The following is a 123148-nucleotide window of genomic DNA, read 5'->3' as shown; positions in this document are numbered from 1 at the left end:
ATCAACATGAAAGGTGTCACTGATAATTTACAGCACTATATTTAGTCATCAAGCAGATTCTGTATCAATGCATATATCAGATTAGCCTGTTTGAAATTATATGGCTTGACACTTCCAGATTAGCCTTACATTTTGATACAGGCAGTGTCCTAATGTGTTTCTGATGGGCCTACTATACGATCAGCCAATAAGACTGATTTTTCATAGAGGATCATACAATTTCATCCTAGTGAGAGACTAGTCTAAGTGTTCACACTTGGTTTAATGATAGACTGAGTATGTCCTTATTATAAGTGTGGTTTAGATACAAACTGACACATGCTAATCCTCTGATACCGTCAGACCAGCCCCAGGGCAGTATGATATTTCGGCTCTAGTGCACTTATGCCCTCAAAGCCCATCTTGCCTCTGGGTATTTTGCTCCTCTATTACTGTAGCCATCAGTCAACCTGTTCTGAACCACCTGAACCCATTTCTTCACCCAGCACCACTGGCACATATACTCAAAAATATACACCTAAACCTGAAGAAGCAAATATTAGGTTAGTATTATACATCTCTTTGAAGATGTATCTAACATAACATGTTGTGCGCCACCTGTTTTTCAGAACAAACCAAACTGTATTCCAATTATCAAATTTTTTTAATGTTACAAAAAGCCAAGCTACAATCACATTGTCTAGATCTGCTAGCCTGTTAGTCAAAAACCAGACTGATATGATTTCAGTAAGAATACATTTTTCTGAAACTGAATTTTTAAAATGCCTGTAAACTTTACTGAAACACTAAATTGGTAACAAATTAGGTGCAGAATGAGCAAAATTTCAGCACAAGTTTGTGGGTATTGTGCAGTCAAAGTCACTTTCAAAATTAACAAGCTGCTTTGCCGACCCATTTAGAAATCCGTAAATGTGACCACACTTTTACATTTCATCTTCAACCTTAGTACAGCAACCAAATTTTGTTTATAGTTCAGTCCAGTCTGGTTTACCCACCAACCGTGCCAACTTCCATGTTACATAGATGCTTTAAAACAGAATATAACAGAAAAATACAACAACAACAAAAATCAGAAACTATTTTTCCATCCACATATTGTAAGCAAATTTTGGAATACTGAATAAAAATGGTAGATGGAAACTCCAAGATGCGCATAAAATCTTAAAATGCACTTAAAAATGATGCGTTCAGTTGAGGTGGATAATTTTTTTATGCTGATAAGAAAACATGCATATAAACTACAATGGAAACACATTTGCTGAATAAGTTCCTCACTGCACAAAAACAAAAATGCAACTTTGCCTCAACAGATCATGTGACTGGACAATTGGACTAACCAGTGCACTAATCTCATTGCACACCAACTCAAACGGTGTTTTAATAATTCTGAAATACCTGAGGAAAAGTCCATCATAAAAATGAGTTTGTACCTTCCAAAACTGTCTCACAAGATCATGTTACCAAACATCAGGCATCCGCCTCCAAATGCAAGACATGGCAGTGTTTGTTATTGCACGTGTCGCGTGCACACTCTAAAAGTCGCAAGTCATTTATTATGTAGGAAAAGAGCCACAGGCTTCCCTGTTTGCAGCAACTTTAATTTTTATTATTGATACTTTGCACCAGTTTCCCAGCAAGCAACGGTTTTGCTCATAAGATGGAAATGGTGCTTATTCGTAAATGTTTTATGAGATATTCTCATTTCTGACATAAGTTAAATTCGCAAATTTGGATGGAGCTACTGTCAGTGCTCTCATGGTACAGTCCATTTCAAACTACTGAGTGATCAATTGGCATGTACTGTAGGCATTTCAAATACTCTCACCACTGAATATGTTCACAAAAGAAAAAGTGATAGACACTTTTAGTGGAGAGGTGTAATAGCAGCCCAAAGGGCTTCTCACCTTCTGGAGCTGCAGTGTTTCACCACCTCCTGGAGGCCCAGCAGATCCATCGGTTGTGAGCTGTGGTGACGAGCACATCGTGGGCAACAGAAGTGATGTCCAACTTATGGGGGCAGCTAAGGGAAAAGAAGCATGATAGAGAGAGAGCCCTATCCTGAGGAAAAATCACAAACAAACAATGTTATTTAGATATCTTCTTTGTCATTTAGAGATTTAATGAATATTACATAACATTTTGGCCATGGAGATTTATGGCGAGCGTCTGCCTTGATGCGTCTGAGTCATCTGTTTAAATAAGCCTTAATTTATTTTATGCAAAATGAAGTGTTGTTTGACCCATGAAAACAGACAAAGCAATCGAGGTAGTTAAAAGCAATCTAGATTTTCCATGAATCATACTAGACAACCCAATTAATTACGTACTAGGTCCTTTTAATAGGAAACTAGAAGAATACTTTGCAGACAGATACCATTAAATCAGTGGCATGCGGTGGTCTTGTGAAATGAGTTGGCCCCTCTCTGCCTTTGGGTGTTGCTTTACATGTTTCTTGTGTATGTAACTTAACTCCATTTGATGTTTTCACAGTTAATTTGTTAAATGCATCGAATCAGCATTTAGCTTGTTACAAAATCAACAAGAAACTAATATTATAATATTTTGTACAGATATGCTTACATTAACATATCGTTTATTACAATTCATTCAAAATCTTAACATGCTTTTTAAGTATGTTAATGCTTCAAAAGTAGCTACTATCTGCAATAATATCGTTACTTTATAAACTTTTATTTGATTCTATTAATTGTAGTTATTGATATTACTATCAATTCACCTTGTTGTTGACCTCTTGATCCACCAATCGTTGTTATATAACGCAAATGTCATAAAGATCACAGGCACGTCGCACCTTTAATAACAAAGGTTCATTTAAAATCAGTTACATCCAAGTGTACATCCGTACATCCAAACGGCCGTGCTAAATCGTTTTCTCGAATCAGTTCAAAAACTAAACACTCGAAAGAACCGGTTCGCAGAAATGAATCGGACTTATCACTTGTTCGCTTCTATTGACACGGTTATCAGCCTGTCTGTCACTTGAGTCAAAAGAGATGTTATTTTGTAACATGTCTTGACCTGTTGCTTTACCTTAAACCATCCCCCCTGCTAAAACAAACAATAGAAGCCCAATAGAAACCATCACAGAAATTCCAGTGGTTTCCATTAAAATACCATTATAAACCATTAGCTTTTTCCAGTAAAACCATTACAAAATTCCTTTTTGTAGTGTGTTTTTGGGCATTTTTCCAATAGGATTTAACATCCCAACCAGTAGAATCCATCACATACCAGTAGACACCATAGTTTCCATTAAAACCAATAGAATTCCCATTATAACCATTAAAACCATTACATTTTCTATTGTGTTTTGGGCAGGGTTCTATTGTTTTTTTCAGCAGGGCCTTTTCCTGTATCGACGGAAGTGTTTTTGTCCTTCTGTTTTGGACATCCTGTTTGATTCCCACTTCCAACAGTTTCAGGGTTCCTGTCCATTGTATTACAAAGAACTGCACAGTTTTGTATTCAAATAGACAAGGATGAGATTAATCAAAATTGGTTGCCTTTTACTGCTTAAGCTGATTTTGCGGGGCTCTCATCAGGATACAGAGAGTAGACGTTTATCACAGTAGGGTGCACATGAAGACTCATTGTGCATGAATATGAGGCAGATGTTTATCAGTAGTCTCCAAAATGACAGAGAACATCAGTTAGTAGTTACTGTGCTTTCATAATGCACTCACTCACACACCTCATAGGCTATAGTATGACAGGGTCATTTGTGTTTTGAAAATCAATGCTGCTGCAATTTTGAGCTTGCTTAGTTAAGAGACACTTGGTTTGGAGATACTTAGCCTACATATTGGTCAAAAGTTTAGAATAATTACAATTTTTTATGTTTTTGAAAAAAAAAAAAGTCTTAAGCTCACTAAGGCAAGGCAGAAATAAATAATCTGATAAAAAATACAGTAAAAACAGTAATATTGGGAAATATTAAAATTTCAAATGTTTTCTATTTGAATACAGTCACCCGTGTCACATGATCCTTCATAAATCATTCTTTAATCTGATGATTTGGCTCTCAAGAAATATGACCTAATAACAGTGTTGAACACAGTTATTCCTACTTAATATTTTTGTGGAAACACTGATACATTATTCATTAAATTTTCTATTCAGCAAAGAATCCTGGAAAAAATGTATCCACAAAAATACTGAGCAGCAGAAACTGTTTTGCTGAAACAATTGCTAATAATAAGAACCATTATTAATAAGTGAGCACCAGTAATAACTGATTATAACTGAGCACCAATCAGCATATTAGATCATTCGACACTGAAGACTGGAGTAATGATGCTAAAAATTCAGTTTTGCCATCACAAGAATAAATTAGATTTTAAATATTAGTTTTAACTGTATTTTGGTGAGCAAAAGTGACTTCTTTCAAAAATATTTAACAAATCTTCATGATTAATCCAAACTTTTGACCAGTAGTGTACATAAGTCAAGTGTGAATCAAAGAAAAAGAAATAAATACAAACACATAGAGAGCATTAATCCCAGAATTACGTATTTTTATGTTACACGGTTTTTCTTTTGTGAGGAATGTTTAGATATTTTTTACTGGAAAACGACAAAAATACAGAGAAAATACATTTGCAGTGTAAATGACAGGCAAATCTGCAGAACATTTCCCAGAACTACAGTGTAAAAACCTGCAAGAACATACTTTATAACAAGATCAAAATTTCCATTCGGTCCACTTGGAATTACATTTTCTATTTTACATTATTTATTAACGCAGTTTCGCATCTTGTGAAATGAGATGCCACTCATCAAAACGACTACACACACACACACAAGTCTCTGTCTGTCTCTCTGCAGTGGGCAGGATCCGTCTCGCACTCTTGTCATCTGTCCTATGCGGCATCCTGGCATACTCTTCTCACTCCATCCTCGGAGCCGGAGGGGGGAACAGCGGACGTCTCAGCTCAGGCGTATCATGGTTAATGCCACATGTGGTGCTGCGGCAGCCCTTGCAGATTTTGACAAAGAAGAGTGAGAGAGAGAACGAGACGGAGAGAGGATGAGTGCAGGTTTAGTGGAGTCTGGAGAGCTCTGGCATCTCCAGCATGGGCAAGTCTCCCTGTACCTGACAGCTTGCCTGCACTGCTTCAACATAACCTTAGCAGCTTTACTGAGATTTGCTCTCCACAGGGTTCAGTTCATTCATACGCCCAAGAATCCAACACCCCTCTTATTCTGCTGCGATGTCAAGAGGTTGGGACAAAGAATTGGCTTGTGGTGAGAGACTCAGGCTTAGGGTTTTGCCACAAATTCTTAGAGATGTTGCTGTGAGATGAGTGATCCCTCCATCATGCAGACACAAGATTGTTTATTATTGTCCAGTCTACAAGAGCAACTCAGAGTTCCTAGGACCAATATCTGGACTTTCTCGATCAGAGATGCCCAAACTAGGGCCTGCGGGCCAAAGTTGGCATGCCATCTCAATTTTTGTTTAATTTTCATATTATTTTTTTTAATAATGGATTTTAAATTGATATAGTTGGATGTTATGCCACATTTATTTTCAGCCCAAAGCCACTCAATCTAGCTTGATTTTTGGCCCTTAGTAATAAAAAATTTGGGCACCTCTGGATCTACATTATCTGGACCCACAAATAGAAATATATCATTACTGTTACAACTTTTTCATGCTAGAATCTTGAGAAAAACTGAATATATAAGTACTTTTATACTTTTTATATATAAAATTCTAATATATTTTATTTTTTAATATATTATTACATTTATATATTTGTTCATTTTTCGAGCAGCGTGCGACACTCTTCTGCAAGAAACAGCTTTGATTACCCAGATGAGAAACATGTTAATAAAAGTTAAGCCTATTAGCAAACCTTTTTTGTACTTTTGAACATGCCTCCATTTTTAGGGGCGTTCACACAGGGCATGCATTTGAATTCCACTGTGCTAATTTTTCTATGTAAACATATACTAGACGGTCAACTTTGCCTTTTGCACTTGCATCTCACATCTTTTGCAATGTCTCATGCATGAAACGTTAAAAGCAGTTCAACTTTTCAAAAAAACCCCAAAAAAACATTTCTGTTCCACAGCCCGGTCGTAGAACACATTTTTGCATTACACTGTGCTGCCTTTCTAGTGTTTTTCTCTGTAAAACACGCATTAAATGATAATATATCTGATCACTGCACTCATGTCTTGCGTCATTTGCAGCATCTTATGCATGACAGAGTGCTCTAAAAGCATAAAGAAGTAAAAGTTCAACTTTTAACACTATTGTCTTTAGACCCTGCATTTTTAATTCCACTGCCCCATCTATATCATTTCATGGACAATGCTGAAAATAAGTCAGGAAACTATGTGATCACAGTTTTGTAGGAAGTTAAATGAGACAGATTTCCTTTCTCTAAACCCGTGCAATTAATCTAAATCCTCCGTAAAAAGAAAGCAAACAAATGGCACAAGCTGAATAAACAATGCGTTGCCATAAGTGATGAAATCTGTTGTTAAACACCTCTAAGGAAGAGTTAGCTTGAACCAATTTCTCATCACTTACAAGATGATCTTGCCCGCTCAGGCGGTTCACCTTTCCTGCAGGCTGTGCATAAGGAGGCTGTGTGAGGAGGCACTGGAGGGCACTGCTAGCATTACAGAGCCAGGCGGATTCAAGTCTTCAGGGCTCAGTGCCCAAATGCTGCCCCATATTGCTGTCTGGCAGTAGAGCGGCAGCAGAAGGCGGCATGTGAAACGCGAGCATGTTTGTCGCCACTCTGCTCCACACAAAGCAGACAGATGTCTTCATTATCGTAAGGAATAATGATGAAGGATCTGGATTATGATCTGGCAAATAAATGGGAAAATACAGATGGATACGAGCAGGAAACTGAAACACACATGCTCTCACACACTTATATTCAATAATGCCATGCTGTTATACCATTGTCCATCTGAAAGGATCTTCACAGTTTTGCACGTTCATGCCTCGCTGGCTGCAACGGTAATCAAACTAAAAAATAAATAAATAAACGAAGCTACTGCTGTTTATTTACCTGCAGCACTGAAACAGTAAAACGGGAAAGCAGAGCACATTTGATATTAAACAGATTCTCAACTTTGTTTACATGCCCACATAACCCAGCCTTGTAAAAAAGAACAGAATACAAATCAGAAAGAGAAAATCCTCAAATACAGACTACACTTATGATTCATCAAAACATTCAAAATCATTTCTTGTTTACTTGCGACGCAGAAAAACAAAAATCATCTGGAGGACTTGGATGGAATTCTTTCAATGGAAATAAAAGACTGCAGACTTTCCCACTAAACTGAAATGAAATGTGTGGCCTGTGAAGTGTACTGTAAAAGCATCAAACAGCAGAGTGAGCACCACTTCCTGTGCCAGTACTCTAATGGTCTCCCTCTTTCTCTTGTGCTTCAGTGTTTTGTGACCCTTGTATCTGGGTGTCTGACAACCTTACCAAACTGATGTCCCTTTTCTGAAACTATGCCATTTTTTAGCATACATAGTGTGATTAGTGTGTTCACAAAAAAAAAAAACTCGCGCTTGAACAAACGAATACACCTCACCAATTGAAACATTCAAGCACAAAAAGTTGTGCAAGAACTTAAGGGGTCATTGTGCCTTTTGCACGTTCAAGTTCGTTATTTCAAATTTATGCCATGGTCTGTCTGAATACTCGATTCTGATTGGCTGGCAGGTGTTGATTAAATTTGTTTAACTGCACAGGTAGTTCCAGGTCAGTTTAATCACGTTCTATATTAATGCGCTTCCTATAAACATTGGTAACCATAGTAACATACAGTTGCAGTTGAATAGTAATACAGACCAAAATAACAGTCATTTTTATCGCTGCGGTCAAATATTGCAGCACAAATATTATTAACATCTTTAATATGTGAATGCTGGCAAATGACCATGGCATAAACGGGATAATCAACGGCTAGCTGTGCATTAAACGATTTGAATGCACTTCGCCTCCACGTCGTGCATTCAAATCATTTAATGCACAGCTAGCCGTTGATTATTCCTTACGTAGACAAGCGCACTCAAAATAGAAGCAATATGTTCGCTGCACTTATGTGCTAATTTTTTCCATGTACGCCGCAGAAAGCCGCGTCTCGCAGCTCATGAACATCAAATTGAGTTTTGCATCTTCTTGCGCTTGAATGGACAAATACATACAAAGTTATGTCAAAATACTCATCTTGGCGAGTATCCTCAAATCAGTTGTTTTAAGTGAACATAAAGAAATCAGAAATGTGTTTGTATATTGGATCCAGGCATTGTCCTTAATGTTAATCCCCCCCCAAAAAAGAGAGAAAATCACTTTCTGCTCTTGACTGAATTACTTTTGTAATTTTAACAAGAATTAATCTATATTTAATTCATACAGTGAAGGCAATGTTATTTTACTCAGTGTCTGTACCTGAAAACCTACAAACTTGAAAAAACTCAAATTATTGTTTAATTTGTATCTGCGTTCCATTTATTTATTTGCGCTAGTATTTACGCGATTTCAAACAGCAAATGATTGCAAACCACAGCAACGGCCCTGCTAATTGCCATTATCAAAAACTGTTCCTATACACGTTAAGTCAGTTTACTTGGCAGCCATCTTTTCTCTCCCCATTCAAGTAGTGATTACCAATAGAAAACAGTTTAGCATTTTCAATATGGCTGCTGAATGAACTAACTTATGTATGAACTAAAAATGTATTACTAAACAATTTTGATTGGATAATTGCTACTTGAATGGGGGGAAATCTCCACAACTGTTTGTCAGTGTTGGATTACAAATTTATAAAATGTTAAATCTAGGTTCCAATGTAACAGTATATAAACTGAAGAAGTTATATACATTGTATTTAGCATTTATGGTGAAGATGATGACATCAGATGAACGATTCTGTTATACAAAGTTTGTAGCAAGAGGTTCCTGCCAGTTCCTGTTCTCTTATTGTAAGTCCAATGAGTCAGATGACGGAGACTCTCACCTTTTATTTGTAATGCCTCTTGGTGCCCCTGCCCCAATCTTTGGGCAGTTATGCTGATTGGATTAGGAGTGGTTAAATGGGGCAGGTTGCTATACCTGAATATACCTTCATTTGCATGCTTTGTTTAAGGTCGTCACCCAGGTGCTTTGTTTCCATTCCTAAGCACTGTCCCCTAAATATATATACAGTAAACTACAATGTATCACTGCTTTAGTTAGACTTGGATGACTGCAGCGACGCACAGCGAGTTCTCAATAAAGAGTAACTTCTGTATGAAATATATCCCAACGTCTCCTGGTCTCTGCTTCGAAGAGGAAAAAGTTTCCTACATCAGGATTGTTTCAATAGCATACAACAAATCAACAATAAAATCTCAAATGTTGCCTTTTTAGATCAAAACAGGCTAATCTAGCACATTCTGGAGGATAAAAGGCAGGACTTCCATTTCTATTGTCACCATATTGAGTGTTACAATTTCTCCTCTTTGTTTTTCTACGAGTGGTCCATCTTCTCCCTCTTACAGACTCTATGATCTATACATAGCCATTATTCTAACTGAGAGCATTGGTTTCTAATCTAATGTGGAAGTGTGTCAGGAGACCCACAGACTGCAGTGTGGGGAGAGGCCATCTGCCGCTCTGCACCCTGTCTCCATCCTCAATTAAACACTCACCAATACAGGCACATTTACAGATACCCAGTGAAATCTGAAACAACCCTGACCTTAGTCGGGATGCCATTCAGTGCAATTAGCAATGTCAATTAGTCCGATTCCATGTGTTCCCCAGGAGTCGACTCAGCTAATAATGAGCCATATCATTTGGCAGGAAAGTGACTTATGCTGAATACCAAAAAGACCTCTGTGACACCAAATATTCATATTCGACACCAATTATGCCACGAGCCAAAGTGTATTGGAGCACCGTGCCTCTCACACCCAAAAATATAGTTTCATTAACATCATTTATTCACTATCATGCTGTTCCAAATCTGTATAGCTTCCTTTTTTTGTGGAACACAAAAAATGATATTTTGAAAAATGTCTTCGGGTTTTATTTATATTGTCCATACAATGAAAGTCAGTGCAGTTTGGAGTGACTTTCATTGTATGAACAAAATATATATATTTTTTGTGAACTACAGCAGTTTGGAATGACATGAGAGTAAGTCATTTTTATTTTTGGTGAGCTATCCCTTTAAGGGATGTATACACATAACACCATATGCAGTGTCTATAAATCATTAACTTTCAATGTGAATTGGTGATTGTTGAGTAGAAATGATAGACAATATTATAAAAGTACCTCCTCTTGTGTTTTCAGTCAGCATTTTTAGCCTGTTAGCTTAGAATAAAGTAAAGTATTAAGAAAAGCTCTTTTGATTAGCTAGAACAAGACACCATAACACTGATTTTGATCAGGCAATGAGTTAGGAGGGATGTGATTTGTCAACTCGCGATCAACAGTGATCTGACCGTCTCCAGCAATAAAACCGCTGTCAGTGTAAACAGGGCAGTATGTTCACCTCACAAACTTTCATTCCTTCTTTCTCTACATATGCTGTAAACTAAGATCACAGCAGATGGTGGCAGAGAACTAGGCTGACAGCTGGTACATCTCATCATACTCTTAAATAACAAATATAATCGTGTCTGTACTGAGGAAAATGGAAACTGGTAAATACAAAGAACAGAATGCAGAAAGAATATATAAAAAAAGCTTAAACTTGACTCTAATGCAAAGCATTTTTTTTCATCCTGGGGAACAACATGACATGTAATTTATGTCAGTGCCGTGCTTGAAATGGCCATTAAACCTGCAAGTGTTAATTTCTTAAAGAACAGGTCTTACAGTTCTTAATTATCTTGAGGCAGGGGGAACTGACTGGGGATCAAAATTCAAACACCCACATGCCAGGTGGAAAACACAAAAGAACCCTTCACATAATGAGCTGCCATATATAAGGGACATAATCAGGAGTTAATTTAAGATTTGGGATGTGAGAAAACCCTCAAATCTGGAGGGTTTCACATTAACTGGCAAGATATGACATGGCCCCTCCCCTCACCAACAAAAAACATGGGTTGACATTGTTTTATTATAATGGGATTTTTTTTTTTTAAAAGAAGAAGAAATAAACAAATAAAAAAGGAATTTGCTACTTTTTATCTCACAATTCAGATGTTTTTTTATGAACTCAGAATTGTGAGTATAAACTCAGATTTCAGATTTTTAACATCATGCAATTCTTTTTTTCTGCCTTAATAAAAGAAAAAGGTTATTGCAAGTTTTTTTTTACAGTTTTGACCTTTTCTCGCAGTTGCAACTTTTCTTCTAAGAATATCTTGCAGTTCCAACTGTATATCTCGCAATTCAGTTTGCACAGAATTGTGAGAATAAAAAAATTATACTACTGCAGAAACAGGCTTACGTAATATACAATACATATATTTAAAGAAAGAAAAATGAAATAAAATGAAAGATCAGTCAAAACTGAAACAAATAGTTCTTTCTTTTGACATGCAGTCCTGGGTTTAAGACCCTTTTACAGTAATGAACCAAGCAAAATTTCTACTACATATAAATAGATATAGAATCAGATTGCATTTGAACTTTAAAGGTTGTTTTGAGTGAGCAAACTTACTGAATCCTGACAAATTGTGTTTATTGGATCAAACAACCTCTGGATTGGAACATACAGGAAATGGAATGGAATGACAAACATGCAATAATATTTATGACAATATTTCTTATATATTATGAATATTATTACATATTAGAATATTTAATATTTGTTATACATATACATAAATACATTATGCATATATTTGTTATATACATTACATGAATTACACATATACAGTATATATATATATATATATATATGCACAAAGCTGCGTACAAACACTTTGTGCAGACTTTCTCTAAAAACAACATCTTGCATTTGCGCCACACTATCTGTTCGCTCATTGTAAATGAAAGTACTCAAAGGTGATCTATGCATTTTCATGCTAAGATAATCGGTTAGTGTCTCAATAATTAAAGAGCCATTAAATGTGCAACAGTCCTTGCTCTCCTCACAAAATGACAGTGAAGTAATGATGTAGGTTTTGAAAACAAATCTGTAATATGGTACCTGGTGCATAATGGTACCCGTAATATGGCACCACTGAAACATCACCTATCATTTCTGAAGCAGTATGTCAAACACAGAGGCACTTTTTCTGCTCCACTGCATGTACATTCATATTATGTGATACATGCTATTATTTATGAAAGGGAATTGCTGTGTTCTGACTGATATGGCTAACAATAGCAGTCAGACGGTTGTGAAAAAATATGAATGGTTATGGAGGGTGCAAATTGTGGTGAGGATTGCATATTAACAGCCTGTCAACTAACATACAAAATGAGCACTGGATTATATGGCCTAGTTATGATTATCATAAACTGTCACTGTAATTATGTGTGATGTGCTTGAATAAGTAGGCCTGCCACCAGCAACAGTCAGATGCGCCTGTTCAAATTTAGTTTTTTCTTGTACATTAAATAATAATAATAATAATAAAAAAAAATGTATTACTGTACTTTTTGGATATTTTGCCAATCTAAGGCAGCCTAATGCATATAGATTTTTTCCATGACCCTAATATCTGCATATATAAAAATATAATACACAATAAAAGTTTTAATATACAAAACACACTACATAAAAGATATTTTGTAGATTTTGTAAATTATTTCAGTCTAAATCCAACACTTTTTTTGTCATTAAAAATGAGTGAACTGTTTCGGGGAGCATTGGATCAGCGTTCTCGTCGCACTCCCTGTCAACTTCGACCTGGTTTCTAGCCAGGATCCGAAGTTGCAATGATCCAACCAGCAGACTGAATTCCAGCATTGAATCCAGGTCATGTGCCACAATCATCAGCAGATCCCGACGAGCCGGTGTGCAGTGACTTTCAAGCCATTGGACCGGCACTTAGAGTTCTACAACTTAACGTCGAGGGTGTGTCTGCAGTCAAACAAACACTCATCAGCACTATAGCCCACCGTCACAGCGTTGATGTCATCTGTCTGCAGGAGACACACGTAGCAGACCAGTTAGCGGGGCACTACACCATTGGAGGATTTGACCTTATCTCGTCAACGCCAGATGCCAGATTCAGCCATGCAACAAATGTTCGCAGTGATGTCGCTGATGCCTCCCCAGTCTCTTCATCACACTTCTGTGACATCGTTCAGGTCGGAGGATTCAGAGTCGCCAATGTCTACAAACCTCACAGTCAGCACTGTGTTTCCAGCTCTCGTGCATCCCACGGCATACGTGGGCGACTTCAACAGCCATCACCCTGAGTGGGGCTACTCAGAACCAGACGAGGATGAAGAGGCCTTGGCGGAATGGGCATCCAACAGCGATCTCGCTCTGACCCATGATGCCAAGCAACGTGGTACATTCTATTCGGCAAGATGACAAAAGGACTACTCACCGGACTTGTGTTGGATCACATCGATCGGTGACCACCCCCAGCCAGCTAGCCAGACAGTGTTGGAAGACTGCGGACTTGTGTTGGATCACATCGATCGGTGACCACCCCCAGCCAGCTAGCCAGACAGTGTTGGAAGACTCCCGGACTTGTGTTGGATCACATCGATCGGTGACCACCCCCAGCCAGCTAGCCAGACGGTGTTGGAAGACTTCCCTCATAGCCAGCACAGACTCCAACTGCCGATTATCCATGGCTCATCCAAGAAGCGCTGTAACTTCCCTAAAGCCGACTGGGATTTGTACAGTAGCAAGCTGGAGAGAAGTGTTGTAACCATCCCTTCTCGCTGCATCCCAATCGAGGAGGCTTACCAACGTTACCCAAGGAGCAATTTTCAGTGCTGCTTCTTAGGGATGTAACGATTACCGGTTTGACGATAAATCATGATAAAATTCACCACCATTTCATTTTTTAATTATCATTAAAACCGTATTCGATTACCGCAATTTGAACATCTCACCATAAATAAATACTGTGTCCAGCATAAAGCACAGTTTTAAGTAACAGTCTCACGTGCGCACAGCAGCAGAGTAACTTAGCTTCGTTTTGAGTGAAAACAGGGCGGAAAACCTGGGAGGTTTTAAAAGAGTGCTGACCCAGATAACAAGCAGTGTCGGCCTAGATCCGGCCCACATCTGGCACGCATGGATTTCACACGGGCCAGATGTGGGCTGGATCTGGGCCAAAACTATGTTGCTGTCTGGGGAGGGAATTATACAAATGAATATGAATTAATTAATTATATGAATGTATCTCTGAAGGTTCTGACTGTCTTCAGAAACGATTCGATGGCATATTGTTTTCATCTTCGCTCCGTGTAATACCTAAAGGAAGTGTTCTTAATCGCAATACTGCTTTGTGCACGGAGTTTACGGGAAACAGCTGTGTTCAGCCACCTGCTGTCAGAGAGTGGATTTACAGAGACTTATATTTACATTCAGCCTGTGTGCAGTTTCTGTCTGGCCAAAAACGGACCGAATTTGCATGCCCTACTGTAAATTTTGACCGGTTGAGTAAAAACAAGCTTATGTGGATTCTACACATTTAAACAATTCAGATAAGTTATGTAGAATTATTTATGGAGCAGATAAAATACATATAATCATTTATTAATCAATTATCATTTTGACTTAACCATTTTCTTTATTTAAAGGCTGAAATGTGAGGTTTACCCTTATATGAAACTTTTTCAAAGCTTTATTTGAACATTTACATTAGATATTTGAACATGCTATTAAACTGTTGTCAGTCAAGTTGTCATTTAAAATCCGAACATCACTGGTAATGTTATTGTTTTAGTGATTATGCAAACAAAAAGTAATTTTATTTGTTGTTTGTTGACTTTTAAATATAAAACTTGATGTATGTGTCTGTACTTTTTGAACATCTCCAGCACATTTTAACAATACCGTGCTAATACTGATAACCGTGATCATTTTGGTCACTATAATCGTGATAAGAAATTTTCATACCGTTACATCCCTACTGCTACTACAGCCATCCCCGTGGCTGTAGGCCAGTCTACACACTAGAAGGCTGCATTGGGTTTGGGCTCCCGCAGGACCCAACGCAAATCTTGTGTGAGCGGGCGGTTTTACCTTTGCTGTCAGAAAATTTTGCGGGAGATCCGTGGGAAACGGTGGGATTTGGCGTGCAATAGAAATGGAGTCAACACATGAAGTTGAGAAGAAAATTAAAGCGGCTGTTTACATGACAAAAGCAAAGCAAGGCAAGTCAGACATCTGGAAACAATTCTCAATTGTCACGGAAAAAAATGGGAAAGAATTAAACTTCGTAAGCCGCTAGTTTTGTTTTAACGGTTAATATTTTATAACGGTAATAAAAAGTACCCGGTGTTTTTGTCACGTGTGGTGCTTTGGTTTAGCATTACTTCATCTTATTTAAACGCAATCATGTTTAAAGCCTGTTATTCTGAATGTTAACTTATTTAGTTTGAGTATTTGTGTACATTTTTCACAAGCTCTGAGAGAAAGTCTGCGGGAGCGGGCGGGAGTGGACACAAACATTGCGGGGCGCAGGTGGGAGTGGAACATGCAGGTTGCGGGAGTGGGCGGTCCTGGTCAGAAATTCAGCGGGAACGGGCAGGTGCGGGTTTAAGAAAACAGTCCCGCGCAGGGCTCTACTACACACCATGTTTGGATGTCGAATGCCAAGCTCTCCTTGAGGAGTGCGAAGGGTCTGGAAACCCTGACATTGCCGACCACCTAATTGAATCCCTGGATGCTGCCAGACGAAGCCGATGGGAAGAATCAGTGGAAAAACTCAACTTCACCCACTCCAGTCGGAAGAGTTGGAGCCTGATTCATCGACTGGGTGCCTCCCAACGACCACCAGGACAGTCTAGACCAGCTGTCAGTCCAAACGCCGTTGCCAGCCACCTTCTCCAGGTGACAAAAGCTCCACTGTCAAAACCACACTGACAATCTGTGCACAACGAGTGGCGGCAGTATTGTCGCTTGAAGACAGTCGGACTGGAGGGTGACTGCCCAGTGGAATTCACAGAGTTAGAACTGGATGCGGTGCTCCGTACGGTGAAGGACGGCTCCCAATGCAGATGTCATCGGCGTAGATGAATTTGTGGGACTGTGTTGCTGGAAGATCATTAATATAGATGTTGAAGAGACTTGGAGACAGGACAGACCCCTGCGGGAGTCCGTTTGCTTGTTTTCTCCAAGAGCTGTTTTTGTCTGCCATGTGTACTTGAAAACGTCTGTCATGGAGGAAGAAATCTATAGCCTCTACTACCCAACGCGGTAAAACTTTGGATAGTTTCAACAGGAGACCAGCATGCCAGGCTGTGTCATAAGCCACGGTTAGGTCAAGGAAGACGGTCCCAGTTTTCTGATTTAGCTGGAATCCGTTTTTAACGTATGTCGTCAGGGCAAGAACTTGGTCACCGGTGCTACGTCCTTGCCTGAACCCTGCCTGCTTATCTGTGATGGTTTTCTCCAAGACTGGGCTGATTCAGTGAAGGATCAAGCATTCGAGTAGCTTGAAACACACAGGTGGTGTGACAACATGACAACATCCTGCCAGAGTTTCTTAAACATCTTAAACATCCTTCCAGAATTTCTTAAACATCTTGGACGCAAGGCTAAATCATGGCTCGCTTCGTTTCTACACGCGGATAACTCGAGAAAAAAAGATGCCACGAGCCTGGAGCCAGGCAAAAGTCATCGCCATCCCGAAACCTGGCAAGGATCCAAATCTTGCAGCCAGCTGCCGCCCAATATCCTTGCTACCCATGTGTTTGATCCTTCACCGAATCAGCCCAGTCTTGGAGAAAACCATCACAGATGAGCAGGCAGGGTTCAGGCAAGGACGGAACACCGGTGACCAAGTCCTTGCCCTGACGACATACATTAAAAACGGATTCCAGCTAAATCAGAAAACTGGGTCCATCTTCCTTGACCTAAACATGGCTTATGACACAGTCTGGCATGCTGGTCTCCTGTTGAAACTATCCAAAGTTTTACTGTCAATATTTTCCTCAAGGGCCAGCGGATTAAACATGACCCAAATCCGACATACCTCGGCGTTACCCTGGACCGATCTTTAACATATCATAATCATCTGAAGAAGACAGCAGCCAAAGTCAGCTCTCGAAATAATCTACTCAGTAAACTGGCTGGGACAAGTTGGGGTGCAAGGGCCCAGACACTCAAGACCACTGCACTTACTCTGTGTTACTCAACAGCAGAGTACTGTGCACCAGTCTGGTCCAGATCATCCAACACCAAGCTAGTAGACGTTCAGTTAAACACGTCTATGCGCACAATCACTGGAACCATTCCACCACCACATCTCCGAAGACAGGAGGCCACTGCCAAGCTGCTGACTAAAGTCCAAGCGAATGACAAGTTGCCACTCAACACGGACATCACTTTGCATTCAGCAGCCCGCCTGTCATCGAGAAAACCTGTTTGGCTGGACCCGCTGCCAGAGGATATGACAGCCAATTCGGCATGGAGTGATGAGTGGGCAGCAACTGATGTCGTGAACCACTCCCTCGTAGCTGAGTCATCGGTCTGCCCTCCTGGCTTTGACCTTCCTCGACGACACTGGTCAATGCTGAACCGATTCCGGACGGGACAAGGTCGATGTGCAGTCAACCTTGTCCGGTGGGGCCAAGCCACCAATCCGAACTGCAGCTGTGGGGAACCAGAAACCATGCAGCACATTGTCAACGAGTGCCCGCTGACTCATTTCAACGGCGGACTCGAGGCTCTACACCTGGCTGAACAAGATGCTGTTCTGTGGCTGGGCACGTAATGCAAACGCTAAGAAGAAGTGAACTGTTCACACTGCATTTAGCTCAGCATAGCCACAATAGCCTCTGCTTGTACTATAAATGTTGTAACTACACCATTATGGGGAAAAAGCATCTTTCCCCATCTCAACTGAAGGCCATTCATAAGTGACCATCTATTCTGACTACACTCATTTTTGAAGGCAATGTATCATTCACATGTATTTCATTATATTACAGAGAATGTTTTGGAGGGCAGCTGAGCTACTGCCATTGAGATTAATGAAATTCTAGGATAGCTTTCTCCATGTATTTGCGCACCCGGTGCCGCTCAAGCGTTGTAAAGCGACACTCAAAGTTCAAACAATTTCAACTTTGACCCCATTTGCTGCTGACCTTTCAAAGCATAGCCAATGATTACCAGACAATACACAAGGCATATGAAACGTCCTTGTAGTTTCTGCTCCCATCTTGCCTTTTAGGGCAACAGAAAATATTTTAGAACAGTCAAAATTCATACATAGATTTTGAATTGTTCATTGTTTCTCAGTTCATAAACAAAGTTAAATTCAAGAGAATTCTGCAATAGTTTTGGATTTTGATACAATGTATCAAAAGCCATCAGCAGGAGGTTATTTCTGTTTTAAGCTCAAATTCGAGATTTTCTGCTTACTGTGTAGGAACACTTCCTGCTTTCTTGCTATCTAAAAAATAGTAAGCTGTCTGCTATGCTTTTCATGTGGAAGTTAAAGCAACGCAAGGTAACTCATGCCCTGATGCAAGTCATTTGACAGGGCCTTAAAAGTACACAAAGGTAGTGTATGCTAAAAATAAACTGCAAATTGTACACATTGCCACTTTGAGAAACCTCAGCATGTTTAGCGCATTTTAATTTTCCCTCACTTCTCTGTAATTCACACCAGTGTGATTGGTTATGTAGTGAGAGCTGCCCTCTGTGATTCTGATTCAAAAAGAATTTTTAAAAATAATTTCAGTTCTTTTTTTTTCTTCTTTTTTTTAAATATTAGATATGTACAGTAGCCTGTGTTCCCAAAGCAACATCAGAAAGCATTTATGTAGACAGTTCACAGAATCTTTATATGAAACATTTATTACTATTATCAGTGCTGAACTTTTAGTTATATGAAGTTCAGTATTGATTTGAAACAGAAATCTTTTGTAACAATGACTTACTGTCACTTTTCATAAATGTAATGCATCCTTGCTTAAAGTTTGAATGTCTTTAAAAAACACCTTTTAACTGTAGTGCATAGTTCCTGTATATAGTATATGTACAGTATATGGGATGTATTATAATTACTGCAGGTTGCATGAATCTGCACATTTTTTAAATATGTTTTATTTTATATATTTTTTTCTATTTTTTAATGTTTATAATAAAATTATGTATTTAAATAAACATTTAAAGATTTAGAAAATTCTAAGCATAACAAAATAAACACAAAATTAAAACCTGTTTCTTTGAGGATTATTACGACCGCAGAGTGGAAGTCATTATGCCGCTCAGTCTCATATATGGTGTCCAGCAGAACCCCTGTGGAGTGTGTCCATCTGTTGCATCTCACCCTCTGCAGTCTCTTTAGTCCGTGCAGTGCTCGCCTCTCCACCTGCACTTCATAAAAACACTCAATCTGACCTCTGTTGTTCATTTCATGTCAACACAGGGCTGAAGGTCAAAGTTCACACTAGGTCACTAACCCTGCTCTCAGGAGACATCTGAGAGGCCCCACATGGAGTTGCCATGGAGCTAGACTGATCAGAAGTGATCAAAACAGACACGGCGTGTTTATGAGGGTGTATGATTAGAGTTTAGGGTCTGGATCTGAGGATTTACCCCATCCAGGAACTGGTGACCAAAGGGGGCACAGTGAAGTCAGTCGCCTCAGGGGGCGTTTCTGCTCAGGGCCTCTTAATCTATTAATGAATTCAATTACAACAGCCGCAGCATGAGGCACAAAAGGCTGGGGGATGTCTAAACGGCCCAGAACTTTAACCACAGAGACTGATGCATAATCAGGATTCTCTTTCCCTAACAACCAACAGGAAGTACAACGTCCAAGACTCATCAAAGACTGGACAGGTATCATTATGAGGATTAATAAGGAATATGTCAGCGACAGTGTTAAAATTAAAATGGTTACTGTTTTTGATCATTAAAAATAAAGCTGAAATAAAACACAATATATATATTAGATGAAAAACTTCAAAGAAAATGTATTTGGAAAAATAAAAAGTTGATCACAAAAAAAAAAAAAAATTTACTGAAACTAAAACTGAAATATAGATTAATTAAAACTAAATAGAAATAAAACAACTACTAAAAAAACAACAATAATGCAAAGCACATAAAATTAAAATTAAATACTAAAAATAAAAGCTAATCCATAATATTAATAAATAATATTTAAATGGTGAAATAAACTAAACTAAAAATAAACACTGGTGAGTTATACTGCTCTTGCACTTAAAACAAACAAACAAAACAAAAAAATTGTGCTTTGTGTGGTAACATCAAATTTTTTGGTTTTATTCAAGTAAAATCTTATTTAACCTGACTAAATCAGCCTGTCAAAGGAAAACCCACAAAAACACATTTTTATAAGTTAGATCAAGTAAAATTCTGCAGGTTACCACTTTTTTTTTTTCTTTTTGTTCATTTGATCTTTATTTGATGAATAGATGCCACCATTATCAATAGAAAGTGTACATTTATCATTTTGATGGCGGATTGTAATCAGAAATTGTCCGTATGACAATCAACCCGCAGTCACCAGTAGTGAACTTGTAACGCTAATGCACACTAAATAGTCATGAAATACAATTGCAAAGTATAACAACAATAATAATAATTTGCATGGTTTTATGTGATATGAGCTAAGCGATCATTAGATTTAATCACACAAAGTACTGTAAAGCCTTTTTTTCTCACTTGGTCAGAACAAAACGTCTCGGTTACGTATGTAACTCTCGTTCCCTGATGGAGGGAACGGAGACGTTATGTCGTGACAACATTAGGGGATTCACTTGGGAGCCCCAATCATCTCTGACTTTAAGAGAAAACGGCAATGAATATTGGCTAGTGGATTTTGCATACCTGAGTCACTCCCCGTGCATACGGGTATAAATAGGCGAGAACGTGTCCCTGGCACCCAGCAATGGTTCAAGATTGTGGCATGGGGACATAACGTCTCCGTTCCCTCCATCAGGAAACGAGGGTTACATACGTAACCGAGACGTTCCCTATCTGTCGGTCACTACGAGTTATGTCGTGATGACATTAGGGGTCCATGGAAAGCACCACAACCTTATGGCATTGCAATGTTGACAAGCAAGCGCGTGACAGACAAATGCCATGCAAAGGTCGTAACCTTCCCGTCGCCCCAATGCAAATTCGCTGACCTTGGTACCCACAGGGACCACAGGTGAGTAAATCGCTGCTGGTGATAGCCAAGCCGCTGTTCCTTTCACCACAGAATTTTGAAGGGATTTCGACCTTCAATGAAAGATTGCTTCAAGTCTTTCCTATTTGTTGTTACAGCTCGGCAGTAACGATTGGCAAGCGATCCTTACATAGAAGGGCGCTATGGAGGCCACATCCTGCCCGTAGGGAGGTGACGTGGAGATACTGATATGGACTGACCTACATAAGAAATTGGTCTCTGAGGCAGGTCCTACCTAGGCAAGGCAAGGCAAGGCAAGTTTATTTATATAGCACATTTCATACACAGTGGTAATTCAAAGTGCTTTACATAAAAGGAAGTGAAATAGTTATTAAAAATAACAAGAAATTAAAAATAATAATAATCACAACAATAAAAACAAAGTGATTTAAAAATTGATTTGAAAATAACTTAAAACATTTAAGAATAGAAAGTGATTATACATAGTGCAATCAGTTCGGACGTAGCACAGTGCTCATTCAACAAATGCACAGCTAAACAGATGAGTTTTGAGTCTGGATTTAAATGTGGCTAATGTTTTAGCACATCTGATCTCTTCTGGAAGCTGGTTCCAACTACGGGCGGCATAATAGCTAAAAGCGGACTCCCCTTGTTTTGTGTGAACCCTTGGTATTTCTAACTGACTCGATCCTAATGATCTGAGTGGTCAGTTAGGTTTATATTCAGTGAACATATCTCCAATGTATTTAGGTCCTAGGCCATTTAGAGATTTATAAATGAGTAAAAGTACTTTAAAATCAATCCTAAATGTAACTGGAAGCCAGTGTAAGGACCTGAGGACTGGTGTGATATGCTCAAATTTTCTGGTTCTAGTCAGAATCCTGGCAGCAGCATTCTGGATGAGCTGCAGCTGTCTAATGGTATTCTTTGGAAGGCCAGTGAGGAGACCATTACAATAATCCACCCTGCTGGTGATAAAGGCATGAACAAGTTTCTCCAAGTCTTGACTGGAAACAAAACATCTAATTCTTGCAATGTTTTTGAGATGATAGTATGCTGATTTAGTTACTGCTTTGACATGACTACTAAAACTAAGGTCTGTCTCCAGAAACACCCCAAGATTTTTGACTTGGTTTTTAGTTGATTGACCCCTAGAGTCAAGGTATGCATTCACCTTGAGAACTTCATCTTTGTTTCCAAATGCAATGACTTCAGTTTTCTCCTTGTTTAACTGAAGAAAGTTCTGGCACATCCAACAGTTTATTTCATCAATGCATTGGTAGAGGGAGTCAATGGGGGGATAGTCATTTGGAGATAAGGCTAGGTAAATCTGGGTATCATCAGCATAGCTGTGATAGGCAATTTGGTTCTGTCTCATTATTTGACTTAGTGGGAGCATATACAGGCTAAACAAGAGTGGTGCAAGAATTGAGCCTTGTGGGACTCCGCATGTCATGGACGTCCACTTAGACTTATGCTCTCCTATACTCACATAATAACCTCTTCCTTCTAAGTATGACCTGAACCATTTGAGTACCATCCCAGAAAGCCCGACCCAGTTTTCCAGTCTCTCTAGAAGTATGTTATGATCAACAGTGTCAAACGCAGCACTAAGATCTAGTAGTACCAGAACTGATATTTTGCCTGAATCAGAATTGAAGCGACTATCATTTATTATCTTAATAAGCGTGGTCTCTGTGCTACGATGTGTTCGGAAACCAGATTGAAAATTGTCCAGGTATCCATTTGAGTTTAAGTAGTTGTTCAGCTGATTAAAAACTACCTTTTCAATAATCTTACCCATGAAAGGAAGATTTGATATTGGTCTATAGTTGTTCAACATTGTGTTATCAAGATTGCGCTTTTTAAGAAGGGGCTTAACAACTACAGTTTTCAGGGAGTTTGGAAAAGTCCCAGAAAGAAGTGAAGCATTCACCACTTCTAAGAGATCTGCTTCTAAACAGTTAAGCACACTTTTGAAAAAAGATGTGGGAAGTGTGTCAAGATAGCATGTTGACGATGTAAGATGCTGTACTATTTCTTTCAAAATTTTGCTATCAATTGCTTCAAAAACAGACATAGTCACTTCTTTTTGAAATTGCGGTCGAATCTGTGTGACCTCTGCAAAAGTAGATATGCCAATCTCCTTTCTGATATTATTGATCTTCTCAGAAAAGAAGGAAGCAAACTCATTGCATTTACTGTCGGAGAGCATTTCACTGGGAATTTGACTTGGGGGGGTTTGTCAGTCTCTCCACAGTAGCAAAAAGAATGCGAGAGTTGTTTAAGTTACTGTTTATAAGGCTTGGGGGGGTCTAGATTCAGTGGTAACAGAGATCAATATATCAAAGAAAATACAGAAGTGATCAGATAGTGCTACATCCTTAATAACAATGGATGAAATGTTTAGACCTCTACTGATGAGTAAATCTCTATGCACATGCTGGGTCAGATCAAAAGTGTTTAAAACAGTTATAATTTCTTTTGCAGTTTTGATTTCTGCATTATCTATGTGAATATTAAAATCCCCTGCAATAGTAAAACAGTCAAACTCTGAGGAAATCATTGATAACAGTTCTGTGAACTCTTCAACAAAGGCTGGAGAGTATTTTGGAGGCTGTAAATAATGCTAAACAGAATGCGTGGAGCACCTTTCAGCACAATACCTAGGTATTCAAAGGACAAATACTGACCAAATGACACTTGCTTGCATTGATAAACATCTTTAAATAGAGCAGCTACACCTCCACCTCTCCTAACAGTCCTGCAGACACTTGTAAAATTAAAGTTAGGAGGGACTGTTTCATTGAGGACTGTTGCACTGCAGCTGTCTTCAAGCCATATTTCATTTAGAAACATAAAATCCAGGTTGTTTGTGGTTATTAAATCATTGATCAGAAATGATTTATTTTTTAGTGAACGAATGTTTAAAAATGCTAACTTGATGGAATTACATTTTGTCTCTACAGAAATCTTAGATTGATGCATTATAGGCCGCAGATTAGATGGGTCAGCCGTACGGTTTAAGAAGGCCTTAGACTTTCTATCACATGATAAAACAGAAATATAGAAGGCTACAGGCACACTGTTCTGTGAACATTTGTGAATGTTGCTGCTAATATAGCGGGGACCCGACACATATCACTGAGAGCTGTTATCAGTTGTTTTTGGTTCATGGAGGAGGGTTTGGGCCCTGGCGTTGTGGCAGCGGTCGGAGAGCTCTCATAGGAGGAGAAGGGAGAACTGGGCCTGCAGTCTTTGGTAGTTGTGGGGCCCGCCGTTTTTTAGTTGATATCTGGGGGCTTGCAGCGAACGAGTGGGAGAGTTTGGTCCCAGCATACACCAGTTCCTCCATTTTCTGTGAGAAGCTTAGGAATGGAGATTCTGGAGAGAGGGATAGTGTGTCTGGTGAGCGGGGCTCTGGCTCTGGTGTTTCCGGTGGCTGTGAAATGTTGTCCTTCCCTGGCTGTTTTCCAGATAGTTGTCCTTTGGAGCTGAGTCTTGAAGCTGTTGTAGTACGTCACAGTCTGTCTGTGATGAGCTCGTCGGGCAGGGCTCAGCCGGGATAGTTTCCATGAGGAAAGCTTGTTTTAGCTGTGTGGTGTTATCAGTGTCCTTGTGGGATGTGTCAACCACAAGATGACTCTGAGGCTGACATTAAGTCCTGTGGTCACTCATATTCTGTCCAGATGTGTGTGTGCCATTGAGGCCGAGTGGATTGGCAGACACCACTGAAGGATGACGGAGGGAGAAATAGATATTGTACTTTAGCACTCTCGCACCAAGTTTGTTTGGGTGGAAGCCATCCAGTTTAAACAGTTGTCTATGGCCCCAGAAAATATTGAAGTTGTCGATGAAGTTGACTCCTTTTGTACTGCAGGTTCTTTGTAGCCATGTATTCAGCCCAAGCAGCCGTGAAAACATGTTAGTTCCCCTTGCTGGGAGTGGTCCACTGATGAACGATTGAACTTCAAGTCTTTGAAGTGTTTCAAAGAGTTCACTGAAATCCTTCTTAAGCAGTTCTGACTGCTCTTTCCGAATATCGTTCTTCCCCACATGGATGATGATTCGATTTGCAGTCTTGTGCTTCATCAGAATGTTCCGAAGTTCCTTGTTCACATCAGAGACGGTTGCTTGAGGAAAGCAGCATGTAGTTGTAGTCCTGCTACTGATGTTTCTGATAATAGAGTCATCCACTATTAGAGTTCTGGGCTCGGCTGCACTCTGAGCTGAATGCCACTGTCTGCTCGACCTTGAGCGCATGTTAGTGGTGATGTTAGCTGCTGGTTGATTCGATCCGTATTTTGTCACATTTGGGGATTCTTCACCCACATTCATTAATGCTTCAAATCGGTTATCAAGATGTATAGGGGATTGTAGAATGCCAGTGTTTACAAGTCTTGTCATAGCCGTATCTGGGGTAGAGGATGCTACCGCAGCAATACGAGATACTCATGACAATCTGATGTCTCGAGTGCCTTTGGGTCTCGCTCCCTGTTTGTGCCATCGATTAGTCTGTCGATCAGCTTGTTCCTCTACACTTTGTATAAACTGTTGAGATTCATTAGATTCACAGGACACAGGCTGTATGCTGAGGGCGTCCGTGATGATGATCCGCTGTGTGTTCCACCTGTTTTGGAGGTCCAGCAAGTAACTTTGTTTGAAGAACCGCAATCCTTTGTAGAAGTCTGTGGCAGTTCATGCAGCAAGTAGACTCCACAAGGGGCATTTTCTTTCCCGTCTGTCTCCGGAATGTAAACTGCTGGCAGTGGGAGGCAAAGAGTCTTCTTTTTCTAAAAACTGTGTTGTTGGAGCACTGGGCTGATATGCTGAAGTTAAAATCTCAGAGAAATCTGAGAAAAGTACATAAATAGGGAGCAAAGCACAGAGCAGTAAGCAGGAGCGTCCGAACAGTAGCGAAGCCGGAAGCGATTACCTAGGAGTACGGAGGAGAGCTGTCAGCAGAGCCTGACAGAGTGCTCTGTCAAAAGGAAGACACGGGTTTACAGAGAGGGAAACCTTACCGTGGAAGTATACACATATGGGATTACCCGAAAGGAATCAAGCCATATGGACACCTAGCCCAGTACAGGGGCTGACCGGAGACCCGGGGCGAGCTAACGCCAGTACTGGGCCTGGTGTCAGACTGCTCCGCCCAGTCTGACTGCAGGGGGTGCTGGAGGAACTCTACCAGGGTTCGCCGTCCAGGGAACTTACTGGAGGAGGAAAAAGGTGCTCGCATCCCCGGGTGAGGGGGAATGGAGCAGCAAGCGTGACACTGGCTGCAACTTACCTGTTACCCAACACACGGGAAGAAACTAGCTCATCACGGAGACTGTAAAATCTTGTGAAGGTGTTCGGTGTCGCCCAGCCCGCAGCTCAACAGATGTCCGCCAGAGAGGCGCCATGCGCCAACGCATAGGGGTGACCCCTCACCCCCAGGGGGCACGGCTCGCCTTGAGATTGGTACGCCAAGGCGATGGCATCCATAATCCAATGGGTCAACCTCTGTTTGAAGACAGCCTTCCCTTTCTGCTGACATCCATGGCAGACAAAGAGCTGCTCAGAGCTTCTAAAACTCTGGGTGCGGTCCACGTATATGTGCAGCGCTCTTACGGGACACAGCAATGCCAAGGCTGGGTCTGCCTCCTCCGAGGGCAGTACTTGCAGGTTCACCACCTGATCACGGAAGGGCGTGGTGAGAACCTTGGGCACGTATCCAGGCCGGGGTCTCAGGACAACATGAGAGTAGTCTGGCCCGAATACAAGGCACTCTTCGCTCACCGAAAATGCATGGAGGTCCCCGACCCTCTTGATGGAAGTGAGTGGGGTCAGGAGCAGACAGGACTTCAGCTCAACTGAGTCCAGCGGCTCAAAAACTAAAATTAAAGAGACGATAGAGAGATCCCAGGAGGGCACCAGGGGTGGCCTAGGAGGATTTAACCTTCTGGTACCCCTCAGGAACCTGACGATGAGATTGTGCTTTCCCAGGGACTGGCTGTCCACTGTAACGTGATGTGCTGCGATAGCAGCCACATGTGTTTTCAAGGTGGAGGGTGACAGCCTACGCTCCAACCTTTCCTGCAGGGAAGAAAGCACTACTCCAATCGTACATCTTCGGGGTCTTCTCAGCGAGAAGAACACCAGATCGTGAACAGACTCAACTCCAAGGCAAGAGCTCACCTCACTCTTTGTTGGATGGCCTCGGTCTACTTCTGTTCTGCTGAGAACTGCTGGGCACAGTCCTCGACAGTGTCGCCGAACAGTCCAGCCTTGGAGACAAGAGCGTCGAGAAAGCGCACTTTGTCACCATCGCTCCTCTCAGCAAGGCTGAGCCATAGATGGTGCTCTTGGACCACAAGTGTGGACATCGCCTTCCCGAGGGACTGCGCTTTGACTTCCGCAGTTCCTGCTTCAACCTTGGGTTGGTACTACCCTCCTGCATTTTAATGCCTTGGCTTGGTGTACTCGCAGGATAGCCATGGCATGCAGAGCAGAGGTGGCTTGGCCTGCAGCGCTGTAATTTTTGGCTTTGGACAAAAGACGAGGACGATTCCTCCAAGTGGTGGCGTTTTGCAGGCACAGGTGCACCGCAACCGCACTCTCCACCTAGGGAAAAAAGGGGCTGTCCACGACTTCATCAGCTCCTCGTGCACTTCCGGGAAGAAAGGAACCAGGGCAGGGCGTGGTCGCGAGCCATGGCCCGTGCCAAGGAGCAAATCATCTCGCCGCGAGGGCTCGGGACTGGGAGGTGTGCACGCCTCCAGCCCGATGCTCGCGGCGGCCCGGGACACCCGAGGGGGGCAGCCCCGCCGAATCTTCATCCTCAGAGGACAATTGCCCATCCCCCGATGCTGCGATCGACATCTAATCCTCTATCGGCATGCCAAATGAAACGCTGGGCACGCCGTAAGTTGGCACAGCAGAATCACCAGGGAGCCGCACAGAACAGCCGCTGAGGGAGGAGTGAAAGGTCCATGGGGACTGGCCCGGCGGAAAGCTCTCACTGTAACCCTCAGATTGCCCAGAGCACTAGCCGATGGTTCTCTGCTCGTGGCCCCTCCCATCCCCGTGAGGAGAGAGAGGCACGATCACAGCGCTGCCATGGTTAAACGCTCAAAACGAACGCATAAACCATCCAGACACTGAAGACAGCGATCGTGACCAAGAGGACACGGCCGGAACGGCGTCTTTAAAAAGATGTGAACCGACCGTGATTTGCTCTTTTAGGAAATCTGCTCTTTTAGTTGAAGTGCCCAGGGGAATCGCTGCAACAGGGACACCGCTGTTCGCACCGTGACGCCAACCAGAACAGCTTCCAGACAGATGATGAATGGCTTTGTGGAGATCAACACGTTCATCCACTCGGCTCCGAAGCAAAAATCTGATGAGTGGATGCACATGTCGCCTATTTATACCCGTATGCATGGGGAGTGGCTCAGGTATGCAAAATCCACTAGCCAATATTTATTGGCGTTTTCTCTTAAAGTTAGAGATGATTGGGGCTCCCAAGTGAATCCCCTAATGTCGTCACGACATAACTCGTAGTGACCGACAGATATGGCAGACATGTTACTTTGTTGTTCAAATGACATTTTCCAGTGAAAAGTCTTATTTGGGTCATACTTCCAAGGTAAAGTGAATATCCACACCAGTGCGGTGACTAACAGTCACACATACACCTCAAAACATTAGATTCATCGGCGCTGAGGAGCTGTGCTGATGCACAACCCACGTAAAGATGATAATTCCGCAAATAACTGCAATTCCAGGTTTCAAACAGAGATAGCGACAAAGCAGCTTTACCTAAAAAAAATAATTTTTGTTACTTTAAATAAAATAAACGTTAAGTGAAGTAAAACAGTATATATATATATATATATAAAAGTATTTTATTTCAGCTACTTGTGAAGGAAACACATCTCATATTCATTAAGTTCAACTTAAAGAAAAAAAAAAAAACTTAACTAAAATTTAAATGAAAACATAAAAAATAAAAAATATAATATCTCAATGATACTGAAATAACTCTGCTACCCAGGGTGTAGCGCTATAAAAAAACTGTTAAGTGCTTTTAGAACCTGGCGAAACTAGATTGCATAAAAGATGCAGGTCTTTGCAATGAAGTACTGCACAAAAAGAAGCGTAAGTGTAACTGAATTTGCACCTGAATAGTAACAAGCAAACATCACTCAGCTCAGCCTTTTTCAGCTTAAGAGAACATCTTGTTATCTTAAAAAACAGCTGACAGAAAACACATGAACCCCACAGGAAGGGCAATTTTTGCACGAAATCTGCCAACACAGATTTCATTCTCTTGGAAATTATTCTCAGACCTTAGGGTGGCGTTGAGAGAAAGGGTAATTTAAAGAGTGACAGTGCAAATGGATGAGAGCTGATCCAGGGAAAGATGGAGGCACCCTCGCGGCCCAGGAGAGCCGCTGATTTATGAGACCTGAGGGAGGGATCAATGCTAACCTCAACCAAACCTCCCTACTGACACCACAACCACCCCCAGCCTTCAAGAGCCCTTACCCTATGGCCCAGAAAGGGATGGGGGAAAGTCAAAGTCAACCCTGAGGGAAAGGGATGGAGGAGCCAGTGCTGATCTGGGAGAAATGTCTCTTTCACCTGGTTCTCCTCCCACATTATTCCATCTTGTTGTTTCCAAACACCCACACACACAAGCTGGAATGCATTTCCAACATGCACATATGCTATTACAAACATGCTTAAAGGTGCTGTATGTAGGATTTTGACTCTACTAAAGCATAAAAATACCTTCTCCAATATTTTGAATTTGAACTGCAATACCTAGTTCAATCCTACATACAGCACGTTTAATATGCAGTGAATGAAACACTGTCTGATTAGTGTCACCTTTGCCCTCTAGCATAAGTAATATAAAGAAAGTCATTTGAATCCTGGTTGTTGTTTTATTGGCCCTGCGTAGGATGCAAAACACCATTTTTAAATGGACAACAACAACACTGAAGCTATTTTCTCCCTGTTGATTGAGAGGTTGTGAAAAAGTGCTTATTTTTGAGTATATTAGTGAGTTATGTAATGTTAAGTGCATCAATACATGACTAAAATCTAACATTTTGAAAGTTTAAAGCTAATAGCATCCAGTTCTATCATATGGACAACAAGACTGAAGCCCTGAAATTTTCCCTTAGAGCCAATACATTTCTCAGCAGTCTGTTTCCATGTTATCTAGTGGCATTTTCATGTTTAATGCAGGTTGTAAAGATAAGATTTTAAGTTTTACAGTACGCCATGTATCAACAACCAAAAATAATAATTTGTGTTATTTTATTTATTTCTTTTTTTGGTAGTTTCAGAGAAAATTTGTTTTTGTTTAATTTTAGTTTTTCCTTTTTTTAATATTATTATATTATATTATATTATATTATAAATTAGGGTTATTATATTATATTATTACCCCTTTTTGTTATTCAGTTAACAAATGTTTTAATTTAGTTTTCGTTGCTCTGCTCAATCTGTTTTTCACACAAAGCTATCATATGACTGCAGAAAAGATGTAATATACAAATATTTTTTCTGCTTTTTTTTTTTTTTTTTTTTTTTAAACAACCAAAAATAGGGATCAATTTATTGTGTTATTATGAAAAAATTGTACACATTGATTCTTTACAGTAGTTTTACCAATATTATAAATCATGCACTGCACTGAGTTTTAGGGCTAAAGGAAATATCTAGAGTGACATGTATGCTTTTAGAAAAGAGCAACGTGAACATTCATCAAAATATCTCCTTTCGTGTTTCACAGAAGAAAATCAAACAGGTTTGAAACAAGTAAAAATGACAAAATGGTCATATTTAGGGGCTGAATTATGCTTTAACTGTCCTTCTATTGCCATTCATTCAATTAACACAAGCCGTGCAAGAGCACTAACTGCTTTGATATAAAACTAATTTCTGAGGGAAAAGGATAGGTTTTTATTCACACTTAATGATGCAGATAAATTTGGACAAGAAGAGGATGATAATTACGTTTCTTTTTGCTCCTTATGAGTATCTGAGTAGCCCTGCAGGTCAAACAAGACAAGAAGAACCCAAATAAAAAACAGCTATTTCATACCTCCGGCGCACATGTCCATTATTTACACAGTATCTTCAACAAACCGTGAAAACAACCCCAGCAATTTCCTGGGATGGAATGAAGCATAACAAGCAGGGTTATTTGTGATCATCACAACATTTTGGGAACAACAGATAGACGACACAGTAAAAATGAAGCACTTTTACTGCATGTTAGAGATGTTGCTTTCCACACGCAATATGAAAAAGCCATAGGCGATTTGTTTCTATCTGATTAGACTCTTTAGGGACAGAGGAGAGGGTAATAAATATCTATGATGAAAAACAGCATCAATCATGTTTAACCACATGTACAGATAAAAGGTGCACACTTATGGCTATCATTTACATCCATTTATCAGCACTTGGGAATTTTTTGCTAGTGTGTGTCAGTGTGGGAGTGTTTCATTGAAAATACTACTAGTCTGACTGCTTTATGTGTACATGGACACACCAAGTTTATAATTTGTGTAACATTAAAATTGGCCTGGGTATAATGATAGTGTGTATTCACATATATAGCCTACTCTCTCTGCACACAAAGATTTGGTTTTTAAATCTGCTGTTTAAAACTGTCTGTCTGCACTGTCATTTTTTAAGTAATATAAGCTGATCAGTCTGTTCAGACGGTGTAGTAAATATCCAGTGTACAACATCGGTTGCTATAGTAATGATGTAAACGTCAACACAATGTCAGCAGACTTTCTCACATAACAACTGTGAGCTGTCAGCGTGTGGAACAAGAGGACGGAAAACTGGAAATTTTGCCTCTGCTCATGTTCGTAATGACATCCGAACTCGCTGAACTCATGAGGTGTGTGAGAATATAAATGAAAGAGGGATTTAATTGTTCACTGTTTCCAAAACTGCTGCTCATTTGCTTATTTACTTAATAATGAACACCAGAGTCACTACACTCTTAAAAATAAATGCATTATTGGCATCTATGGTTCCATGAAGAACCTTTCCATTTCACAGAAGGTTTTGTAGATTATTAATATGTTCTTCACACTAACGAAAACATGGTTCTTTTAAGAACTGTTCATTGAATGATCTTTTGAAGAACCCAAAAAATTTTTTTTCGCTGTGAAAAGCCTCTTTTGAAACCTTCATTTCTAAGAGTGTATGAGGAAATGGTTGAGATGGCAGCATCAAATGCCTGACTGAAGCCAGTAGGTGTGTGTGTGTGTTTGCACCTTTGTAACCAAAGGGTGATGATGTGTTATGAATGAAGTGACGAACCGCCCTAAAATTGACCCTGATGCTGATTATCACGTGGAGCAACGTGCAGCTGAGATCCTATTAACTGAATTAATGATGGTCTGGGTGGGATGCGTCTCTAACAGTGCTGCTGAGGTATCTAAGGGCCTGTTTATACCTGGTCACTTCATGCGTTTTCTCTGATCAGATAGCTGATTTGCTAAAGGTTCCATTTACACTAAAAATGTGTCTCCACAATTCCGATCTTCAATTCGGTAGCCTAAATTTGGCGAGTTCATGTCAACGAAAGCAATAGATATGCACTGCATTTTATTCATTTGCTTAAGGGAAACTACTCATCCGTGGCGATTAGTGTTACATTAGCACTGTCATATCTGATTATAACATGTAATATAGCCAATAACATGCTCTCAGACGTTTATTATTTTAACGTTTTGGGAGCAGTAAAATTTACATATGTGGTTTCAACAACCAGATGCATTTACACTTGTCCAGTTTCATCAGGAATGCATCCCAGACCACCTCCTGAAGTGGTTTGAGCGATCGGATTTAAATCCGTCTCAAAGGCGTTTCAGAGAGCATTCAATCGATCAATCAATAATAATTTTATTCCAGTGCTCACAAACAACTTTTCACAAAATAAATAAAAATACATAGTTACCGAAAAAGGTGTAGGCCGAAGCCTTGCTTATTATGCCTACCCTTTATACATACACTTTTCACTAAGTTAAATAATACAAAATAAACAATATTACGAAAACATTTCCCAAAATGTACATACATAATTCAAAACAAACATAACAAAAATACACATTCCAGCTATTATTTCAATATTTGAACAACACATTCACAATTTATTGATACTGAGTCATATAATTATTTATCACCTTATTTTTATACATTTTCTTAAATTTGCAAAGTGAATTACATACTTTTAATTCCTTATAACATTTATTCCATAAATTTACCCCTTTGACAGATAAACAGCTACTTTTTATATTAGTTCTTGCCCTTACTTTTTTAAATATGTACAATCCTCTTAGATTATACTGATTTTCTCTTATTTTGAACAGCCTCTGAATACAATTTGGAAGTAAATTATTATAAACTTTGTACATTCACTGTGATGTATATAAATCAACTAAATCTACAAATTTTAATGCATGTAAATTAATAAACAATTTATTTGTTGGTTCTTAATAATCAACCCTTTTAACAATCCTAATAGCTTTCTTTTGTAACATATATATTGAATTTAAATTGGATTTATATGTGTGACCCCACACCTCCACACAATAATTAATGTATGGAACTATGAACGCACAATTTAATATTGCAATGGATTTGGACATCTTTGTTTTTACATGATTTATATGTGATTTCCAACATAATTTATGATCAATTATAACACCCAAAAATGTATTTTCGTACACTTTCTATTTCCTTATTATTAATCATTAATTTCACTTTATTGTTACTTTGTAGGTTACTAAATAGTATAAACTTTGTTTTACTTAAATTCAGTGAAAGTCTGTTATCATCAAACCATTTTCTGAAAACCATCAGTTCGATTTCCACTGTATTCAGAAGCTGTTCCAAATTTTTCCCGGAACAATATAAATTTGTATCATCAGCAAACAAAACCATTTTTAATACTTTAGACACTTTACAAATATCATTTATATACAGTACAAACAACTTAGTGCCTAGCACCGAACCTTGCGGAACACCACAAGTAACTGCCATAAAATCTGATTTAACATTATTTATTTGTACAAATTGATATCTGTCATCGAGGTAACTTTTTATCCAAGCAAAAGCTTTTCCTCTTATACCATATCTCTCCAGTTTCATCACTAATAATCCATAATCAATAGTGTCAAAAGCTTTTTTAAATCTAGGAACACCCCCACAGTATATTCATTATTATCCACTGAAGAAGAAATCTCTTCTACCAGTTTTAAAACCATACTGATGATCACTCAATAATTTGTGTTTTTCTATAAAATTATCAAGCCTGCGCACAAATATTTTCTCTAAAATTTTCAAGAACTGGGAAATTGGTCTGCAGTTGGAAAAACCGTGCCGATCTCCATTTTTAAAAACAGGAATAACTTTAGCTGTTTTCATGTTACTTGGAAATATTCCTGTTAAAAAGGACTCACTACAAATGTGTGTAAATGGTTTTACTATATATTCTATAATATATATTTTTTTAACGACATGTCAATATCATTACAATCAGTGGAATATTTATTCTTAGAGTTGTTAACAATGTCAAGTATTTCCTTTTCATCAACTCCCCTTATAAACATCGAATAATCATTACTGGAAATATTCATTTCATCTATCCTATCCCCAGTTCTCTGCTCTACGATCGCATTTGCTAAATTGCTCCCAATATTTACAAAACACTCATTAAATTAATTGACAATATCATTCAGTTTATTTATACTTAATTTATCATCATTAACAAAATAATTTGGGTAATCTACTTTTCCAGTATTCTTTTTAATTATACTATTAAGTACTTTCCATACTGTTTGTATGTTATTCTTATGCTTGTCCAATAATACTTGGTCTTTTAATGATCAAAGATCAAAGATCAAGATAGCTATCCAATCAGAAACACATGAAGTGACCAGTGTAAACAGACCCTAAAAGGAAAGTACGAAATATTGGTAGGGATCAGTATACAGACAGTCCAAACACAATGAATATAAGTGGAAAAATTACGCAACCCAAAAGAACTCTATAACAAAGACAAATGGTGGGACATGTGGTAAGTATAACACACAAATGAATGTCTGGCGAAGAAAAACATACATAAAGGAACAAAGCAAAAAATAAACAAACAGGTCCAGTATGAATGAATGAATGAATGAGGCATTTATATAGCGCTTTATTGTGCATTGCAATACACCCAAAGCGCTTTACAATCATGTAGGGGGGTGATGCGACTTGGATGATGTGACGGCAGCCACAGGACAACGGCGCCAGTGCGCTCACCACACATCACCTACAGGTGGAGAGGAGAGAGTGTCATAGAGCCAATCAAGTGGATGTGGATTATTGGGAAGCCATGATAGACAAGGGCCAGTGGAGGGAATCTGGCCAGGACACCAGGGTTATACCCCTACTCTTTACGATGAGTGTCATGGGATTTTTAATGACCAAAGAGAGTCAGGACCTCGGTTTAACGTCTCATCCGAAAGACGGATGAAATACTGTACAGTATGAAATACTGGAGTTAGTAAACAACCCCTTGCAAAAATTAACCATGGTTAACCATAGAAACATTCTGAGTTGCTAAATTCTACCATACTATGCTTACCATTTATGCTGTTTCTTTATATATTTATATGGGAGACATAGAAAGAGTACTACAATGCAGTCCATCTTATTTTTAACATAACAGTGGAAACAGATATTTTTAACTTCAGCTTCCAGTTATTTTAGCTGTACACACACACACACACACACAAACAAAAAACCTTATTATGCTGCTTGATATTGCAAACTGGCATTTCTTGTTGTAATCATTAACACACTGGTTTGTAGTGCAAATACTTTAAACGTTTGCTGCACTTGTCATTATTATAATTATTTACCTATAGCGACTAATGAGTTGGAAATCTTGCGTATTTACAGCTTATATCCACATTAAAAATAAGGTGGATTATGAATCAGTCTGTGTTTTAACAGAGAAATACATTTCACTGCTGTTTGTCTTGCGGAAGCTAAGGACCAGTCTGTTTATAACGCATGTCTGTTGTCAAATGTATTTACGTTCTTGTTCTATTATTTGATTACAATGTTATGAGTCAACAATACACTTGAGTTTCCAACCAAGCACCAAGCATGACTGTATATATGAGTGGGTGAGACAATTAAGTCTGACTGGAAGTGCGCTGAACATTTCAAAGTCAGGTTAAATGAAGTGTGCAACACTCTATATGGAATAGCCAGACTGAAACGCATGACTTCCTAAGCACTCTCAGTAAGTTTACTATGGGTATCAGCCAAACATTTTATAATTTTGTCAGCCTCATCTGTGGTTCTACTTTAGTGAGGACACTCAAGCATCTCTGGTCAGCTCTGAAATGAAGCGTACCTTTAGGCTTTTTTTTAAACAAAAACAAATACCTTCATGCAAGTAAAACGTGTTCTCAGTTTAGTGTTTCAGGCATGTATTGTCTTGTCTTGTCATGGTTACCTTGTATTGTTTATCACATTTGAGGTTGTGATGAACATACTGCTGTATCATTTACAGGCTACAAGTGAAGTGTCTGATGGTGAAGAGATTGCTGGAGACGTTGATGATCAAAAGCAACATTATGTCATGATATTATAACAGATGAATGGGACTTTCCCAAAATGTTTCCCACACAGATGGTGCTGCTAGACAGATGACAAGGAAGAGCACTAAGAAGAAGCCAAGGTAGCCAAATTGCATTGTTGTTATACTATAACAAAAGGTTAACCATCATTTTCTGTTTGGGTCTCAGACACCAAGTTCATTCTGCTAGATCCAAAAATATACTTAGAAAAGGATAGTCTACACAAAAATGTACATTTTGTCATTATTTACTCAGTTTTACTTTTAATTCAGACAAAAAAAAACAAAAACAATAGAAGTCAATGGGAACCAGAATGTTTGGTTACCAACATTCTTCTTCAAAATATCTTCTTTTGAGTTCAACAGAAGAAAGAAAATCATACAGGATTGGAACACAAGGTTGGGTAAATGGCAGTATTTTACATTTTTGGGTTAACTATACCTTTAAATGCTACTACATGGCTTTTCATAATCTTATGAAAACTGATTATACACATAATTTCAATGCGATAGCAAGCTATAAAAAACACTCAGTTTGGGGTCTCAGATACTGCAGTTATAAAACGTAATATGAAAGATAGTATTTTTTTGTATTGTATTTTCATACAAGCTATTTTTTGGCAGGCTCAAAATCACATAAAAAGAAACAATGTTGCTAAAATGTATACCAACTGCAATTTAGAAAAAAATTACAGTATGTATACATTGTGGAAAACTAAATACTGTATAAAAAGTAAAATATAGTAAATACTCATAAAATATTTAACATTAATAATAAAAATAAAATATTAATATATTAAATACAAATATTAAAAGCAGCTGAACACTAAATTCCAAAATTACTATTATTATTTAATATGTAATTGTGGGACCCCAAACGTAAAAAGAGTGAATTCGGTCTCAACAGAACATGAAGCTTAACCATCGTTCAACAGACTGAAGACTAAAAATGAGTTAAAGCATGAAATGCACATTATGAGAGAAACCAACCAAGACATAATTTGATGTAATAGGTGTAAAAATAGATGTGGAAACATTGCTGATTTAATTTACAGTCTTTCATTTACAGACTTCTCTAGCAAATTATTTGCCGATTGTTTTGACATTTACATATTTTTACCGAAGTACTTCTATTTAATAATGTTAAAATGACGCAACCGTGTATCACTGTGCAATGGCATTGCAACTATAATGTCAAATGTTGTCCTGTGTTATTGAACTGCCCCTCACCTTTTGCATCACAAATGAGAAAGTAATTAGGCACTCTGGTTAAATAAAGGTTATTTAAAAAAAAACTAGAAGAGAATAAATGTCTGGGCTTAAGATGCGAGGCAGGAGAATGCACAAGTGGCAGAGCAGCAGATGGCTTGGAGGGGGCTGGGATGGGGCTCGTTGTGTTTAAATAGATCACTTGAATGGGGCCCTGGTGAGTTTGTCTCTTCATGGCTACGGTGTGTTATACCTCTTAATGTGCATGTTACATTCTATTGTCCGCACCGTTGGGCTTTTGTGCGTAATTAAGGGGCATGTGGGATATGGGTTTGAAGGTACAGAGGATGGGGTCTTCCTCAGCTAAACTGTTTCCCAGAACAGCTGAGCAGTGAGGGGATGCATGGCGCGCTGCCCCATCACGGTGAGCGCGGTAAATTTAGCAGACAACAGCACAAGACAACTCTGCAGGGAATGAAAGTGCAGAGGATGTTTTCTACATAGTGTACTGTTACAAGACGGTGATCATTTGGAGACGTGACAGCATCTCTGTGTGCCTGCGTGGGACAACCTCTGAACGGTTACATAATTGGTGCACTGCAGGGAAAGAGAGATAGGTTGCGTATATCTCTAGTTCAGTCTGCAATAACTCAAAGAGATGCAGAGACACGAAAAGTACGGCAGAGCAGGGGGAAACGAGAGGATGAAAGGACAACTTTCAGTAGAGAAATTCAGATATAAGGAGGGCATATTATGTTACACAGTTTTGCTGTTAGAAATGGAAAACATGACAAAAATACTGATTAATTAGGGGCTGTTCATGCAGAAAACGTGATACAGTGAAAAACAGCAAAAAAATGTAGAGTATGAGATGCTTGCAAAAAAAAAAGAAAAAAAAAAAAGGAATATAATGGAAAGACAAGAACAGCAGCTATTTTCACACATGCTTGGGACGGTTGCCCCACCCTCAACTTCTTCTGATTGGTCCACTGTTTTGAAAAGTTTTTAAATTGATGATTTTAACAGAATACCACAAGAAAACTTTTTTTTTTTTTTTTACAATATAACATACTCAAGTTAAGAAAACAATAAAAAGTCAAAATAAAAGGTGCCAGTATTTTTTTTTTTTTTTAAATGCCACTCTCCATTCATCATTTCTTTTTGTAGACCAAACCCTGAAGTTAGCATTAACCTGATTTCCTTGACAAAAACCTAATAGGATTTTCCATTGGCTTTTGGATTATTACAGAAAATCAGCTATCAACGAAAGTTTAGGATTCCTACACGTTTTATTCATCATGATAATTTTCACAAATGAACACGTTTATGAATTGTAAAACGTTAGACTATAACTTACTGTATAACTTAGGCTATAAACGAGCTACACTACGGTTCTATGACTTCAATGTAACCATCAAGCCTCCAACATCTCTTTTAGTCTTTATATTTGTAATTATAATAATTATAATAGTTGACAACAGGCCATTGATTTGTTGAAAAATAATGCACAGACTCCTCTTCGTAGTGGCTGCATTGCCACCTTGAGAGTGCGTTATTTTGCAATAATTCAATGGTCTAAAATCATTTATTCCATTTATTCATATTAGACTTATAAGTTCAGAAGTTTTGTAAGGATGTATGAACTTTCTAGACCACTTAATTTATGTGGAATTTAGTATCAATTATTGTGTTTTCCTATCCCATACTCACAAAATTATTTCAGTGTACCAATTCCTTACATCTGTATACTAAATTCATCTTCCTCTTAAAATAAAGCAAAAGTAAAATAAAAACAAGCAACAGCAAAACATCTAGGCACAAATAGCATTTTAAAAATGTGTTGTGCTTGAAAACTATTAAAAAGCTGTGTGTTCTGTGTGAAGCAGTTTTTTTTTTTTTTAAGTGAATATGCTTAGTTTGGCCTGGCCCGAACAAACATAGCGAAGATCAATGAGGTCATGTTTACTCTCACCTGAGCCCAATGGAGTGACTACAGTCAGAGGAGACAGATGAGTTATCTGCCAGCACACAGGAGAAGCGTCACATTGTATAAATCTCACAGCCCTCTACCCTCAACCTCCAGGGCACAGCTGGCCTGTGGCTCACAGAAAAATGATTATGCACAATCCACAGGCTTTACCGTAGCTCAAGGCAAAGAGAAGCTCAAAACAGCCTGTGACTAGGAAGGGTGCAAACAGCATGATATGTTGCATTTGCTGCGAAACCTAAAGGGACTGCATTAATCACTTATTCATCACAACCATCATCACCGTCATTGTATCTAATGAGTGTCATAAGACATTATCATCCATTATTTTCCACTTTATGTCTACGAACAGCATCTGTGGCATGATGTCGATTACCAAAGTAATTTCAATTCATCCCTCAGCTGTAATAAAAGAAAAAACAAAGCACATATTTTTGTTAAAACACACATGAATTCTTAAAGGAATAGTTACGTTATCATTTAACGTTAAACTTACGTTATCATTTACTCACACTCATGTTGTTCCAAACTTACATGACTTTGTTTTTTCTGTGAAACACAAAAGAAGATAATTTGAAGTATGTTGGTAACCAAACAGTTTTGGTTCCCATTGACTTTATTAAATGAACAAATACAATACAATGCAATGAAAGTCAATGGGAACCGAAACTCTTTGGCCATCAACATACTTCAAAATATATATATATTTTTTTTTCTTTTTTGTATTCTGCATTAAAAAAAAGGACGTTTTACCGGCTTGGAATGACATGAGGGTGCGTGAGAGAATGATGAGAGAATTTAAATTTTATTAAAAAGTTTAAATAGTATTTTATATATTATTTGCATTCAATTAAGATGAAGACTCCAGCCTCATAAAATATGTAATTTTACTCTCACAGAATAAATTAATCCTAACCTTAAATGACAATGAATAGTGCATGTCTGTATTGGTAACTGAAAACTTTTGCATGATAATATGGTATCAGTATAACTGATGTATCATCCACCAAAAAGTATTCAGCTAAGTGCACCCTTAAAGGGTTACTCCACACCAAAATGAAAATTCTGTCATTAATCATTTACCCCCATGTCGTTCCAAACCCGTAAAAGCTTCGTTCATCTTTGAACACAATTTAAGATATTTTGTATGAAAACCGGGAGGCTTATGACTGTCCCATTGACTGCCAAATAAATGACACTGTCAAGGTCCAGAAAAGTATGAAAAGCATCGTCAAAATTGTCTATCTGCCATCAGTGGTTCAATCTCACTGTTATGAAGCGATGAGAAAGCTTTTTGTATGCAAAGAAAATACAAATAACGACTTTATTCAACAATTCGTCTCCTCTGCGTCAGCATAGCGCTATTTTAGAGTATATCGACTGAACGCAAATAGCATACACGCCGTGTGGTGTGGCTATTGTGGTATTTGCGTCCAGCGGATTTGAAGAATTGTTGAATAAAGTCGTTATTTTTATTTTCTTTTGCGTACAAAAAGCATTATCATCGCTTCATAACAGTCAGATTGAACCACTGATGGCAGATGGGCTATTTTGACGATGCTTTTCATACTTTTTCTGGGCCTTGACAGTGTTATTTACTGAGGCGTGCAGCTCATAGCACGGCCAGGAACGCAGTACTCGTTCCCATATCTCAGGGAACCGAGGTTACGATAGTAACCGAGTACGTTCCCTTTGGATATTCCACTCGTACTGCATCGTAAGACGCTGTATGGGAACCAGTACAATCATGCCGTGCTATGATGGGGAACGACTCAGAACCAAGAATACACCAAGCACAGGCTGAGCCATCAGGGTCATCCGTGGCCTGGGTGTCGTCCCCTACTTTATACCTGGTATCCATATAAAATGGACCGTCCAAGTGAAGGAGGGACTTGAACAATGCTGGTCAAGTGAACCCATAAGACTGCTAAACTAGCCGGAGGCGGCGAACTAAGTAGAAAGGACTCTGGCCTGTAAGGCAGGGATGTCCAGGTTGTAAAACCTTATAAACGTGGACAGCGAGGACCAGCCGGCCGCCTCACAAATTTCCGAAATGGACACCCCGCTGGACCATGCCCAGGAAGAGGCGATGCCTCTGGTGGAATGGGCTCTGACTCCAATGGGGCACTGCAAGCCCAAGGAGGAGTATGCTAGGATGATAGGGGAAAGCGCGGAAAGCGCTATGACCAGGGCTCTGAACGGAGTGGAGAGCACCTTAGGTACATAACCCAGTCTTGGTTTCAGGATGACCTTGGAGTCATTAGGCCCGAATTCCAGGCAAGCAGGGTTGATGGAAAAGGCCTGTATGTCTCCTACTCACTTAACTGACGCCAGTGCTAACAGCAGGGTGGTTTTAAACAAGAGTGATCTGAGGCTCGTGGATTGCAATGGTTCAAACGGGGGGACTTTCAAGGCCCTTAGTACGGTTGGTAAGTCCATCGGTCAGCAATAGGGGCATGGAAAGCCGCTATGACTGCCGCGTAAACTTTGATGGTGGATGAGGAACGCTGTTTATCCAGCATCTCCTGCAGAAACGAAAGAACCACTGATACCTCAGAAGTAACCGGATCTAAGTCGCAGTCTTGACACCAAGCCGAGAAAATAGACCATTTCAGAGCATAGAGGCGTCTGGTAGATGGGGTTCTATCTTCTGCCATAGTGTTTAAGACACGCTCTGGGAGGTCGAAAGGCTGCCATTCGTGCCACAGCGTGCCGTTCGCTTGAGAGAGGAGGTCCCGTCTCAAGGGAATGGGCCACGGGGCTGCTTCGAGCAGCTGGAATAACTACTCGAGCTCTGCCTTCGCACAGCACTCCCCAACCCTTGCTGGAAGCATCTGTCGTGACAACCTTCCTTCTGTGCGCCGTGTCTAAGATCACACCCTGCTTCAGCCAGAGGGGGTCCCTCCAACGGGCCAGGGCAGATACACAGGCCCGAGTCACCGTTATGCAATGGCGACCGTGACACCAAGCCGCAGATGGAACCCTCTGCTTCAGCCAGAACTGGATGGGTGCATCCATGCATTGCGTAAAAAGTGCGGGGAGCCAGGGATAGCCCAAACGGAAGGACCTTGTATTGATATGCCACCCCCTCGAATGCGAATCTCAAGAATCGTCTGTGATGGGGGGCCACCTGGATGTGAAAGTATGCGTCTTTCAGATCCAGTGACATGAACCAGTCCCCTGGGCATATTTGCGAGAGGATCTGCTTCAATGTGATCATCCTGAACAACCTTTTTACCAGGGTGTGATTCAGGAGTCTGAGATCTAGAATAGGTCACAGGCCGCCGTCTTTTTTGGGGACGAGGAAGTAGCGGCTGTAGAAGCCTGACTAGCTCTGGGCTGGAGGAACGACTTCTATGGCTCCCTTTACCAGCAGATTCATCACCTCTGTGCGCAGGACTTGAGCGTTCTCGCTGCGCACTGTGGTGGCGACCACACCGTGGAAGCGTGGTGGTCTTCGAGCGAATTGGAGTGAATAACTTCGTCTTATCGTAGCCATTACCCACTCTGACACACCGGGGATAGCCTGCCAGGCCTCGGCCCGTGTGGCAAGAGGTTGAATAGGCTCTAAAGACTGACTGCATAAGGGCAGGACTCTTATGGTAGGCATAAGAGGATATTTGCTCTCTTTTTGAAAATGTATGTGTTTTATTTTGTCCGCTATCACAGCGGTTGGACGCCCGGGCGCTAGAGTGGGCCCATGGGGAACCAATAACACACTTCCCTCTGCACCCAGTGCTGTGTGACAAGAGGCACATTAGAGGCTGTTTGCGGGGTGGTCCGGCGGTAGTGAGACTCGGGCCCCTCCTCTTCCTGCCTGGCTGATCAGGAGGACTTCTGAGGCGCCGGATCCAAGACGTTCTTGGGCCGGGGTCCTTGGCGCTTCGGGAAGGGGTATAGCGTCTTGCCGAGTGGGAATGCCCTCTATCCTGCCGATCCTTAGGAGGTCGGGGCTCGGGAGTGGCCGCCGTTGGCAATGGCGGGCTGCTGAGTCAGCGCAGGCTTGGGGCGACTAGAAGCAGCAGAAGATCTGCCGCGTTTCGGGAGGAATTGTAGCATCGCTTGAGATGCCGCCGCCGGGCCATTGGTTCATTTTTATAGCACTGCACGAACCAATGGACGTGCAGTTTCACTGCGTGATTGAAAAGGCTTCAGTTGAAGAGGAAAAAAGGAGTTTTTCCCATACAGCGTCTTAGGACGCAGTACGAGTGGAATATCAAAAGGTAACTCTCCTTAATAAGCTACATGGAAACATAACTAACTTCAGTTTGGGCTGGTAATTATGAAACACAGTCCAGCGATACCTTGCGGTTATCTACAGGATGTTAAAATCACAATGTTGACCTTGCTCCGAGAGGACCGTGTGATTAATATACCAGCCCGAGTGAAACCAGAGTAGGTCTGCAGCCAGACAGAGTGGGAAGCAATTTGAACACAATGCTTTGAAGAACTGAACCCGATACAGTTGAAATATAAGGGCACCCTGAGCCTGCATCTGTGGACAAATCAAATCAGATGTGAGTGACAGGCTGCAGTACTGCAGAAGCAGACCATTATAGTGTCTTGTTACCCTTCAGTCTGATCAACAGAGCGGGTTAAATGGGCTGCAGTTTCCCCATACTCTCGAAAGCAAACATATCTGCTCTACCGTGTATGAATACGGCCTCACACAGAGGCTGATGGTTGCTTAGGGTAAATGGTTCTACTGGATCACTTTGGAGACTTTTGTTCTAATGAGCTATCTGTTGATGAGCTCTGTCAGGGTATATGAGCCACAGGCAAAGCCCATGGTATTCGTCTGACCGCAGACTCATAAAAAATCTATATCATTAGCCATTAGAGTACTCACAAGTGAAAACTGGTTTCGTATGTTTCAGTTGTTGTGGTTCTTGAATGCTCGGATCATAGTCGCACAAAGACATTAAGCTCGATTCTTCTAATGAAATTCAGGAAGCACTGATGAATCGAAGTCTTAAACCACCTTGACCATGACTCCTGAACAAATCTGATTTGAGACATTACCAATTGTATCACAGACGTGTAGCATGTGGGAAGTAAGTCTGTGTAGATGTGTAGCATGCTGTGGTTTGCCTAACTGGGGTTTGTGAGGGAACTGCAAGTGGTTTTTGAGTTAATGAAAAGCTAATAATAAATTAAGGTATAAAAATGACAATAAATAATAAATAAAAAAAATCGAAATAAAACATTTTAATTGTTTGCCTGCATGTCACGTGACCATTACTCAAAGAACTGAAAACATAGGAATGTGTTATTTAATTATTTAAATATTAACATAAAATCTCTGGGTACTTCAAGTAAGTATTTCAGATCAAAGAAGTTCGGCTGGCAAAAAACTTTGAATTTCAGTGTATTTCAGCTTTGAACAAAACTTTGAACTTTGAATTTCAGCTGTAAGGTAATACTGTACATTATTTGCTTGACATTAAAAATATAAAAAGAAACAAGGAAATGTAGGGAAAACATAAAGAAATGAACTCTGAATTCACAATTTAAATGATTAGTGCAACCAAAAATGAGATATTCTGTCATTTACTCACTGTCATATCGTTCCAAATCTGTATGACTTTTCTTCAGTGGAACATAAAAGGAGAATTCACAAAAGAAGACTGTGCTCTCGTTATTTTCCATTTAACTACAATGAACGGGGATGGGGGCTTTTAAACTTCGAAATGAATGCAAAAGCACCATAAAATCATCATTAAAACATCCTAAACAGATGTGAATTTATTTACATCCACATTAAAATATTCTGCTTTCACTGTGTACTCTGAAATCCACATTTGATGATCTAATGAAAACAGTCAAAAATGAGGCTCACAACATTGCTGTACAATACATTAATATTTTTCATAATCCAACACAGGGACATTTACTTTTTCATGGAATTAGGAAATATAACAGAGCACAAAATACGGTTACATGTACATATATACAGACATATCATAAAATAGCTAAAATAAAAACTTAAAAATACTAAAAGTGACATTTTCACATTTTCCTAGTGTTTATGTACAATTATTGTTGTACAACAAATGTAAATGTACAACAAATTGTTATTACATTGTCCCACAATGCATTCAATATTATTAGCAAACTGATCAGACATCAATCTGGTGAGGATCACCTTTCAGGAATTACCAACAGGTTCAAATCCTGCACCTGTAAAACAAATTCTCTGAGCTACTCAGGAAACTACTTCACCAGCAAAGTGTTAAAATGGTTTTATGTTCTTCAATCTAAAGCTGCCATCCACCTTCTCCCATTGTAGCTCATTCATCACCCAGATGCTGCAGTTTAACCAGTTATATAATGCACTGTGAGGGAGAATGACCTTTCATAAACGTGCAGCATATTATAGGTGTCTCAAATGTGCCTTAAATTCTCCTCTCCTTGCTATAGGGAGTAATAGAAGTGAATAGGAGGATGAGAAGAAGTTCTGGGAACAGACGATAGGGTGCAGTCTAAAATACCTCCTCTTCTTCAGCTTCACATCCGTAGTCTGTAAAGAGAAAGGTTTTAATTAATTCTGTCGTTTCTGGTTACATGTTGAAAAAAGAGAACGCTAAAGATTAGATCAAATTATATTGGTAGACTGCTACTAGGACACTACGGTGATAAGCAACTATTTGTAGATGTATGACTTGCAGAGGAGCAGAGATAGGAGCAGTTTATCAAGATGATAAACACTTCAAATGCAGTCTGCCACGAATGCAAGAGAGTTACAGCCCACTTAGCATTACGCAATTTGTCAAAATGAAGAGTCAGACCTTGGAACTAATCTAGGAAACTCTTGATCATTGAACCCTTGAGCCGTGACTTCATTATCATTGTCAGTGACACGACTACAATCCGCTGTGACATACTGACCATTTCCACCTATGAGCTCCATGGCGCTAACGCAAGACTCCTCTGCCTCTGCCTCTTCCTCATTCTCCTCTTCCTCCTCAGTGGGTTCCTCATATGCCACAGGCCCACTTTCCAACACGGGGGGAGGGGTGGGGGCGGAGGGGCTCTGGGGCTGCAGGAGGCAACATCATGGTAATGCTGGGAGTGACCTGAAATAAATAATGTTTTAGAATAATAAGAGACAACAGATTTGTATATAAACTAACAATACTTTCCTGAAATTCTACTGTCAGATATAAATCGTTGTGATTATGTGGTTGATTACGTTTCGAATCTAGTCTGCAATATGTCTTGATCCCATTCCCCCTCAATCTGCCTAATTATCTCCATAATGTTCAATACTGAAGTGTAGTGGCTAAGTGTGCAGCTAATGAATTGAATTGTGGTGCTCATGTGGGAAATGTAGATTCGAATCTGGCCTGCAACAAGTCCCGAACCAAATAATTTCCATAATAATGTTCATTTATACTGATTCTTAGTTAGCATCACAGTGTGGTGGCAAGCAAATGTGCTTCTGAAATGGTGCTCATGTGGGAAATGCAGGTTTGAATCTGGCTTGCAACAAGTTCCGAGCCCATTTCCTGTTTCTCCCAAATAATTTCCACAATAATGTTCATTTTTAGTCAGCACAATAGTGTAGTGGATAAAATATGTGCATCTAACTTATTAAATCTGCTCGTATGGATAATGCAGATTTGAATCTGGCCTACAACAAGTCCCAATCCCATTTCCATACTTTATCCTGAATAATTTCCATATTAATTTAAATGCAATTTTTTATTCAGCACCATAGTGTAGTGGCTAGCATACATGCATCTGACATGTTGAATCATAGTGCTCATGTGGGAAATGCAAGTTTGAATCTGGCTTGCAACAAGTTCCGAGCTCATTTACTGTTTTTCCCAAATAATTTCCACAATAATGTTCAAAAAACTGCTCATATGGGTAATGCAGGTTTGAATCTGGGCTGCAACAAGTCCGGATCGCATTTTCCTACTTCATCCTGAATAATTTCCATGTTATATTGATTTAAATGCTATTTTTAGTCAGCACAATAGTGTAGAGGCTACCATACATGCATTTGACATGTTGAATCATGGTGTTCATGTGGGAAATGCAGGTTTGAATCTGGCCTGCAACAACTCCTAATCCCTCTTTCACAAATATATTCTATAATAATGCTCAATACTGATTCTTACTCTCCCCCATAGTGTAGTGGCTAGCATTAGTGCATCTGACATGTTGAATCATGGTGCTCATGTGGGAAATGCAGGTTTGACTCTGGCCTTCAGCCGGCGCTGATTCCCCTCCCCTTCTTTTCTCCATAATAATTTCCTGTCATTTTCTACTATCTGTCCAATAAAAAGAAAAAAACCTAAAAATAGTGATTCTACACAGTCGAAGAAAAAACTGATTAAATCGAAAAGAACGAGCCCAAGTGAATCAGGGCTACATTTCCCAGCAGGCATATGTGTAAGGAAGTACAGCTCAGGGGAAGCAGAGGCCTAAATCAATTATCATGTTGTGAAAAACGGAGGAAAAGCATGAAAGTCTCTGGTAATTATAGCACAGACTTGCCGCTGTACCGTGAGGCCACTCTTCAGGCAGTGCCAGTTAAGGGGAAACAGCAGCAGCGGGGTTCTTGTAATAGGGGCTGCCAAGCTTGGCAAACGCCTAGAAGACGCCCTGCAGCTCACCTGTGGGTTACACCCAGAGTGAGTAACCCAGGCTGGGATCACAGAGACAAGCAGAGGCCTAATGGCTAGAGAATCTGGGCTGGGGCGTTAATAATATCATTAGGAAGAAGAAAATTAAGAAAAAGATAAAAGATAATATTCCAGTACTTAAACAGTAGTTTAATACATTCTATGATTTCTTACGACATCTGAACTAAGACCTCTGATGCATGTTTCAAGCACTGCATGAATGCTCTGCTTGTTCTTGTTTTGTGGGAGAAAAGGGCGAACAGCTAATGTTTCTTTGTTAAGAATGACTCTCCTCTGAATCTCTCTGAGAAAGGCACAATAAATTATATAAAACTGATTTAGTTCAGAACATTGGCAGCAACCTGGATGAGACAGCGGGGGCTTCATTGCGAGAGCAAAGTTGACCCCTGCAATCATATTGTGCGTGAGTTTCCCCGCACAACAGCTATTTTGTCTATTTGTACATGCACTTCAGGCCACACTGCTGCTTATTTAAGCCTGACTATTTTGAAGAGAGACTCTAAGACCCAGCGAACACAGAGGCAATCCATCAAATTCTGTGGCTTGAACATTATCACAAATATTGACTTTCAATTAAATGTATATGACATATTTACCCTGTATTGTGAAATATACTGGCTAGCTATTTACTGCCGTGACATTTAGCTATGAAGTATTTGATTATCATGATGGATTTACCACTGAAGTCAAGTAGGGTTAGTCAAGTGAATTTGATTCAACCTCTACTAAGCTGATATTCATGAAATATTGTTCATTAGGTCAACAAGAAAACAAACAGTTCTGCTCTGGGATGCCATTCAGTAATCACATTAGACCTTGGGTTATGAAATGAGGTGCATAGTTTAAAAACAGGAGAGAAAATTCTTGCCACATATTTTTAATGTCCAGGACTGTAGTTCCAATCAAATTGGTTGCAACCAGATTAAACATGATTTGTGCTAACGTGTGTTTTGTGTGAATTATTGGCTGAAATCATCAAAATTTGAGATTTATTTTGCATATTGTTGGGCCTACTAACATTTTAAACATTTTTTTAAGCATAAGAATACATTTTAGTAATGTTGGATAACCACTTGACGTCCATTGTAAAATAAACCTATTAAAATATTAACATTAACAGTAATAATACAAGGCACTCGTTCAACCTACCGGTGTGGCTGCTGTCCTCTTCTTCTTGGGTGCAGATGATATTAAGGGGCGGAGTCTAAAGAAAGAAAAGCAGAAAGAATAAAATAATTATTTAGTGAATCTTCAGTGGCCTCAACCTTCTTCAGAGCAGCTTATACATTGACATAAGAGCTCAAGAGCTCATAACCGGCCTAATTTTCCTTCTAAAAATATGAAAATATGAAGCATACTTCCTGCCCCCTCTTTACTCCCACCCCACAGCAGATTACTGAGGCATATCTAAAGCAATAGATTCACACTGAGACCTGCACTACTGGGGCTAAAGAAGCCCTGTGGCGCTGATGAAATGCTTAGCTTACACTTCCCGGCGACTGGATTTAAACATCAAACACCAGCACTATTTTGGGCTAATATTAAAGAGACCAGTATAAAACATTAATTAGTTTGATGGGGGAAGGCGAGAGAGGAAGAAGGGAACTTTCTGGAATGAGAATGACCTTGATCTGGCTTCATGTTAGTCCAGTGAAAACCATGAAGACAGGCTGCTATTTATGTCACAATTATGATTATTAGATCTTAAAGTGCTACAATGGCAGTGAAAGGTTTTGTTTATACACATTTTTATACATTTAAGACAGAAGAAGAATATATAGATAAGTTATTTAAAGGGATAGTTCATCCGAAAATTTAAATTCTGTCATTAATTACTCACCCTCATGTTGTTCCAAATCTGTTAGACCTTCGTTCATCCTCAGAACAGATCTTTTTGATTAAATCAGAGAGCTTTCTGACCCTGCATAGACAGCAACATTAAAGTCATTATTTTTGTTTTCTTTGGGCCCAAAAAGTTTTCTCATAGCTTCACAAAATCAAGGCTGAACCACTGATGTCACATGGGTTATTTTAACAATGTCCTTACTACCTTTCTGGGCCTTGAACGTGGTAGTTGTGTTGTCTTTGGAGGGTCAGAAAGCTCTCAGATTTCATCAAAAATGTCTTAATTTGTGTGGAAACAATATGAGGGTGAGTTATTAATGACAGAATATTCATATTGGGTGAACTATCCCTTTAAGAACAAAATAAATAGAGGAGTATATTCATGTATGGTAATAATAATAATAATTTAATTGTATAATACATTTAATTTCTATAGCAACTTTTGTAAATAAAAACTGCTTCACAGGCAAAAATAAATAAATAAATAAACAGCAAGCGGAAATAATAATAATAATGATGACTATTAATATTTATTAATAATTAATCATAATAATAATTTAAATGTCACAAAAAAAAAAAGCTAATTCTAAAAGATATGTTTTCACCAGATTTCTAAAAAATCTGATTGCTTGGAGCTTGTCTCATTTCAACTTGGAAAAGTTTTGGGCATAATGGCTAAAAGCAGTTTTGCCAGATCTCATACAATACAGTTCACATTACAAAAAATAGTGTGTGGTTTGTTGTGTAAGGTGCCTTCGAATGCCCAGAGCTTCACCTGAATGTGCTAGAATGACTGTGCATAAAAACAGCATTATAACTGGGCAAGCATTTACACAATAATATGCAAAACAGCACTGACTGCCTATAGAAAGTTGCCTCTAAAAGATTTAGGGCACTTTATAGTGAACACCACTGAAGATGCAAGCCAAAAATCCACAAATTTTGGAAAGCTGTACCAAGGACAGATATGAATGGTGTAAACTGTCCATTCTGTTATGTCGCATGTACATTTATTGTGTACTTGCAAAACACCGCATATGCAAAAGCAGCTTCACATAGTCTCAATATTGTCAAAATACACAGAACAACCCACAAAAATACACACTAACACAGGCATATAAACACAAAATAAAGTGCAGAAAAGCTGGGCAGCGACTGTGCCTCCCTGGTGAGATCTCCCCGAGGACTTAGTGAGAGGACTTTCTTGGCCGATAAGGGAAAGTGCTGCTAATTAATCTGCTTAAAAAAGAGAGGAGGAGGACAGAAAGAGTGAGCGAGAGAGAAAGTACATGCTGAGAAAGGGGCTTCCTTTGTGGTAACTCATTAGGAGTGGCGGCCTACATTAGCCATCTGCAGAATGCTGGCCAGACAGAGCCCAGTCGAGTCTGTTCTGGCCAGATCTGCTCCATGCACCAGTGTCCTGGCCCTGGCACACATCCTCAACACAACTCCAGCATTAGGATTATCCAACACATTACTGGAAAACACAATCACCCCCGAGCGGCCTCGCAGAGTGAATAGTCTTGGGAAGCAGCGCAGATCTACAACCCAAGTGTGACTAATACACTTACAAATCTTCAGCCATGGAAGTGAAATGGCCTCCAGTTAAATCTAGAGCACATATTGTGTATCGGATGCCTCTGCTTGCGGGGATAGGGAAACGTAGATAATCTTACAATACCGAATGCACCAGCTCAGCTGAAGTCAGTGAGGATGCTGCTAAAAATGAGCCAGGCGGAAGACCTGAGCAGAAGTCTCAGAAAGGTTTTTTATTCCTCCTTCAAGGGCAAATCACTTTCTTAATCAAAAGTTCTCATTTTCCAGAAAAAAAAAACAAAAAAAAACACACACTCTCTCTCTCTCTCTATATATATATATAAAACAAGATTAACTTGAGAAGCAAATAAAATAATAAGACTTTTTTTCCAGAGGGGAAAAAAAACAACCTCTTCTCTTGTTTTAAACATAAATTCACATGTTTTCACTAAAGCGCACAGCGCAGGTGAAAATTGGTGTCTCTTATTATATTATTTTTATGTATTATCTTAATTGTGAACACAGCGGTTTGTAGGGCAAACAGTTTTACCGTTTACTGCACGTTGTTATTCTCCTCGTTATTTACCTATAGCGGCTAATGAGGGGCTTATTACTAATGCGCTCTTTAAAAAAATAAAAAAATATTGCGCCATTTACTTTAGACCAGGTTTTAGTTGGTAAATGGCGCAGTCTATTTCAGTTGCCTCAAAATAGCAACGCGCCAATAATGCGCCTGAACACACCTTGTTTTCAGACCAGCACGCCCATGGGCGCACAAATGGGCGCAAATGCATTTGCTATTTAAACGTGGCACAGGACGTGAAAATGATAAACTGCGTCAAACCTGGCACCGCATTGTGCCAGCTGTATGATAGGGCCTGAAATGTTAAAAATGAAAAAAAAAAAAAGCTGTTTATCACAGGGATAAGGAAAATAAAACTAATTCAAGATATATTCTCTGTAAACAAGTCTTCATTTCTTATATCATTTTGCCGTGTGGAGTCAACTGAGCTGTAAGTGGGTCCTCAAAACACTACCAGTAAAGAGCATCTGCTATAAAAGTAAAGTAATTACTGTTATTTACCTTGTTTTAAAGGTGCTAAGAGGGATGTTAGCCGCTTCACTAACTTCTGCTACTGAATTAGATCGCCCGTCTCCACAAGTCCTGCCCTCCAAACACAATGTCAGCTAACCTGGCTGCTCAAAATGACTGACAGGTAGAGAACGCCTCAAAGTGCTCAGACTAAAATAGCCGCCTGTGGTCAGATTCATTTTTGCAGTTTACATGGGCTACCAAGGAGAATATCAGGCAGCTTTCAGTAATATCTGTCAGGCAGTACTATGTGTCCATGTTGCATGTTAGTCCATACAGCAAGATTCACTTTCCTTCACTCCCCATAACAAAGCTGACAACCCGGTAAAATAATGACTCAATTAGGCCAAAATCTAAGACAGCACTAAATATTTTAAATGTATTTTATTCCATACTAAAAACATAGACAACAATACAACCATTTCTCGCATTATTTTGTGTGTACTATGAATTTTATTATAGTATTCAGTTAGTTTAGGAATGGACCTTTTTCACAGACTCTGATGACGTGTTATGGTGTTATTAACATCATAAATCTAATTGTTTTTTTTTTTTTGTTTTTTTTAAATATTTTATTATGATATTTTATATTTTCAGATTTTTTTTATAAAATTGTTAAAATAATGTTTTTTTTTTTTTTTTTTTAATGGTTATAATGGTTATAAATTTACATTTACATTTGACATTTTCTCTAAATATTTCTACCTATCTTGTCATAGTCATAGATACACGATCACGGATTTATTCTTATACTATTAGAGCAAATGGGAATGTAAAAAAATATATTTGTTGTAGTTTCCATTCCATGACGACTTCCACTTCTAAGAACCTCTGGAAATGTGAAATGGGTCCGTTGTGAGCCAAAATCAAATCTTGCTGTGCAAACAGTCATTATAAATCAGGATGTTGCCTAACATGACGTACTGAACAGACGAGATACGAAAAACTTCCAGTGATAAACATTATACTATTTGATATTTAATGTGCAGTTGTGTGACCAATATGATTTTACAGACAATGGTATAAAAAAAAAAATTCAGCAAAAATGGCCATTGTGGCATGCCCTGCACAAAATCTAGAGTTAAGGTGCTGTCACACTTACACTTTTACAGTGAAATTGCAGGTCATTTTAATAGGAATTCACAGGATTAGGAATTTTGCATTGATTTGTTGAACTTTCATATTGTTAATTTACTGATTTTACTAATATAAAACTGCTTGGTTTGGAAGTAAGTGAAGTAAGCAGTGTTTAATGCATCACTACACTATTGACAATAGAACTACTTTGTCTACAATATTTCACTGAAGTTTTGCTAATGTGATCATGCTATTAAATGGAAGACATCAGAACACAGTGTTTTTGAAGGAGGCAGCCTATGAAGACAGCAGACAGACAGGCAGCTCATCAAGATTTGGATCAGAGCCATTAGCTGTCAATCTGATGCACATGTCAGACATTCTCGCTCGAACACAGACATACACCGGCTCCGGAGTACAGTGAACACTGACCCTCCCATGGCCGCCTCTATAAATCACTGAAGCAATTTATGACAGACCGTCTGCTCTTCTCTAAACACATTACAATCAGCTGGCTCGGCTCACGGGCGGCACCGAGGCCCTTTAACCAGGCAGAATTAACAGCCTAAACTCCAGTGTCAGATGGGCAAAACACTGTAAACACATCCAATTATTCTTCAAGAGCTCTTTTATGCATTTAATAGCGGGCATCTGCAGCCCAGAGATGTCAGATCAGTGAGCGGCAGAGAAAGAGAGAGAGAGAAAATGCGAGAATGTAGACAGAGAACAGGACCGTTCAGATATGTGTATCTTGAGGACAAGCTCTAAATATGACTGTTGAACTCTGATCTTCTCTGTCTCTGTTTCCACAGCACTGCCCCTTCATGCCCGGCAGGGGCTGACCACATCACAACCCAATCCCCCATAAGCCTCCTGGGTGCCACACTCGCATATTACACACATGACTGAGAGTGACACTGAGCTGAACGGCCTCTGGCATGTGACCTGGACCACTGGGAACCGCGAGCGTCCTGTACGTGTTTGGAGGTTACAGGTCAAAATGTGGGTCCTGTATAAGCACACACTCAGTGTTGTGTGTGCATACTCTGAAAAGCGAAGGGTAAGTGACCGATGATGTCAGTAGGTGTGTGTTTGCTCTGTGAGCTAAGTGTGAATTACAGTGGAGTGAGATGCAGTGGTGTTTGCTAATGCACCTTGCTGGGCAACTGGTCTGCCAAAAACAGGGGTCACATTAAGGCCACAAACCAAATATGTAAGACATGAGATTGTGAACAAGGTTGATTGAATTTACACAGTCTTTTTGTTTAAATTAAACTCCAGTTTTTGTATGCTGTGTCTCATTAGTATGAATTAGCGCATTGTGAATATAAATTTGGTCAGACAAGGGTCTTGATTCTCTTAACATTGAGACACTGATGACTTAAACATTAAAATGTCACTGTCACTTATCAGCAACATCGCTGTAAACCACTGTTCAAAGGATTGGGTTTGGTAAAAATTTGTAATGTTTCTTTAGTCTCTTATGCTCACCAAGGCTGCATTTATTTTACAAAAAATACAGTATATTACAGTATATTATTAAAATATAAAATAACAGTTTCTAATTTAATATATTTTAAAATATAATTTATTCCTGGCAAAACTGAATTTTCAGCATCATTACTCCAGTATTGAGTTTCCCATGATCCTTCAGAGAATAATATGATGATTTACTGCTCAAAGAACATTTTGTGATTGTTTTTCATTGTAACTTTATAAAAAATGTCTTTATTCTTACTATTGATCAATTTAGTTTATTCATAAAGGTGATTAATCAGTTTGCATGTGTAAAAAAGACTAAAAAAATCTTTCATGACCTCCGAAATGTCTCTTAAATCCCAAAAGTGCACCCAGCTTAAAAACAGCAGGACCTACACAGCTGAATCTGAGTTAAATATGACAGTTTAATATACTAGTAATGCATTTCATTAAATTGAGAAAAGTCTGTCAGCCTAGCAAAACCATAGTGGCTAAACTGCATTATCTTCAGATATACTGTACACAAGAAGTCTGAGGTACATTCACAGACTGCAACATTACGTAGCATCTGTGCACTGCTTCCCCCTCACAGGATTTTCACAGGTGCCTGGCACCAGGCGAAAGTGTGAAGTCAAAATCGGTCCATCTGCAGAACAGAACTGTGACATCTTAACTGAAGGTAAATCACCAGAAGCAGATGTATGACCTGCATTATTGAACAGAGTGCTACGTTTTGGGTGTCCCTCTCGTGACCTCTCAGGAGGAGGTAAAAATGGGCCAATCCACAGGTCAGACAGGGTGCCCTCAGGGCTGAATGGGTGAAGCTGGTGAGGACGCCCAGTCCTTATGCCAGGCTTCACACACCCCCCAGCAGCCCGCTCCCACCCTGGACCAGATGGTGAATGAGCTGGCTAATGGAGCGAATTCATGCAAGACAAATTTGCCCACTTAACAATCAATCCCAACACTGCTCTGTCATCAATAATTTCCTAGGATCTCCCAGGACTCTTTGAAAGGCAGAATGAAGCACTGATGTAAACACCATCAGGTCTGTGAGAGATAAAGCTTTAAATAAACGAGCGAGCAAACAAGAGCATGTAGAGTTGTTCAGTATGCAATCCAAAGCATGTTTCCATAAACACATAAACATAACTGAACCTGGTTGGAGTTGATTATTCGATTAATGTATAGATTTAATTTCTTTAAATCAATAATTAATACTATTCTTAATACCCATTACAATATTATAATAATCATAAACATATGACAAAGATATACTCATAAATATGAATCCATATCAATGCATGAATCATTAAAATCCATAATAAAACAGACAGTTTAACACTAAATTCCAAATGGATGAGGTGCAACCACAAATTCAAAACTATAACCATACATTTTATATAAAAATGCTTGCTTGGAAACCATAAACAGCCTACAGTGAAGCTGACAAACTATTTTATTTGGTGGAAGACTATATAATACATATGATGATTATTAATAAAACTATTTACTGAACACTGATGTCTATAATCATGCCACAGAATGACCTACTTAAGCTAGAATCAATTTAATGCACAGCCTCTCATGGCTTTTTGCTTTAATAACACTGGATAAAAGCTTTGGTGCTTCTAGTCTAAATTTATACAGTTGTTTCCTCATCTTCCAGCTACATACATGTAATTCTAGCAGCAAAGTATGTATTTGAGTACCAAAGCTAATGGTCCATTCACATATGGGTTATATATAACACATTGAAGGCTGTAGGGCGGAAATCAAACACTTCCACTATTACTGATGTGTTCTTATGGGCTTTGTAGCTAGGCAACACATTTAAATGGCTCTTAGTGTGATCTCATTTTTTTTTAAAAAGGGGGGGAAAAAAGCTGGCCCAGACTCAGCCATTTCAGAGGGAGCACTTCTGCTCCGCCGGGCCCATATGCCAGTCTGTCAATAATGCATGTCGATGAAATCTGACAGGGGGAAGTAATATTTCTGTTGAGCCAATATCACACGGCAGCTGGCTTTGTGTAAATAAATCTAAGGGGGGAGAGAAGTGTAATGGGTGGAGGCTCTCCACCAGCTTTGGGTGCCACTACGCAGCTGTAATCCCTGCTCTCCAGCTGGGGGTATAAGCGTAAGTTGTAGGGGCAGTCGGAGAGCAGATTGAGGGGCAGGTCTAAACATAAAATGCAAATATACATAAATAATTCAAAATTAATTAGCTAAAAGATTACTCCATCTAAAAGATTATTAGCTATAGAGTACTCCGTCCCTTTTGCATTTATTCGTGCTTAAAACAAATATAAACCAGTCTTAAGTCTTAAACCATTGCAAAAATAGCTTCAAGCAGAAACACACGAGAAATATGTCAAAGAAATGGTGAAAAGGTGAAGGATAGAAGGAATGTAAACAAAAGTAAAACATCAGGCAATGTTGTTCAAACCAGTGTCTAAACTACGTTACAGCTAGTCTTCAATGACATATAACAGCCAAACCCACTATTACCTCTTTGGGAGTGAACCTCATTCCACCTCAAAGTGGTTGCACAGCTAGAAAAATATCAATAATAACCATCAAATATCACTGAACTCGTTTAAAACAGTGGGGAAGCTTACACAGAGTCTGTCTGCACTAAGAACAGCAGCAACACATAGCAAAAAAGCTTCCCCACAAATACTTATAGAGCATCCTCTTCCTGAAGGACAAAGCCATTATGCATTCAGCTCCTTCTCTCAGATCTAGTATGATGGAGGAGATACAGAGGAAAGACATGCAATCTGACCCTGGAGGAGGCAACAATTAGGGCCCAGTGGTTTCTACACCTCGTGGTGACAAGGCATCTTATCACACTTCCTGCAGGCCACTGAGGAAGGCCCCCAGGGGTCTGACTCGGGGACAAGGCTTCGAGAAAAATAAAGATCCATGGAGGAGAAGAAAGGTGTGATTATCCTACTTATATCTCAGCCTCCAGCAGTCCAGAGCAACAGAGGGGAGGTGGGATTTGTCCCTGATTTCACTGTTGTTACTTTAGATTACTTTTGAATAAGTGTTTTTGAGTATTTGAGAATCTTGTTTATCACATTGATTTAAACAGGATAATCTTGTACCATATTATAAAAATACAAAGTTTAAGAAAATATTTTCCATTCATTGTTATTAACAACATGAAGTGCATTAAACATTATATTATGTCAAGGTTTCCTAAACTGGGGTTTGTGAAAGAACTGTAGGTGGTTATAATAATAATTAATTTAAAATTAAAATTCATTATAAAAGTCATTATAAAATCAATCAAAATAAAACATTTGCTAAAAACATGAAATGTTTAATTTGTTTACCTGCATGTCATGTGACCATAACCAGCCTCAGAGAACCATGAACATGCAAATGTGATACTTAGGCTAATTATTAAAATATTTATTTTAAAATCTCAGGGGTACTTCAAATAAATATATTAGGAGAAAGATGAGGAAAAAAGTTTGAGAATTTGTGAATTTGTGCATATGAATGTGTTCGAAAGTTACATTTGTTTCGTTTTGAACTTTCTATTCATCAAAGAATCCTGAAAATAATGTTTCATGATTTCCACAAAATAATCGAGTTTAATAAGGATCATGAAATTAAGCTTGAGTAATGATGCTGAAAATTTAGCTTTGCCATCACAGGAATGAATTACATTTTAAAATCTGTTTTAAAAATCCATATAATAATAATTTCAAAGTTTTACTGTTCTTACTGTTTTCTGTGATCAAATAAATGCTGCCTTGGGGAGCATAAGTGACTTCTGATCCTAAACTTTTGAACCACAAGGTATACATTTTGAACACAATCCCCAAAATTACATATACAATGCATGCACACACAATTGTGCAATAGACTAAAAGTATCCTGTAAACTGTCTCCAACACTCATATTATTCACAGTCACCAACCATGGCGCTGTTGAAGCGACTTCTTGATCATTGCCTACCACCAAACAAAACCGTGTGTGGGAGTGAGAACGCCCTGAACCGATCACACACGAAGAATTTGACATACCGCGAAAGCCTACATGGAGCAAGTAGCAATTTTCTTCTCATCAAAGGGACCGCTGCTTAGTAACAGCTTTCGCCCAAAACCTGTAGTGCTTTGTGTACGACAAACCGATCAAAACTTCGCAGTGGCAAGGAAAGTGCACAGGAGGTTCAATCACTTGCAATCACAATAACATCTGTACATGCATATCTGCCCCATGCCACTAGGAGAGAGAGCAGTTTCCATTAACGGCTTGGAGTCAGTCAGGGAAGATGAGTGGGAGAAGACTCCTGCTGACACAGCTTGAGAAGTGTGCTGTGACTGAGTCAGCCTCCCTCTGTGACTCTAGTGCAGATGGAAGGGAAAGGTAAGAGAGCTCGCAAGGTTTTCAAGATGGCCTCTCAGCATCACCTGCAGATCTCTGGCCTTGTAACATCTGCTGAGGTGAGTGACGGGTGTGGAGGTCTACAGAGCACAACAGGCAAGTTTTGGAAGCAAAAATCTCATTAATTTTCTCCATATTTTCACAGTGACGAATAAACCTTTAAAGACATGAGATATGAGACTGTTATGATAATACATACACTTCCGTACAACAGTTTTGGGGTCAAATAAATCATTTCAAATAAATGCTGTTCTTTTGAAATTTCTTTTCATCAAACAATCCTGAAAAATAAGCGTTTTCAACATTGATAATAAAAAAATGTTTCTTGAGAATCAAATCAGCATATTAGAATGATTTCTGAAGGATCATGTGACACTGAAGACTGAAGTAATGGTGCTAAAAATTCAGTTTTGCATCACAGGAATAAACTACATTTTAAATATATATTCAAATAGAAAACAGTTATTTTCAATTGTAATAATATTTCACACTATGGTTTTACTCTATTTTGAACCACAAAGTTTGAATGGGAATGTACATCTGTAGAATGCAAGAGTCTGTGAGATTTTTATTTTTGAAATATTGTGGATAACACTCAAATTCTCCACCCACAATCCTGAAGCAGTCATTGGGTTCACCAATCAGAGAAGTCGATGTTGCCAAAGAACCACACCCATAAATGCAAATTACATATTCAAATCAGTCTGTCCAACAAACAACTTAGATGTTTATTTATACTTATTTATGCAATTAATTTACATTTAAAATATTAAATTACATATTTTATAATAAATGTTGATAATTCAACAGTAGTTTGTCATTTGCAATGCTTCACGGGGCACGGTGTTAATTAAAATACTTATAGAACTAAGAATGCTAAAAAAGTGTGGTCTCATCGATTTTTAGCCAAAATATTCGCACCAAAATGACTACAGCTATTATCAGCAGAAGTTACGCTAACATTTGGGTTGTCTTATTGATCTATGATCAACTATGGATTTCCTTCCCTTATTATTGTTATTTCATTAGAGCCACTCTAAAATCCCAGAGTTATTTCTAGTGACCTCACTATATTAAATGAAAAAATCCAGCTGCTTTGCCTCGACCAAACATGATTCCCATCAGCAGGATGTGGCTCCCTTACTCCCACCACCAGACATCCTCTGGACTAACAGATCTCAACCCACTGATAAATGGCATCCTCGAACAATTGAGCCCTCCATGCTGAGAGACCCGGCCTAAAACCTTTTCACCGAGCTTAGAGGTCGAGAACAAGGCACAAGATGATCCTAAGAGGTCCTTCCTGCCGCCTTATCTCACTTAGGCCTACGAGTACAACCACAAGAGATTTTCTGTCACAAAAGTCTTTAGAGAACGAATTTGCTATGAAGCCAAATGGTTCCACGCTGGTCCTGGGTCAACGTGACCATGCTAGAAACAAACAAAACGACTCATTCTGCTGCTCTTGTTGCTAGGAGGTGGTGAAGGGTTTTTGGCGACAAGGAGCTCCATTGAGACGGACCAAATGACACACTCCACAGTCGGTTGCCTTGGTTTCCTGCCCTCTAGAACGCAAGTCGATGGGGTCTAACAGTATGGACATTGAAAGCCAGCAGTAATAATAAGCGAAAAGCCATACTGTTGGAAGTGGACTAACGTTAGGGTGGAAACAATGACATTTTAGTGTGGGAAAGTGAGTTGGGTCAAACAGAAAGGGAGGGATCTGCGAAACGCATCAGGGCACCCGGGCTCATTGGCCATTTCCAGATGTGCCAGGCAAAATAAATGAGAGTGTAGGCCTGGTGGAAAGCACATCTCAGGAATAACTCTCACCGTCTGACCTTAAGCTAACATTTACAAATCAATCTCCACTCACATTGTCATGGAGCTAAAAAACCAGACTGGATCTGGTAGAGAGCAGAAATACATATACTTCACTCCCAAGTCCCCAGGGTTGATGCTGCTCCTCAAATCGTGAGTCTGATTTCAAAGCGGGAGCTGTTACTGTAAAACGAGGATCAGAAACAGGATCAGGCAGCACGCTGGAGCTGGGAGGTGAAGCGTTCTGTCGGGCTGTCACTTTTTCTGAGGTACGCCGAGAAGAGAGGCAAAGACAGGTCATCCTCACGCACCGAGATCAGATTTACACTTCAAAAGCAAATCCCAGCAGTTTTAAGAACGGTAAGCCTTTACTAAAAGACAAGGGTTGAAAAGGAGGTGAAAAAAGGGGGAAGGAAATTAAAGAATAGGAACTGGAGGGCAATTGTCTTCTTATCTTTTTGGAGGAGCGCTTCACCGTTGCTGTTAATTTGGAGGTCATGCAGAGGTTCAATCTGGCAGCTGGTGTGTGAGGCTGGTAAAGGGGGAGGGATGTTACCAATTCTACCTGGTTAGCAGAGCGTCTAAGGGGTCTGTCAGCTATTCAAGGCAGTGAAGAAGAGTAACAACAGGACCTAGAAAAATAGATCTATGACAAATAAATCTATTCAGGCCCAAAAATGACTTATGGAACAGCTCATATAAGAAAATATCTTTGAAGAAATGTGCTTTGATCAGTTGGAGTGCGAGTTTTCTGACAGAGAGCAGTGCATGCATTGTGAACGATGAGCAATTGGGCAATCGTAGACATTTATTTCTGCAGACTTAGTCAATTCAGAAGAGAAAAGTGGCTACTGGCTCTTTTGAACCATTTATCTCTAAAAGTACCGCGTGAAATATCTTAGACAGTTGCTACTTGCAAGTCGTGGCAACAAAACTAAAACTCTTTGCCCTCCCATGACAGCTCATTACAAATGTTCCCATGTTTCAACAAGCTCTCTCAACTGGAGCTGGAACTAAATTCAAGTTTATCGTCCAATTTGTTCCACAGTGTCATCAGACTATGATGATTTAATATTTTTACACTGGCCTCTGCTTTTCTGCCAGCTGATGGGGCGAACAACAGTTCAAGCAAAGTGACTTACATCATGCCTTGCAACACTAGAGAATTTTCATGAACAAATATTGGTATTAAATTAACAAAAGAAGTAAATAAATTTAAAAATGGTTTTTAGGACATACAAATATAATTTACCATGGAATTCCTGAATAAAATAGGGGAAAATTACTTAAGAAAAAGAAATAAAAACATACACTACCATTCAAAGGTTTGGGGTCAGCATTGCTAATAATAAGAAATCAGCTTAGAATTATTTCTGAAAGATAATGAAGATCCTGAAGACTGGAGTAATGATTCTGAAAATTCAGCTTGCCATCACAGGAAAAAAATACACTTTAAAATATATTCAAATAGAAAACAATTATTTTTAATTGTAAATCAATTTTAACAAACATACATTTTTTTGTATTGATAAATGCAGCATTGGTGAGCATTAGAGACTTCTCTTTACATTCAAAACATTTTAAAAATCCTACCGACCCCAAAGTTTTGAACGGTAGTGTAACATGAATAATAATTTCAAAAAATATACTGCATTTCCACCAGGCAAAGAGAGTGACAACACTAGCCAGCTATGTTTTTATATCTTCAGGATATCCACTATATTTAGATTTCAAAAATCACAAAGGTAATAAAAGCAATGGGAGAGTTGTATAGTTTGTTTCAAACACGTTCATGAATATAAGATTGAAAAGAAAGGGGTCAGTAAATTGCCTTTTCGAAGCTTCAGGATATGAGGTCTCCGACAGCGTTCATATGTCTGATTCATCATCATCTCCCCATTCAGTATGAAATTAGTAATTATCATTAACGAAATGGACTGGAGGAAAGACATCACACAATGAGAAATTATCTTTCAACGCCAAAGTGTAGAAGTCATGATCTTGCGCTCCGTCTGTCGTATATTCATTACTTCTCTCACAGGGACGTTTGGAGCCCTGGAGGACTATTAATTGGAGAAGGGGCAGGCTCCCAGCATGCACTACAGGGTGCCAGGTGATGGCAGACAGACAGTCCTGGCACTGAATTGATGACAAGCTTTCTCCTGGTGGAAATGACTGTGAAGGTCAGCCAAAGGAGCAAAGCAAAGACAAAATGTTGGAGGCCGACAAGAAGAAAAATGTAGTCCTCCAAGGGCAAAGGAACAGCCTTTTTGATCATATCCTTTGTCTGAGGAACAAAAGAGTCTCTTTGCCACTTGGAGCAGGTCCCTGTTACTACATAAAGACAGACTTAGTGGTTTCAGGGAGTGAAAAAGCTGAAAAAAGTTGCAAAGCGCACCATGAGCCAACAGTAACCAAGTGAAAAAAATAAAAATAAACAACAGATTCACTCTTCATTAAATCCTCACCTCTTGCCCATGAGGCTTGCAGGTTTAGCGAGGCCAAGATTGCTCTTGTTTGGCTGCTTCTTGCGGCGGGTCAGCTTTTTGCGCCCAGAGCCACCGGCAGGCACATCCTCAGCTTGCTGGGTGGCGTTGCTCCCACTGCCCTTGCTGTTGAGGTCCCGCAAAACATCATAATTGATCTTACTGGAGATCTTTTTCTGCTCCAGCATCTTCTCTATGGCCTCTCCCGCAGTGCTGGCCAGGATCGGCTCTCGCTTCTTGGACGACTTCTTTGGCTAAACAAATTGGAATAGGAGTTGTTTACAGTGAAAAACAAACATTGGAGTCAGTGCTTACATGGCTCTTATTCATAGAGTCCTTTGGCTTTCTAAAAACATTTCTGAAGGCTAAAAGCATACTAGTAACTTAAGTAAGTGATCATTTCTATCTCTTTGGGCATCTGGGTCTCATTTAAACAGTGCATTTTCCCCACTGGGCCTTGATATAATGATGTCAGGCTAACAGCTGTCAACAGCAAAGTGACAGAATCCCATTAGTAGCCTGGAAAAGCTATCAAGCCCATCTGATCTAGTCACCGCTGACCAAGTTCCTCATGTAGCAAAGTGGAACAAGTCTCTTCACAGTCAGCAAGTGGACTACTGTACCTGAAATTGCTATTAGGCTCAAGGCACCTCATTAGAGGTGCAGAGCAGGGCCGGCTAATCCAACCCCGACTGGGAGTCACGGTGCAGATGTCAGAGCAGACAGGTTAAGGAGAGGTGACACTGAGAGCCTGGGGTGAAACCAGAGGAGCAAGTGAAGTTAAAATGGAAAGTATGCGGTCTCCGAGGACCTGCAGCTGCTAAGTGTCTAATACCCCGGCTTGTGAGGGAAGCCCAGGCAGATGCACACACTCACGACTTACTCACCTTCTCCTTATAGGTCCCTTGTTCCTTCTCTTTAGCTATTCTCTCCTCTTTTTCTGAAAAAAAAAAAAGCAAAATAGAGAGACACAATGGCTTTATCAAATTTGAGTGCTTTAGAGTAGACACAAAAAGCAATAAAAAAATAAAGGGCTTTAAAAACTCAACAAACTCTTATAATGTTGAGCAGATTAACTTTAGGAGGTCAATATTTAAAAAAAATAAATAAATAAAACTTAATCTCACAAGCTTCAGTCATGAAATTGCAGGAAGCAGTTCACTGTGCCAGTATTTAAAAACAAAATCCTTCCTTTCACTGAATTTTTATCTCTGTGGTTGAGCAGTCCCTTGCCTCTGACGTCAACACAGATCGAGTGTATGAGCTTGTGTTAGTAAATGCATTAAGCTCTTCTTTTCCTATTCGCTTACCTTTCTGTTCCCTCAAATATTCCTCGTTCTGTTTCATCCACAGCTCTGTCTTGGCCTCCACCTCTATCTCGTTCAAAATGTACTGCAGAGAAGATAACAGGCCTATGCTGATAAGTAATGCTAAGAGGTGATAATTTATAAATCCGGGATGCAGAACATCAGACAGTTTCTTGAACTTCACATGACCTGCTAAAGTTCAATAAAAGTTTCAAGCTCCATGTTCAGAGAACAACAGTAATGTGTTACACTGCAAAATCATTTTTCGCTTAATTAGCATTTTTTTATATTGTTTTTCCACATAAGACATAAGACATGTTTTCAGAGACTATTGCAAGCAAATTTTTAAGCATAAATCCAACAGCATTTTCAGAGATTTATGTCTTATTACCTAACAGAAGTAAATGTATCTTCTTAAATGTATCTTCGTAAAGATGTTTAGATATTTTACCAGAAAAAAAGTAGTGTAAGTCGAGTGAATATAAGAGTTTATCCATAAATCCATTAATAAAACTACATACCTTTTCAATTTCTTCTTCATCAATCCCATCCAGATCTAATTCCCCATTATCTGATTTATCTTCCATTATAGAAAGACAAAGACACAACAATTAATAAAGTGAGAAAAACATGATGACAAAGTCTGATTATGTGATTTTTGAGGAAGCAATTCCCATCAGATAGCATGCAGGCTATTCAGGTGAATTTCCCATTTCAGAATGAAACTGAAGAAAATTGTCCTGCTTGACTGGAGTCTGCAGCTGTCAGAGATGGTACACTGCACAGGAAGTACTTTGGTGGCGTTCTCCCAATAACGCACGCACTGCCAGCTCTTTGTTGTGTAATTGCCATTAATAGGCTTAGCGGTGATATGAAAGGATTTGAGTGTGTTCCTCAAATACTTTCCCAAATTGTCTTAAAATCCACAGTGTCACATTTATTAATCCCTAAATTAAAATCTCATACTGAAGCAAATATGAACAGCAATGTTACTGTATGTTAATACAATGTCCTGATGTAACCTCACCTGATAAACCTCATAAACACCACCTGAATACAATTAGCAAGTGTCTGTAAGAATATATAAATATAAATGAGATCAGAGCAAGAAAAGAGAGCTGTAAATAGACATGATGAAAGAAAACAATCACAAAATAAAGCAGCATATCTTCCTGTAAATGGGAATCTAATGGGTAGAGAATTAAAAACATGTGAACATTTGGAATGTAATAATCATGAATGTGTTTACTCAAAATGGATCAAGTATAAACTATCTAGATAACACGAAAGAAACACCCTGATTCTGATTACCATTTGTATTCAGTTTTGCGTGATCTATTCAAGCTAACCTTTTAAAAACCTAGCCAAAGGATTGAACTAACACAAACAACGACACACGCCAACCTTTCTCTGTAAGCGACTTTAAAGCTGATTTTCATAAGATGAAAATTCTTTCTTCAAATATAAAGAGCTGCAAAAGCTGGCCTGGGAATAGTGTGATTGGATTGGTGGAGCCTCTGTGGATCAAGACCAGATGTTCATTAATTGAACATAGAGAGATCTGAATGCCGTCTCTACTGTGGCCATCCGACTCACATTCACGCGCTCTGACGTTCTCACAGCGAGACTGGCCAGGGAGAACAGATTTAAATATCTGAACTGAGACAAAAGAAAATAGGTCACAATCTGTCCCCATCTCAGATTCTTACACTTGCATGTGTGAGGTTTAGGACACATCACACTACTTCAAAGGCTGTAGTGTCCAGTATCATTTGACTGAGGATCATTTGGGATGCAAACATCAGGCACCTTCTAAAACACGGATTCTAACTCCAGTTTAACAGCCAAGGAAAGAAAAAGAAGCCACATTATATAATGTGGGGTCCGCACTGGAATGCTTGAGGGTCCAAAAACACATCTGATATTATTACTGCTTCATTGCCTTTTATAGACCAGACATCATTAAATTAATCATGATTATTTTATTCTATTGACAATTCTAGATTTTAAAAGCAACAAATATATCTAAATCTTTACAATTTTATCAAATAAATAGATTCATATATATATATCTAAGATTATTTTAACAAAAGGAGCATAATATTTGCAGGTCCTGGGTATGAAATAGTTTAAATACCCCTTAAAAAGTTAAACTGTTGACTAAATAACTAGCTTCCTTAATAACAACACATTCAGTTCAATGGCACAGATATTGGAATGTAAATTTGTTCAAGAGATCTGCGTGCCGTGCGGGTCAAGCAATTGTGTACAGATGTTTTTGTCCTAACTCACAATTTCTTTGTCACATGGTTTCAGTCAAAGGCCAGTCTCGAAATGTTTGTGGCTGTTCTCACTACTTTCTTCACACCGTCTATTACATCTTCTACTATCTCCAATTGCCTGCTCCTCTAACACCTGGTTTTCAACGGGTAGGTGAATTCTAAATGTTTAGCAGGATTGTAATTGAATCCAGGTATCTCGTCCATAAGACGGAGATAGGATACTTGCTCAGGCATGGACCAACATGGGCACACTGGTCTATGAGGGAATTGGGCTTGTTTGCAGGCAGCTTGGAGTGGCTGTCACATATCAAACCCAGTGGAGCAAATCACAGCGTTTCCCCAGAGCGATTGCACAGCCGGCTTGGATAGAAGGGAGAAAGAAAAACAACATGGCGCGATCAGGTTTCTGCTCTTTAGAAGGCTGGCGTGTGGCTGATTGGGGTTGGATAGATGATGGTAGCCTCTCACAAGGAGCTCCAGTTTCGAAGGGGGTTGAAAAATGTGAAAGTAGTCACCCAAAGGTCACACAGACTAAGCTATGCAACCAGCAGGGAATGGTATACAGCTTCAAATCACCAATTTTAGCAACATTTTGTAGCCAAAAAAACAGAATATAATAACACAGATAAATTACACAGAAGTCACTTTCAAACTAAGCAGATTTCTGTTGGTCAGTGTGTTGAATTTGCATGTCCAACTTGAACATGACCTCAATCTGCATGAGGAACTTTTTTGCCCTCCCGCGAAACTCTCAATTCCTATTGGAATGACTAGACTGCACCTTTAGGGGGTGTAGCATAATGCAGCTTTTGTCAAACAATCACAAATTGTCTTCTCATCTTAATGGCAAGAAAGAAATAAGAATATGTGAATATTTTAAAGTTCTCCATTCAATAGCTCTAAACTAGCACAACAGTATAAAGCAACATGTCAAACTCCATAAATAAATAAAGTTTTTAAAAAGTAGTACTTATGAATTTCAAAGTAGCTATGTGATGAATAAACCAAAATTTAAGTCACTACTGATTCTCAAATCAAATACAATGTTTGTTCACGTGCAATCCAATGATTTGATATTATTGACATCCAACCTGTGGCACCATATTTGATTTGAAATCTGGCTTCACAAAAACGAAAGAGTCTCAACTTTTGAGATGCCATTTTTGTCTGACGAACAAAACATACAGGAGAGTAGATTAACATCGGTGGACTTGAACTTGAAAATGGTGTGTATTGGTATATTTCCACGGTTGAAGAAAAATACCTTCTGGTGTTCGTTCATGTTTACTTCATGTTATAACTAGTAAGGAGGAGAAGATTATCGGTTCATGTGCCACTTGAACTGAGGCTCTACAGTAATCTTATCTCGATACATTAAAGAGCCACAAAATGGTATTTATTGTTTGAATTTCTTAAAAAATTACAAAATTTGAAAGCTGAGACTTTGTTTCATACCTAAAGTGTCCTGCTCTGTCTTGTCTGTCGGTGTGTTGTCAGTTTCCTCTTTGCTCTGCGATGTATTTTTCACTGCGTGAGAACATGAAGTGTAGTGTGAGAGTGGACATAGCATCAGTAACGAAGGGGGACGGGTCTTTGCGAAGGGTCAATGAGTATACAAAAAAAGCTGTAAGACAATTCCTCAAAATTCCCCTTCTGTGTTCCACAGAGAGAAGAACAGGGTTAGCCACAACATTAAGGTGAGAAAATTATTAAAGCCTACTCATTTTTGGGCCTTTGCCTTATTCGAAAATGTGGCACGTTGTTTGTATGATGATATTAAGAACGCAAAACATGATTAAATGCTCATAATGCAATATGCTCCAACATATTTCAATGAGGAACGAGCCTCTAATATGAGTATGCACTTGACTGAACATAATCCAGATTACATAATGAATCATATGAATCATTATGCAAATAAACAGATCAGCTTGATGCTCCACTGTGAAATGCCACAGAGATGAATGAATATTGGGAGCAGCATTTGCATTTTGAGATTGAAAGGACGAATGTTTGTAGATTATTTTATGTTTGTAGTCATTATATTATAAACTACAACCTGTGATTTGCTGTGGTTTCCACTGAATCAAATCAATTTATAGATCAACTGGTTTTATCCTTTGAGGATGAATTATTAGATTTATCATAATGCCAACAAGAGAGATGTCCATGTTATGAAGATCTACTGAGATTTACTCTAGATGTAAACTAGCTTCTTTTGCTCAAAACTTGAAAAAGAATCAAAAGATCTTGAGGATTAAGAGTGTTTCACGCTCATACAAAAATGAGGACAAGGTGGAAAAAAAACCTCTTGCAATATGGCACGATAACCTCTGAGGGCCTTTTCCAACCTCACCACCTGCTCACACTGTCTGTGCCATGGGCAAGCAGGCCAAGAATTGAAGAATATATGTGTGTATGTGTGTGTATTCTTGTCTTCGGGTCAGTAAGCTTCTACAGTAAGCAGCTACAGTATCTTTTAAATCAGACTCCACATTGACATTCTGCATATGCAGTTAACTATAGATGTGGATGGACTATAAAAGAGCCTTTTGCGCTCAGCTATCCCTCAGCATGTTTTGATCACGTCAAACACATCCGCTTGAAAGGTTAAATTCTGTATTTGCCTGCAGAAGCTGTGCTTTCCCATGCGTCATTCCGTGAATGTCCTCCTAGACTAACTGTCATCTCCATCTTTCTCTCGTTCCCCAAGCCATTGGTCAATCGCTCTGAATCAAGCACAGCTGTCTGACTGCATGCAGGCCATTAGATCGATACTTTACACATGCAAGCAGAAGTGGCATTAACAGCAGAGAGAGGGAGGGACAGCACTCAGAGTGCACTGGACCGTGGGGCAGCATCACCACAGCCGAAGCGCAGTGCACAACAGGAAATGTGCTGCAGCAATGCAGTATGGGAGGAGTTGCAAGCAGGTGTAATCAATCAGTGTTCCTGTTGCAGGACACTCATGACATGCCCCCTCAATACATACAGACAGCACAATTTAACTTTTTTACCCCTGGAATAGGCACTTAAAATAATAAGCTTTAGGGGCCGTTTACAAGGCAATTTGGTGCTATTTTTTTATTGTTTCTATGTAACAATATGGACTCACAGCATGAGCGCTGCATTTTTAAAATGCTGTGTCTAATAGTCTTAGTTTTAGTTAACAATAACAACACTGCAAGAAAGGCGATCTACATGCACAGATTGTACAATGTACAATTAAATAAACAAATATCAACCAATACACAGAAAAAACTCTATTAATGGCTGATAACCACTATGGTATCAATACATTATACTCCCCTAGTAAGAACGGATTGTGTGTGAACAGCCTGTTGTTATAAGTCCATGAGGGGATGAGGAAACTCATTAGTATGCTCATTATAAAATCATTAGTGTGCCACATACTAATTGGATTTAAACCTATAGAGTCACATAACTGTCTTCAATAAGATCAATATGCGCCTTTTTATATTAAGCCTTTTTCCACTTACATAGCAAAGAAAAGAAATGAGGAATGGGATTGGTAAATGTCACAAGCTGGATACAAACTGTTTCGCCTACATGAGCACCATAGGTCACCACACGAAAGCATGTGTGCTAGCTGCTTGGTTCCAAAACAGTAACAGTACTCACTGATGATTCAGAGTCATTTGGAAAATTTGATGAATAACACGTGTCATCCATGCTGGGGAAATTGAGATTCTTTTAAAGCCTGAGTGGTCAACGCTCTTGGTAAAGCTGTGACACCGGTTCTGAGATTCTCAATGCTGCAAGCTGCTCATCACAACAGAGCATCACAATATCCTGATTTCAAAGAGATCCAGGAAAGGGAGGGTCACAGGAAGCTTTGTAAGAACAGGCAGGCCTCTCCTTTGAGGAAAGTTCCTCTCTTCTCTCAGTCGTGGATATGTTGGCTAATGCCTGGCATTTGAAATGGCAAAGTTCAAACAAGGTTCATAAAACCACAGCAAGCCCAAGGGAAAATCCTTCCCGTATTTTGATATTTTCATTCTCTCTCTCTCTCTCTCTCTCTCTCACGCACACACAGAGTCAATCTGAAATGCATTACCCAGGATCTGGTGGCCAGCTCTGCATGGGCTTGGATATACTGAATAGTGAAAAACAAAAATTGATAATGGACTCCCAAAACCCTTTATCAACATCAGATAAAATTCATATTTCACTGCACTCGCTGGTCTGGAAAAATATATATTGATTAAATAAGCGGGACTCCTTAGATGCCTTTTGAGGGAGATTTCGGGGGTTAAAACTGGTGGGCCGGTGGGAAGCGAACCTGCGTGAAACAGATGCTATTGATGGAAAGGAGGCAATAGAATTGGCCAGTCGCTCCCTTCACTGCAGTGGAAGTGAGAGAACGAAAGAGAGAGAGTGAATCTCATGTATCCCAAGAGAACTGTAGAGACAGACAGTCTGAAAGAGTGAGACACTTCAGTACCGACAGCCTGTCAGAGTGAGAGAGGCATCTGCCAGACCTCACACATACACACACACACATTCTTGGTCACTTGCTTTCTACCTCTCTCACTCACTCTCACTTTGTTTCTGTCTGTCTCATGTGTTCCCTATTTAGATAACACAAAATTTATGCAGACCTGCATACTGCAGCAGTTTACAAAATGCACCTTTTTGCTCTTTCAGTGCCTGAATTTCAGGCCCTGCTACACTGAAATATGCCTGCTGATAATACTATTATAAATACTTAAAGTAAAATAAAATAACATACAATAAAAACAGGACTGGCCAACTATACAAGGTGTTTCCTTGCCTGAGGCCCCAGATGCTAGGATAGGCTCCAGCATCCTTGTGACATGAAATATATGATTGAATATGAAATATGAAATATAAAATAAAATAACATTTTATATTTCATGACATGAAATATAAAATAAAATAAAATAAAATAAAAATTCTATTCAGTTCTAACATACATTTTCTTCAGAGCTGTGGAAAATATTTATTTTAATAAGCTATTTTTTTTTCATCGTTTTTTGTGCTTTGTTGAGAGCCAATTTTAATTCTACAATCTGGCTTGTGCTTAAAAAATTCTCATAACTCTCTTTATTTCTTGCTCTTTGTACTGTTTTTCTTCATCTTTCAGTGCACACACAAACACATATTCACAACCCAACATTCAGAGTGACCAGCGATTCATCTTTGGCCTTTATAGTCTGCTGTATGTATTGTTGTGAGCAGTGAGAGTCATCCATGCTGAGTGGAAACCCATAAAGCCATCTGTATGAGCGACTCTAAGAGGCTTTCACTCCTGCAGAATCATCACCTTCTCCTGCAAATGTACAATGATGACGAGGGAAATGTATCAGCAAACTGCCACAGCAGAAATAGTCCACGCAAAGCCGCTCAGACAGCAAATCACAAGTCTGAACTGCTTTAAAATAAAGCAGCTCGGCTCCGATCTCCTAGACTGGCCTCAGGAGATGTATGCTGCGTCCAGATAAACCACTGCTGCTTGTCACTCAGAGCTGCAGGGAACACCTAGGTCGAGGAGTCGTCAGGGGTCAGGGTCAAAGGTTAAAAGGGAACGGCCCGAGTTCAGCTAGAGAGCAGGTGCTGAGGTCAGAGAAGTATTGCTGGGCAGATTTTGTGATATTCTGTTGGGTCCTGTGACATTTTATTTTCAGAGTTGTTTTTGATGAATTTCAGTAATCTAAAGCTCTTGGTAAATAAAGTTGCAGACAGCCACATCAATCAATGCATCCTGACCAAAAGATGGTTTGTGGATCAATACTGCTTAACCATGCTAACATTCCAAAAATTTTTTAAAGAAATAAATACTTTTATTCAGCAAGGAAGCATTAAATTGCTTAAAGATGACAGTTAAGACATTTACAGTTAGGTTATATAAATAAATAAACTTGTAATAAATAAAATGTATTAAGTAGAACAAGTTGATAATAACAGTGAATGTTTCTTGAGCAGCAAATCAGAATGACTTCTGAAGGATCATGTGACACTGAAGACTGAAGTAATGATGCTGAAAATTCAACTTTGCCATCACAGGAATAAATTACATTTTAAAATATATTAATATAGAAAACAGTTATTTTAAATTGTAATACTATTTTGCAATATTACTGTTTTTATAGTATTTTTGATCAAATAAAAGCCTTATTTAATATCTAAGCCAGAAATATTTGAACAGTACTGTGTTGTTTTTAACTGAACCCACTCATGTTGAACGACAGTCAAATAACAAATACAGTCATCTGTGCAAGTAAAACAGGACAGCATTTAATAACCTCGGAGTAAAGCTCCATACGTTTCCCGTCTCTGAAATCATATGTTCTCTATAAACTGAAATGAGATCAGCATAAAATCACTATAATGAGAAGGTACATCTGTGGCTTTTGCTCTGCTGTACAGCATGAAGCAGACAGATTGGAGCAGCTCTTATTAAATGTCTTAAAAGGATTTCAAAAAGCTCTAAGTGATTATGTCTGGCAGACCCTCCATTGGAGCGCTGACTTTCACAATAGCAAAGGGTTAAAGCTTTCCTAAAGATTAAACATTCACCACACTTCCTACAGTCATCCATCTTATAACAAAGAAACCCAGTGGCTTTGAAGAACAAATTCTACTTGATATAGTCAGGAAATATTTAGTTTAAACAGACAAATGGACCACAAGGAATAAAATATTATGAATAATATAATATTATGATGAAATAGTTCATTAAGTAATTAAAATCATTCATAAGATAATATAAAGAGTTCAGATGCAAAAGCCTCTAAGTGCCATCATAATAAGCACGGCCAATAAATTTACAATAAGGCAATAAGTTCTATAAACAAGGAATCGTCAGTTTTGCTTTCATGATGAATTTAAATACTGTGGCTAATCTGATTACGCATTCAGCCATACTAATAATCATACATAATTCCTGACGCCTAAATTTCCAAGAAATGTTCAGTCATCTGTAACCAGAATTCATTTGGTCTGTTTTCCAGATTTTTCCATGACCTTCTAAGAATTTAATAATTGCTGTAACTTTTCCAGGCCTGGAAATCAAACCATGGATATCCCTAATATTTCCAAGTTTTCCAGTACTGTGGGAACCCTGGTACTTTGAGCCCTAATCAACACCTTTCACCACATTTCCCCTTAAAATGCCTACAGAAAATGTGAAAGGTTTGCAGATTCCATCTAGAACAGTGGTTCCAGACTTTTAGAGGCACCCAAATGTCATAAAATTATTTAATCATTCATATAAGTATTTTAATTAATATATTAATAAAATTTAGCTAAAAACACTGATATAAAATAAAGATGTACAACATCAAACTGACATCATATTTCAGAGTTTTTTTTATTAATAAATTACATTACTTATTTATTTTATTACCAGAGAGGTAATACTCATCAGTTTGAATAATATCAAAGTCAAAACAGTTGAGAACCACTGATCTAGAGCTACTAATGACTAACTCAACAATTTTATCAGAAAAGGTACCATCACTAATAAAAAAGGGAATGCTGAAATTTGAGCATCTACAGTAGAAGGCCACCATTCATCACATAAAACAGCAAAGAAAGATGCGGTATTTTGTAATGAATGCTTTGTTTGGTCAAAGACAACATCATACTGTACTGAGGAAGTGGCACACTTACCGTTTGTTGTGTCCTCCTCTGTGATGCATTCCCGAATGGAGTCTGTTAGACCAAGACTGGCTGCACTGGGCAAAGGGCCGAGGAGCGCTGTCAGAGGCACATGTCTGGCCTGACTGGAGAGCGATACTGTATCCCTCCTCCCCTCCTGATCCTCCATTCTTCCCTGGTCTCCCTGATCAAGCACCTGACTAATGAACTCCTGGTTGAGATGTTGAGCTGCTGCCTCCATTTCCTCATCCTCTGGGTCTTCGTCTCCAGTCACCCCAGAGGCCAAAGACGCACAGTCATCATCTGAAAGAGTGTTACAGCATGAATCAAAAACCAATATCTGCACGTGAATCGGCATAAAACCACACAATAATCTGTATTAAGAACAAATATCATCAGCGAACTGTGCTCAGGTGAGCCTAGGTGTACTAAATAAACATGCAGAGCACTTGATTTGATCTACCTTCTCTTGCGTAGGAGGCATAAATCCCTCTCAGTTTGGTTCTGCTGCTCGCTGCCAGCTGTGTCTCAATCTCATCGCGGTATGAGTTGATCTCACCTGCAGACAACATACAGACACATACACATAAGCCTGATGTCTCTGATTGACAGTTTGATTTTTCGTCTGAAAAATATTCAGCATGCAACATGCATTCCCTGGTAGACTGTGTTCAGATTACGTATGCTAATGGCACATCAAGTAATAACGTATAGTCCTAATATATGGAGACATTTATGGAAACAGCTGCTGTCAGTAAGATGGGCACTCCAAACCACAAGGGAATTTGCTATTCATAATCATTGGAAACAATTTTGAAATGCTTAGTGTAGCTGAGATAACGCACCGCAGAGAGCATTCAGATGCCATGTTGAGTCAATAGAGAGAATCAATATCTTATTCCAGAAGGACAGACTAACCTTGATATTCCTCAAGTTTCTTGACCAACTCCTGCTCCAGCTGAAACAATGACATTTCAATTAAGAGAACCATTTATCCAGAGTCTCATATGGCTGAATATTATACTCATAGCTTCATATCTGGTCACACACATGATTTTGTAATGTTTTTGAAAGAAGTCTCTTTTTCAGCCTTTTTCAGAAGGCTGCATTTATTTGATCAAAAATATAGTAAAAACAGCCACAAGGAATATTATTATCATTTAAAACAATGTTGTTTTGTTTTCAAATACATTACTCCAGTCTTCAGCATTCATTCTAATGTGCTGATTTGCTGCTCAAGAAACATTTCCTATTATTATCAACGCTGAAAACAGTTGCTGCTTAATATTTTTGGGAAAACAGTGATACATTTTTTCAGGATTCTTTAAATTGAAAGTTCAAAAGCACAGCATTTATTTGAAATAGAAGCCTTTTGCAAATGTATTTATACTGTCATTTTTGAGCAATTTAATGTCTCCTTGGTCTCAATGGTAATGTATCCCCCATATGAGTACCTGCTGCATCTTGAGTTTTTTCTTTCCAGCAACAAAAGATGGAGGATCACATTCTTTCTCAAGGTCCACTCGCATGAACTCATCGATAGTCAGGGCACTGGTGGGGGTATCCTCAAACTCTGTCAGTCTGAATGATACAGTAATTAAATTATATTTAATAATATTGACAAGATATATACCCAATATTGACTGATAATAATATGATACCAGTATATATTGTAAATCCCTAGTTTTACTGTGACAATGTAAATGTAGGGTATTTAAGCATTATGTATCAAACATCAAAGTCGGGTACTTTTTTTTAATAATAGCAGACAATTTCCCTAAAAATATGTTCAGATCAGCCATGATATTCACCTTTTTCTCAGTGTGGCCTCGCACACCTTGACAACAGATATCACCTCCTTCACTGTACGACGGAATTCATGCATACGAGCAGCTACGAGCAGAGCTGGGGGGATGTAGGAGAGAAAATAAGGATAAATGTTTTGTCCCAAACCGTATTGTTCTCAATTTGTATGACATTTCAACGCCATGCGGTGCAAATATACAATGTATGTATCATGCAAAAGTGCTGAGAGTGCGTTTTCTATAGTAATGGAGCATTAAACAGAATCTCTGCAGATGCTGAGGTGTGTTGTGTGATATAGTAAACTAGTTAGTAGGCATTATGTAAATTTTGCTGCAGAGTTGTGTTTAAAAGAACAACAACAAAACAGCATTTATTTGAAACACAGTATGTACTGTCAATGCCATTAATTTTTAATGCATCCTTGCTAAATAAAAGTATTAATTTCTTCAAAAATATATGTATATTCTAAATTGTATCCTAAATTCTGCAAAAATCTGAATGCAAACTTACTGATGAATTATTATTTCTGGGTGAAAACATTCCCACAAACATATGCACAGTGAGTGACACCCATTATCTTTCTTTTTTGCTTTTATCTTGATCTTTGTTTTGCAGTATTCACACTCTTGAGCCAGAAGGTGAACTCCCCTCGCTCTAAAACAATCAACCTCAATACAGAAAACTGACATTTACACTTACCATATTCCCCTGAATACTGTGAATGATTAATGATGAATTATTAATTATTCAGATATTGCAGCAGCGGATGTTAGATGGGAAAAGTGAGACAGCAAGAGAAGGCTGAACTAGAGATGCAGGCAGGAAGTCTGCCTTCTATTCCTGAGCAGTCGAGGCATCTTGCTGACGACAGAGTGCAGAGACCAACGTGTTCTGCTTCAGATCGAGGGCACCGAGATCTGTGCGGTGGTAAAGCACTTGCCGTGATCTTGTTTTTATCCTTGTTATGGAACTCGCTGCTCCAGTTCCCATGTCAAACTTTTAGCACATTAAGGGATTTGCTTTATGATCTGACAGATGCGCAGAACTGAAGACTGAAAAAAACTATTTTCATTTCGAGCTGACAAAGGAGGTGCCTAGTGAATCTTTTAACAACTTGGAAGTTCATCGAAAATAAAGGTTTAAAGGGATAGTTTATACAAAAATTAAGGTTATGTTATGATTCATGGTTCATGTTGTTCCAAACATGTGTGCTTACTCTGTGGAATACAAAAGAAGATATTTTGAAGAATGTGTCAGCTGTTTTGTGCAGTAATAACCAATGGAGTCCAAAAGACCAGGTGGTTTGATCAAATATCGTCAAATATCTTTTTTTGTGTTCCCTAGATAATAAAGAAAATCATACAGGTTTGCAACGACGTAAGGGTGAGTAAACAAAGACTGAATTCTCATTTTTGGGTGAACAAAACCTTCAAGATAACTTCAAATACAACAGTGTGTTTATCATTTGAACATTAGACAATCTACCTGCACCACACAAGCCTGATGGTCGCCGTCCCGTGTGCATCCAGTCCCTTTTCATCCTCTGAAGCAGTCTGAGAGCAGTCATCGAAACCTCATGAGTCTTTTCACCAAACTCCAACATGTGGGCGAATCGTGGAATGTACAGACATGGATCTATAGATAGAAATATACAGTTCTGTAATCAGCGTCTGGACACGAACCTGAGAACATAACCTAAATATGCAACTTTGGATTGAAAACTGAGTTTGAGTTTGTTATAAATCGTATTTAACTTATTTAACTGATGCCCTTTCAAAAGATTAAAAAGAGCATCATTTTTTTGTTGTTCTCCATGACTCCATGTTGAATCTAGAACACAGTCCTCCTATGGGAACCTTTAAAAGAGGCTTGGCTTAGAGTCACTCTGTGGGAGCAAATATCCCTCACTTCCACCTACTTCTAAGTCCTTGGGTAAACTCATTCTGCTGGCCCAATAAAGCCCAAACATCACTGCTGTCCTAATAAGAAGGAAATGAGCTCAGCTAAGAAAGGCGCAATCTATGATCCTATCTAAGGCTACACTACAGGGACTGCACCTGCACTTACGAGAGAATGTTCATTGAAATCTCCCAACTGTGTCTGTCACTGGCCTTTTTATATAGCTTGGTAATTTTATATTAAATTATAATATTAATGCAGTAGAGCAGAGCAGTTGACAGAACAAATATTCAATACCATCTGTGAAACAGGAAATAGTTTAAGTCCTTTAAGAAAAATCAAATTTTCTCATGTAACATTCTTTGGAATGACCCATACTGCTCTGAAAATTAAATTGATTTTCAGACTTCTATTTCAGTCATGGCTGTAAAATTATCTGATTTGTGAGACTGTAGCTGTCAGAGTTTGATTAAGGGAAAAGTGATAAATGAATACAGGGAGAAATAATCAAATAGATCTGTGAGAATTGTTGGTGGGCACAGGAAACTTGGCTTTACAGAAAAAGAGAAAATTCTTTATAAGAAAGCCACATGCTGCATATTCCAACAACAGAGCCCTTCTGAAGCAAACATTATGGATGATCCTCTTAATTTTGGTGCTAAAATGGGTTCTGATCTAGGTTGAACAAAGACATGCCTTAAAAGATGCATTGAGGCAACAGACGCCTCAAACTCAGTCTCTGACCTTGTCTTTCATTTGTCTGATGTGTCTGTAATTGTTAAAATCATCACTTGCTTGGGGGGAAGCTTGATTTTGACACAGTGGGAGTGCTAAATTGAAAGCGTTAATCAAGACCTTTTGCAATTACCGTAGTACATAGCAGAAGTGGTAACTGTATTTTTAATATACAGTTAATTCTGCAGCCCAACAAATTGGAAATGTATAAAAATCCACATAAAACTATAGAAATGCATAACTAAGAGAATGAATACTATAGGACAATACTAATTAACAACGACTGTCATCTTAAGGAAACTGCAAGTATTATACTGTTAAACCTCTAAATAGTTCATATATCATATATTAGAGTTGTGTGGGGTAGGGTGTAGTCACATCACAGTCGCATTGCATTGTGGCATATGCAGCTGCCTGAAGTGTACATTTGCGTAGACTCGTGTCCTCTGGGTTAAAATCGAGAGGTTGAAGGTCTGTCTGTATAAACTTCCCTTGTCCACTTGTTGAAATGGAGCGTACTTCAAAATGGTGGTGGGGATTATGGCATATAGTAAACGAAAAACAGTATGTGAAATGAGTAGTGTCTAATTCACAGTACTCACAAAACAGTATAGGCAAAAAGTACCCCGGATGACTTACTACTTCCTGTGAGATTTACAGTCCTTATCATTCATTGCTGTAGTATGTGCCAACAGCGTCACATTATTGGCTTCTGCTGGTACACAGCTGCCTATTGCATTGCATTTTGACTGACTTGGTTTGCGTGTTTGTTTAGATCCAGCATTATATCCACCATATTTTTTAATGTAAGAGCCATTAGTAAATTGCAAGACTTCTAGTGTCTGCTTCCAGTTATTTTTAGCTATACAAAAACAGCCTTCAATGCTGCTTGATAATGCAAACTGGCATTTCTTAACATCTTATTTTAATCTATTATTGTAATCGTAAACACTGTTATTTGTGCATATAGTTTCACCATTTAATGCACTTTGTTATTCTTCTACTTATTTATCTTTAGCAGTATACACTGACTACCACGTTACTACCAAAATGGCATGCTTCCATGAGTGGACAGCTATTTATTTCATATAGAATAAACAAAACTTTTTCTATAAGACTGATGTGATTGGTGCAGTCATTTTATGCGAGTCTTAATCATACGTTCTCAAACGGTTATTAAATTTAGTAAAACATAAAACTTTTTAATTAGCAAAACATTACTCAGTGCACCTTTTAGGCTTGACTTACTGAAAGTGCTTTACCATTTAGTACATTTCGCTCTCTGTGTGCGCGTTTCACACACTCTGGCTGGCAAAAAACATCATTGTCTAAATTGTATGAGATAGATAAGCCGCTTATCGTAGGCGAAGGATCCAGTTTCCAGCGCCAGAGCCCTCTGTTGGAGATCCGGGAAAGCTGTGCAAGCCCAACCCCCTCTCTCTCTCATAGCACACTGTAGATGTAATATGGCTCCTGGCTGCCAGCGAGCCTTCAAACATCAAACCTGAATGTATTTTCCTGGCAGCTGCGCTTCGGTCGGCTCAATAAGGTAAAGAACGACTAATGATGTGCTATTTAAGTTCCTCTGCGGTTACTGCTTTATTGAATCGCGAATAATGATTCATATTACTTCGACTGAAGAGTCCGTATTGGTGGACAAGTCTATGCTGACGGTAGCTCTGTTCTGCTGCTACTTTATCTCTTTAAAACCGGTTCGTAAAGAACACTCGCGCTATAATCATTGATGGACATGTTAACGATGAACGCGGACGATATTTCTACCGACCACTTCAAAGATTTGCTTAGTCGGTTGAGCACTTCGTTGCAGATGTTTATCCCCTTATGAGACATTAAGGCTGCATCAGCAAATTGACTGATCCTATGAAGTTGAAACACTGCAACTGAAGCTCGATGATGGTTGTAAAGCGTTGAGTTCTGTATTGCGCGTTGATGGAAAAAGTTACTTTATGAAATAAATTTAAAAAAATAAAATAAATCCCTTCAAAGCTTCGCGCGGGATTTCATATAACGCTGATTAAATCTGGCCTCAGGTGATGACATGGATAACGCTAGTGTAAGATATAATACATTGTAATATTTTTAAATTCCCGTGTTGGTAGAAGTGGTGACGTGAACATATATTGTCAACAATAGAGATACTATAGAATTGAACGATTCTGGTTCCGATGGCGATTCTTGTTAAAGATTCAGGTTGATTAACGGTTCCATTATTCTTTTAGTAGCTTACGTTTTGAGGAAGAAATAACATTTAATGCCCTCAATATGTAAATTATAACATAATGTCAGATTCAACAGAACATAAATAAATGCAGTAGCCCACGTTACATTTTTCCCCAAAAGGTGTGCATACACAGACTTTTTAATGACTTTTCACAGGCTTTTTAGAAGTATTTACATTGGATTGCACTTGTCTTGCACTTCAAGTAACGTTAGTAAAATAAATACGCGGTGCCATATTTAATTCATTGTTTTAAAAAAAATAAAATGCCACTGTGTATGTATCTAGCTACACGTTGTCATGTAAACAACTAGTCAGTATACAAATATTTAGGTCTCACAAGCCTTAAACATATCACATTAGCAGTTCGTGTTTCATTACATGAAATTAATAACTTGCCAGTCAGGTTATTTCAGTAACGCTACGATTGATTCGTAAATGTTTTGATGCATAAGAGCCGACTCATAGGAATCGTTCCTAAGCTAGTCTGATTACCCTAGTCACGGATGTTTTGATTCACTAAAAAGAACCGACTCATAAGAGTCATTAGTTTGGCAATCAATCATGCTGTTCAGTGTAGCAGAGTATTTTAGTAATGTGTTCAATAAAAGTAATTCGATTCGTAAATTTTTTAACGGAACAGCTCTCGGTTCCCAACCCTAATAAACAATGCACAAAGGGTTAATTTGTGCTCGTGTGAGCGGCGAGAGAGGGGCTGGCTGAGGGAGGCGCTTCTGGGCCACTGACGTCCGATTCACTTGTAGTTTGATTTGTCAACAGAGAGCTGGGCGTCCTCGCCCGTCACACAAAACGGGCTTTACAATACAGAGTAGAGGCGCTCGAGAGTGGATACACCACAGATATGTAGGATGACAAGGACCAAGTAGCATTTTCCGTTTGCTTTTACTTGCATCTTATTACTTTCACTGCATAAAGTCCGTACTGGCGCGAGATCAAGGATCGCGAGGATGAGATGAGAAAGAGGAAAAAGTCTTCGAGCTGGAATATTTCCGCTGGACGGATACGTTGAAGTAGTTTTGTAAATGTGTCCAAAATGGAAAGAAAAATGCAATGGAAGCGCCTGTATTTAGAGTAACGTTAACTGAGGCTTGTAGTTTCTAATTAAATTAAAGAAGCTGTTTTCCCGCTACACCTGCCTTTTAATTACTCTGCAGACTGGTGGATAGACTTGCTGATGCCAACAACGCCAGATTGCCTATATGGCAGGATCATGAAGTTTTTGACGTTTTTCCTTTTGCTTCCAGAAACCTTAAAAAGGACTAGAAAGAGTGGGAAACAGCTCAGCAAGCTGCCAGTATGCTATGAAATCGTGACTTTGTCCTTGAGGAAGAAGATGGCTGCAGAACTCTATCCTGCCAGTATAAATACCAACCTTCCTAACAGTAACAGCACAGCAGTTACAGCTGCCAGCAAAAAGACCATCGTCCAAGTCACTCAAACGGTGACAACGCCGACTACAACTGCCACTCAGCAGAACATCAACAATAATAACGTCGAGACTGCCAGCTGGCAGGCCACTCACCCGACGCTGCGAGAGAGGTAAGGGCGCATTCGGCTTGCTTTTCGAGTCATATATACGCTCTTATGGGTCCATAAACGAATCTTGTGTTGCATTTTGTTCTCTTCAGGAATGCTTTGATGTTCAATAACGAGCTCATGGCAGATGTTCATTTTGTTGTGGGTCCGCCTGGCGCATCCGAAAAAGTTCCAGCGCACAAGGTGAGCGCATCCTCCTGCGTCAAAACGCATCTCAAGTGTCTCTTTCATCAGGCTCTGCTTAACCGCTCTTGTGTGGCATTTGTGCTTCCAGTATGTGCTGGCAGTGGGGAGTTCTGTTTTTGGTGCCATGTTTTACGGAGATCTAGCGGAAGGAGAATCTGAGATTCATATTCCTGACGTGGAGCCTGCTGCTTTTTTAATTCTTTTGAAGTAAGTTCTACACTTAATTTGAATTAATATGTGTCAATGATGTGAAACTCAATTACTCCGTGCACATCTATTAGTATTTTTACGAATATATAATGCAGACCATGTGTAGAATTACTTAAATACACCCCTGTTTTTAATTTCTTAATTAAAATTAATTTTCCAAATTCTTAGAAAAAAAAAAATTAACAACTGCTTATTAATATTTGGAAAACTTTTGGTATCATTTGGTGAACCCAGAGTGGAGAAGAAAAAGTGTTAAGTAGTCCCTCATGACTGTCAAGGTGAATAATTCTGTTAAAATATAAATAAAATATAACTTTTTTTATGACAAGGTTAGTTCAGGTTGTTAATGAATGTCATGTGGTACAACTCCTTTAAAATGTAATGATATTTATGAATTAATTTGTTTAATTTTATTTACCTTGAAAAACAAGCAAAAATGATTAATCATTACAAATTTATGAATACATTAATGTGTATTCAAGGTGTAAGGAAAATTATATAATTTTTACATGGTTACACCACATGACATTTTTTAGAAACCTCACATTGAAAATTTATATGTTGCATTCATATGGTTTTGAAAAACATAATATTACAAAGAGTGGATTTCTAAGATGCATTTTAACTAGATTCTTTCTTTCTTTGTTTTTCATCATTTGTTGTTGATACCTACATGTAACTCTAAACTCAATCACTGCAAAGACTAATGCTTGTATAAGTTCTTTTGGAAAGACATTGTGGATTTCAAACTCCTATTTCTATTCACTTTCAGGTACATGTACAGTGATGAGATTGAACTTGAAGCGGACACAGTGCTGGCCACTCTGTACGCTGCCAAAAAGTATATAGTGCCTGCACTGGCTAAAGCCTGTGTCACCTTTCTGGAGACAAGCCTGGAGGCCAAAAATGCCTGTGTGTTGTTGTCCCAGAGTCGACTGTTCGAGGAGCCTGAGCTGACCCAGCGGTGTTGGGAGGTCATTGATGCTCAGGCTGAGCTGGCACTTCGCTCCGAGGGTTTCTGTGAGATTGATCTTCAAACGCTGGAAATCATACTAAAGCGAGAGACTCTAAACACCCGAGAGGCGGTGGTCTTCCAGGCGGCTCTCGAGTGGGCTGTGGCTGAATGCAAAAGGCAGGGACTGGGACCAACCTCTCGTAATAAAAGAGCAGTGCTGGGCAAGGCTCTCTACTTGGTTCGCATCCCAACCATGACCCTGGAGGAGTTCGCCAACGGAGCTGCACAGTCAGACGTTTTAACGCTGGAAGAGACTCATGATGTCTTCCTGTGGTACACGGCAGCCAATAAGCCCAAGCTGGAATTCCCAATGCAGAAAAGAAAGGGTCTGACACCACAGCGCTGCCATCGTTTCCAGTCCTCGGCTTACCGTAGTAATCAGTGGCGCTACCGCGGACGCTGCGATAGCATCCAGTTCGCGGTGGATAAGAGGATCTTCATTGCAGGGCTCGGCTTGTACGGTTCCAGCGGTGGAAAGGCAGAGTATAGCGTCAAGATTGAACTCAAGCGCCAAGGCGTGACCCTGGCCCAGAACCTAACAAAATTTGTTTCAGATGGATCCAGCAACACCTTCTCAGTATGGTTTGAACACCCGGTCCAAGTGGAGCAGGACACCTTCTACACAGTCAGTGCCGTATTGGATGGGAATGAACTTAGCTACTTTGGACAGGAGGGTATGACGGAAGTGCAATGTGGAAAGGTGACCTTCCAGTTCCAGTGCTCCTCAGACAGTACCAACGGAACTGGAGTACAGGGGGGTCAGATCCCAGAGCTGGTCTTCTATGCCTAAAATTGTCAGGACGTTCATATTGCAGTCCATTCCGCTCACTGGAATTAAGATGGATTGAATACAGGGTCTCGTGAGGCTCTTGCCTTTATTATGTAGCAGCGGTGAACTTGATGGTAATGGCGCTTCAGAACCACAGTGGACTCGGATGGAAGGAATGTTCTTCAGCTTTATTTATTGCAAAAATTATATATTTGGTTTAATTATTGACACTGCAGCAAGCAGATCTCTATACAGTATATATATATAAATGAAGATAGTTGTACTGCTCTGATAGTGGAGGGAAGCCACTAGTGTGTCATGTTTTGTACATAACTTATTTGTTTTCAGCTTGATGCTGACTGACAAATAAAATGTCTTGTATTAGTGATCAGCTTCCTGAACTGCAGATTATAAACGTTTTTGTGACTCAAATCCAAAGTTGTTTTCACTTATTCATAGGCACTCATGAAATGCATTAAAGATTGATGCTATTCTGCTCAATCCTGATTTTAGCAACGAGAGAGGTTGACCTCAATCTATATTTTTTATGCCCTAAAAGTGTATGCTATATACACATTAAAATAATTTGAATGAGGTAATATGAGTATATAGGCTTTTCCTATGTAATGAAATGCGTAATATTCAAACTGAAATCTAAAAAAAATGAACCCACACACCACAACAGCAGTGGGCTTGTGTAAATGAGACAGTGATTGTTAAGTGTGGATGAAATATTCATCTTGAAAGGCCACATAAAGAACCTATTATCCCCAGTGGGCTGCATGAGGAACTGAAAAGGGAGTCTGTTTGAATTGAGCCCATAGAATCTGCTGCTCCACCGTTTGCATTCTAATTGAGGGTTTAGTAAACATGGAGCAGATGCAGCTTGGTAAAACAGCAGATTTCTGACCAAAAAAAAAAAACCCCACACAAAAACAGATGAATATGGAATTATGACACATGGAGTGCTGCTAATCAGAATGCATTCTTGGATTATGCCCAGTACTTTAACACTGGGATGTTCTCTGCTGTATATATATGAATCATTTTGTCTCTGCTTCTTCTAATCTGATGAGTCTGTTTAAAAAACTGCAGGCCTGTTCTGTCCTCACAGTGTGCGCAGAAGGTGGAAAAAGGGTTGCGGTGAATATGATGGACCGTAATGGATTTTTTGACATGACGCAGTGCCCCCTAGTTACATCCGGCTAGACTGCAACTCGCTATGAATATAATTTCCAGATGGGTAAAACATTTTCAACCTGTGCCTGAAATAGCTTGAATTACAGACTACTGCAGAAATTGTAGTAGATGAGAGTACAACAACAGCAAATCTTCTCCCTTTTGATGCAACCAGGAATCCATAGGCCACATCAGATGAACAGATTGAGTATACTTGTATTGATCTAGCTGCGGTGTATTATTGATAACCAATTTAGCAAATGAATTGTTTTGAGAGATGCTGCCTGCTTTATTAATGAGGTTCATTCAAAAGCACTGTTCCAGTCAGCTGAATTACATTAGAGATGTCATAGAGAGGTCATTACAGGGAGACTTACCGACGGCCGGAGCGTTGATACAGAGCTCTCTAGCCAACAGGAGGAAGGTTTTTCCCAGAATGTAAACATTAACCTACAACAATAAGAAACAGAACTGAAAGGTCTGAATAATTCAATAGGTTCAACTTTGCATGTTAACGTTTGCGGCCTCTTATGCTCAAAGGCATAAACAATACTACAGTAAAAGTAGTTATTTCTATCTTTTGCTGTAGTGTCAGTAGGAAATATCAGTTTACATTTCCAAACATTCATTTTGCCATTAATTATAATAATCCAGTGAGATTTTTGTTTGCACAAGGAGTCTGACAACAGCCAGTGCTCCACACAGAGATCTGATCTCACCATCATCATCCAGTCTGTCTGGAATGACATGAAGAAACAGAACAAACTGAGACAGACTAAATCTAGAAGAACTGTAGCAATGTCTCCAAGATGCTTCAAGAGACCTACCTGCAAAGCTACAGTACTGGTAAAAGTTTTAGGCACTTGTGTAAAAATACGGTCATGTCATAATGCTGTCCAATAATGTTATACATAGATTTTCTTTATCAATTAACTTCTATTAACTAAATTAAATCAACATTTGGTGTGACCATCCTTTGTGTTTAAAACAGCTTTTTCCCTAGGTGCACTTGTGCATAGTTTTTCAGATAGCTTTAACTTACATATACCTTATATAGACCTTTCAACGTTGCATACACTAAAAATGCTGTAACCTGTAAATATGTGAACTTCAGACACCCCCTAATAATGACTAGGGGTTATGACCTGAGCACCAGGTCCCTAGTTAGCCTGGCATCCAGGCAGGATAAATTGGGATCTCGTCGGATTTGGGTGTGGCTACACTTGCTAAAGATTCATGACATATCTGAGCCTCCGCCCCAACCGTCCAGTGTCTGTTCTATAGCAGATACAGCTCAGTGGACAGCTGGGGAGTAAAAATAACATTACACCAGTGCTCAAGCACAGAAGTGTCTAACCCTAAAATAACTACTAAAAAACTGTAGCAAATATATAGTCATAAACACAGTACTGTGTATTGTTTCACAAACAAAATGTAGCCTCATATCCTATACTTGCCGTTTAATACAGCAATAAGACATTAAAAGATGTGCGTTGCAAAGGTTTTATGTTCTTATTGTAAAATCTTGAATGTCTTAGGGTTTATTAAATAATTAATCATAATTAATTAATCTTATATGCAGTCATGTGTGTAAGTATAATAGCTTTGCACATTAAGATTTCAGAGTTACAACATTTTATATGGCATCTACCAGCATTTATATCTGCGCAAATCATTGAAATGTGAACAAGCTTGGCCTATTAAATGAAGAGAAACTATGCTAACATATTTGATGAACCGAAGCTGGAAATATAACAGAATTTCTGACTTTATTGCCCAAAACTGGCATCTGCTTACCTGTTATGTCATATGCAGTGTCTCATACAGTATTACTTTCATATGGTCATATGGAGGGTATTAAAGATTATTTCAAGGTTGAACATCATGCAATTCAGCACAGCCGCTTAGGTTGTGTCATATTTTTCAGAGTAAGTATTGTGGAAAATATATGAAAGAAATTGAAATGAAAGAAAGCCAACCTGTAAAAGATCGCTGAGGTCCAGGAGCATGTCTGCATATCAGTTAAGGGAATACCAAAACAGCTAGATTATATCATAAAAAAGGGTTGAAAGCGTGATAAAGATCTAAACATCTTTGTCCAACTACACAGCTAAAAATAAGAAGTCAATCGTGCTCCTAAATGAATTCTGGTCACAGTGATTAATTAAGCATCAGACAGCTCAGTAATTGTCACTGGGGGAGTTTTGACTTTACTGATCATCTCTACATCAACGGGCTTCAGGCAGGAACTCCTTATCTCTGCGAGAGATTCACCCTGACCATCTGTTACTGCTCACCTGAGCGGCACACACACACCTGAGGCACATGTCTCTATGGTGACTAATGCCCCCTTTAGCAAAGAGATTAGCATCACTACAAAACAAGCTAATCCCACTTTATCAGGAGTCTGACGGCCTTAATTATGGCCTGCCGTGAAAGACAGAGAGTATTTATACTTCTATGACAGACATCAGTGATATTGATAACCGTCTTATCTCTTAAATGCTACAAGACCAGATATGAACCACTGACCAAAACTGCAGATGCACTGCAGGGGGGGTCAAAATTATATCGACAACAGCATCATTCTAAAAACAGTGAAACAAAAAAGCAAAAAAAAAAAATCTTTATGTTATTTATGTTTAGGACATTTCTTTAAGTGTTTAGTATTCTGAAAATTATAATTACGTTAAAAGAAATTAATTATTTTTTCCTGAAACACCAAGTGGATACCAACATCTTCATGGTTCTAGGTATCTTGCAATTCTTAAACCAGTTTATTGATTAATGCTCACAGGACAATGGTTCTCAACCTTTTTGACCCCAAGGCAATGCCCCCCATGGTCCACAACAATATTTAAGGGTCCCATAAGTTTTCCAGTCATTTGCGATTAACTCAATAAGGATATTTTTAATTTTTTATTTAACTTCTAAAATATTTAATATTTCATAACACTAAAGAAAGAAAGAATGAAAAAGAAAGAAAGAAAGAACTTAGATCCATTAGATTTCTCCATGGATTTATCACAAATATGCATATGGTTACTATGTTTGCAAGATGCAAGCATTTGAAGGGATCCTTGTATTTAGAACTGTATATTTATGTAAGAAATGTACCAGTAATAAGAATCTGATGATGAGCCTCTGAAATCATGACCTGTAAGCTCTGGCAGATTTGTAAGAATTGGCAGATCAGGTCGGTGAAGCTCACTGAATCAATGTTTCTAGAAAAAGTCAATCATCACCTAAAGAACCTGGTTTAAACATATGTAAGATTTCTAAAAACATTCACAAATGTTAAAACGCTGCTTAATGGAAAGAATGAACAAAAGAGATATATGCTGTTAAGTTAAAAGTAAATACTTTAGGTGAGAATTATCTTATTTTAAAACACATAAATATTTGATAAAAAATAACTATTTTAAGTGAAATCTAAAGATAATACAGTTGTCCAAATAATTCTGTATATCATATCACAATGATGCATAAGATAAATGCATGAATGTTTGATGAAGCAAAGAACAGTACGCATTTAAAAGTATTTGGAAAGGGTTTGGCAGTCTGTAAAGTACTGGACAACTTTTTGTGTTTCTGCTCTTTAGCATGAAGTACCATATCTTAGCATGCAACTGAAAGAGCCCCACCCAGAGACAGGTAACAATTCTACTTTGGCAACTCTGAACGACACACCAGGTACCCAGTCAGGCCTGACGCTTCACAAAAACAGAGCGGAGATCTGGGTGTGACCCAAGCAGACACATAGGATGGTGCTTGTCAATGTGAGTAAGTAAGAGTCTGTCTTTTTATGAGACAGAGAGTGAAAGCAGTGGTATAACACTATCCAGACGTGCAGTGTTGCAACACAGGTGTGGTGAGTCTAAAACGTACATAATCTGGGAACAGAATTATGACAGGTTGGGGGAAAAACAAAAATGTGGAACAAGGGAATGATATTTCCCTCAACTATCACTTTAGAATTCCACTTCAGTCTCTATGACTGAGCTTCAGTATTCACAAGGTATTCAACTTAGGTCAAATAAGTGTCACTTCAGTAGCTTTTGTACGCAACCAGGACAGAGATTGAAAATCTGGGCTGTTTTCCATGATTTACTCCAGGGAACATCCTCTGAGATTCTGAAAGGTGCAGTAAACACTCTTCCTCTTCCTCTCTTTCCTCTCTTGCAGCACTATTGTTTTCACATCCTGACACGTCCCTTCAGACCCTAAACCAGGTTTTCCCTAGGGAAAGTATGAACTGATAAAAGTGACAAGCGTAGACCAGCATGAACGTCAATGCTGGTTTGGTTCTGGTTCTGATAAAGAAATCCTGCTAAAAAATTCAGCTAGTCGCTTATAACAGCAACCAAAACATTTTTATTTACACACAGAACTATATATAAAGGTATATATAAAGTTCACATTTTATATATAGATATGTCGAATCCATGACTACAGGATTGAGCTACAGGATTCTTGCTATTAAAAGCCTAAGATTTACTCTTTTTTTGCTGTATCCGAATTTGGATAATGTGCCTAACCTAATTTCGATTGTGCACACTTCTCTCCATGGATTACCGTTCACAAAGAGTTTAACTTGGGTTTCACACCCTAGGGATCATTGCGAGAAGGATACGTGGCGTTCCCTCTGTCCTGCAGACCAGGTAGAGGCAGGCAGCTATGACGTGTGTCATCTTTCGCCCTCGTGTCAAGTGCTTGCTCACCACCATCTTGAAGAAATTAAAGGCCGTGTCTAGGCAGTGCTGGTTCAGCTGCAGCTGGCTGCCGAGGTTGTGTATCTGTCGTTTCCCTAGAGACAGGACACACATATGCATCAGATTGAACAAACATACACAGATCCACACACGCACGCACACACGCTTGCGCACCAAGGCATGACTTCACACGCAGGTGTTTGGTTTTCCAGTAGCACTGATGTCATGAGAACGGTGCACAGCCAGACAGGCTTTTAATGGAGCCTGGAAGTGAAAACGGGCAGAGAGACAGCTGTTTTACGTCCCATATGAGGCCATGTCCCTCTTTTCCCTTCTTTCACAGTCGCTCATACATTTACTCCTTCATAGACGATCTCAAAACAGGCCAAGTTGTAATTCATTGGACACACAGAATAAATCAGTCTGCCCTGAAATCCCACGTTGAGCTAAGATGTGTTTAACATATTCAAATCCACATTTAAAAAAAACACCGATTTCTGTTTACTTAACACATCATAGCAAAAGACCTTGTTCACCCAGACAGTGAAAGTTTCCCATATTGTAAACAATGAGAATGATTTAGGCTGCTTCACCGTGTCATAACATGCAAAGCTTTTTTCTGGGCAGAAAGGCTACAGATGTGATGGAGTTGATGAGTTTGACATGTTCCAGTCATTCATTATGATTGAAATTCCACATGTAGACGTGTTTATAAGAGGCAAATGCTTTCATCAATCTGTCCTCTAAATGTGCAAATATGTGATAATGAGTTCAGCAGATGCATAGCTGCATCAAACTTTTTATTTAGCCCAGGGATTCTGGAAACCGATGGGGTGGAGAGGGGGTACTTAGAATTTTTTAGGGGGGGAAAAATAAAATTTTAATTATTTCTCCCTTATTCTGCTTTTATAGATACTGGCTGGACATTATACAATTAATCATGATTATTGTTTATTACTGACCGTGTAGGAATGAACACAAATCTGCATATAGTTTTATATAGTTTTCCTTTCAGGTTTATACATGTAACTATACTTTAACAGTGGGTATAAGATACAACGTTTCTAATATTTTCACATAAAATTTTTATAATTTGTTTATATTTTAATATGTAATTATTTAAATCAATAATATATACAGTATGTATTCATTATATTTTAATATATTTACATATTTTATACTATTATTAGTTTTACAGTTTACACAGTATTTATACATAAAAATAAATGGCTGGCAGAAAGGTGGTCCTTTGCATCATATTTGGAGTACTCATTGGCATCAATAAGTATAAAAACTTTTGCTTTGCTTTGCTATTTCCCATAAGTATAGATAGAGCCACAGATGTTAAACTGGATGTTTGACTTTTTGTTCCCCAACTGTGGAGCCCAGAAGCTGCAGTGTCAAGTGTCATGTTGGCAGGCCAAGACCAAAAATAACTCTAAAAGCTTTTAAGCGCGTAATCCTTCTATTCTGGAAGTACCGTGTGCCAACTCTCCAATACACGCTCCAAACCTGTCTAATCCCAGAGTATTTTTCACGCTGCACATGCCATAGGATTATCAGCCAGGTCTGCGGTGACCTCTCTGAATGACAGCAGAATTACATAACAGCATGCAACACTGCAGGGACACCTTTATTTAATGAATGAAATCTTGTGTTTGTGACCACAGGGAGACTTTCATAAATCAGAATCTTTTATATAAACTAAAACTACCTGCCAGACACATCATATTCACTAGTATGTATCACTCATTTAAAAAGTTGTTGATCTGTTATGAGAACTTTCTGTGAGAAACTGAGTCTGAATTATGTGTTTATACAGTTGGTGACCTTGATTCTGGAAGTATTTTGCTCTCAGTTCTTCAAGCAATGTATAAATATAATGCCACAAAACTCATTGCTCTCACAGCCCCTCTGATTCACACACACAAGTACATATTTACACAATGCCCTGCCTTATATTTGCTAAATCAACACACACCTGCAACCCAAAGACATTTACCATGGAGCTCTATGAATGCATCTTGTGTGTTTTTCAGATTCAAATGATGTAAATTTAATTAGCACTTGTGGGTCAGAAATTAATGCAGATGATTTACTGAAACGTAATATTAAAAGGAATATGCGTCCACAGGAATACTATAAGTGACGCATCTAATGGCACCATATTTGATATGAATTTAAATTACAGTCTATCATATGGCTTTGTTCCAGAAGATAAAGAATATAATGCAAGAGCCATATGGGCTATTTTATTTAACACTTATGGTCCTTTTTTATTGTTGGTGACTGATCATCCACTGACTGCAGTGCACCTACACACCACTGCTGACTAATATAAAGGTGTGCCTACCGTTCTGGAGCGTCTGAGCTCGCGATTCTTTTCCCAGACTTGTGTGGAACCCACTGCCCAAAACCGGAGCTTTGGAAGTACCTGAAAACAACACAAAAAAATACAATTCATTTTTGTTAAAGAAAAATCCCAAGCTGAAATCAAACAATTACGATAATTAGGAATAGTTTTGGTTTATAATATATAAACAGGTGAACAAATAAAATCCTATTATTTGCCAGTGACATTTAAGGCTTTGAATAAAGCTCTAGCGCACTCCAGTGGTTGTCTGTGTAAAAACAGCATTAGCATTGTATCTTTACTTTAGTGACACCTACCGAGTGCCGATGTCTCTACACAAGTAGCAACCTAAAGAGATTGATTGACACAGCTGAGGCTGATAACCAAGTCAGGGAAGTTCGGAGGAGAGTGACAGGACAATACAATACTAATGAACGCTATTTAGATTGCCTTTCAGTGGCATATTGCTCAATTATATATATATATATTTTTTTTTTTTTTTTTGTTTTGTTTTTGTCGAATCATGTATGATAGCTTCTACTTTGGGTAGGTTTTCTGTGACCAATTTATAACACATCTGAATATACAAAGCTGTAATACAACATATTGAATCCCAAAACTGACATGCAGAACTGATATACCACAGGCTTCTCTTCTTGTGCTTTCAACTCTGCGAGGTGAATGCAAGTGATGTTACCACTGCTCCACAAGGTTTGTTTCTAGTGTTGGACAACAACATTTCAGCATTTAATGGTAAATTTTGTTAAATCCAAAGCTGTAATGAATTTTATTGCTCCAGGTGCCATTGAGACCGAGTGTCGCGATCGATATTTCTGGGTGTCTGTTGATGTGGGCTTTGCAGGCCATGTCCCAAGATTTGAGGCTGTAGGTATGGTGTTATGGCTTGACAATAATCTGTACCACAAACTTTCACATTATATTTTAATTCTCATATCAATGCATATTTTTTTTTAAGTTGAAAATGGAGTGCATATTATTAGTCAGGATCATGCATCCAGGTGTGGCTACACAGTTAGGAACTTGAATGGAAGGGCGTCTCTGAGGGCTTCCTATTTCTCCTGCCACACCGAAAACCAGGCAAGAGATTTATTAAGTCCAAATATAAAACTGCACTGATAAGTTCTAGAACGATCAGATGTATGAGTCTTGATTATGGCTTTTTGGTAACATTGTTTTCTGTTGTATGATGTCTTGTAGGATGACAACAACTTCCTTTTCAAGCTGAATGTTGTTTTGATTGACCATAAGGGGAGAGAGAATAAATACTCTCTCTCAGAGACATGCACACTGCCGGTTGACTGGTCTGCAAAAGAGATCCTCTGTGAAGAAAACTACATAGAGGTAGGACTGTGCAAGGCAGGCAATGCAAAGCTGTTGTTATTGTTAATTAAAATTAAATGAGTACATTTAAATTAAATCAAATTTAAATAAAGCTGGAATAAAATATAAATATTGGATGGAAAAATTAGAAAAAAAAAAAAAAAGTAAGGTCAAGTTAAAATACTAAAATTACTAGAACTGAAATAAAGCTTAAAGTTACCAAAAAAATGACTAAAACTTAAAATAAAATGAAAACTGACAATATATAAATAAAATCTAATTCAAACTATTAATAAGTACTATAATTGTCTATAAATAATACTAAAGCTGGTCAACAACATCTGGTTTTCTCTAAACTAGGTGACAGTGGCGAGAGATACACCCTGCATGTCCGATAAGCGCACCAATAAAGAAGCGTGGCTGGCTGCTCTCGCTTTTGTAAGAAGTATTAGCGCTTTATCAATGGCATGTGTGAACTTCTACGGTTTGAATTTCTCATTGCCATCTCTCTATTTCCTCTTATAGGCCCAGAGATCTGCCATCTCTGAGTGGCAGATAATGTTCCTGAATCAGGACCGTTTGGATGCGATGTCTATCTCTGAAGCCAGTCGAATGGGATACATGGTGGATTCCACTCCAAACAGGGTGGTCTTTCGCTCTGCCTACAATCAGCCACATTCAGTAATCACAGAGGCAGGTGAAACTAAAATTAAAGGGATAGTTCACACCAAAAAAAAAAAAAGAATGTTATTATTTACACACCCTCAAGTCATTCCCTGTATGACTTGTCGATCTTCAGTGGAACACAAAAGATATTTTGAAAAATGTCTCTGTGTATTTTGTATACATATACTACCATTCAAAAGTTTGTAAGATTTTTTTTTTAAATGTTTAAATGTTCACCTTTTTGGGAACTATCCCTTTAAATGTTAATTGTGCAGGTTCTATGATAGTATCTCGGGATTTTTAACATGAAAGCTGAAACCTGCCTTGTTTCCTCAGATTGATGGCATTGCTGTAGAGGTGATTCATGCAACAGTGTTTTTCAGACAGAAATGGGCGGTTGTGATGCTTGACTTGTCTGCAGCATGTACGATAGGTAACTCACTGGCCATGTTCAATTTCTGATACATTATAGAACTGATTGTTATTGAACTAAATGCACATATAATACTTTTATTGTAAACAACAATTCAAGCTGTCATAGGCCACAGCTGTCATACTTCTCTCTCGGTGTTGCATATTTATCAGCCCCTAGCTCATTTGATGGAGTGATTTTGCACTGGAGAACTCCTAAAGTCATGACCCCGATGGTGCTGGACCTCTCTGGGTTTGTAAGCAGGAGTATTGAGCTGGGTGTGGATGCTCAGCTCATGGACGAGACCACCAGGACAGCCATGGGTTACATGCTGGGAGAAGATGGGCAGGTGGTGCACGTATCAGTGCCTTTTGGTGCACCAGGAGGTTACAGAATGGTATGTGCTAGACAAACCAGCAACCAATGTTGTGTATTTTTTGCAAAAGAGAGAGAGAAAGAAAATCAATATTTTGTGCTGTTTGTTGCAGAGCGTAGTCGATAACAATGTCTATAAAGAAAGTTACGCGACTTTCCTATGCTATGAGCACATCTATTCGCATGTGTTTACGGATGATACTGAAATAGAGACCAGACATCGGCAGCTACGACGTTTAGAGACGCCACTAGTTTCTCGGATTCCTTTCGCTATAGATGGTGAGATTATTACCATACCATTACCATTATACAATAGACTGATATTGTTTTTATGACTGATGCAGGTTATTTTTCTGATAACCAATATGCAAAACCAAATTTTTTTTTTTTTTTCAGCATTTTGACAATTATACTTATAAAATACTAAATGTTGTGTGTGTGTGTGTGTGGGATTATTAATATTAATTTATATTATTATTAACAATAATAATAAATTCCTTTGATCTAGATGATAGCAAATTTATTTTAGTCACTTTATATTGATCTTTTTTCCCTCCTGTAACAGAAACTTTGCCAAATGAAGAGGTGTTCACCGTGTATCTTGGTAGTTTTGCTTCGGATGTGGAGCTCATTGCAATCAAGCTGAATGAGAACTATCTGTCAGTAACAGATGACATTCAACAGCATTACTTCATTACAAAAATTCCTCACATCAATGGGACCCACGGTTTCATCATCAAGGTTCCTTTTGAAGATAAATCAGTTAACAGAGTGGTGAGGGTTTTTATTTTATTTATCATTCCCCAGTATTATATGTATCTTATATTATTAAAAATAAAATCAATTTTTCTAATTGACAGTATTTGGGTGAAGGACTTCTCCACTACTCTGCAGAAATGAACTACACTCTAAATATCATCAGGCGAAACGACACATTTTTCCACCATGTCTCTCTTGTGGCACATGTTAATGATGCTTGTAAGTCTTAAAGAGTTAATGACCTTAAATTACATAACATGCAAGTGACTAAGAATCTCAGTCTTATTTGTTTCTCTCTCATTCAGTCCCTCCAGATGTCACTGGTTTCTGTACAGCACAGAGCATAATATTCAGAATGAATCATGCGAGGCAAGCTGGACTTTGGGAGGTCTGTGTGGGGCATCAAGCTCTCACATCTGACTTATCCAGGGATAAGGGATACACACTGAAGAACGACAGTGACAGTATGACTCTGGAGGTCCCACTCTTCACATCGGGCTACATTTATGAGGCAAAGGAAAACATTTGTTGTTCAAATGTTGATTTTCATAATGTCAAGGCAGTCTTGATTCAGACCTCCTTTTGTTCTTAACATTAGAATTATAAATTAAATGCAACTCAAGCTCTATTGACAGCATCTGAAAATAATTTTGACTTGTAAAGAAACAAAACCCATAAATGCACTAAAAATGGTTATAGGTGTGTTTATAGGGTTAAAAGTAATATTAAAGTAAATTATAATAATAAAAATATTAAAGAATAATTAACGTAAGTGTTTCAACAAAATAATTCTTTTAACCCTAGAATATTCTTTTAAACCTAACATGTTAGGTTTCTGTTTTTCCAGGACATCACATTGCAGAGCTTTGTTGGCACTTTTGAGATTCTTATAAGAGACTCAAAGACTCTGGAGATTCACAAGAGAACAACAAAGTCCTGTTACTTTCAGTCTGAAGAACTAACAGGCAAGATGCTGTAAAATGCTAACAGGGTTTATAAGCTTTAAAATGTTACTTCTCCGCTAATAACCAATTATTTCTATTGTTTTAGTGTGTTCCACAGATGGAATAATGACCGTGGTGGCAACCACTACAAAAACATGGCCAACGGTGACACCTAGCAGCACAAGCCTACTAGATAGAAGATGCAGACCCAAGGCAACTGATGAGACAAGGGTCATGTTTTCTTTTGGTGTGGATACGTGTGGTACTAGATTAATGGTAAATGCAATCATTGACCTTATTCATATATATGTACGTGCATGCATACATGCATGCATACATACACACGAAAGTCTGGGCTCAGTAAGACTTTTTTAACATGTTTTTAAAAGAAGTCTCTTTTGATCATCAAGACGGCTGAATTTATTTGATCAAAGTTACAGTAAAAGAATTGTGAGATATTATAAATTTAAAAATAGCTCTACAATTATACTATATAATCATGTTGCAGAAACTTTTTTTTTTCAAAATATTTTGAATAGAAAGTTCAAAAGGACATCATTTATTTGAAATATAAATTTTTGCAATTATAAATGTCTTTACTGTCACTTTTGATCAATTTAATGTGTCCTTGCTGAATAAAAGTATTAATAAAAAAAAAATTGTTTTTAAAAACTTACTGACCAAAACCTTTTAAACAGTACATCTATTATATATTTTAAACATGTATCTGTTTTCAACTGTATATCTATTTACTGGCTGATATGTAATCTGCATCCTTGTGTAGTTGGGTGACGGCTACATTGTGTATGAAAACGAGGTCATTTCTGATGAAGGTGCCATAATTGACCAGGAATCAGCCATTAAAAGGGAATCAAAATTTAGGTATTTGTCAATATATGAAACTCGTAAATATGTGAACATTGAATTAAATATGATTGAATCTTTGAAAACAAAACAAAAAAACTGATCAGCTCTTTTTTTTTTTCTTCTGAATATTTCAGGCTCACTGTGAGATGCTTCTATCCACTTGACTCTGTTAAGAAGGTTTTTACATCCAGATTGTTTAAAGGACCTGAATTTGGTACAGTCAAATTTACAGACACTACAGATGTAATAGGTTAATACTAACACTTTCTATTACAGGACAATTCATCAAAAGAATTGCTATAATTAATTTTTTCTCTTTGTATATCTGCATAACCTACAAGGAAACCTTATCAGCTCTCAGGCAGCCTCTGTTTTTGACCCTAAACCATGGGCAAATAAACTTCCTCATGAGACACAGTTTGTGCAAAGAGGACTTCCACACTCTGCGTATCCCTCATCAAATCTGGGCAGGAAGACATCTGAAGACAGTTACCACGCGAGCAATATTCCCTATCCACATAGACGTACCCAACTCTTCAAGGAATCTGGGCAGCAAAATTCTTTTAATGGCTTGTTTGAAGACTACAGATCTTTCCTTGTTGACCCTCCACAGAAAACGTCTATGAAAAGGAGTGACCAAAATCATGATAATTCTAGGATGATTGGTGATGACAGTTCTGCTTCAGCTTTCTACAGGGGATCAAAACATGCATCACATGTCATAAATGAAACCTTGCCGTCCATTTTACAGTCTGTCATTGCCATTAGTAATCCAACAAACTACAATCCAAATAGCAGTGAAGTGAGTGACCAGCTTTTCCTGAGAGAATACATGGACCATTACACTCCTGACAGTGGTTTTCAACACTCCCCAGATCGTTTTAATGAACTGATTAACAATCTGTCTACTAAAGATCCTTTACTCTATACTGGCAATATTAGTTCTAACAAACTTGAAGCAGGCAAAATTGAACGGGGCCAAAAACATTTGGAAAGTTACATACTTCCCACATTCAACGTGAAATATAAGAACAGACTTGACACTGAAAGCAGTGCTCAGCCATTTAAAGAGTACGGATTGGACCTTTTACCTGTAGAAGATGAGCAAAACAATTTCATGCATGAAGATGATGACAATAATCCAAAGAAATTATCGTTTTTGCATACACATCAGCAAAAAGAAGTCGAAGATGGGCATTTTCTTTCTGAACATAAACTTTTAGCAGTAAAACCATCATATGACAAATTGAGAGGGACCCTGTTCTTCCCTGGTAGCAGAAGCCGTTACGGTTCCAGCATTCATAAAGGAATAAGAAGAGGTAATTTTCCATTGCTAAATTATGTACAATACATTTAAGTAACATAAATAATGATACAACTGTAAATTTAAGCAATTTATTTTTACCACTTTTCAAATGTTCAAGTTAACACATTCTAATACTGAAACCACACACTTTTTTTCTAGGATGACCATGGAGGCTGTAAAAAATAGGATTTCATTGTTAAATGGTGAATCCAAATTATGAACTTTGTCATGTTGAGGAAAGTGCAATGAGATTTGGCAAATAACATGACAGCCCCAGGCAGAAAAATCAAGCCCATTCAAACTGAGGGTGTAATGTATGGCATACTGCTTTTGCAAATAAAATGCATTGTGATCACTAACTGTCAAGTTAAGTTGCAATTTTTTGGTAAACAAAACTATGTTAAGATCTGATTAAGTTCAAATGCGTGCTAAACCAAAATGCTATCTCATCTCACACTTATACGAAGAACTACATATAAATATTTATCCAAATAATTTACTACCTTGGAACGTGCTAACAATCCATTACATGAAAAAGTTTAACGATATTTTATAATATTATAAATTATATTTTATAATATATTATAAACAATATATTCTCCAGTAGATCTTGTTGTGGTAATTCTGATTTTGGATGGATTTGTCCATTAAAGAAAAAACTTTTTCAGAACTTACAGGTGCATCTCAATAAATTAGAACGTCGTGGAAAAGTTCATTTATTTCAGTAATTCAACTCAAATTGTGAAACTCGTGTATTAAATAAATTCAATGCACACAGACTGAAGTAGTTTAAGTCTTTGGTTCTTTTAATTGTGATGATTTTGGCTCACATTTAACAAAAACCCACCAATTCTCAACAAATTAGAATACTTCACAAGACCAATAAAATAAAAAAATAAACATTTTTAGTGAATTATTAGCCTTCTGGAAAGTATGTTCATTTACTGTATATGTACTCAATACTTGGTAGGGGCTCCTTTTGCTTTAATTACTGCCTCAATTCGGCGTGGCATGGAGGTGATCAGTTTGTGGCACTGCTGAGGTGGTATGGAAGCCCAGGTTTCTTTGACAGTGGCCTTCAGCTCTTCTGCATTTTTTTTGGTCTCTTGTTTCTCATTTTCCTCTTGACAATACCCCATAGATTCTCTATGGGGTTCAGGTCTGGTGAGTTTGCTGGCCAGCCAAGCACACCAACACCATGGTCATTTAAACAACTTTTGGTGCTTTTGGGAGTGTGGGCAGGTGCCAAATCCTGCTGGAAAATGAAATCAGCATCTTTAAAAAGCTGGTCAGCAGAAGGAAGCATGAAGTGCTCCAAAATTTCTTGGTAAACAGGTGCAGAGACTTTGGTTTTCAAAAAACACAATGGACCAACACCAGCAGATGACATTGCACCCCAAATCATCACAGACTGTGGAAACTTAACACTGGACTTCAAGCAACTTGGGCTATGAGCTTCTCCACCCTTCCTCCAGACTCTAGGACCTTGGTTTCCAATTGAAATACAAAACTTGCTCTCATCTGAAAAGAGGACTTTGGACCATTGGGCAACAGTCCAGTTCTTCTCCTTAGCCCAGGTAAGACGCCTCTTAACAAGAGGAATACAACTGTAGCCAAATTCCTTGACACGTCTGTGTGTGGTGGCTCTTGATGCCTTGACCCCAGCCTCAGTCCATTCCTTGTGAAGTTCACCCAAATTCTTGAATCGATTTTGCTTGACAATCCTCATAAGGCTGCGGTTCTCTCGGTTGGTTGTGCATCTTTTTCTTCCACACTTTTTCCTTCCACTCAACTTTCTGTTAGCATGCTTGGATACAGCACTCTGTGAACAGCCAGCTTCTTTGGCAATGAATGTTTGTGGCTTACCCTCCTTGTGAAGGGTGTCAATGATTGTCTTCTGGACAACTGTCAGATCAGCAGTCTTCCCCATGATTGTGTAGCCTAGTGAACCAAACTGAGAGACCATTTTGAAGGCTCAGGAAACCTTTGCAGGTGTTTTGAGTTGATTAACTGATTGGCATGTCACCATATTCTAATTTGTTGAGAGAGTGAATTGGTGGGTTTTAAATGTGAGCCAAAATCATCACAATTAAAAGAACCAAAGACTTAAACTACTTCAGTCTGTGTGCATTGAATTTATTTAATACACGAGTTTCACAATTTGAGTTGAATTACTGAAATAAATGAACTTTTCCACGACATTCTAATTTATTGAGATGCACCTGTATTAGGAGTGAAATTTATAATGAGTGTGCATTAATCAGAAAAATTACATTTTTATGTAATAAATCTGATTCTGTTGCTTGCCAAATTCCACATTCACAGATCCAAAGATTTCAATTCTAGACTGCTCTTGTTTTGTTTCATGAACAAAACCGAGGAATACCTTACATCAGCTAAATCGCCTAGAACCAAAAAAGTTTTGAAAACATTACAATTGCCACTGGTGCCCCTCAAAACATGAATGATACTGGACCCATCTGTGTTTAGGTTCAAGTGAACGCTCTTACCATCAGCAGACACGAACTGGCCGACAGCTGAAGACACCCCTCCACTGTTTTCCACAAACTGAACCTCAGATACAATGATATTATCCTCCAGAACCGAGCCACAGGCTGTGCAGACCGCACTCCCCCGGGCTGGGTCTGTGTCGATGTCCGCTCCACCACAGTTCTTACACAGACGACTCATACTGGCAGCAAGATTCAGACCTGAGGAAGATAACATGAACACCATTACTGAACTAGAAACATCTGAATAAACACAACATTATCCATTAGGCAACGGCCGTTTACTGTTATTCGGATATTACAACAAAATACTAAAATCGTACAGAAACTTGTAGTAAGTCATGAGTAAATTATACAGCAGGTCCACACCGGGGTTTGAACCCGGGTCGCCGGCACACAAGCATCCCTGACATTCCGCTTCACTACGTAACATGGCTAGCGCCGGAACACAAAACCCAGTTGAGCCTCCTTCATTGTCGTTCGTGAATCATATATATTTTTTCCCCTATTAGAATTACCTTTATATTAGAATTAATTCTAATGTATATCTCTAGTGTCTATAAACCTTGCTAAGCTAATGTTTTGATATGTGCACATATGCTACCAAATGAAAAGCTAGCTTGCATAAGACGTGATACAAATGCAAACATAACACAAACAGCGCATTTTTATAGTTTCATTCTTTATTTCATATAATAAAGTCTCACATAAATATAAAACATAAGACATAAAAGCTAACCACTCACCAGTCAAAGGAAGTAAAGACTTATGATCAAACACTTTAAATCTGTATCCAGTATCCTCCTCTCCTATTTATTATTATGTTTCATAAGCTAATTAAACTGCATTCATTGAGCAACATGTTTAAAAGGACTAACGTTAACGTTAAATTCATTTTTATAGTAAAATATTTCAATTGATTCATAACACCATAACTGTTTTGACTTCCTACCGGCTCTGTTTCTACCCAACTGCGATACAACATTGAGGGCTGTTCTAAAAACTGAATACAGAGGGGACGCCTCTATGCCACAATTATTCTTTTAGTTATTTTGCTTAGTTTATTTAGCTAATATGTGTCGTTTAGGGCAAAACAACTATTTTAGGAAATATTATTTATAAATATATCTTCATTATAATCCTAGTTATTCTACTTAGTTAAAAACGTACATTCAAGACACCCCCATTTTGATATTGCACTGGGCCGCTGGCGGACCCCGGTCAAAGCGCGATAATATGAAGGAGTGTGTCCTGTTGTTTAGCCGATACGCTATCGTACTCTTTCTCTTAATGGCTTGATAAAATAAAGTATTGCTAGTTATATGTGTAGTCGTTTGTCTGTCCTTGAAATATAAAAATAATAAAATCGGTAATCGATTGAATTCAAGACTTTGATTTTGACAGAGTTTAAGACATGCTGACCGGGAAGTAAATGTTGTGCAATTCAAAATGTGTGCAGATAGTTTTAGTGAGTTAAAATACTAATTAAACGTTATTTTATTAACCTTACACTGTTTAAATGGAGTTTCACGAGAGCTGATGGAGTGGGAACAGCTTGATCTGAATCCAAGGATTATTGCTGCTGTTAAAAAAGGTAACGTTAAAAAGAAAAGAAAAGGAAAATCCACCTTGAGTACACTTAGATTTAAGTTGAATTCGCTCCTTGTTTAATGTTATTTTATTTTATTGTTCAGTCAATTTTAGATCAGCCAAGGAGATCCTCTGTGTTTCTGGTCCGGATTTGCAGAGACTGACACGCTTGTCAAAGACTGATGTTCAGAGGTTGCTTTGTGCTGTAGCGGCTGCTGTCCGCAAGTCCAAGCCGGTCACAGGTGGGCTTCGTTGTACTACTATAGTACTACTTTTCAATTTAAATAAATGCAATAATCTTGTGAGAATCAGCAATTTCTGAAGCTAAACTATTGTTTTAATATATTCTCAGCTTTACAGCTGATCCGGGGAGAATGTCCTGTTTTGGAGGCCGGACACAGGCTCTCTTTTGCCTGCCCCGTTCTGGACGGTCTGATGCGCGGTGGTCTCCCGTTACGAGGAATAACGGAGCTGGCAGGCGAGAGTTCTGCTGGGAAAACTCAGTTCTGTTTGCAGCTTTGCCTGTCTGTCCAGTATCCGCAGGAAAACGGAGGACTTAATTCAGGTAAGTTTGTTTGTTTTGTTACAGAATAGAAACGAATTGTTTGAAACAATCGAATTTCCCCTGACTAACTTAATGGAATTGAAGCATATAACCATTAAAGCAGTGTCTCTCAAGTTGTTTATGATTTATTGGATAAGGATTTTTTTTTAGTTAAAATGGAAATTGTAATTAATTTCCATGATGTCTAGAAAACACACACACACATTTTAGATCTAGAATTCACACTTTTAGAATGCCTTGAATTATCCAGGTTTTCCCAAAAAAATTGGAATCCTGTTTCTTTAATTTAAAAAATAATTTTGAGGGAGGTCAGTAAAATAAACAAATATCTTGATTTCTAATTGTTTTAGATTATTTTAGTGCTTGTTTTATTTTAAATCATTTTAAGTCATCTAGAGGCCCCCTTGGAAGTAGGGTTGGGAATCGAAAATCAAGTCCAATTCCAGAATTGGATACTTGTAAAATTATTTTTCAATTCCTGTGTGTACATCTTTTTTTAGGTGGTGAAAAGGGGCTGTTAAAAATGTATCTGTCTTTGAATCATTCATTCAAGAGATTCATTCAAAAACACTGATTCATCCAGTAATGAAACAAGGAAATGTTGAGTGAATCATTGAATCATTCCATTCATAAATTCCATGAGATTTTGTTTAGTTGTCTAATATTTTTTTCTTCAGAATTGTGAGAGAACAACCTCCATTTAAAAAAAAAAAAAAAAAAAAAAAATCTCAATTTATGCAGAATCATACAGCTCTATTTTGCACACAAACAGCTCTTAATCGAGTCCAGTTTTTTATGTAGCCTGCTGGTTTTTGTTCATGGTATTCATCAGCAATTAAATGTTTTGCAAAAAGAGAGACAGAATGAATATGTTTGATATCTAAATGTTTGACTTCATTTCTTTTATAACCACATTGGAATTGAAACTGGGAATCAATAAGAATCAGAATTGGAATTGATCAAATTCAAACAATACCCAACCCTACTTGGAAGTTTTCTGAGGTCCCCCAATGGGCATCGGTCCCCTGGTTGAGGACCACTGCTATAGATTTCTGACATTTCAACTATTAGAAACGCATGGAGTATAGTTTGAGATCTCTCCTGAAATTGGCAATGTGAGATTACTGGGGTAGAAGGAGAGTTCAGAAGAAAGTAATCATTTTAACAAATGTCTGCTTAACTGCTGTATTAAATCACATTTTATATGGTCATTTAACAGGAGCTGTTTATATTTGCACTGAGGATTCTTTCCCTATCAAACGACTACGGCAACTCATTACCCAACAGCCCCAGCTCAGACCAGATCTGCCACCAGCTCTGATCCGCAGTCGGCATTTTTGCGACAACATCTACATTGAGCATGCAGCTGACCTGGTAAGACTGGCAAACATTCCTCTTATTACAGATAATAACCATCAGAACGCACTTAATGCTGGTTGATATGTGAGCAGGAGGCTCTGCGGGCGTGTGTGTCTCAGCGTGTGCCCGTGCTGCTGAAGCGAGGGCTGGTCAGACTGCTGGTGGTGGACTCTGTGGCGGCTCTGTTTCGCAGTGAGTTCCAGGCTGATGAGGCTGTGCAGAGGTCACGCCACCTGCTGGCATTTTCCAATACACTTCACCGCCTGAGTCATGAATATGGTGCACCTGTAGTCTGCGTCAACCAGGTTAGACCGGCATCTCATTTCTAACACCTAATCAGAAAGACTATAAGATATTATCATTTGAATTTAAATAACATACAAATTGGTCTTATGCTATTTCTCTGCTCCAGGTTACAGATGTTGTGGACGGACCAAACCCAGGGAGGTGTGACTATGGGTGAGTGTGTTTGTGTCAGTTTAGCCAGCAGCAAAACAGCCCATATACAGTGGCAAGAAAAAGTATGTGAACCCATTAGAATTGCTTGGTTTTCTGCATTATTCATGTCATCTGATCTTCAGTAAATTCCCAAGTATAGAAAAACACAACGTGCTGACGCTAATGACACATGAACTACAACTAAACTATAATCTTTCATGTCTTTTATTGAACACACCCCAGTAAGTTTCTATACTTGAGAATTTGATAAAGAATGCTTTATTATAAGTTGTTTTTAACTTATCATACATAGACTGGTGGACAGTAAGGTGCTTCCTGCATTGGGCATCGCTTGGGCCAACCAGGTGATGGTGAGACTCATGCTCAGGAGACTGGCGGGGCAAGTACAATCAGACAGGCGAAGTAGCGCTCCCCGAAAATTAGAAGTGGTTTTCGCCCCACACCTCCCTCGAGCGAGCTGCCTGTGTGGGGTTTGGGAAGAAGGAGTGAGAGGGATCCCTGATGACCATTCAGACCTGCAGCCACAGGGCTCTTCATGATGAATTATCTGCAAAAGGAGCAGATGGACAGGACTACTTAAAACACAACAAGGCAGTTAACAGCTGCTAATGGACATAAATGTTTATAAAGGACAGTTGAATGTTTTTGTGAGGAATGGCTAAATTTATACCATTTGAAATGAATGCACATTATTTTTAATACACAATTCTTACAGGTATTATGTGCAAATAATTTTGTAAAATCTAATCCTATTTTTATAATAATTGTAATTTTTTTATTATTATTATTATTTTGCCTTGGATACAGAATAAATGTTTTCCTTAGATATATGTTGTCACAGTTTTCAGACATAAATATAGTTCCAAGCAGCAATAAGTAAGAAGAATAAAGCCTAATTGTTACCTCACACCTGCCCTTGAAGAGAACAGGTTATTCTGTTCTCTCATATAAGAAACAGTTTGGAGTCCAGTCACTCTTCGATCGATCTACTGACCTACAACACTTAAAACAAGGACAGAAAGCATCAGTTGAGACTAGGCTATGATATTTCAAACAGAAAGGCAAATACAGACATTTTTCAGAAAAGCTGTTGTTTTCTACAATGCTTTCATGCCATGGTGTGCCCCAGCGGTAAACCCTAACTGTGTTGCAAAAATGATCATGAGACAATGTAAAATTAAAATTTATTTAATGTTGCACATGATCCTTCTTACCATGAAATCAGTGTTTTCTGTTTGGGGAAAGTTCAAACAAAAGAATGTATATAGAGAGAGTTAAAGAGCAAAAGAGAAAGATAAATATTTAGTGATTTTTCAAAAAAACTAAATTGAAAGCGGGAAAACAGCATCAACCATTTTCAGATCCCCTTTTTTATGGTAATTATCATTCTACCTCTATATCTTTTTGGGACCTGTTATGAGTCACTATTTGATTATTTATGATGTGTTGAAAGCCATTAGCTCCAGCAGAGGGAGCTGAGATCCAACAGAACTCATAGCGTACATGCCACATGGGATTGCCCTAATAGATAGAACTCATTGACAGTCTGGCATGCCACTGAAGTGGAGGAACAACGATATCAATGACTGATCCACAGCAAACCAGATAAAGCTTTCTAATCTATGTAACAGATGGTAAACAGTGCACAGGGAGTTGTTTAAAATTGTTTTAGAAGAAAAACCTTGAGGGATGGCAGTGACCTTTGTGGCTGCTGTGAAACACTGATGAAGGACATAATATAAAAATACATTATTTTACTCAATGGACAGAGGGTTTAGCTGTTTAGCATCGCCTCATTAGCTATACTAACACATTAAACCAATTAACACGGATGACCATTCAAAATTTGATCTGTATTCACACTACCTTTCAAAAGTCTCTTATGCTCACCAAAACATAGTAAAAACAGTAATTATGAATTATTATAAGTATTATTATAATAATATAATAACCGTTTTATATTTTAATATATTTTACAATGTAATTTATTCCTGTTGTTGGCAAAGTTGAATTTTCAACTTCATTACTCCAGACCTCAGTGTCACATGATCCTTCAGGAACATTCTAATATGCTGATTTTTATTTTTGTCATCATTATTCTTATTCTTATCAATATTCAAGTTAAGTGAGATTTACTGTCATTCCGCTATATGTGGAGACAAAGAAACAAATATTTAAAAGCTGTGCTACTTAAAAAAAAAAATTAATATTAATTATTTAAATTTTTCCAAGATTCTTTGATGAATAGAAAGTTTAAAAGGACGGCAATTATTTGAATAGTAATCTTTGTAATATTACATGCCTTTACTGTCACTTTTAACGGGATCATGAACTGAGAAATGAAAATTCCTTTAATCTTTTGATATATAAGAGGTCACTGTACTATAAAAACATCCTGTTTCAGAAAGTTTCAGAACTCAAAACTTTCTTGTTAGTCTAAAAACAGCTTATATTGAAGCCAATCTGCCAAAACAACAGGATGTGGAATGTGCCACTTTATGATGTAATAGTGTGGCTAAACAACTCTGCAGAAGAAGATCAACGCCTGCTTCTACATCGCTGCCTGTTTAGCCCCGCCCACCCATTTGTGCACGTAGTAAATAAATGACAAGAGCGGCAAGCGCAAGTCTATGAAGAAACCAAACCTTGAGGTTTATTTGATGAACTTTATTTTTAATGAAGATCCATACACACAAGACATTCTCAACAGAGCGACGAATCGACGAGTCACTATGGAAACGGACGCTAAGAAAAAGCGTGCCATGCTGCTTCTTAATATATATATATATATATATATATACAGGTGGTGGTCATATAATTAGAATATCATCAAAAAGTTGATTTATTTCACTAATTCCATTCAAAAAGTGAAACTTGTATATTATATTCATTCATTACACACAGACTGCTATATTTCAAATTTTTATTTCTTTTAATTTTGATGATTAGAGCTTACAGCTCATGAAAGTCAAAAATCAGTATCTCAAAATATTAGAATATTACTTACGACCAATACAAAGAAAGGATTTTTAGAAATCTTGGCCAACTGAAAAGTATGAAAATGAAAACTATGAGCATGTACAGCACTCAATACTTAGTTGGGGCTCCTTTTGCCTGAATTACTGCAGCAATGCGGCATGGCATGGAGTCGATCAGTCTGTGGCACTGCTCAGGTGTTATGAGAGCCCAGGTTGCTCTGATAGTGGCCTTCAGCTCTTCTGCATTGTTGGGTCTGGTGTCTCTCATCTTCCTCTTGACAATACCCCATAGATTCTCTATGGGGTTCAGGTCAGGCGAGTTTGCTGGCCAATCAAGCACAGTAACACTATGGTCATTGAACCAGCTTTTGGTACCTTTGGCAGTGTGGGCAGGTGCCAAGTCCTGCTGGAAAATGAAATCAGCATCTCCATAAAGCTTGTCAACAGAAGGAAGCATGAAGTGCTCTAAAATTTCCTGGTAGGTGGCTGCGTTGACTGTGGACATCAGAAAACACAGTGGACCAACACCAGCAGATGACATGGCAGCCCAAATCATCACTGACTGTGGAAACTTCACACTGGACTTCAAGCAACTTTTTGATGATACTCTAATTATATCACCAGCACCTGTATATATATATTATAATAATATATTTTGTGCACAATCTGCCAAGCCCACAAGAGCCTCGTCAACAGATCACGCATGCGCTTACAGCACTGAAGTGAACTAACCCTGAAACATAGAATGAAGAAGTTGCTATGGCTACTTGCATACCCTAAAAGTTACCTCCATTTTTGGAACCGAAAGCTGAGTTTATCCACTTACTTACCCTTAAACATACCTGGGTATGTCACATAACTTGCTTTCTGGAATACCCCCCAGATCATTTCATGTGTACTGAGTATTTATGTGTTTTAACTTTAAACACAGCAGCGTCCATCTGTGAAAGATGTAGGCTGTCAAACATACACAACTGTTAACCAATCATAGCAGTGGGCGTTTTCTTCTGAGTCTACAATCTACCAATATTCAAACAGAGCGTTCTGATGAGGGTGGTTAAAAACAGGACAGAAAATCAGGGCTTGACATTAAGCATTCTCATGTGGTTGTCCTTCGGACAAGTAAATTTGTCATTTACTTGTCCGAGTATAAAAGTTACTTGCCCGGAGAGAAGAAATTAAGTTAAATTGAGTTATAAATATAATTATTTATTGTAGTTATACAAAACACATTTAGTTTATTTAGATTTTTCTTTTTAAATGAAATAATGAACAAAATAATAAAGTGTGATAATACTATTATATTTTAAAATAAAAAGTTAGAATTAAATACAAATACAATTATTTTATAGTAAACTTAAAAATAAAATGCTAATATTTACTTTATATATATATATATATATATATATATATATATATATATATATATAAAATTTTCATCATTTTCAAACTTAAATTTGAAAAGTTTTAATTAGTTAAATTTAATCAGTCAATTAGTATAATAAGACATTTGGGCTGTTACCAAACAAATTAAATCAGTATCAACAAAATTAATCTTTGCAATGCAGAAGAAACAGAAGCTGCAGTGGGATATATTTACCCACTGTTTAATGCAGCTCTGAGGGACATGGAATGCTTTAACCTGCAGTTACAAATGAATAAATAATGTTTTGATACATAAAACGTTGAATACTGATATTTGAAATTATTATTATTATTTTTTTAAATACTGTAAATGTGAAATTAAAACCACCAGTAGGTGGCATCAAGTCACTGTTAATAAGTGAGTCATTGCGACTGAACCGAATCATTTAAACGGTTGATTCATTCAGGCACAAAACCCCATCATGTTGCTCAGAGACGCAAAACAGCACTGTGGCTGTGTTTGGAGTTATTTTTGTTGGTGAATAGAGCAAAAACAGGCTATATGGTGTCTAAAACGTAAGTCTCTTAATGTTAACTTCTTGTTTATTGAACTGTTATCACATTTGTAATCATGATGATTTTTGAAGCAAAAAATAAATAAAAACGGCGTTCGATCTTCGTGTGATATTAACTATATGAAATGATATAAATGCATACATTTTCCTCCCCCATGTCTTGAATTTTCTGATCATTCTTCATGCATTGTAATTGTAATACTGAATCATGCAGTGAAAGAATGCACGTGAGCTAGTCTAACCTAGACGACTTTACGTAATTATGCGTGCACTCTTTGTTTGATTCTTGCAATATACTCGTTAAAACAACAATGACGAAATTATCGCAAACGATATATAATCGCACACCCCTATAACAAAGGCTATATCACAAATAAAGGCAGTTATTATTGTTTTTGGTATTGACTTTTTCAAGTTACTTGTCCGATTGGGCAAGTAAATTTCTCTTTCACTTGACCGTCCAAAACATTCACTTGTCCCGGACAAGCGTTAATGTCGAGCCTTGCCGTATTACCTTTTTTTTGTTTGTTTTTTTATGTAAAAATCTTGATAACATTATAAGTAGACCTCAGAGAACAGTACAAAATAATATATATATATATATATATATAAGCAGTTCATGACCCCTTTAAACCATTTAATGCATCCTTGCTTAATAAAGCATTCATTGTTTAAAAAGAAATCTTACTGAATCCAAACTTTTGAACAGTAGTGTATATAACAGATATTTTGTTATATTAGATGTTTTATAAGTTCCCAGTTTGTTTATGGTGCTCCTAGTTTTTCCTCTCTGCTGCCTTTCACATCACATCAATTGATTTATGAGACACGCTGGGTCTTATGAGAGTACTGACCTAACACTGCGGCCCAAACCATATTGCAGATCTGTGAAAAACTCCTGAGTCATCCAACTCTATTTCACACTGTATTTCACAGTACATTTAAAACAGGATTTTGCAGCGTACATCCACTTCAGTTCCACATTTCAAGATGTCTCTCCAAACGAAGGTGCAAACAAGCAAAAATGCTTGGCAGTGATTAAAGTCCAGCTACACAGAAAGGGGTTTTTGAATAGGCTTATAATCCTGTGAAGCTACTTAACACACACACACACACACACACACGAGTTAGTCTCTTTATCAACATCAAAATATTAACAACTGCTAGTACACATAAACAAACACACTAATATATGCAACTAAATTCTGTGAGCAACTACGTTCGCCTTTGAGCTCGTACTGTCACCATGGCGACGATCACATGGGCTGTCTGTCCCAGATTGTTTGACCACCCCCACCCTCGGCAAGACAAGCACCCTCTCCATCCATCGCACTGCAACCTAAACTCAACCCCCCTCCACCCCCTTCTGCAAACACACACACACACTTTCCTCCTTCCACTCAGCTGTTTACTGCCGTGCTGATGAAAACCTTGTTATGTAACTCCACCAGTCTTAACGGGCTACACACAGACGGGCTTTCAGAATACATGCATAACCGCCCACATCTGCCACTGTCTTCAAAATGACTGCTGGGCTTTGAGAGCTCCTCTCACATCGAACAGTCTTAACCCGGACTCTAGTTAGTTAGTCAGGCAGGCGTCTGTTAGTATGCATCCCACGTCTACTCGTCTCAGACAGGGCATCGGAGAGACGGATGCAGTGACTGTAGGCTGCAACGCTCTCTCTCTCACACAAACATGCATATACGGCCATCTTGGGAAACAGGAGAAGAGGAGGAGAAAAATGGATTCTTGTGTTGAGGCCTGAGGAGAAATGTGTAGCATGTGTATGTGGAAATATATGCTGAATATTATATCAAAGAAAGACGAGGAGCACAGCTGCAAAAACATAACACATGAGGTTACACACCATGACATCTTCTTTACAAACACTCACTCACCCCCTTTTAGTTTGTAACTTAAATGTTAAACTATACGCTCACTATCTATCTATCTATCTATCTATCTATCTATCTTTTTAGTTTAAATTTGTTTTCATAGATAAAAAAAAAAAAATCCACTGTTTTAAGGAGTTGATTGTGCACTGTCACATTCATATAAATGCATTTCTGAGGGGTTTGGGAAAATCTGACTTATTCCTATTAGAGAATATTATCACGTCCCAGCTCTTATCAAATGAGTAACAGCTGCACTCAGATTACCTCTCCAAAACACAGATGTGCAAGAATGAGGGCATAAAGTACATCATGTGTGATGAATATGAAAAGACAGTGATTAGTACAAAAGTCAAAAGAAAAATGAGAGTCTGAATGGCTTTTATGGCGGGAGACAGGCAGCAGCTGGTCGGTTGCTAAGACAACCAGGATTAGTCCTGCGCCATTGGCCCTCAGCTGCGCCGCAGACTCTTTCTCCAGGAGGTCTGAACTCCATCCCACCTGGATTACAACACATCTGGCTCAAATCATTTATATCATAGCATTTTTGTCAAAATATACACGTTTCATGTGATAGTGCACACTATACCTAAAGGCAGCTTGTTAACACTATCGATCTACAGAAACAGAGAGCAGATAACACAATGACTGGCATGAGAGGAGAAAAAAGTGATTGCCAGTTTAACATATTAATCATTTATGACACTGTAATAGGAAAAAGCAAATGTAAACAAACAAGGAGAGGGAAGGACACTAGAGTATGACATCATCAGTAGTGATGCAGAAGGGTGCAGTAGCAGTACACCACCACAGGGGGAGAAGTGTGTTTGACTTAAGAGGGATGACAAGCTACACTCTTAAAAATAAAGCTTCCAGATAAGTGTTTTCACAGTGATGCCAAAGAAGAACCATTTTGGGTTTCCCAAAGAACCTTTCAATAGATAGCTCTTAAAAAGAACCAATTTTTTTCTTAGTGTGAAGAACATTTTAGTTGCCAGATCCCCCCAAAGTCATGCGGGGGTAAGTCGTGGCCTAATGGTTAGAGAGTTGGACTCGTAATCCAAAGGTTGCGAATTTGAGTCTCACGTCCGGCAGGGATTGTAGGTGGGGGGAGTGAATGTACAGCGCTCTCTCCACCCTCAATACTACAACTGAGGTGCCCTTGAGCAAGGGCATAAATGGCTGCCCACTGCTCCGGTGTGTGTGTGCACTTTAGATGGGTTAAATGCAGAGCACAAATTCCGAGTATGGGTCACCATACTTGGCCGTATGTTACGTCACTTTCACTTTCGTCACTTTTTAAGAGTGTATTTTTATCCTAAATTATGTTACTTGTTAGAAGCTTTAAAGTGCTGAAAAGAGAAGACTCAAGTAAACGTACTATCGCCTATATACAGTATCTGTCACTGAAACCGCACGACTAGCATGGCTAAAAAATTTATGACGTGACAAACAAGCAATTCCAGCATACTGTGTCCATCCAGACAAGATTCAAGCGGACTAAAAGAAGTCTGCGTTAAAATTGACCTGTTCTGCAGTTTTCTTTTTTCTTATTAGAAAGCAAACAAACAAACTGGTTCCAGATCAGCTCACGTGAAGCAGGCATGTGAACGGCTGACTGAGAGTATTGTCCAGTGGCAGATGAAACAGATTCAGATACACAGTAGTTTTATTCAGAAAAGCAGGCTGGGTCAACCCATTATGCAGATTTTGTAGAACGGGGGGTTTGCACTCTGAGACCCTCTTTACTGAACTAGGTCACACTTTGTCGTGAAAGCAAAGAATTTCATTGAAAAGAAAAGAGAAATTAACAAACAATGCTGTCAGCAACTTGTGCATGTTGGAGAAATAATTGATTTAGCTGAGTACCAGCACTGCTCGATAGTCCAGAATGGATTGAATACTCTCTTCTTAGCTTAGCTTAGCCCTCTATCTTGTTCTCTATCACACACTCACATTGTCTTGCAAAACCAGACAGCACTTCCAGGACATTTGGGAAGAATCCGTAATGAGACAGAGGCATTGTGGCAGGGAGGCGTCTCCATGGTGACAGGAAGCCAAGCTGGAAAAAACACACAATAGTCAGCAGCAGTGGGAGGTGAATGTGAGAATACGTAGAGGGGTTTGTTGGTGTGTAAACAAGATGGTCATCTTCAGAATTTCTTACATTATGAAATTACAATGACTTCAAGATTATCATTGCTTTATCATTTGCCAAATTCCATTTTATTTATTTATTTATTTATTTTCCAAATTTTCCATTTTAATTTTTCTGGACTCCTTTTTAATGGTTAAATTAAACTTTATTAATCAAAAAGTATGTCTTAATTAAAATAATGAAACACATACAATTTATTAAAGTTGAACAAAAATGAATGTTTAGGGCCCTATGAAATGAGTTTACAGTGAGTTTGGAAGCCATCTGATTATGTTCTATTGTTTTTCATTTTGTTTGTTTTTGAGACATGTCAATGTATTTTATATATTATATATATTGCAAGACTTACCACAACACCTGTTTAAGTGTAATGACCTACTTTTGATTGATTCATTCAAAGTTTGACAAATTGCATGACATTCCCCTTTAAACAGTAAGTTCCATTTTTATGATTGATTCTGCGATTCCGCCTGCATTTTCCACATCCTGGAAATCATAGGGCCCTAGTTAATAACATGATGCTCACTTTTTTGCAGTTCAGATCTATTAATTAATTCATAAACCAGTTAAAAAGGCAGTTCACACATTATGACTTTACCTCAGAACACCTCTTCAATCATGAGCATGTTTTTCATTTCTGAATTCAACAGAAAGAATGATCTGTATTCTGCATTAAAGACTAATTCACAAATTTCAGAATTAAAATTATTTTAGGTATTTTTGTGGGACAAGCAAAATGTCAAGGTGATACAACTGTCCTGATATCATACTGAAGAAAATAAAGCCTCTTTAGATATTATAGTCAAAAACGAAATTCTTGAAAATGAACAATGTTAGCACTCTTAACACTTGTGAGAGCGACACATGCTGCTCATTTGTGGAAACTGGACTATGCAGAGGACAATTACGGCAGAAGGTGAAAGTACATTTCAGATCAGTGCCTGTTTTTAGCAACGCCAGCATTGTCCTAGACTGACTGACTCCCTCCTGACTGTTTCCAATAGTGTTATGTAATCCTCCGAAATGTACCAATTTTGCAATTTTATTAGACTGACATATCAAAACGGCATTAGGAGGGAGGAATGTCAGTGATCCTGACATTTTAATATTTGGAGGTACCCAAAGAGTAGCCGTCTGGAAGGAATACACCTCACTGCCTCAGGACAGTAACTCACACTCAGCCCATTCAACATGATGAATGTCAAAAATAAACAGTATGGTTTTGGTATTTAATTATCATATATTTAATTATCCACTGACTCTACTGCACAGAGGCCATTTCAGGCTCACAAAGGTGATTTCATTACTGAAAGACAATCACTGGGGTGCCATATACTACAACATGATGACTGATGTGCTGCATGAGCTAAAAAGCGCTCCAAATTAAATGGCCAGTGTCCTTTATGTGTTTACTATATTGGACTGTCCATGATTGATTGTTCTCTGTAGAGCCTGACAAACCCATCATGCTTTATATTCATATGACCTGAGGTAACCTTGGAGAGTATCTGCTCCAGTGTTATGTCATTTCTTCTCATTTTTTTTTTTTTTTATTCGTACCCATTTTGTCCTTCTTCCTTAGATAATACCTTCTGTTCTAAATGACCTGGGGACGGAGCACAAAAACTGCACACACAACAGAGACCATCTGTGATGTCTGAGTCCTATGTATATTATTATGCGTGCTGAAGGTTATATATAGAGGATAAGGTCCTGTTAAAGTAATAGTTATCTCAAAAATGAAAATTCTGTCATTGTTTATTCACCCTCATGTCATTTGAAACCCTTTCTTCATTACATTTTTAAAAATAAAGGTTCCAAAAGGTTTTTTTTTTTGTTTTTGTTTTTTTTCACAGCGATCCCATTTAAGAACTATTTTGGGTTCCCCAAAGAAGAGTTCAGTGAACAATTCTGAAAAAATAAATAAAATAAAAAAATAAATTTTTTTAAAAGAACCTCATTGGCACAAAAGCAGCTGTTTAGCAGAATGTCCAAGCTGCTCTTTTCCATACGGTAAAATTGAAAGGTGACCACAGCTCAGACATTCTGCTAAACATTCCTGTTGTGTTCCATGAAAGAATTGCATTTGATTACGTAAGTCTATGTTGAATCAAAGTGCCACCTGCCAGACGAGGAAGAATTACTGCTGCAGTAAAACACTTCCTAACCTAGTCACCACGATTAGACATTGATTCAGGCTTATCCCAACTACGTAAGAGCTTGTCTCAACTCCCTAAATAGAATGACATTCCACCAAACTAACTGCAAAGACTCTAAGTACATCTGACCAAACCATCAAGTGGATGTTTACAAGCACTGGCCATCCTCCCCATAATTACGCTCTCATTGAGAGTAAGTGTTTCTCATAATCCTAATTACACACAATTACAAACATACACATGACTGCAGTCTGTTACATCATGTGAGAGAGAAGGACACAATGATGACTGCAAGTCCTGACTCAGGAATAAACCACCAGACAAATTCTCCTCCAGCAGCATTTCAGTTTGCAGTAATGGGCTAAACTGATGTCAGACTCGGGCTCCAAAATTAGCACTTGCCAAGCACCCAGTGGGAGTAAAAATTGTTTTTAGTGAAAAATGAAGCTACTTGCCATTCAGGAAATGCAACATAATTTTTTTGTATAGGCACACTCCCTGCGTCCCAATGTGCATACTATCCACCCTATTTGCCCTAAATAGTATTGAAAATTACTACTATCACATAGAATTTAGGATGGATATGCACATACTGATTCTCAAAGTGTGGTCCCTTACAGAAAAACCACATGAATTTCACATGTGCAAAATCACATGTGTATGTGGCCACATGTGACCACGTGTGTTTTTGCACATGTGAAATTCATGTGGTTTTTCTGTAAGGGGTAGTATGCATGCTCCCTCTAGTGGTATGCAGAGGAATCACTGAATTAAATATAAATTAATGTTAAAACACTTTTAAGTTTGCAAGGTGGCTAAATGATGCCTAGTAAATTAGGCCTGCTATGCTACTGTATCTTAATGTTGGTCATTATGGTGGTACTTGGAGAGTCAAATATTTTCTGAGGTGGTACTTGGTGTAAAAAGTTTGAGAACCACTGGGCTAATATATTTTTTAAATTGGAAAAAAAAATTAAAAAATAAATAAACTGGTAAAATGTCTCATTTTCTATTGGCATGTGTGTGGCAAAATTATTTTTTGACCCTGTATGATATGTCATATTTACACTACTGTTAATTTTAAAAAAGAATATATATATATATATACTCTTATTCACAATGCAGCCAAAAGGGCCAGACATTAACACTGTTACAAAAGATTTCCATCTCAAATAAACGTTCTTTTTAACTTTCTATTCCCCTATATATATATTAGGGGTGGCACGGTACATGTATTTGTCCCGAACCGTCACGGTACGGGCGTCTCGGTTCGGTGCATGAGGCCTTACGACGAATACAGGCAATTCACCCCCAATCCAGAAGGGGGCGCCCGCAGTAATGCAACGCTGTTTGATAACCGCCAGCAGAAGATCAGCGAATGCCGGGAGATGCGCGCTTGAAAACAAAGCCCCCAGACAGTGAACGTGCTGATTCTGAACGCATCTCTCATATAGACTGACAAGGGAGTATACTTTAAAGGCTTGCGCACTCAACTGTTTGCGAAATGTAGCTTTGTGCTCGTGTATCCTACCTCTCTCATTCGGCACAAATCCAAATATTCCATAATATTTCCATATTTGCGATGTAAGGTATCTGAATGCTAAACTATTATTTATTATGTAAATGATAGGCTTTGTACTTCAGTCGCGTTCCAACGGTGACACAGAGGCGCGCGCGCTGATGTTTGGCTCACTGTATTTTATTTTGATAAAGTACCAACTGCGCTGTCAATGCTGAAACTGATGTGTGTGTGTGTGTGTGTGTGTGTGTGCGCGCGCGCTCCGGCGCGATCACTTCAGCTGTTTCCTTATACCAGCAGAATCAACTTTAAACACTTATTGTCTTATTAATAATCACTGTATAAAGGTCTGCTTTTATTTGTGTACACTCACAATGAAAACAAAACAGATTTTATATATATAACATGTAATAATATTTAGTGTTTTCACATCTAGATGGAAAAAATTGTAATTTGCACTACTGTCTGTTCAAAATAAATGAAAAGAAACTGAGCATAGTAGTCCCATAGTAGTCTTTCATTTAATTGTGTTAATTAGGCCAGGCAGACAAACCAGACAGTGTAACCAGTCACTCATCAGTCATCCTGAGTCTAATCAATACCAGTCCGGGTAGTGATGACAGTGTACCAGTCTTACATTGTTATGGCCCATTTAGCAGGGGCCGAATGAGGGTGTTTGCTATACAGTGTGTCTGTTTTAGCACTAGTTGTGCATGCAGGTTAGGAAGACATTAAAGCTATTCATTGACTGAACACTAGGAGTGTTAAGCATCTAGAATAAAGGTTCGGGCAAAAAAATAAAAAGCTGCCTTTTATTTACATTTTTTTTTTTTCCCATCACATAGTGTTCACACACTCGCAGGCTCAGAATCTGTTCTTCAGCTCACATCTATCAGTTTATTCATGCATGTGGAGAGGTATCAAAAAGCTGTTAGAAAAAGTGAGATAAATCCTTTGTGTCTGGAATGAGAGCCACAGGGGGGAATGAAGCAGACAGTCTGGACATCACAATCAGAAACAGACTGGTCTGTACAGTTCTTAAGCATGTGCTGCTTTTGCAGCATTAATACTCCAATAATTTACAATAGTTTAAAAATAGTAAGACATTTATTCCACTTCAGGACATTCTGAAAATATTCACAAGACTGACTTATAAGAACAGAAACTTGATGGAGTAAGATGGTTTTAAGGCAAAGATAAAGTCATACACTACACTTTCCCTGAATTGCTTTAAAGAGTTAATTGAATCAGTGGTTTATTTTTTACCACACTGCACTGGGATTAAGAAATGTCAGAGACATTTAGGTGAGGAGAGTTAAAAGGGAAGGGAACTGAAGGAAGAAAATGTGTATTTTTATCATGAGTGCGTTTATGTGAACATGATATCACTCTCATGTTTGACTGAAGCGTTGATAAGGGGTATGTGGTTTTGATTGAACCTCTGACCTCTGATATTACGCAACTGTGTCTGACTCACTTTAACATCCCAGGAAAGCTGTGCTATAGGATACTGACCATAATACAAATGTATATTGTGTAGCATATCTGCATTTGCAAAGAAGTAATGCAGTTAACATATATACAGAAAATCAAATATAGAAAGAATATATGAATATATAGAGTATAGAAACAAGTTCAGTATAATGCTGATGTCTAAATGGACCCTGATGCTGGCATCTCACCTCTATCTGTGAGAATGGAAAGGTGTTTGGAGGAGAACTGTGACTCTGTGTACTGACCCCTGAGACTGATAAACACAGTCCAGATGGGGACAGAGGGGCCGACAGAGGGAGCCCAGCAGGACAGGCCCATACATCCTCAGTCAGGGTTCCGTCTTTCCCCCTACAGATACCTCTCCAGTGTCCTCTATAACCTCTCTCCACTTTCCTCCTACACAGTCCATATATGTATAAAGGTTTGTGAAGAATAACAACATAAAAAAAACAATAAAAAACATTAAAAATATTATATATGTTTATTTCTCAAAAGGGGAAAGTTCTGGAGGTTTCAGAGAAGTGTACAGATGGAAAGCAGCAATGAATTGTCATGATAAAGACTGTATACACAGCGACAGGCCGAGAATTGATAAGAGCTCTTTAGGAGGGTGATGAAATGCTCTCTTTGTTTGATAAGTATGTGATGAGTGCTAATTGTGTGCGGCCATCAGAGCATTCAAAGCCAAGTGTGCAGTTTAACATTTCATTTACATTTATTTTCTTATCAATGCTACTTCCATTAAAAACAATTAAAGTGAGAGTTTGGATAAAAAGAATCACAAAAATTAAATATTATTATGACAGAATGTAAAAATCATGGTCAATAAAATTCTGAGCTTTTAATTTTGATCTCTATTTATGGATATGTTACTGATGCTCAAACTATTTTATTTATGTATTTTATATTTATTTTTATGTTATTTTATTTTAACTTGTTTATTTGACCCTCTAACTCTAGCACTCTCTATTCTAATTCTATTTTTTTAAATAATTTTTAATATTATTTATTTATTTATTTAAATCACTTGCACTCTCTATTCATTTTATAACTGCTTGCTTTTCTTAAAAAAATCTAACACTAGCTTTCATTCTTTTTCTATTCTGTCTACTTGTCTTTGTGTGTGTATATGTTTGTATATATATATATATATATATATATATATATATATATACACACATACATATACATATATAAACTAGCTTAGCTTAAGATATAATAATATTAGACCATAGTAGTGTCTGCATTGGTGCTTCCTGGTGTGATGATTTATGAATAATGTCATGCCAAATTGACAAACCACCCCACTGCCAGTCCATCTGTACACACAATCACATAGTATTAAAGCAGTATTCTGTGATCTTTAGACGTACACCGACCATCTGTCCATCATATACAGCCCATTTTCAATCTGTTTCCCCACTCTAAGACATGTGAAGGACTAACAT

The 123148-nt window shown here is 38.5% G+C and overlaps 4 protein-coding genes across 6 annotated transcripts; 3 read left to right on the top strand and 1 right to left on the bottom strand.

The window, feature by feature from the left end:
• Positions 1–45962: 45962 nt before the first annotated feature.
• On the bottom strand, positions 45963–104545 carry brf1b (BRF1 RNA polymerase III transcription initiation factor subunit b). Its single transcript, XM_058755408.1, is given in 20 exon segments — positions 45963–46639; positions 47008–47150; positions 47152–47195; positions 49923–49977; positions 64494–64765; positions 65399–65451; positions 65822–65903; positions 66340–66398; positions 75757–76047; positions 76208–76303; positions 76663–76702; positions 77199–77325; positions 77556–77649; positions 79036–79185; positions 87717–87789; positions 89319–89350; positions 91973–92146; positions 94405–94485; positions 103585–103785; positions 104331–104545. Coding segments are annotated over 19 exon segments (2085 nt in total). The 5' UTR covers positions 103766–103785; positions 104331–104545; the 3' UTR covers positions 45963–46601.
• On the top strand, positions 81521–86592 carry btbd6b (BTB (POZ) domain containing 6b). Of its 2 annotated transcripts, XM_058755410.1 has the most exons (5): positions 81521–81733; positions 83689–83983; positions 84073–84163; positions 84255–84373; positions 85149–86592. In XM_058755410.1, exons 2-5 carry the CDS (start codon positions 83778–83780, stop codon positions 86179–86181), a joined length of 1449 nt encoding a protein of 482 aa, XP_058611393.1. In that variant the 5' UTR covers positions 81521–81733; positions 83689–83777; the 3' UTR covers positions 86182–86592. The 2 variants fall into 2 exon arrangements, with proteins under 2 accessions (XP_058611393.1, XP_058611392.1); XM_058755409.1 differs by lacking the exon at positions 81521–81733 and having other exon boundaries at positions 83122–83983.
• Positions 94749–101466, top strand: LOC131526824 (uncharacterized). Of its 2 annotated transcripts, none has more exons than XM_058755407.1 (19): positions 94749–94950; positions 95051–95115; positions 95204–95293; positions 95381–95502; positions 95623–95766; positions 96106–96183; positions 96271–96438; positions 96748–96844; positions 96997–97220; positions 97312–97477; positions 97764–97972; positions 98059–98176; positions 98263–98468; positions 98805–98922; positions 99008–99177; positions 99686–99783; positions 99903–99982; positions 100110–101087; positions 101234–101466. In XM_058755407.1, exons 1-19 carry the CDS (start codon positions 94928–94930, stop codon positions 101236–101238), a joined length of 3159 nt encoding a protein of 1052 aa, XP_058611390.1. In that variant the 5' UTR covers positions 94749–94927; the 3' UTR covers positions 101239–101466. The 2 variants fall into 2 exon arrangements, with proteins under 2 accessions (XP_058611390.1, XP_058611389.1); XM_058755406.1 differs by having other exon boundaries at positions 99903–100018.
• Positions 104546–104813: 268 nt separating the features above from the next.
• Positions 104814–108383, top strand: xrcc3 (X-ray repair complementing defective repair in Chinese hamster cells 3). The gene is made up of 7 exons (XM_058755924.1): positions 104814–105178; positions 105279–105416; positions 105527–105739; positions 106959–107113; positions 107191–107403; positions 107511–107557; positions 107850–108383. The coding sequence occupies exons 1-7, from the start codon at positions 105124–105126 to the stop codon at positions 108094–108096; spliced, it is 1068 nt and encodes a 355-aa protein (XP_058611907.1). The 5' UTR covers positions 104814–105123; the 3' UTR covers positions 108097–108383.
• The last annotated feature ends 14765 nt before the right edge of the window (positions 108384–123148 follow it).

Source organism: Onychostoma macrolepis, chromosome 20, assembly GCF_012432095.1.
Source record: "Onychostoma macrolepis isolate SWU-2019 chromosome 20, ASM1243209v1, whole genome shotgun sequence".
Lineage (NCBI taxonomy): Eukaryota > Metazoa > Chordata > Actinopteri > Cypriniformes > Cyprinidae > Onychostoma > Onychostoma macrolepis.
The sequence above is the reverse complement of the archived record's forward strand: the minus strand, read 5'-3'. Positions and strand labels throughout refer to the sequence as shown.

Bases quoted from the DNA above. Each gene is read 5' to 3' on its own strand.
- xrcc3 (XM_058755924.1), top strand. From the start codon at position 105,124: ATGGAGTGGGAACAGCTTGATCTGAATCCAAGGATTATTGCTGCTGTT. The intron at 105,417-105,526 runs GTGGGCTTCGTT...ATATATTCTCAG, and splicing joins CAAGTCCAAGCCGGTCACAG to CTTTACAGCTGATCCGGGGA. The intron at 107,404-107,510 runs GTTAGACCGGCA...TCTCTGCTCCAG, and splicing joins CTGTAGTCTGCGTCAACCAG to GTTACAGATGTTGTGGACGG.
- LOC131526824 (XM_058755406.1), top strand. From the start codon at position 94,928: ATGTATGATAGCTTCTACTTTGG. The intron at 94,951-95,050 runs GTAGGTTTTCTG...GATATACCACAG, and splicing joins TATGATAGCTTCTACTTTGG to GCTTCTCTTCTTGTGCTTTC. The intron at 97,221-97,311 runs GTATGTGCTAGA...TGTTTGTTGCAG, and splicing joins CACCAGGAGGTTACAGAATG to AGCGTAGTCGATAACAATGT.
- btbd6b (XM_058755409.1), top strand. From the start codon at position 83,619: ATGCCAACAACGCCAGATTGCCTATATGGCAGGATCATGAAGTTTTTG. The intron at 84,164-84,254 runs GTGAGCGCATCC...TTGTGCTTCCAG, and splicing joins AAAAAGTTCCAGCGCACAAG to TATGTGCTGGCAGTGGGGAG. The intron at 84,374-85,148 runs GTAAGTTCTACA...ATTCACTTTCAG, and splicing joins GCTTTTTTAATTCTTTTGAA to GTACATGTACAGTGATGAGA.